Source organism: Bufo bufo, chromosome 6 (genome assembly GCF_905171765.1).
Source record: "Bufo bufo chromosome 6, aBufBuf1.1, whole genome shotgun sequence".
Lineage (NCBI taxonomy): Eukaryota > Metazoa > Chordata > Amphibia > Anura > Bufonidae > Bufo > Bufo bufo.
In genome coordinates, this window is record NC_053394.1 from 405,950,997 (window position 1) to 406,094,066 (window position 143,070).

The 143,070-nt window shown below is 44.4% G+C and overlaps 2 protein-coding genes and 1 long non-coding RNA gene across 4 annotated transcripts; all 3 read right to left on the reverse strand.

The window, feature by feature from the left end:
- Positions 1-21,742: 21,742 nt before the first annotated feature.
- LOC121005788 (zinc finger protein 84-like) lies at positions 21,743-65,812 on the reverse strand. Its single transcript, XM_040438553.1, has 7 exons — positions 65,779-65,812; positions 65,529-65,579; positions 57,433-58,276; positions 29,856-29,901; positions 29,393-29,477; positions 22,337-22,942; positions 21,743-22,252 (listed from the first exon to the last, which is right to left on the reverse strand). The coding sequence occupies exons 1-7, from the start codon at positions 65,810-65,812 to the stop codon at positions 21,894-21,896; spliced, it is 2,025 nt and encodes a 674-aa protein (XP_040294487.1). The 3' UTR covers positions 21,743-21,893.
- A 718-nt stretch (positions 65,813-66,530) lies between these two features.
- Positions 66,531-67,356, reverse strand: LOC121004584. The gene is made up of 3 exons (XR_005779780.1): positions 67,313-67,356; positions 66,698-66,847; positions 66,531-66,568 (listed from the first exon to the last, which is right to left on the reverse strand). It is a non-coding gene; the product is annotated as an uncharacterized LOC121004584 (long non-coding RNA).
- Positions 67,357-104,446: 37,090 nt separating this feature from the next.
- LOC121004465 (gastrula zinc finger protein XlCGF57.1-like) lies at positions 104,447-109,502 on the reverse strand. Of its 2 annotated transcripts, XM_040436697.1 has the most exons (4): positions 109,448-109,502; positions 109,214-109,363; positions 109,055-109,138; positions 104,447-106,362 (listed from the first exon to the last, which is right to left on the reverse strand). In XM_040436697.1, exons 1-4 carry the CDS (start codon positions 109,479-109,481, stop codon positions 104,699-104,701), a joined length of 1,932 nt encoding a protein of 643 aa, XP_040292631.1. In that variant the 5' UTR covers positions 109,482-109,502; the 3' UTR covers positions 104,447-104,698. The 2 variants fall into 2 exon arrangements, with proteins under 2 accessions (XP_040292631.1, XP_040292632.1); XM_040436698.1 differs by lacking the exon at positions 109,055-109,138.
- Between the last annotated feature and the right edge of the window lie 33,568 nt (positions 109,503-143,070).

Consider the following 143,070-nt stretch of genomic DNA (forward strand, 5'->3'; position numbering starts at 1 on the left):
TCTCTGCTAACCTGGAAAGTGAAAGTATCAGCTTTTATGTCCCATAGTAGGCCAAGGCTCCGTTGCATCGGAGGTGAGTCACAGCCTAGATCTAAATTCTTTAAGTCTTCTGAATAGTCCTGAGAAGGAAAGGCTTCCATCAATTTCTGGCTGTAAGGCCTCTTTCACACGGGCGTTGCGGGAAAATGTGCGGGTGCGTTGCAGGAACACCCGCGATTTTTCTGCACGAGTGCAAAACATTGTAATGCGTTTTGCACTCGCGTGAGAAAAATCGCGCGTGTTTGGTACCCAAACCCGAACTTCTTCACAGAAGTTCGGGCTTGGGATCAGTGTTCTGTAGATTGTATTATTTTCCCTTATAACATGGTTATAAGGGAAAATAATAGCATTCTGAACACAGAATGCATAGTAAAATAGCGCTGGAGGGGTTAAAAAAAACTAAAAATAATTTCACTCACCTTAATCCACTTGTTCGCGATCTAGGCATCTCCTTCTGTCTTCATCTGATCTCTGTGCAGCAACAGGACCTTTGATGACGTCACTCCGGTCATCACATGGTACGTCACATGATCTTTTACCATGGTGATGGTCATGTGATGACCAGAATGACGTCACCAAAGGTCCTGTTGCTGCACAGAGATCAGATGAAGCCAGAAGGAGAGGGCGGGCTACGCGAACAAGTGGATTAAGGTGAGTTAAATTTAAATTTACTTATTTTTAACCCCTCCAGCGATGTTTTACTATGCATTCTGTATTCAGAATGCTATTATTTTCCCTTATAACCATGTTATAAGGGACAATAATAATGATCGGGTCTCCATCCCGATCGTCTCCTAGCAACCGTGCTTAAAAATCGCACCGCATCCGCACTTGCTTGCGGATGCTTGCGATTTTCACGCAACCCCATTCATTTCTATGGGGCCTGCGTTACGTGAAAAACGCACAAAGAGGAGCATGCTGCGATTTCTCGCAACGCAAAAGTGATGCGTGAAAATCACTGCTCGTGTGCACAGCCCCATAGAAATGAATGGGTCGGTATTCAGTGCGGGTGCAATGCGTTTACCTCCCGCATCGCATCCGCGCGGAATACTCGCTCGTGTGAAAGGGGCCTTAGAAGCGATCTTGTGTAGCCTCAGGCTAGACAGAGAGAGCATCTCCTGGGTTCTCTTAAGAAGACTGATTACAGTCTCATCTGAGGGCATTGATTTCAGACACCCATCCACATAGAAGTCCTTCTCTACAAAAAGTCTGACATCCACTCCGTACTTTTCTTCTACTTTCTGAGCTGTGCATCTTAATTCATAGATGGCAACTGCAGGAGAAGGACTATTGCCAAAGATGTGAACTTTTATACGATACTCTGTAACATCTTTAGAGGAATTGTTGTCCTTGAACCATAGGAATCTCAAGAAATTTCTATGTTCCTTCTTAACTAGGAAGCAATGGAACATCTGTTGGATATCAGCCGTGAATGCAATGGAGTCTCTGTGAAAACGGAGAAACACTCCTATGAGCTTGTTGTTTAGATCCGGGCCTGACAGCAAAACGTTGTTCAATGATACGCGTTCATACTTGGCGCTTGAGTCAAACACCACTCTGATCTGACCTGGCTTCTTCGGGTGATACACCCCAAACATGGGCAGGTACCAGCGCTCTTCTGAGTCCAAAAGTACAGGTGCTAGCTCTGCATGACCATTCCGGAATATCTTTTCCATGAAGGTAAAGAAGTGATCTCTCATCTCAGGTTTGCTTGGTAGGTTGTGCATGAGAGAGACAAATCGTTTGAAAACTTGCTCTCTATTGTTGGGTAAGCGTTGTCTTTGAGGCTTAAAGGGTAGAGGTGCAACCCAGTTTCTTGTTTCGTCCTGCACCATTCCCAGCTCTATTATATCTAGGAACAGCCTATCTTCGAATGACATCGCCATACGATTGTCCTCTTTAGTCTTGTGAAAGACTGTGGATTCCAGGTGGTCTTGATTGCCATCCCAGATGAAGTCATCGTAGGCAGGACCTGCAAGCAGGGGCGTAGCTAGAAATGACTGGGCCCCATAGCAAAGAAATTTATGGGCCCCCCCCTCCCAGATCTTCCACCCCCACATACCTATCGGACCTCCCACCCCTTCCAGAGCTCCCACCCAAACATCCCTCCAGGACCTCCCACCCCAACATCCCCACACCCCTCCCTAGATCCCCCTCAGTGCCGTCCACAGATCTCCCCCTCAGTGTCGTCCACAGATCTCCCCCTCAGTGTCGTCCACAGATCTCCCCCTCAGTGTCGTCCACAGATCTCCCCCTCAGTGTCGTCCACAGATCTCCCCCTCAGTGTCGTCCACAGATCTCCCCCTCAGTGTCGTCCACAGATCTCCCCCTCAGTGTCGTCCACAGATCTCCCCCTCAGTGTCGTCCACAGATCTCCCCCTCAGTGTCGTCCACAGATCTCCCCCTCAGTGTCGTCCACAGATCTCCCCTCAGTGTAGTCCACAGATCTCCCCCTCAGTGTCGTCCACAGATCTCCCCCTCAGTGTCGTCCACAGATCTCCCCCTCAGTGTCGTCCACAGATCTCCCCCTCAGTGTCGTCCACAGATCTCCCCCTCAGTGTCGTCCACAGATCTCCCCCTCAGTGTCGTCCACAGACCTCCCCCTCAGTGTCGTCCACAGATCTCCCCCTCAGTGTCGTCCACAGATCTCCCCCTCAGTGTCGTCCACAGATCTCCCCCTCAGTGTCGTCCACAGATCTCCCCCTCATTGTCGTCCACAGATCTCCCCCTCAGTGTCGTCCACAGATCTCCCCCTCAGTGTCGTCCACAGATCTCCCCCTCAGTGTCGTCCACAGATCTCCCCCTCAGTGTCGTCCACAGATATCCCCCTCAGTGTCGTCCACAGATATCCCCCTCAGTGTCGTCCACAGATCTCCTCCCCACCCAGAGCCGCTTCCTAGCTAATTTATTCACAGCACTTGCCTCTGTGAAATTGAAGAGAAGCGCCGTAATTTCGCACAGGCGCACTGGCAGAGGCCAGGAAGACGGTGCATGCGCACTTCGATGCCTCTGCCAGTGTGCCTGTGCGAGATTACGGCGCTTCTCTTCAATTTCACAGAGGCAAGTGCAGTGAATAAATTAGCTAGGAGGCGGCGCTAGGCGAAGAGATTGCAGGCACAGGCAGCATCGCCATAGGGTCATAGGGTCAAATCAGGGTTGTTTCGACCCCGCCGCCTCCAGCAGCTGAGCGTCCGGTTTGAGTCATTCACTCCGGTGTTATCAGGACGCACCCTGCACCCTGGGCGTTGACGACAGAGCTGTAGGAGTACGGTTTTCATCTCAGGTGCCGCCGAGCACTTTGCCTTTATTCATCAATTGTTTGGGTGCCGCTGTGCACATTGACCTGTAATACCGCCGCTCTCTTAATTTTATCAAATTTACATTTTGGGCCTATCTTTTAATTTCATTAGTAAAAGTTATGTTTTAATATAACCAATAATCACTATTTTTGTGCTTCGTGTACACCTCCCAAACAGACTTCTCCTACAATGACCCATCCTAGGTCAAGTCTCTGGGCATATGAAGCGTTGTGAGGTCCATTGATCTGCTGTCTAACCTTGTGGACCTGTAGGATATCCTTCCCAAGGAGTAAGACTATCTGAGCTTCAGGATCAAGGTTCAGGATCAGGTGTCTTATACTCTTCAGGTGAGGCTGATAAGCTGCTACTTCTGGCGTGGGTCTCTCGGACCTATTGTCGGGAATCTGGTTACATTCCAGTATAGTTGGTAAAGGCAGATGCACTTGACCATCGCTGGACTCAACTATGTAGCAGCTTGCCCTCCTTCCTGCTGCTTCCACAGTACCAGCACAAGTTCTTAGACAGCATGACAGTCTTCAGTAATGGCAAGAACCAAGATGGAAGATTCAAAGACCACCCTGAGAACCAGTCACCTGTGACTCCAGCTTCATCAATCATTTGCTTATTCAAGGAATAGAGGTGCTCAATGGCCCTAAAAAGAGTCCCATTTAGCTCATCATCATTCGCTGGGATGAAAGTACAGGGTGGGCCATTTATATGGATACACCTTAATAAAATGGGAATGGTTGGTGATATTAACTTCCTGTTTGTGGCACATTAGTATATGTGAGGGGGGAAACTTTTCAAGATGGGTGGTGACCATGGCAGCCATTTTGAATCCAACTTTTGTTTTTTCAATAGGAAGAGGGTCATGTGACACATCAAACTTATTGGGAATTTCACAAGAAAATCAATGGTGTGCTTGGTTTTAACGTAACTTTATTCTTTCATGAGTTATTTACAAGTTTCTGACCACTTATAAAATGTGTTCAATGTGCTGGCCATTGTGTTGGATTGTCAATGCAACCCTCTTCTCCCACTCTTCACACACTGATAGCAACACCGCAGGAGAAATGCTAGCACAGGCTTCCAGTATCCGTAGTTTCAGGTGCTGCACATCTCGTATCATCTGAAGGCAATCGTCTATGCTGTGAAGATACGACATGTGCAGCACCTGAAACTACGGATACTGGAAGCCTGTGCTAGCATTTCTCCTGCGGTGTTGCTATCAGTGTGTGAAGAGTGGGAGAAGAGGGTTGCATTGACAATCCAACACAATGGGCAGCACATTGAACACATTTTATAAGTGGTCAGAAACTTGTAAATAACTCATGAAAGAATAAAGTTACGTTAAAACCAAGCACACCATTGTTTTTCTTGTGAAATTCCCAATAAGTTTGATGCGTCAAATGACCCTCTTCCTATTGAAAAAACAAAAGTTGGATTCAAAATGGCCTACTTCAAAATGGCCGCCATGGTCACCACCCATCTTGAAAAGTTTCCCCCCCTCACATATACTAATGTGCCACAAACAGGAAGTTAATATCACCAACCATTCCCATTTTATTAAGGTGTATCCATATAAATGGCCCACCCTGTACAACTGTCTGGATATGAGCTTCAGACACTAGGCTGTCACCCGACTGAACTCTCGTCTCGTCGGATATAACTGTCATCTGGTCGCTACTAGTAACCACTTTAGTTTTGCTGGGTCTTGACATGGTAGCCTCACTCTCGGAGTTGCTAACTGTCACGGCACATAGGCCACTTATACTGCTCGTGTCATTATTAACCATGGCCTCTAGGGGCACCCATGAGTCAATCCCCACCTGGGACATTTTATTAATCATAGAAACCTGTGGAGACTGCACATCCACCTCTGGTACATGTGGTACACCCTCTAGCCCCGCCACATTGTCTACAATGGGGTCTCCTAGCGGTGTTTCTTCAACATTTATCAACACTTTTATATCAGACACATGTTTACCAACAGGGGGAGCTTTTTCCCCAATCACAGCCTGCAAAGGAAAAGGCATGTCATTATTATCACATATTTCACATGACTTCACATTTCCATTATGCATTTCGGCAAACATGCAACTTTGCAACTTTGCACCTTATCTGCACCCTTGTTCTCAATGTGCAGCTCCTTCAAATTATCATTTAAAGGGACAGGTACAGGTTCTGCAGGAGTTTTGTCACTCTCTGCAGAAGTGTCTCCATTACTTAAAACCTCCAAACATAAGGGGAAATTACGGCCCACCATTCCCTCATGTATGAGCGTATTTGTAACATCAGGTTCACAAGTCCCAGTTCTCACCGGAGACTCTCCCTCAGTGAGAACCACTTGATAGTCCGTTTTATCCACATAATTGTCCCGAACATGTAACACTCTATCAGTCTCTGGGGCGACCATCATGCTACATCTTACCCGGGCTAGCATGGGATCTCTGACTTTCACCACCCCAAATCTAGCTTTGATCACAGGCTCTTTGGGCGACCCAGAAACCTTCTCCCCTGCAGGTTCCTGCGAGGGAGTAACCACAACAGGCTTACCCGCCTGTTCAGACACTGCGATTTTCTCCCAATGTCATACACTTCCGAGACGGTTTTTCGCCTCAGTGATTTTTTTTGTCACTGACCCAGACGGCTTCCACTGCGGCCGGCTCACGGTCACTGGATCTGCCACCCAACTATTAACAGGAACAGTCTTACCGCCTGACATCATGGATTCGGAAGATGACCGTATTCCCAGGACATCTCTACCAAGATCACCTCTTGGTTCCTGGTATTTCGAACACCGGCAGACTCCTTACTGCAAACGTTGCCACCGGAAACAGCATGGCCTGAAGTCCCGACTTTTCCTGGACGGTCACTCCAGCAGCACTCTTTAGGACTTTGCGCACATGTGCAGGAAACATAGGATCTCCTGAGAGCCGCACCGCTCTCCACCTCCTTTTCTTCCTGACGGTTGCCCTCTTTTCCTCTGGAACTCCAGCCGCACAACTCGAAGCCTTTTTTCCGCGCCATAGCTGCCAGAAGAACGGAAAGTCTTTGCCGAGCACAAAATCCACTTCCAGGGTCTCACATTTTAAGAGCTCCCATTGCACAGGGCCATAGTCCGTGATAAAGGTCAGAGACACGGTGACATCTGTCTCTGGCCCCCTCTTTAGAAATTCCAGTACTTCAGGCTTAACCCAGGACATGCATTGGCGGGAATCTAAAGTGACCCACAGCGGGATTCCCCCAATCACCAACTCGCAGGATCTTTCTGTATCAGATCATCTGACCTCATTTATTGTGCCTCAGCAAACCAAACATAAATAATACAAAATAAACACCTGCCCGGCTGGGCTCTAACTAAACTCTCACCTAAGTCACAGTTCACACCCTGTGAACCCATGCGGCTTTGTCAGCCAATGTCCCACGGCCTTCTGGCTGTACAGATTCCAGTACGCCCACTGTCTCCAGTTCAGTGTTTATTGTGGGGGATTGGGGCTTAGTAGTCCGCCTGACTATAGCCCTGCGACCCTCCCAGGCGTTGCTTCGTCACCCAACTCCAGGCTATCTCCCAGCCTTGTGGTCCCTCAGCCTTGCCCAGCTGAGACCACACAGACAGAGCCTCCAGGCCTCTCTCCCCCCTTGCTGACACTCTGGGAGGTGCTTTCTGCCAGGCTGAGTAGCTCCAGCTGGTATCACCTGTGGTGGAATAGGGGCGTGGACCGCACTATCCACCCCTTCCTTGCCTCTAACCTGCGTGAGACCTGTCACTATCTCACACTAGCTACAGTAGTCGCCAGACATTCAGAAAACATTAGACTCCAATCTGATGTGGAACAACACCGTTAGCATTGAAAGTATGGAGCAAAGATTATCCTTTTTGGAGGATGATTATGATGTTATAAGACAGCACTTGAAACAGGCTCTCAAAGACAACACCTGGTTGCATGATAAAGTGGACGACATAGAAAATCGCAAACACAGAAATAACTTGAGAATGGTGGGGTTGAAGGTATCAGCATCTGTGAAAAAAGATCTTCCATCTGCTTTAAGAATATCTTGCACCTGCCGTGTGGAGAGACCACATAGATTAAGGATGGTTCCACGAAATCATACTGTCACTACCAGAGCTTTGGGACGTTCTCACAGCTCTGTTTCTCCACCCCTGTGATGATGTCACTACTAGAGCTGGGAGGAGTTCTCACTGCTCTGTTTACTTTTGGTTTCCTTCCTCCCAGCTGTTCCTCATGCGTTTGATTTCCCTCTCTTTATATCACCCCTCCTCCTATTGTAGGGCGTGGATTATAGTTCTCATTTCAGTTGTAGCTCTTGCTTTAGTATCTTCACTTGTAGCTATCAGTTCGCTGGACCTGTGTTCTGCTGCAGCAAGCACTCCGGATATTGCCAGCTGTCCTTGGATCCGTCTTCTCTGTGGCTGCAACACCTTCAGCTAAGTGTACAGACATTGTTGTGTGCCTGATTATTTTCTGACTGGATCTGAGGTGGCCACGGTTCCCTCCATATACTGAGTAGGGCACCGGTGGCCGTGCCCCTTCCACTATTGTAGGGGTTACAGTGGTCATCAGTCTTAGGCACGTGGGCATGCCTCGTTCCGCCATTTGGATCCGGGCATGTGCTTTAGCAGCATAGGGAGAGCTTTGAGGGTCTGACAGGGGTCACCCTTTATCCTCCCTAGTTTGGGTCCGGTCAGTAGCTCTTTTACTGTGTATACTATTGTTGCTCACATACAGCCGTGACACATACAGAAAGAGAACCGAAACTCTCACCTTGAAAGGGACTAAGGTCTTTTTATTTGAAGGCTTTTCAGCTGAAGTAGCAAGGAGACGGACCACTTTCAGCAAGGTGTTCACTTTCTTATTCCAAGCCAAAAAAATGGTTTCAATTACAATACCCAGTGATTTTGAAAATCTTCTATGACAATGGGAAGTTGTCTTCTTTCACATCTGCGGACGTGACAGAGAAAGCTCAGTCACAGACCCAGCATGTCTCTGGAACTGATCATCGGCAGCTCCCACCTTCTCCACGGTAATCTGGCACCAAACTTCCACCTGGCAAACACAGCCAAAGAAGAAGATCTACCAGACAGGATGAAGTATCTACCAGAAGGAACACTGGACTCTTCCCACACAGACAAGATGTTTACGAGACTCGCTAAGTTTTATGCCACTGAGTATTTTTGTTTGTGTTATTGATGCGATGTAGGGACAGGAGTTATCACCTTAACAAAGTTATATGACATGTTTTTGAGGACTATATGCCTATTCCATGAGAGTTGTTTTTGATGGCTGGGTGGAGGGAGAGAGACGGCCTCACTATCTTGGAAAAAAAGAGAACTCTACAGCTCCATTGGGTGACAGTTTTTTTAGGGTTATCACCTTCCAGTGCTTATGTTTTCTTTTCTGTTTATAATTGTAATTTTTTTGTTTCAATGTTCTCTTCCTTTTTTTTCTTTTCTGATGTGCAATTGTCTTTGCCAAGCTTGTTTTCTAATAGGTCTGTTATCCGCCAACATGTTACTATTACAAGCCCGACCCAGAATTCTCCTTAGTGCTGTCAGGGATCAGCGATCTCCTCCTAAAACAAAACTTTGAATAGTATCACGTGGAATGTGACAGGGGCTTCGGTCTCCAAATAAATGATCCGGGATCCTACGACATCTAAAATGTCTGCACCCGGACATAGTGTTATTACAAGAAACTCACTTGGAAGCAGCTGATTTCCACAAGGGGGTTTATCAGAGGGAGAATAGCAGTACTAAATATAAGGAAGGTGCTAACAGTACTGTATAGTGTCAAATGTAATCCCATCAGACATGAAGTTCCCATATTATTGCTAGATCCTGTTTAAGTTTTTGATTATGTGCGCTGAAGTTGGCTGGGGTCAGTACTAGATGCCATGAATATCACTGGGCTTTTATGGACTTATCTACAGGGACTCTATTCGGATCCCATAGCCAGAATTCATTTACCAGGCTTTCTATCTGAGCTGTCAAAAAGAACGTTACAAGGGTGTCCCATATCCCCTCTTCTGTTTGACCTGCTATAGAGCCCATGGCACGGTACTTGGAAGACTCTGATCTTTATTCTGGGATTCAGATAGGACAGAAAGTAGTCAAAATGGTGTTGTTTGTGGATGATGTCCATTTCTTAAATAATCCGGTAATGCATCACAAAAACTGTTTTCACTTATTTGGCCAGCTGACTGGGTGCCAGTAAATGTAGAGAAAAGCGGTTAAATTGTAACCTCGGATATTTGGAAAGTTTAGCCCCCCTGTCAGGTTCACATAACATTAGTTGTTTTTTTTTTTTGTTTTTTTATGAAATTCTCAGCCCATTGGAATCAATGCAGATGCACATACCAAACTCGCAACACCGAAAAAGAACGCACTCTACATATATAATTGTAAAAATTTAAATACTTTATTATATTGCACGATTAAAAAACGAATATAAGGTATTGACACACACCACAGATGAGGTACCAAATACGTGGTCATAAATGACACAATAAAAGCAGCAAGATATAATCAAGTAAAGCAGGACATACATCCAAATTCATATACAAAACCACACACACAAGTAATACAGACCCAGTATGGCATCTCAAAACAACCCCAACAAGTGAAGGGAAATTTACTTTAAACGTATGCACGCAACTTATGGGTTCAACAATTTGCCATCTTCGGCCTTCCCAGATAGCTTATCCTAATTGTAACACACCTTTAATTGATTTATGGCATGGAATATGGACTGGTACAACTACCCATTCTTAATGGCAAGATATTTTTGCTTACATCAAGAAATTTTGACAAGTGTTAAGGCTGGCCGCAGGCTAGCCTGGATTTGTGGGAGGGGCCGGTACCTGTTATAAGCGGTCCGGCTCTCCCAGGCAGCACGTCGGCATTCGGACCTCTGCTACTTCCGGGTGTGACGTCATCAGCAAGCGTCCTGCACGAGTCGGATCTCAGGGAAGCGGGGTGTACCTTTCCCTTCTGTCTGCAAGCTGTTCTAATCGTTTTCCAGGATAACTGGTTTGTTTGGGGAGCGTGGCAACGTGAGGGAGGGTAGGAGGGTGTGAAGAAAGGGGGAAGTGTGCCGGAGGATCGCTTCTCCTCACTGCGTTCAGGCACATGCAATTCGAGTATTGGCACCAGGGGGCAGCATTGTTACATGGTTGGAGCTCATTGCCTGTTCAGCACTTTCAGCACAACCTGTATCTAAGCTCATACAGGGGCTGCGAGTCATCTGGGCTCAGCAGATTAAACTCTGGTAGCTGGGTCCTGGTGCCATTACTGGGTTGATTACTTACAAGGTTGCTGGTTGTGCACATGTTTGACACTCTTCACATACACTACATACATACATACCTTAGACACATAGTTCGCACATCAGGCAGTTTGACGAAAAAAAAAAAAAAAGGAACAAGTGGATTGTTAAATAAAGAAAAAAAAAAAAGTGGGTTGTTAAATAAAAAGGAAAAAAATAAAATGTAATTTTTTGGGATATAAAAAAAAAAAAATTGGGAACCTTTATCCACCAAGCTTCATCCATACACCACTAGCATAGGTACATCCGCCAATACAGCCACACGCTCGCACGACATACACACCCCGTTTCATCTCGTAGACTAGTGTCATACGTCATACGGTCTGTTTTCCACAAATCCTATACTTACATACATCACCTACCACGTCTGTAGGTTCGTTAGCCCGCAGTGTTCGTTTTTAATTAATCTGCCACGTCACAGATTCAGACAAACTCGGGCTCGCTTCATACGTCAGTGGAAACGACTATCATACTCCCTGTCAGCCTCGCCGGCTTTTCGTTCAATCGTTTCATGCTGCTGGGGGGGAAAAGGGGAGGGGCTTAGATTCTGTCACCTTGTCTGTCAGCTTACGGGCAGCAGGTCGAGGGTTAACAGGTTGTTTTTTTTTTTCTTTCCTCTTCTTCTTTCTTTTTTTTTTTTTTTTTTTTTTGTGTTTTGTGGTGTTTGTTGTGTTGTTTGCAGTGGTCATGTCTCAGCCTTCAGACATTGAGGAGTTTGTGTCCTTGCCTCCGTCTCCAAGAGGGTCCGAACACGGCAGTACTCTATCCCTCAGGTCTTGGACAGTGCCTAAACTGACGACCGAACTGCTCAGGAGAGGAATTCCGTTCGCGGCTACTGCCAGAAAGGCGGAACTCTTCAGACTTCTGTTCCCCGCTACTCCACAGGCCAGGCCTGCTGCTACCAGCGACAATACCACCATCACTAATTCGTTGGTGCAGATTCACACGGTGCTGAACACACTCACGAGTTCCATCCAGGATTTACAAGCCAGGATGGAGGTGATGGAACAGCGTCGCGACCCCCTCCCTAGTAGTTGGGCCAGCCAGTGGCGCGGCACCCCTGGCTGTTGTAGCAGGTACTTGGCCTACTCTACTGTCTACAGCTAACCTGTCACAGGGCGTGGGAGTACCGTCAGTGGCACCAGTGTATTTTGTTAGGCCTAGCATAAAGAAGGACATCCTGGAGGGCAAGGATGTCAACTTGGCATCCTTGTTAATTACGTCCCACGACGTAACAGAGAATAAGTCCTTTGGCTGTAGCGAGGTGTCGGTGGTACTTAAGTCCAAGGACCCCAGGCTCAGTCGCAAACTGTCTCTGGCCGAGTTCGTCCTGGCCTTCAGCCTGTTCAGAGACGTTTTGTGTTCTGCCAGCCCTAACAGGAGAGAAGAGTTGGACATTTATCTCTACAGGGTGGTAGATTTGGCGCACAAGTACGGGGGTTCGGCGTTCTGGCTGGCCTAATTCATTAGCTGCAAGTACTACCTTCAAGTACTACATTAAAGTACAGTGAAGAGATATTGCAGGAGATAGTCAGGAGGTAGGCTGGAAGGTGGAAACAATACAAAAAAAAAAGGAAAGATTTGTTTGATTTGTTTGATTTAAATTTACAATTTTTTTTTTTTTTTTTCTCCTCTTTAAAATGGCAGACTTGGTTCAGTGCAGGAATTGTTGTGCATTTATTTCATGTTCTACTCTTTGGAGATTCGGATGCTGTCAGATCTGTAGACAGTTCTCCTTACTGCAGCAGGAAATTGCATTTTTGAAAGCTGAAATATTTAAATTATCTGTTAAACAAACTCCAGCTAGGACTGCTGCACTGCCACAGAGGACCCCCAGAAATGGCAGATGGGTTACTGTAGGTTCTGGAAGTCTTAGAGTGGTGGATAGAAGACATGTCTCACAGTCGGTGGTTCTCCATAATTCATTTGCAGCACTCTCAGAATGTAAGGACAACATGGATATGGACTCAAGCACAGAGGGTGTGAAACCATTGACTCCTATGTCTAATGTATGCAAGACTGCAGCCAAGGACAAAAAAGATAAAGTGAAGTCTCAAAGGAAGCAGCTGTTGCTGGGTGATTCAATCATAAGAAGTGTGGAGCTTAAAGAAAATGTGAGATGTCTCCCTGGGGCTACTGCTAGAAGAGATAGAAGACGTATTATTAATATTGTTAAGCAAGCAAAGCAGGAAGGGGACGTGGATGTTCTTGTCCATCTAGGGACAAATGACCTGGCTTGCAATGAAGTGTCAGAGGTGAAAAAATCTTTTATCACACTTGGTAATGACGTACAGGATTTTGCATCCACCATTTCATTTTCTGAAGTTCTGCCTGTGCATAATGTTCAGAATGATAGGCAGAGGCGCATAAAGGAGTTCAACATATGGCTTTGTAAATGGTGTCAAGAGCAAGGATTTGGCTTTGTTTCTCATGATAGCTCTACTTGGAATAGAAAGGAACTGTACAAAAAAGATGGTTTGCATCTTTCTCTCAAAGGAACAAATGTACTTAGTGAACAACTCCAAGAATTTGCGAAAGAGTATTTAAACTAGGAAGGGGGGGGGCAAAAGAGTGAAAATAAAAGAGTCCAATTGCCCCCCGAAACAATGCCAGAACAGGTCAGAAGCACAGAGGTTAAGAAATGATAAGCTCAGAGTCCTGTCTACAAATGCTCGCAGTTTAGGTAAAAAAATCAATGAACTTGGGTCAATAATGGCATCTGAGAATGTAGATTTAGTGGCTGTTACGGAGACATGGTTTAATGAAAGAAATGACTGGGACATAACCATACCAGGGTACTCTTTATACAGAAGAGACAGAGAAGGCAAGAAAGGAGGAGGAGTGGCCCTGTATGTGAAAGATAGCATTAAATCTAACCTAATACAAGTTGGTGAGGCCAACATAGAGTCAGTTTGGGTTACGTTGCAGTTTGCTAACCATGCAGTAACTCGTGTAGGTGTGATATATAGACCACCTGGTCAAGTTAAAGAACTAGATGATCTACTAGTTGAAGAAATAGCTGAAATGACAATGAAAGGAGAAGTTATCATTATGGGAGATTTCAATCTTCCAGATATAAACTGGAAAACCAAAATAGCAAGTTCTACCAGGAGTACAGATATTCTAAATTCCCTACTGGGGTTATCTCTACAACAAGTGGTTGAGGAGCCAACCCGGAGGGAGGCCATTTTGGATTTGGTATTCACAAATGGGGATTCGGTATATGATGTCATTGTAGGCGAAACCTTGGGATCTAGTGATCACCAGTCAGTGTGGTTTAATATAAGAACTGTGAAAGAGTCCCACCACACAAAAACAAAAGTTTTAGATTTTAGAAAAACAGACTTTTCAAAAATGAAATTAGTCATAAATAAGTCCTTATCAGACTGGAACGAATTACATGGAGTCCAGGAGAAATGGGACTACTTAAAAGGTGCATTATTGAAGGCAACAGAAAATTGCATTAGACTTGTCAGTAAAAGCAAAAAAAGAAAGAGACCACTGTGGTACTCAGCAGAAGTGGCCCAAATCATTAAAAATAAAAAGCTAGCATTTTGTAATTATAAAAAAACCCAGAGCAATGAAGATAAGGAAATCTACAAGATTAGGCAGAAAGAGGCCAAGCAAGTTATAAGAACTTCTAAAGCGCAGGCAGAAGAAAAACTAGCTCAGTCTATGAAAAAAGGGGATAAGACATTCTTCAGATATATAAATGAAAAAAGGAAATTAAAACAAGGAATAACTAAATTAAAAACAAAGGACGGAAGGTATGTAGAAGAGAATAAAGGGCTAGCCGACTGCCTTAATGAATACTTCTGTTCAGTTTTTACAAAAGAAAAAGGAAAAGGACCTCCACTAGAAAGGATGACTAATAAATCGTTTGATGCATGTATCTTTACAGAGGAAGATGTTCTAAGTTTGCTGTCTAAAGTGAAGACAAATAAGTCACAGGGGCCTGATGAGATACACCCAAAATTATTAAAAGAGCTTAGTGGTGAGCTGGCAAAACCGTTAACAGATTTATTTAACCAATCATTAGTAACAGGAGTCGTCCCGGAAGATTGGAAATTGGCAAATGTCGTGCCCATTCACAAGAAAGGTAGTAGGGAGGAATCGAGCAACTATAGACCAGTGAGTCTGACATCAATAGTAGGCAAATTAATGGAAACCCTATTAAAGGGTAGGATTGTGGAACATCTAAAATCCCATGGATTGCAAGATGAAAAACAACATGGGTTTACTTCAGGGAGATCATGTCAAACAAATCTTATAGATTTTTTTGACTGGGTGACTAAAATAATAGACGGTGGAGGTGCAGTAGACATCGCATATCTAGATTTTAGTAAGGCTTTTGACACTGTCCCACATAGAAGACTTATCAATAAACTGCAGTCATTGAGCATGGACTCCCATATTGTTGAGTGGATTAGGCAGTGGCTGAGTGACAGACAACAGAGGGTTGTAGTCAATGGAGAACATTCAAAACAAGGTCATGTTACCAGTGGGGTTCCACAGGGATCTGTACTGGGACCAATTTTGTTTAATATCTTCATAAGTGATATTGCAAAAGGCCTCGATGGTAAGGTTTGTCTTTTTGCTGATGACACAAAGATATGTAACAGGGTTGATGTTCCTGGAGGGAAACGCCAAATGGAAAAGGATTTAGGAAAACTAGAAGAATGGTCAGAACTCTGGCAACTGAAATTTAATGTGGATAATTGCAAGATAATGCACCTGGGGCATAAAAACCCAAGGGCAGAATATAGAATATTTGACACAGTCCTGACCTCAGTATCTGAGGAAAGGGATTTAGGAGTAATTATTTCAGAAGACTTAAAGGTGGGAAGACAATGTAATAGAGCAGCACGAAATGCCAGCAGAATGCTTGGATGTATAGGGAGAGGTATAAGCAGTAGAAAGAGTGAAGTGCTTATGCCGCTGTACAGAACACTGGTGAGACCTCACTTGGAGTATTGTGCGCAGTACTGGAGGCCATATCTCCAGAAGGATATAGATACTCTAGAGAGAGTTCAGAGAAGAGCTACTAAACTAGTACATGGATTGCAGGATAAAACTTACCAGGAAAGGTTAAAGGACCTTAATATGTATAGCTTGGAAGAAAGAAGAGACAGAGGGGATATGATAGAAACTTTTAAATACATAAAGGGAATCAACTCGGTAAAGGAGGAGAGCATATTTGAAAGAAGAAAAACTACCACAAGAGGACACCGTTTTAAATTAGAGGGGCAAAGTTTTAAAAGTAATATAAGGAAGTATTACTTTACTGAGAGAGTAGTGGATGCATGGAATAGCCTTCCTGCAGAAGTGGTAGCTGCAAATACAGTGAAGGGGTTTAAGCATGCATGGGATAGGCATAAGGCTATCCTTCATATAAGATAGGACCAGGGACTATTCATAGGATTCAGATATATTGGGCAGACTAGATGGGCCAAATGGTTCTTATCTGCCGACACATTCTATGTTTTTATGTTTCTATGTTCTATGATTATCATAGGTCCTTCTCGGCCAAAGCGGCAGCCATTTGGGCCCAGTTCCAGGTAGTCACAGACTGGAGCAATATCGACATGGAACTATTTTGTAGGCATTTCGCCAGTTTGAAGTCCCCGGTGTGCGCTACATGTCAGTCTCCTGCTCATACTACCGCTTGGTGCCCATTGGCTGACCTCACAGCCGCCCCCAGTACCTCCAGAGGTGGGATCAACCCGGGTCCTAGCCAGCAGTCAACCCAGTTTGACAAGCTAAGGAGACCCATTCACTATTTAGGCAAAGCCCAGCTCTGCAATAACTTTAATGACGCCATCTGCAATTTCAGCCAGTGTAGGCTCCTGCATGTCTGTGCCACATGTTTTAGGGCTCATCCGGTCACGGTCTGCACATTGAAGCCGGCATGACTGAGCCGGGTGAATGTGGAGGTACTAGACCAGCTGCTGCGGCTTCATCCGGTTCAGCCGTTCCGTACATTCCTGGTGGAAGGGTTTTCACGGGGGTTCCACACTGGGCTCATCACCTTGCCTCAGCAGACTCATGAATGCCCCAACTTGCAGTCGGCTTCTAAACATGCTGGTCTGGTGGATTCACTCTTGGCAGTTGAGCTGGACAAGGGTTTCATCATTGGTCCTTTCCAGTCCCCTCCTTTCTGCACTTGAAGGGTGAGCCCTGTGGGGGTGGTGCAGGGAAAATATTCTAATAAATTTCGTTTGATTTATGATTTGTCTGCTCCACATTCTTCCCACGTTCCTAGTCTCAACTCGTTGATTCCGTCCGAGGAATTTTCCTTGAAGTATACTTCCGTGGACCAGGCTATCCAGGTCATTCTTCAGACAGGCATAGGGGCTTGGCTGTCCAAAGCAGATGTCTCTGATGCGTTCAAACTGCTGCCCATTACCCCATCTCTCTGGCAGTGGCATGGCATCAAAAGGAGAGATGCGTACTATTTCGCCACCAAGTTGACGTTTGGTTCCAAGAGCAGCCCCAGTCTGTTTGACAAGTTAGCGCAGGCACTGGAATGGATTTTGTTGGAACGGGGTTGCCAGAATGTCATTCACTACCTGGATGATTTTCTGTTGATCTAAGAACCCTCACAGGCGCCTGTTGACTTGCAGGTTCTCTTGCAGGTCTTCAAGGAGTTAAACATTCCAGTGGCTGAACACAAAACAGAAGGGCCTGCACAGGTTGTCACGTTCTTGGGGATCTCTCTGGATTTACGTGCCATGTCAGCCAGTCTGCCACAAGACAAACTCGACAGAATCAAGTCAGGTGTCCGCTCCTTGCTCATGTCTCAGGTTTGCACCAAGAGAGAATTGCAGTCTCTGTTGGGCATGTGAAACTTTGCCATGAGGATCATTCCTCAGGGTAGATCATTAATTTCAAGATTACTAGTCTTATTACAACAGACCAGTGATTTGGACGCATCAGTGCATCTCAATGCCAACGCCCGAGCAGATCTGTTCATGTGGGACAGATTTCTCAGCGGGTGGAATGGCATTTCCATGTTCATTCCGAGGGCCACTTCTGATTCTCCACACGTATTTTCAGACGTGGCTGCCTCGGTAGGTTTCGCGGCCATATTTGGCTCACATTGGTTCGCCGGCTCATGGCCCACACACGTGGTACAGATGCCGGGGTTTTCTCAGACGTCGGCATTGTTCGAGATCTATCCTATCGTAGCAGCTGCTATAGTTTGGGGGCATAGGTGGTCGGGTCACACGGTGGTTTTCCACACTGACAACATGGCGACCGCAGAGATCATTAACAAGGGCAGATCTAAATCGTTACTCATCATGTCTTTCATGCGTAGATTGACCTGGATAGCTCTGGAACAGGGGTTTCATTTTCATGCCCTGTTTTTGGACGGGGTCAGCAATGTTGCAGCTGATGCTTTATCTCGTTTTGATTTTTCTTACAGAACCCAGAAGCAGACTCAGTGGGCACCCCGGGACCGGACTGGCGGCTGCTGGTCTTGGATTAGACTCTCTGATGGTGGTCGCCAGTTCACTCATTACCAAATCTTTGTCAGCCAGTACGTTGTGGTCGTACCGCCGAGCGTGGGTGGTTTTCTCAAACTTTCAGTTGGCATATCCTAGGGGTGACACTGGTCAGGTCAAGTATATGGTGGCTTTCGTGTCATATTGTCATTCGGTATTGGCTTTATCCTACAACACTATTAGGCTATATTTGGCAGGGGTGCAGCATTTTTCTGGCACTTCAAGAGCCAGACAGACCCTCTATATTTTCAGCTCACCCAATCAAGGCCATCCTCAGAGGCATTCAGAAAAGCCAGGTCACGGTCAAGTCAGTCCGTCAACCTATTACGGGGGACACGTTTCGTAGCCTGTCGGAAGTTCTCACATTCTCACCATTCGGAGTCCTTCCCAGCCTGGTGATCAAGGCAGCGATGTACTTGGCGTTTTACGGGTTTTTAAGACCAGGTGAAGTGACACAGGCCAGACAAGGGGCGGTGGCTCTCCGCAAGGGAGATTTAGTCAGGATGGGCAGTAACTTTCATTTGCAGTTGCCTCACAACAAAACAAGGCAGGTAGGTCCCGGCCATGTAGTTAAGTTCTTCCAGACCACGAACGCATGGTGTCCAGTGACAGTCTTGGACAACCTCTTGCTGGCCCTTAGTCTTCACAGCCCCACCGACCCGTTACTTCCATTCCCTGTTGGTCCACTGACGTCCAGCCAGTTCATCAAACATATTCGCATCCTGTTGACCAGTGTAGGATTGAATCCGGCTCAATTCTCTGGACATTCTTTCCGCATCGGTGCGGCATCCGCAGCGTCCAAGCATGGAGTCCCAGTGCATATCATCAAACACTTGGGGCGCTGGCGCTCGGGGTGCTTTGTACGGTATATCCCGGAGCCACAAGCGGAGCTGGTCCAAGCATTCAGTACGTTGGCAGAGTAGCACGTCAGGCCAGTCCTTTCTTTACTGGTGGGTTTTGCCCCCTTTTTTAGGCATACCGAACTAGTGAGGCCAAGGCACACCTCAGGCCAATTAGGTAGGGGGGTGGTGGTTGGGCATCTTTCACTCGCATAGGTCCTGACCACAAGTGTTAAGGCTGGCCGCAGGCTAGCCTGGATTTGTGGGAGGGGCCGGTACCTGTTATAAGCGGTCCGGCTCTCCCAGGCAGCACGTCGGCATTCGGACGTCCCCTGCCCACCCATTCCCATTCTTCATTCAGTCATTCAACCATCACATTCAGAGTATGCCCCCTTTTTCAGGCATACCGACCTAGTGAGGCCAAGGCACACCTCAGGCCAATTAGGTAGGGGGGTGGTGGTTGGGCATCTTCCACTCGCATAGGTCCTGACCACAACTATAATTGCCGTGTACTCCCCAAACACTACTGTTCCACCAACTAAGACCCCCCGTCGGTCATGACAAACCCAAGGTCAACTATCATACACTCATTCATGTTATCTGGCTGGTAGCCCTTAGAATCTTGCTAGATAAATGGTTAACCCTTGACTCCCCCCCCCCCCCCCCCCTATAGAAGTTTTTTGATAAGTGGAAATCCTTTATTGAAACCCACTACTCCTGTTCAGATATACTGGAACTTGTGAGATCTTTTCAATACACTTAATGGGTCTGCCAGGCCGATCTCAAGGGTTCCTTGGGCAAATTTAAGATATGAATTGGAAGTCAGGGAGCTGAGGGAATGGAAAGTCTCTGGCCCACGGACTCAGGTTTTGGAAAAAATAAAAATTGAGGAAAGACTATTTAGATATAATTTAAGCCTGGTGGGCGGATTTATGGGTATATGAGGAAATATCATATGGTTTCTTCAAGGAATAGGATTCTCATCAAAGACTGCACATTTTATTTCTTTTATTGCTATTTATTTATTTTTTCAGTTTTTGTGTACTTTATAGACATGAGAAAATGTAATAAAAAAAACTTAAAAAAATAGGGGGAAAAAAACATTTTTTAAACCATTGAAACATTATTTTACCACTGAAAGATAGTATAAAATGTGAATAAAAGAAAAACAATGTAAGAATTACTTATATGGACAAAACTATTACTGTTATCCTGATATGTTCACACATACCAGATTTCCAAAATCTTGCTTTGTCCTTATATTATCCCATAAATAATGTAAAAAATGAAAATCCTACATAACCTAGTACATGACAACCTCTTTCTAACAAAGTTAGAACCAGCCCTGTACCTCACATTTTCAGAGACATCCCATACATTGCTCTAATTGTTCTGCGAAATGTATTTCAAGCTGGCAGCTCAGAGGGCATGTCCTTTCCCAGGGTTGTGCCCTTTCTGCTTCAGCTGGTGGCGATTGAAGGATCGAACGGAGCATGTGCTTCCTTCTCAGTAAGCAGGACAGAGAAATAGCCAACTGCAGGAGACACTATACAGATAGATTTAAACACAGAAATATAGTGGCAATACTGGAGGAGCTGCTCAACCCCTAACACTGTGGCGTGTTTTTCATTGGGGGAGCAGCCCCACCGCATGTGGACCGCAGTAATCGACTATCCCCAGCAAAATATGCATACAATGGAGGATGTCGGCACGGTCCACATGCACCACAAGAGCAACCTACACAGAATGTAGCAAATAATCATATGAAACACAGAGAGAGAATGCACCAAACGGATATGCCACTGACTATACTGGCAAGTCATAAATGCAGATATTAAAAGCTGAGACTTTCGCCAATATATTCCTGTCAGGAAAATATCGGAGCCCATCATGCACCACGTCACGGTCACTCAGCATGGCAGAGGGTCCTAACCACTGCTCTAACTATGGTGTGAACAAGGTCTGAAGGTGATGTAATTCAGCTCACAGCCAAGCTTCCACACAAACGCCCAGCAAGAAAACTAGTGCAATGTGAACAAAGCCAGACTGTGAGCCACACCCATATCAGACCATGTGATGGAGGTTAACAGGTGCAAAAGAGTGTTTGAATAACTCAGTAGCTATTATACATTTTTAATTACATGCAATTACAAAAGTATTCAGATCCAGGCGATGGTTTAAAAACTATAAAATATTTTTTGTGGAAAAAATCCTTTTAAAGGACATCTGTCAGCAGATTTGTACCTATGAAACTGGCTGCATGTGCCTTTGGAAGCTGAAGGCATCTTTGTTGGTCCAATGTTCGTACGAGTCCACATTGCTAAGAAAGATAAAGTTTTAATATATGCAAATGAGCCTCTTTGAGCAACAGGGGCGTTGCCCTTACACCTAGTGGCTCTGCTCTCTCTGCAACTGCCACGCCCTCTGCACTTTGTGATGACTTTCCACTTCTTGAACCTGTTTTGAAAGAGCTGGAGAACCTCAGGTTAGCCATGCCTGCTTTAGGTGTAACAACAACGCCCCCATTGCTCCTACAGACTCATTTGCATATATTAAAACATCATGTTTCCCAGCCATGCGGGCACATATGAACATGGAACAAACACAGATGCCTTCAGCTACTAAGTGCACATGCAACAGGTCAGCCAGTTTCATAGGTACAAATCTACTGACATGATGCCCTTTAAGGGGTTAATTGTTAAGAAGATATAATTTGTGAATAAATCATTTCCCACATTCTGGACATGAAAATATTTTTCGGTCCCTGTAAGTTCTTTCATGTGTAATTAGAGCTGACTTTTGGTTAAACACTTTCCACATACCTCACATCAGAATGGCTTCTCCTCTCTGTGAATTATTTGATGATCAGGTTGATTTATGAGTAAGACATTTCTCATAATCTGGCCATGAAAATGGCTTCTCCTCTTTGTGACTTTTCTGATGTCTATTAAAATGGGATTTCTGGTTAAAACGCCTCCCACATTCTGAACATGAAAATGGCTTCTCCCCTGTGTGAATTCTTTCATGTTTAACAATTTCTGATTTACAGCTAAAATGTTTTCCACATTCTGAACATAAAAATGGCTTATCGCCTGTGTGAATTCTCTCATGTCTAGCAAGATGTGATTTACATTTAAAACTTTTCCCACATTCTGAACATGAAAATGGCTTCTCCCCTGTGTGAATTCTCTCATGTATAACAATTTCTGATTTACAGTTAAAACCTTTCCCACATTGTGAACATGAAAATGGTTTTACCCCTGTGTGCAATCTCTCATGTTTCACAAGTTTTGTTTTATTTATATAACATTTCCCACATTCTGAGCATGAATATGGCTTCTCCCCTGTGTGAATTCTCTGATGTGTAACAAGATGTGATTTATCTATAAAACATTTTCCACATTCTGAACACCAAAATGGCTTCTCCCCTGTGTGACTTCTCTGATGTGTAACAAGATTTGCTTTCTGGTTGAAACATTTCCTACATTCTGAACATGAAAATGGCTTCTCCCCTGTGTGAATTTTCTGATGTCTAACAAGAGCAAATTTTTTGCTAAAACGTGTTCCACATTCTGAACATGAAAATGGCTTCTCTCCTGTGTGAATTCTCTGATGCATAACAAGAGCTGATTTATAGTTAAAACGTTTCCCACATTCTGAACAGGAATAAGCCTTCTTTCTTGTGTGAGTTCTTTGATGTTCACCTCTTCTTTTACTTTTATTTGGCTTAACAGTCTGTGATAAATCAGATGTTAAGCAAAGATCAGATGATGGATCTTTGCTGTGAAAGGCGGAGGGTCCATATGGGATAACAGCATGCTTTTCATATGTATATGTATCCTGCTTGATACCATGATCATCTGCTTTAAAATATGAAGATATCAGATGTTCTTCTAAGCTCCCGGTACAGTCATCTGCCAGGAATAAAAGTGATTTTTATTATTTTTAAATAGTATAACCTTAAAGTGCATCTGTCAGCATATTGGTAGCTATGACACTGCCTGACCTGTTACATGTGCACTTGGCAGCTGAAGGCATCTGTGTTGGTCCCATGTTCATATGTGCCTGGGTAGCTGAAAAATTTTTTAATATATGTAAATGAACCTCTAGGAGCAACAGGGGAGTTACCATTGTACTTAGAGACTTTGCTTTCTCTGCAACTGCCGCTCCCTATGCACTTTACTTGACAGGGCCAGACAGTGTAAATGTGATCATGTCTGGCCCTGTCAATCAAAGTGCAGAGGGTGTGGCAGTTGCAGAGGGAGCAGAGCCTCTAGGTGTAATGGCAACAACCCCCCATTGCTCCAAAGGCTGATTTACATACCGTATTGTTTGCTTTATAAGACGCACTTTGTTTCCCCCAAAAGTGGGGGGGAAATGGCAGTGCGTCTTATAAAGTGAACGCTCACATTTTTACTCTGGTGACGCTGATACATCGTCGGCTGCTATGATGCACAGCGCGGCCTGCAATGTATCAGCGGGGAGGGAGGAGGGGCTGGGGGCCGGCAACAGGTGTTGGAATCGCGGCGGGGCCACTGTACTCTATTACACCGGGCCCCGCTTTCATATATAAAGTGTAGTCTTGGGTATCGCAATCCTCTGTAGTACTCACTAACTACTGTAGCAGGCAGGCCGGCAGCATAACGTCACTCCCTCCCTCATGCGCCTGCTCCTCCTACTTTTTAATGAAGCAGGCGGAGCAGGCGGTAGTTAGTGAGTACTACAGAGGATTGCGATACCCACAACTATACTTATATATGTACACTTACATATAAAGACTACTATGAGTGGGGCCCGGTGTAATAGAGCACAGTGAGTGCATCGGGCCCTGCTGTGATTCCAACACCAGTTGCCGGCCTAGAGCCCCTGTATTGGGGGTCACTATTTACACAGGAGCACTGTTATGGGGGGATCTGTGGATGACACATATATAGCATAAGATGCTATATATGTGTCATCCACAGATCCCCCCCATAACAGTGTCATCCACAGATATCCCCATAACAGTGTCATCCACAGATATCCCCATAACAGTGTCATCCACAGATATCCCCATAACAGTGTCATCCACAGATCCCTCCATAACAGTGTCATCCACAGATCCCTCCATAACAGTGTCATCCACAGTCCCCCCCATAACAGTGTCATCCACAGATATCCCCATAACAGTGTCATCCACAGATCCCCCATAACAGTCTCATCCACAGATGCCCCATAACAGTGTCATCCACAGATCCCCCATAACAGTGCCATCCACAGATCCCCCATAACAGTAAGTCATCCACAGATCCCTCCATAACAGTGTCATCCACAGTCCCCCCATAACAGTGTCATCCCCAGATATCCCCATAACAGTGTCATCCACAGATCCCCCATAACAGTACCATCCACAGATCCCCCATAACAGTAAGTCACCCACAGATCCCCCATAACAGTGTCATCCACAGATCCCCCATCACAGTGTCATCCACAGATCCCCATAACAGTGTCATCCACAGATCCCCATAACAGTGTCATCCACAGATCCCCTTCATAACAGTGTCATCCACAGATGCCCCCATAACAGTAAGTCATCCACAGATCCCCCATAACAGTGTCATCCACAGATCCCCCATCACAGTGTCATTCACAGATCCCCCATAATAGTGTCATCCACAGATCACCATTAGTTCAAAACCCACCAGAAGCACACCTTTTGTTATGTCATCCACAGATCCCCATAACAGTGTCATCCACAGATCCCCATAACAGTGTCATCCACAGATCCCCTTCATAACAGTGTCATCCACAGATGCCCCCATAACAGTAAGTCATCCACAGATCCCCCATAACAGTGTCATCCACAGATCCCCCATCACAGTGTCATCCACAGATATCCCCATAACAGTGTCATCCACAGATATCCCCATAACAGTGTCATCCACAGATATCCCCATAACAGTGTCATCCACAGATCCCTCCATAACAGTGTCATCCACAGATCCCTCCATAACAGTGTCATCCACAGTCCCCCCCATAACAGTGTCATCCACAGATATCCCCATAACAGTGTCATCCACAGATCCCCCATAACAGTCTCATCCACAGATGCCCCATAACAGTGTCATCCACAGATCCCCCATAACAGTGCCATCCACAGATCCCCCATAACAGTAAGTCATCCACAGATCCCTCCATAACAGTGTCATCCACAGTCCCCCCATAACAGTGTCATCCCCAGATATCCCCATAACAGTGTCATCCACAGATCCCCCATAACAGTACCATCCACAGATCCCCCATAACAGTAAGTCACCCACAGATCCCCCATAACAGTGTCATCCACAGATCCCCCATCACAGTGTCATCCACAGATCCCCATAACAGTGTCATCCACAGATCCCCATAACAGTGTCATCCACAGATCCCCTTCATAACAGTGTCATCCACAGATGCCCCCATAACAGTAAGTCATCCACAGATCCCCCATAACAGTGTCATCCACAGATCCCCCATCACAGTGTCATTCACAGATCCCCCATAATAGTGTCATCCACAGATCACCATTAGTTCAAAACCCACCAGAAGCACACCTTTTGGTTCAAAATATTTTTTTTCTTATTTTCCTCCTCAAAAACCTAGGTGCGTCTTATAAAGCGAAAAATACGGTATATTAAAACGTAATTTTTCTTAGCAATGCAGGCACATATGAACATGGGACCAACACAGATGCCTTCAGCTGCCAAGCGGTAGTTAGTGAGTACTACAGAGGATTGCGATACCCACAACTATACTTATATATGTACACTTACATATAAAGACTACTATGAGTGGGGCCCGGTGTAATAGAGCACAGTGAGTGCATCGGGCCCTGCCGTGATTCCAACACCAGTTGCCGGCCTAGAGCCCCTGTATTGGGGGTCACTATTTACACAGGAGCACTGTTATGGGGGGATCTGTGGATGACACATATATAGCATAAGATGCTATATATGTGTCATCCACAGATCCCCCCCATAACAGTGTCATCCACAGATATCCCCATAACAGTGTCATCCACAGATATCCCCATAACAGTGTCATCCACAGATATCCCCATAACAGTGTCATCCACAGATCCCTCCATAACAGTGTCATCCACAGATCCCTCCATAACAGTGTCATCCACAGTCCCCCCCATAACAGTGTCATCCACAGATATCCCCATAACAGTGTCATCCACAGATCCCCCATAACAGTCTCATCCACAGATGCCCCATAACAGTGTCATCCACAGATCCCCCATAACAGTGCCATCCACAGATCCCCCTTAACAGTAAGTCATCCACAGATCCCTCCATAACAGTGTCATCCACAGTCCCCCCATAACAGTGTCATCCCCAGATATCCCATAACAGTGTCATCCACAGATCCCCCATAACAGTACCATCCACAGATCCCCCATAACAGTAAGTCACCCACAGATCCCCCATAACAGTGTCATCCACAGATCCCCCATCACAGTGTCATCCACAGATCCCCATAACAGTGTCATCCACAGATCCCCATAACAGTGTCATCCACAGATCCCCTTCATAACAGTGTCATCCACAGATGCCCCCATAACAGTAAGTCATCCACAGATCCCCCATAACAGTGTCATCCACAGATCCCCCATCACAGTGTCATTCACAGATCCCCCATAATAGTGTCATCCACAGATCACCATTAGTTCAAAACCCACCAGAAGCACACCTTTTGGTTCAAAATATTTTTTTTCTTATTTTCCTCCTCAAAAACCTAGGTGCGTCTTATAAAGCGAAAAATACGGTATATTAAAACGTAATTTTTCTTAGCAATGCAGGCACATATGAACATGGGACCAACACAGATGCCTTCAGCTGCCAAGCGCACATGTAACAGGTCAGCCAGTGTCATAGGTACAAAACTGCTGACAGATGTCTTTTAACATAGAATTACAAGTTACAAGGCATGGAGCGAAATTCAATCTTCAACTGACTGACAGTGGTAGGAAAAGAGATTACAATCTAACAGCAGACCAGTAGCCAGGACCAGTAGATCTTGATGTTAGGTCACCAGGCTGTTCTCTTGAATTTTCCACTCTTGTCTTGAAGCGTCTTCATAGGTTCATGTTTCTATGTGTCAACCACCACTGTTTTCTAATGAAATGGTCAGTGGAGGATCATGAAGAGACCTGTGAGTCAGTGCTGTTAGGTGGTGTCCATCTCATACACTGACGGCTACATGCATTTCAGCACAGAGCACGACAGAGGATCAGTATGGTCATGAACAAAGAAGTCACGGCTTTGGATCAAGTAACAATAGATTATCAGTTTTAGATTTTTTATTTATATGCATTTATTTCTTCAGGAGAAGTACTTAATACTGTATAATCTACGTGCAACTTTAATAGAAAAAATCTGAAATGGGGTAAAGCACGCCACTACTGGAATCAACACACATGTTGGACAATTTTGTGCTTCCAACTTTGTGGTGACAGTTTGGGGAAGACCCTTTTCTTTTCCAGCATAACTGTGCCACAGAAAACAAAGCAAGGTCCATAAAGACATGATTGGGTGAATTTGGTGTGGAAGAACTTGCTGGCCGCACAGAGTCCTGACCTCAACCCCACCCAACACCTTTTAGATGAGGAGTCTGGGGAGAAGTCTGAGATGATGGATGGGAGGATAGAAACTTATTCCACTCTGTGGAATATGGAGGCAGAGGAAAGCCAATAGTCCAGTCTGAGACATTTATAGGAGCCATATTAACCCCTTCACACTCCTAGGTGTAACTATACATCCAGGTGAGCACTATGTTCGCACACCTGGGCATACAGTTACACCCAACCTTTTACAGGAGGCTGTAACACTATAAAGTGTCACAGTCCCGGAGCCTCCGTTCTCCCTGACAGAGGAGACACAAGGGCTGCTGGCAAGGGACCAATCAAAGTGGTCCCTTGTCAGCGATCTCTCTGATTGGTTAGTCTGTACTAAAGAGCGTAAGTATGATCTCCACAGATCCTGTCCATGGAGATCAGAGCAAGAAAGGAGGTAATGTTCTGAGCCCCTCTGTGCCCCCCATGTACCATAATATGCTGGACCCTTATCTGTCTCCCCCTTCATCCCCCCCCCCCCCCACCTCTGTGCGGCAATAATTTTTTATGCCAATGGCTCAGTTCCGCTGCCATCAGCAGAGAGTGTCAGCTGTAACATAAAGCTCCCTCTCTCCCCATCGGGCCGTGCGCAGTAATAGCAGCAGCCCAATGGCTACCATGGCAACCGGACATCTTACAATGGCGTCTGGGCTTGCCATGTATCTAAGCCTAACAGACCCTGCTCATTTAAAATTGATTAAAAAAAAATGAAAAAACTAAATAAACTACACATAATTGGTATTGCTGCATCCTTAACAACCTTATCTATAAAGTGATCACATTACCTATATTTTTTAATAAAAAGTGATTTCATGATATAAAAGTGGTAAAATTGGTAAAATTATCATAACAAATATACCACATGTAGGACCCTATAAAAAATAAAAATAAAAAATTGCAATTTTTGCCCACTACACCTCCTAAAAAAATGAAATAAAAAGCAATCAAAAAGTCATCTGTACCCAAATATGGTACCAATAAAAACTACAGCTCATTTCACATAAAATGAGCCCCTAAATAAATGGGTGAGAAACTGAGGACACACTGGGTTTAGAATTTATTTCTAGGAATTCAGTAACACATGATGTACGGTAAATATAGAACCGCTCAGCTATAAAACAGCTCTGTACATACCATAAATCTATATGCTGTCATGTCACACCATGACTATCCTCACTAATCTGCTCCCTGAAGTGTCAGCAAGGGGACAATTAAACAGCGGCCATCAGATATTTTGGGGCCCCATATAGTGAGATTGGTCAGAGCCCCAGGGGAAGATGAGGGATAGTGTTGAGGTCTTTAGCAGGAAGGGGAGGCAGAATAGCAGAGCAAATGTCACTGACCACTGGGGATGGTTTCCTGTGATTACTTCTTTACTCCACTTACTCCAGGACATTGTGAGATGTTTAATGACAGACAGGCGACTGCTAATGATCAGTGGTGGATCTTTCTATTTCGGTGGTGGCTCTGCCATTAGGCTCTTCCAAATTCCCAAAAATTTGAATGTGTAAGTGAAGCCTATTTCTGAAAGAGGGTTCATAAATGTTAGAACCTCTTGATCAATACTGTTGGACCCAATACAGTGGTAACAATTGTGTGCTAGTGTCTGTCAGAAAGTATGTGCCCCCCAAACTGGCACCAGTACCTGACAGTGGAATGAGGAATCAGTATCCAGTTACTGAGTAGAATCTGTGAGTCTTCTCTGCTTTATTTAGTGGTTACTACTCACCTGGGCGGTTATCTGTAGGAACATCCTCTATACTCTGCTCATCACTCCTCACATATGTCTTTCTAGCAGTAATATTGTTCAAATGCTGTAAAACAAATATAGTACAAGTCATCAGACGTTGGATAAGTAATGTGGAATATTTTAGATAAAAAGATCATTAATTATCATGACAACAAATAAAATGTCGGTAGCAGTTATCTGCCCTGAATAACTGCAGGTCTCCCATATAAATCCAACCTGTTGGTTCCTTATTAAGACCAGCAATCTCTGTAACCAGAAAACTGTGAGAAGATCCAGATGATGTGTAATGTCTATGGTCAACTGTAATCCTGCCATCTCCACCTTTATTTTTGTACAAGGATAAAACATATCATACTGGTGGATAAAACAAGACTGAACACAAGATCTTCACAGCCTTCTACAGATCATAGGAGACATTTCATGAGACCTTATCTACATCTACCTGATCATCCTGTGGGACATTGTGATGTTCTTCTGAACCATCCTGTGGAAGAAGAGGACTGGGACATCTCTCTGGTGTTCTTCTCTCTTCCTTAACTGTAGGAAACACATCCAGTCACTGAATTAATTCCTTACATACAAATAATGAGAGGACGTGTGTATTTAGTCATGTCTATTACCTGGTGGTGTGAGGGGCCGTTGATCCCCCATCATGACGTCCTTGTACAGATCCTTGTGTCCTTCTAAATACTCCCACTCCTCCATGGAGAAATAGATGGTGACATCCTGACACCTTATGGGAACCTGACAACACAATGATACAGTCATCACCCCCGATCCCTTCATAGCGTTCCTGTATAATGTCCCAGCATTCCCAGCAGTGTCACCTCTCCAGTCAGCAGCTCAATCATCTTGTTGGTGAGTTCTAGAATCTTCTCTCTATTGATTTCCTCATGTATCTGGGGGTGAGGTGGAGGCCCCGTGACTGGGCTCAAGGTTCTTCTCCATCCTTCAGACACAGGGGCCTGACAGCGCCCACTAGAGGTCTTCTTCATTACTGTGTAGCCCTGGTGATGGAGAGACATAGTAATAAATATCACTCCATACATCTCCAGAGTCCCTCACCTCTCCAGTCATGTCCATCTGTTAGTAACATAGATAAGATGATGTAATGTAACATCATCAGAATCCCTCACCTCTCCAGTAAGTCGGAAGAGGATCTCTAGGGTGAGATTTATTATACTCTCCGCCATCTTGTCTCTGTCCCTATCCATCCTTGACGGGTCAATCAGGAGAAGGATCTTATATAGAAGATCTCCACTGAGCGGATCCTATATTATAGGAACCTGAATAAAGAGAAGATGAAATGATGTAAAATCCTTCAAAATCCCCAAATCCCTGGAGATAATAAGAGGAGACATCGGTGGAGATAATAAAGTATAGATGTGAATATCTAGTGAAGGCAGCTCCTCCATGTTTCAGGACAAAGCATGTCCCCCTTCACACGACACTTTAGTCAATTACAGGTGATGCCAGTATAGCGGTGCTGAAACACATTCTGCTTTAAGCAGTTTTTGAAACTGAAACCAGGAGTGGATTCTCCAGGAGTGGAGAAGTAGTATCTCTTCTTAATCCTTTCTCTCATTTTATGATCAACTCCTGATTTTGACTTAAAGGTCTATGTACACCTTCAGAGGCTGATTATTTTAATAATTGCATTTTACTCAATTTGGGCTAAAATCATTTTTTTCAATTGGTCTTTATTAAAAATATTGAGCCTTACTGTCACAAAGGGTTAACTGTTTTTCTAACTGTATAACTGGTACTTTCACTTTGTGCCCGTCATCTAATAAACCTTATCTCTAATTTACTAATAGGTCATAAACACTTATTTAAACCACATTCTTATCAGTAAGATAAGAACTGAGCTATAATGAGTGTTTATAATGTCAGAGATCAGAGATAAGTAGCCGTCAGATGAGCTGGCTGATTCAGATCTCTCTATTAGAGCATCTCAGCCCTGTAAAGAGAAAAGGGCTCCATATTTGTAATAAAGACCAATAAAAAAATATATATTTTAGCTCAAAATGAATACAACGCAATAATAAAAAAATGCCCCCAAAGGTGTACATAAAACATTATATTACAGATATGGTTTTTGCAACAACAGACCTGCATTTATGGAGCATTTTTTTCCAGCAACGGCAAAAAAGCTAATCACACAGTGCAAAACTGAATTACATTAATGTCATTAAAAGGGCATCTCTCAATAGTTTTGTACCTATGACACTGGCTGACCTGTTACATGTACACTTGGCAGCTGAAGACATCTGTGTTGGACACTAAACAAATTGTGAATAAAAACTGAATACAATGATGTGGAGATGGCAAATGTCAATATTTTATTTGTAATAGAACGTAGATGACAGATCAAATGTTTAATCCGAGTAAATGTATCATTTTAAAGGAAAAATACGTTGATTCCAATTTTCACGGTGTCAACAAATCCCCAAAAAGTTGGGACAAGTAGCAATAAGAGGCTGGAAAAAGTAAATTTGAGCATAACGAAGAGCTGGAAGACCAATTAACACTAATTAGATCAATTGGCAACATGATTGGGTATAAAAAGAGCTTCTCAGAGTGGCAGTGTCTCTCAGAAGCCAAGATGGGTAGAGGATCACCAATTCCCACAATGTTGCCCAGAAAGATAGTGGAGCAATATCAGAAAGGTGTTACCCAGCGAAAAATTGCAAAGACTTTGCATCTATCATCATCAACTGTGCATAACATCATCCGTAGATTCAGAGAATCTGGAACAATCTCTGTGCGTAAGGGTCAAGGCCGTAAAACCATACTGGATGCCCGTGATCTCCGGGCCCTTAAACGACACTGCACCACAAACAGGAATGCTACTGTAAAGGAAATCACAGAATGGGCTCAGGAATACTTCCAGAAACCATTGTCAGTGAACACAATCCACCGTGCCATCCGCCGTTGTCAGCTGAAACTCTACAGTGCAAAGAAGAAGCCATTTCTAAGCAAGATCCACAAGCGCAGGCGTTTTCACTGGGCCAGGGATCATTTAAAATGGAGTGTGGCAAAATGGAAGACTGTTCTGTGGTCAGACGAGTCACGATTCAAAGTTCTTTTTGGAAATCTGGGACGCCATGTCATCCGGACCAAAGAGGACAAGGACAACCCAAGTTGTTATCAACGCTCAGTTCAGAAGCCTGCATCTCTGATGGTATGGGGTTGCATGAGTGCGTGTGGCATGGGCAGCTTGCATGTCTGGAAAGGCACCATCAATGCAGAAAAATATATTCAGGTTCTAGAACAACATATGCTCCCATCCAGACGTCATCTCTTTCAGGGAAGACCCTGCATTTTTCAACAAGATAATGCCAGACCACATTCTGCATCAATCACAACATCATGGCTGCGTAGGAGAAGGATCCGGGTACTGAAATGGCCAGTCTGCAGTCCAGATCTTTCACCTATAGAGAACATTTGGCGCATCATAAAGAGGAAGGTGCAACAAAGAAGGCCCAAGACGATTGAACAGTTAGAGGCCTGTATTAGACAAGAATGGGAGAGCATTCCTATTTCTAAACTTGAGAAACTGGTCTCCTCGGTCCCCAGACTTCTGTTGAGTGTTGTAAGAAGAAGGGGAGATGCCACACAGTGGTGAAAATGGCCTTGTCCCAACTTTTTTGGGATTCGTTGACACCATGAAATTCTGATTGAACATATTTTTCCCTTAAAATGGTACATTTTCTCAGTTTAAACTTTTGTTCCGTGATTTATGTTCTATTCTGAATAAAATATTAGAAGTTGGCACCTCCACATCATTGCATTCAGTTTTTATTCACGATTTGTATAGTGTCCCAACTTTTTTTTATAAAACACCAGTTTTCTCAGCAATGTGGACACATATGAACATGGGACCAACACAGATGCCTTCAGCTGCCAAGCGCACATATAACAGGTCAGCCAGTGTCATAGGTACAAATCTGCTTTAAGTCTGCTGGAGGAAAACACAGTATATTGCATGTGTATTTTATTTTTTTATTTTTTTGCTGCAACAAAAATTCAGTACAGCCACAACGTACATTGGGCATGTGATCCCATTATGGTGAGAACCCACAGCGAATGTCCAATAAGGAATCTCTTGCCACAACGTCCGCGGATCCGTTTTTTTGCAGATTAGATGCTGTCCCATTTACTTCTATCGGGCCCTTTTCTTCCATTGCACGGCTCAGCAAAAAAATGAAACATGTCCTAGACTTGTCAGTGAAAATCAGGACATGGCCCTATTGAAGTATATTGATCAGCAAAAAAACGGAATGCAATTCGGTTTTTTTCGACATGCTGAACTGGTCGCCAAAAAACGGATCCGCATTTTTGCGGACAGCATACGGCCGTCTGAATGAGCCCTAACTGATAGAAATACCTGACCGAATAACTGAAGTGTGAACTTGGCCTAATCCTGACAGACAATGGCGGTGACTATACACATACCTTCATCTGTACTGCTGGACACTACATGTATGGTGGAGGGGGGAATACTGGGCTAAAGGACCTTTCATGATGTCATGACCATGTGATCATGTGTGGGAGGAGTAAGGTTACAGGCTGTGCTGCTGGAGGAGGCAAATGACCTTTCATGATGTCATGATCATGTGACAATGTGTAGGAGGAGTCAAGTCTTCAGGTTGTGCTTTTGGAGGAGGTAAAGGACCTTTCATGATGTCATGACCATGTGATCATGTGGGAGGAGTAAGGTTACAGGCTGTGCTGCTGGAGGAGGTAAATGACCTTTCATGATGTCATGATCATGTGACAATGTGTAGGAGGAGTCAAGTCTTCAGGTTGTGCTTTTGGAGGAGGTAAAGGACCTTTCATGATGTCATGACCATGTGATCATGTGGGAGGAGTTAGGCTCCAGGCTGTGATTCCTCATGAGCAGGTAATAGAGCTGTGTGCGCTTCATAAATTTTGCATAAGTTAACAAAGCAGCTCCAATCTTATAACTAACCTGAAGCACACTGACGACGAGTCATTACTCAGCTTTCCGTCATCTCCAGAGGTTCTGAGGCAAAATCTCATCATCTAAAGAAGAGACATTGGTCCAAAAAACAGATATTTATTAACGACTGGTACAACATGTTCTGAGTCAGTTATATAAAGTCTGAACTCGTGACGGATCCCCCCATTACAGCGCAGGGTCACTTACTTTGCTTTCTTACAATAACCCAAGACCCGAGAGCACGTGCATTATAGTTAGTGGACTGTAGAACTCAGCAGTGATTTTAATAAAACTGCTGAAGGATACAAAGTAATTTGGCCGGGTGCTCGGGTTCGGCATATTGCGGATCGGATTGACAGATTGCCGGGTGGGGCTGGGGAAGACCCAGCGGTCATGGTACACACTGGCACCGATGACAAAGTCAGGGGGAGATGGAAGGTCCTTAAAAATGATTTTAGGGAACTAGGAGAGAAGCTCAAGTCCAGGACCTCCTAGGTAGTCTTTTCAGTAATACTACCAGTGCCACCAGAGAAACAATGGGAGCTTAGGGAGTTAAATAAGTGGCTCAGAAGCTGGTGCAGGAAGGAAGGGTTTGGGTTCATGGAGAACTGGGCCGACTTCGCTGTCCGTTACAGGCTCTACAGTAGGGACGGGCTGCACCTTAATGGGGAGGGTGCAACTGCCCTGGGGGAAAAATGGTTAGACGGCTGGAGGAGCTTTTAAACTAGGATCTGGGGGAGGGTGGGGGGTCATACTAATAAGGGGGTAGATAGTGTAGATAAAGAGTGGGATATAGGAGGGGGCAGTAGGGATTTAGTGGGGGCTGATGTTAGTGAGGAAAGACTGAGCAGAACTATACACCGATGAAAAATAGAGCTGCTGGTAACAAGAACCTGTTACATAAAAACATCAACCAAGGTAACCCAAAAATCTCAGATATTCACTTTACAGGTAATAGTAATTTAAAATGTATTTTCACAAATGCCAAAAGTCTAGCTAGCAAAATGGGGGATCTGGAGGCTATGGTACTAGAAGAACACATAGATGTAGTTGGTGTGGCTGAGACATGGTTGGACTCTTCACATGACTGGGCTGTTAATATTGAGGGTTTTACACTATTTAGGAAAGACAGGGTCAATAGAAAAGGCGGTGGTGTGTGCCTGTATGTGAGGAGTGATCTGAAGACAAGTGTGAAAGAGGCAATTGTGGGTGAGGATGATGATGATTGGAAACCTTATGGGTGGAAGTTCAAAGGGATATAAACACTGAAAAAATAATACTTGGTGTAATCTATAGATCCCCTAACATCACAGAGGAGATAGAAACGCAACTGTATAACCAAATAGAGCGGGCGGATCAGGCTGGTACAGTGGTCATAATGGGAGATTTTAACTTCCCAGACACTGACTGGGGTCATGGTTCTGCCTCAACCGCAAAGGGGAGAAAATTCCTCAACTTGCTGCAGGACCACTTTATGGGCCAGTTTGTAGAAGCTCCCACTAGGGGCTGATGCTCTGTTAGATCTGGTAATTTCTAATGATGCAGAGCTTGTTGGAAATGTTACTGTTCAAGAAACACCAGCTGAAGAACAGCTTTTACCCCAAAGCAATCAGTCTCCTACAGGGCCGGCCTTAGGTGTTCAGGCGCCCTGTGCGAGCTAACCTTGTGGCGCGCCCCCCCCCCCAAAAAAAAACAAAAAACACTGCTTGTTGCTGGCATCATGGCATAGGCTGGCTGACTATCCAACCAAGTAGTTACCAGCCCACACACCCCAAAGGCCGGTGTAATGTTATACTTCCCTACTTCGTGAGATTTCCCTACCCTCGTCACTTCCGGTCGGACCGGACATGACGTGAGGAGGTGTGCAGTGCCGCGCAGGCGCACAACGACAGGTTAGGGAAATTTCACAGCAGAGTGCGCATGCGCCAGGAGCCTCGCCGGCGGTTAGGGTAGGGAAAAACTATGGGCCAATGACACTGCATGCAGCGGGAGCCTCACCAGCGGTTAGGGAAGGGAAAAATTACGTACGGGCCAGTGCTTTTTCCCTACCCTAACCGCGGGTGAGGCTCCCAGCGCATGCGCAGTGTCGGCCGGTGTCCAGCTGAGAAAATTAGTTTCCAATGTAGTATTAATAACTAAACAATTAAATAATAAACATATTGCATTGTCTACTTACCACCAGGACAATAAGATGATCTGGACTCTGGCTGCAGTCTGGCTCTGGGGACTCCATTGTCACTCTCATTATTCCCCCCCCCCCCCTTGTCACTCTCATTATTTCCCCCCTCCCCCCTTGTCACTCTCATTATTCCCCCCCCTTGTCACTCTCATTATTTCCCCCCTCCCCCCTTGTCACTCTCATTATTTCCTCCCCCCCTCCCCCCTTTTCACTCTCATTATTTCCTCCCCCCTCCCCCCTTGTCACTCTCATTCTACTCCCACCTCCACCTCTAGTGTAGCGTGGCCGAGCTCTGTTCGATCCGCGGTACAGGAGCATTTGTTTCCTGTACCCGGCCGGACTGACAGGAAGTGCACACTAAGTGAGCACTTCCTGTCAGTCCGGCCGGGTACAGGAAACAAAAGCTCCTGTACCGCGGATCGAACAGAGCTCGGCCACGCTACATTAACAGCACACAGCAGGCGCAGGCAGGATTCTTTAGAGCGGCAAGCGCTCAGCCTCAGCCGCTCAGGCGGCGCAGCATGAGGGGCGCCGCCGGCCGCCCGAACTTATATAAGCAACTTTTTTATTATTATTATTATTTTTTAAACCGCAACGGGCGCCGGGCGCCCCCTGCTAAATACAGGGGAGATGGAGGGGGCGGGGGGCCCGCCCCGAGGGAGAACACAAGTGCCGCCTCGCCTGCCGCATATTACATTGCGAGCTGTCGGCCGCCCAGCGCCCCTGTTGCTATGGCGCCCTGTGCGGCCGCACAGCCCGCACACCACAAAGGCCGGCCCTGGTCTCCTAAATGCTTAGAGACTATTGCCCCTTCCTAGGATAGAAACTACCACAGACTGAAAGTGACTGCTGCATTCATGACCCCATGATGATATCTTGTCTGCAGTGGTGTCTGATCAGTGTGTGTGTATATACTCATAAGCACTTCCTACTTTGCTCTCGCTATATATATATATATATATGCTGTGAACTGGGAATAGTAATGCTTTCTAGTGCAATGTTTTAGTTTTTTTCTAGTGTAATGCTTTAGTTTAAATGTCAGTTCTTTGTTCCTCTGTCCATGGCATCTAGGATTGCTCCAAACATTTCATTGTATTGTACATTGTATTACATTGTATTGTACAGTGACAATAAAGGCATCTTATCTTATCTTATCTAATAGTGACCACAATATAATTATATTTCCCCTACACTATAAAAAGCAAACTCTGTCAGGCAGAGCAAAGACACTGAATTTTAAAAAGGCTAATTTCCCTGGGTTGAGGATAAATGGGAGAGCTTTAAATCCACATTTAGTAATTGCACAAAAATTTTTATTCCTTCAGGTAACAAGTATAAATGACTAAAACTAAACCCCCCATGGTTTATAGCTACTGGAAAAAGGGCAATACATGACAAAAAAGAGCATTTAAAAAATACAAATCTGTGGGGTCAGATGTAGCCTTTGAAGTGTACAAAGGGCTTAACAAAATCTGAAAAAGGAGATACAATTTGCAAAAATACTAAACAAACAGCAGGTTGCAAAAGAGAGCAAAACAAATCCTTTAAATATATAAATGCTAAAAAACCAAGGTCTTAGCAGGTAGGTCCCCTAAATAATGGTAAAGAGGGGTTAGTCACGGAAGATAAGGAAAAGGCATTTGGCGCAAGGCAAATGTGGTGCTCATATTCAAAAAAGGATCTAGGTCATCCACAGGTAATTTTAGACCAGTTAGTTTAACTTTTGTTGTGGGAAAAATGTTTTAAGGACTCTTAAGGGATTATATACAGGAGTATGTGACTGTAAATAATATTATAAGTGATAACCAGCATGGGATTACTATGGACAGAAGTTGTCAGACTAACCTGATTAGTTTTTATCAGGAGGTGAGTAGAGACAGAGGGGCAGATGTGGATGTAGTGTTTCTGGATTTTGCAAAGGCTTTTGATACTGTTCCTCATAGACGTTTAATAGGTAAAGTAAGGTCTATAGGCTTGGAAAGTATAGTCTGTAATTGGATTGAAAACTGGCTGAAGGACCGTGTCCAGAGAGTTGTGGTCAATGATTCCTATTCAGAATGGTCCAGGGTTATAAGTGGTGTACTCCAAGGTTCAGTGCTGGGCCCTATATTATTTAATTTATTTATTAATGATATTGAGGACGGGATTAATAGCACCGTTGCTGACTTGAACACTCTAAGTGATTGGGCCTCAACTTGGCAAATGAGGTTCAATGTGGATAAATGTAAAGTTCTGCATCTTAGTAATAATAATCTCTGTGCATCATATATCCTAGGGAATGTAACACTGGGAGAGTCACTTATAGAGAAGGATTTTGGTGTCCTTGTAGATCGTAGATTAAATAACAGCACAATTTCAATCAGCTGCTTCTAAGGCCACCAGGAAATTGTCATGCATTAAACGAGGCATGGATTCGCGGGGCAGGGATGTAATATTACCAAAATTTACCACTGGGGGCGTGGCTTGCTCATGGCGGAGTAGGACGCAGGGAAGTGAAGCTCTCCCGCCATCTCCGCTTGATTTGCTATTTCTACAAGAATACCTGCTTGTTCGAGATCCCTGATGGGTCGCAAAACTGCCAAGGGGCCACAGGAGCCTGCACAACAGCCGGAGGGGTCCGGAATACAGAAGTTTTTCGGATCACAGCTGAGCGATACTGGGCCTTTCAGAGACGCCCAAGATGGCGACCGGGAGAAATACACCCGCTGCTGTCGGAAGCACGAGCCCGCCGCCTACTGATAGAGAGCCCAGAAGCCTGGCATCCAGTGTTGCAGATGGAGACTGGGATATCCGCACTTATTTGCAAGCGCTGCCTACTAAAGATGACCTGGCGCAATTGGTACAGAGGCTGGAGCAGACTTACTGATCCGAGATGGAGACCCTCAAGGGGAAATTAAGCACCTGGGCACCAGAGTGGAGGCCTCAGAGAAGGTGCAGGAGGTCTTCCACGACCAGCTGGAGGACCATCATAAGGTACTGTCGGCGCATTCGCAGCAGATTAATCATCTGTTATCCCATGTAGACGACCTTGAGAACAGCCATCGCAGGAATAACCTGCGGATCAGGGGGGTAGCGGAATCGGTCCCCACGTCTGAGTTGGAGGCGACGATCCAGACCTTCTTCGGTTAGCTACTAGGGGACTCTGCACAGCTGCCGGTGGAATTAGATCGTCTGCACAGGGCCTTGGGTCCTAAATCTAATGATGCCTCCAGCCCGAGGGACATTGTGTGCAGGGTGCACTTCTTTAAAGTGAAGGAAGATATTTTAAGAGCGGCCAGACAGGCGGACACTCTTGAACTTGGAGGGTCTTCAGTCCAGATTCTACCGGACCTTTCCAGGCGCACTCTTCAACTCAGAAGGGCGATGAGGCCCTTACTCACCTTGCTAAAAGAGAAGGAGATCCCATACAGGTGGGGCTTTCCATTTCAGCTGCATGCCAGGAAAGGTGGCAGGTCGGCGGTGTTCAAGGATCCGGAGGACCTTCCCAAGTTTCTGGAGACTTTGGCGCTCCCGCGTGTCTTACTGCCGGAGTGGCCGACTGTTCCGGAGCCTGCGCCGTTGCCCCAGAGGGAGAGGTAGTCTGAGGTCTCCCCAAGGGCCTCCAAACAAAGGAGATCGCCATGAAGCTGGACTCTTCAGTCTAGGGGTCACTTAATTTTTCGCAGAGGCCGATTAGTGGGCTGTTATTGTGGGTTTCAGTTATGTCCCATAGAAATGTGGTTACAGCCGGTAGGCTGTCCTGTTATGTTTGCTCATAATGAGTTCCTAATGTTCAGGATTTTGTGGGGAACGAGTGTTATGTTTATATGGGGTAGGCTGCTGCATGTCGAGTATTAGACAGGAGGATAGTATGGCCACATGGGTCAATAATGTATATTTGATGCAGGATGTATTTTTATATTCTGGGTTCTTCTTTTTCTTTTTTCGAATAGCATTTTCTTGAATGTCAGTTGGTTCTAACACATGGAGATGGTGGGGGGGGGGGGGGGGGCCTGCTTTGTCATCTAGGGCTTCCTCTTCTACCTTAGTTGTGTGGGTAGTGCATGGACGTTATGTTCCACCGCCTAGTGTTACTTACAAGTAATATCACTGCCTTGCATTGCGAGGGCTTATTTGTTATATGTGTTTGTTGTGTGTTTCCCCTGGTGTGTCTTGTCCTCCCATGGGTAATGGTCTTACCCTTCTATGTTTGGTATCCATCTGATTATCTGGATATAACTACTAAATGCTATGTCATCCGTTAAGGTTTGCTCTTATAATGTCAATGGCCTAAATGAAACGGTCAAGAGGAATCAGGTATTATATAACCTCCATAAGCAGAAAGTGGGTATAATCTTTTGCAGGAGACCCACTTTAAAAAGGACATGTCCCCACGTGCAAAAATAGGTACTTTACCACATGGGCTCATAGTACATATGCTGAGTCTAAATCTAGGGGAGTTGCTATAGCCATCCACAAGGATGTGCCATGCTCCATTCTGGATACTTGCCAGGATGATCAGGGCCGTTACTTGTTCCTGAAAGTTAATATTGGCACTAGATTGATGATTTTGGCTAACTTGTACTGCCCCAACACAGTTGGAGGACTTTGCAGACGGCGTGCCGATTATCTTGGGTGGAGACATTAATCTCCCTCTGGATGCTAAATTGGACACGTCATCAGGTGAGTCTTCAATTTCTCCTGGGGTGGCCCGGGGCTTCCAGAGACACCTACATTCACTTTGTCTAGTGGATGTATGGCGGATTCTACATCCGTCGGTGAAAGACTTTACGTTTTTCTCCATTGCTCATAATTCATATCACCGCCTAGACTCTGTGTTTGTCTCACATGATTTATTAGATCTGCGCCCCCGACTGCGGCGATAGAGCCTATCCTCTTTTCTGACCACTCGCTGACATGGGTTGCTCTGGACCTGGGAGACCCCACTCGTTCAAAGGGCTCTTGGAAGCTAAACGATAATGTACTGAAAGACAGTGTGTGTGTGGCTGACATTAAAAAGGTTATTGAGGAGTTTGTGGAGGTTCATGTTGGAGATCCCTCTAGATCCACTATTAAGTGGGAGGCTCTCAAGTGTGTGATTAGGGGTCGCTTGATTTCCCATGCGTCCCGATTAAAGAAGATGCGATCCATCCAGATTGTTGAACTGCTAAAAAAAATAGCAGAGTTAGAAGGGTGCCATAAGAATAGTCTGGATCCGAAGGTGTATCAGGAGCTCTGTGATGTTAGGAATGCCTTGCGGAAACTCATTGACCAGAAATATTTAGGGGCCAGAGACAGACTTAAAAGTTTGTTTTATGGCTTAGGTGACAAAAGTGGTAGACTCCTGGCGAGGACGTTGCGACCGCGGACAGCCTCCGGTTACATTCCTTCTCTCAACTGTAGAGCGGGGGGGAAGGTACATGCTACTGAAGACATTTTGAAGGAGTTTCAAGCTTATTATGAGAAACTATATAGTCTGAACGAAAAATATGCAGATTTAGCACCTGAACTTAAAGTTCAAAAAATAAGACAGTACTTATCAGAGTTGAAGGGACCTAAACTATCGAGCGTAGATAGTGCAGACTTAGAGGGGGAGATAACCGAACAGGAGATTAAGGGGGTCGTGAAAACACTGGAAGCAGGTAAATGCCCAGGACCAGATGTGTTTACACTCCGCTTTTATAAAAAATTCCTAGACGAGGTGTCAGGGCCCTTGAGGGATATGTGCAATTCTATGGATCAAGGAGATATGTTTCCGGCGCAGGCGGTTACGGCACACATCTGTGTTATCCCTAAACCATGAAAGGACCCTTCGGCCTGTAGTAATTACCGACCAATTTCTTTAATCAACATTGACGTTAAGATATATGCTAAAATTTTGGCAAACAGACTGAAGGTTCATATTCCTTCCCTGGTACCCGGCAGAGAGGCGAGAGACAATACTATTAGATCCCTGGCTCATATTGCAAGGGCTAAGGCCAATAAGATGCCTCTCTGTCTACTCTCAGTTGACGCGGAAAAGGCGTTTGACCGCGTAGACTGGGATTTCCTTAGGGAGACCTTGCAGGCGTTTGGACTGGGACCTATTATGTTAGTTAGGATAATGGCTCTCTACAATAAGCCAAGAGCCCAGGTGAGAGTGAATGGCGAGTTATCTTCCCCGTTTGAGATTCACAACGGGACCCGCCAGGGGTGCCCGTTGTCACCATTACTGTATATTCTGGTCATGGAGTTTCTGGCAAGGGCACTTAGAGCTAATGCGTCCATAAGGGGCCTTTATTTTGGAACACAGGAATCTAAAATTGCCATCTACGCAGATGATCTATTGATATACTGTTCCGACCTGGTGGTTAGTTTACCGAATATTACGAAGGAATTCTCTATATTTGGGGACTTAAGTAACTTCAAGGTGAACTTCCATAAATCCGAAATACTGAATGTCACGGTTCCACACACACTGTGCAAGCATTGAAACAGGCTTTTCCGTTCCAATGGAGGTCGGATTACATTTCTTATCTGGGGGTGTCTATCCCAGCCCGTTTAGAGAACCTGTATCAGCTGAATTTTTCTGCAATATTGGCAGAGATTAAAAAGGATCTCACCGCCTGGAAGCATCTGTTATTGTCGTGGTTTGGAAGAATACATGCGTTGAAAATGAATGTACTCCCTAGGATTTTGTATCTTCTTAGGACCATCCCCATCCTGCTACCGTGTGTGTTCTTCAAAACCATGAGATCCATGTTCCTAGATTTCATCTGGGCTGGGGCTTCACCTAGGTTAGGGATTAGGTTCCTCTTTAGAACTAAGGACAGAGGTGGAGTGGGTGTCCCTGATATTAAGTTATATCATAGAGCGACAATCCTTATTGTCTGGTTCCATAATGGTTCCACTAAGAGGTGGGTTGGGTTTGAGAGAAGTGAGATGGGAGTTCCCCCTCAAAATCTTCTTTGGATATCTAAAGCTTCACGTAGTTGCAGACTCCCGCTTATCACGGCAGGTGTTCTTCAAGTATGGGATAGATTGTCACGGAACCATGAACCAGACGTACAACAAGAGATAAGTGAAAATAAGAAGGCTTTATTGAAAATAAAGCTGTAAAGCAAAAGTCCAAACGGATGGTGAAACCGAGCAGAGTCTTTGCGAAGCCAGAGGTCAGGAACCAGAAGGGTAGTCAGACGAAGCCAGGATCAGGAACCAGCAGGGTAGTCAGACGAAGCCAGGATCAGGAACCAGCAGGGTAGTCAGACGAAGCCAGGATCAGGAACCAGCAGGGTAGTCAGACGAAGCCAGGATCAGGAACCAGAAGGGTAGTCAGACGAAGCCAGGATCAGGAACCAGAAGCAGCAGCAGTCTTAGAAGCATGTGAACACAAGAGGACCAAGCAAGGAACTGAAGCCACAGACCTCCTATATATATGAGCTAGGCATCCAGCTCCTCCCAGGGGAAGGAGGAGCCGCAGGGTGGAAGGCTACAAGAAACCCAGAAACCAAGATGGCCGCCAGCACATGTCAAACGAAGGAGAGCAGCAAGCAGGTAAGACCATGACAGTACCTCCCCCTCAAGGGCCCCTCCTCCGCGGAGCACAAAACGGTTTCTGAGGGAAGCGTGCGTGGAAGGCTCGGAGCAAGGCAGGAGCATGGACATCTGCGGAGGGAACCCAGGAACGCTCCTCTGGACCATAACCACGCCAATGGACCAAAAACTGCAACCGACCGCGGACCAGGCGTGAGTCCAGGATATTGCTCACCTCATATTCCTCACGATTGCCCACTTGGACCGGACGAGGCCGAGGAACCGAGGAAGTGAAACGATTACACACCAGTGGCTTCAACAGGGAGACATGAAACACGTTGGAGATCCGCATGCCAGGAGGAAGCGCAAGGGCATAGGCTACCGGGTTTACCCTGCGAAGCACTCGGAAGGGACCAACAAAGCGAGGCGCCAGCTTGGGAGTGGGCACTCGAAGGTTGAGGTTGCGGGTGGACAACCATACACGGTCTCCGACCTGGTAGGAAGGAGCAGGCGCTCGTCTGCGATCAGCCTGGAGTCTCTGGCGCTGCGCAGAGACCTCAAGGGACTTCTGGATCTGTACCCAAGAAGCACGTAGGACGGAAAGGTGATCCTCCACAGCCGGAATATCCTGGGGAGAGAATACCTCCGGTAACACGGCAGGTTGGAACCCATAATTGGCCATGAAGGGAGACGTCCCAGAGGAAGAGTTCACCGCCGTGTTCCTGGCAAACTCAGCCCAAGGCAGGAGGTCAACCCAATTGTCTTGGTGATCGGAGACATAGCAACGAAGGAATTGCTCCAAGGCCTGATTGGATCGTTCTGCGGCCCCATTGGACTGAGGGTGGTAGGCCGAGGAGAAGGAGAGATGAATCCCCAACTGGGAGCAAAAGGCGCGCCAGAACCTGGACACAAACTGACTCCCCCGATCCGACACAATCTCCTTAGGCAAACCGTGCAACCGGAAGACCTCCCTGGCAAAAATCGTGGCCAACTCTTGTGCAGAGGGTAACTTCTTGAGAGGAACACAGTGGCACATTTTGGAAAACCGATCCACAATCATGAGAATGACCGTATGGCCTCGGGATGCAGGGAGGTCCACAATGAAATCCATCCCCAGGTGTGACCATGGACGCTCCCCGGTGGCTATGGGTTGCAGAAGGCCCAACGGAAGGTGCCGAGGGGACTTACTCTGGGCACAAACGGAGCATGCCGCTACATATGCGGCGATGTCGGAACGTAGGGAAGGCCACCAGAACAGACGTGAAACAGCCCAGGACAGCTGATTCTTTCCAGGATGCCCCGCGGTCTTGGAGTTATGGTAGGTTCGCAACAACCGAGTGCGCAACTCCTCAGGCACAAAACATCTGCCGTTGGGTCTCCCAGAGGGAGCACCAGATTGAGCCGCCAAAATCTGCTCACCCAGGGGAGAGGTCAGGCTGGTGCGAATGGCGGCCAGGATCTGATTCGGAGGTATGACCGAAGTCGGAATCGACTCCTCCCTGGACAGCTCGGAGTACTGCCGTGATAAGGCATCCGCCCTGATGTTCTTGGAACCGGGTAGGTAGGAGACCACGTAATTAAAACGTGACAAGAACAGAGCCCATCTGGCCTGACGTGGTGTCAATCTCTTGGCCTCAGAAAGGTAGGTCAGATTCTTGTGGTCCGTCAGGATGAGAACCGGAACCACCGAACCCTCGAGCAAGTGCCTCCATTCTTTAAGGGCCTGCACGATGGCCAATAACTCCCTGTCACCAATCTGATAGTTGCACTCCGCGGAAGACAGTTTCCGGGAGTAAAACCCACAAGGAAGCAGAGGACCCTCTGGTGTTCTACGCTGAGACAGAAGGGCGCCTACTCCCGTCTCAGACGCGTCCACCTCGAGGACAAAGGGCAACCCAGGGTTGGGATGCGACAGAATCGGAGCCGACACAAAGGCGGACTTTAGGGCCTCAAAAGCTCGGATGGCCTCGAGCGGCCAGACCTGGGAATTACTGCCCTTCCTGGTCAGATCCGTGAGAGGCTTGGCCAGCATGGAAAAGTCCCTGATGAACTTCCGATAGTAATTGGCGAAGCCCAAAAAGCGCTGCAGGGAACGAAGACCACTGGGCTGGGGCCACTGTAAGACAGCCGAAACCTTCTCAGGATCCATGGAGAACCCCTCAGCGGAAATGATGTAACCTAAGAAGGTTACCTGGGATCGGTGAAATTCGCATTTCTCAAGCTTACCGAACAGCTTGTTCTCTCGTAACCGTTGCAACACTCGTCTGAAATCCAGAATGTGGGCCTCCATGGATTCAGAATATACCAAGATGTCATCCAAATAGACTACCACACACTGCTGCAACAGGTCACGGAAAACATCGTTGATGAATTCCTGAAAGACTGCGGGCGCATTGCACAACCCAAAGGGCATAACCAAGGATTCGTAATGACCGGTCCTGGTGTTAAACGCGGTCTTCTACTCATCGCCCGCCTTGATCCTTACCAGGTTATATGCCGCCCTCAGGTCGAGTTTGGTAAAGACCGTGGCCCCTTTAAGGCGATCGAACAGCTCGGAAATCAAGGGTATCGGGTAAGCGTTCTTGATCGTGATGCGATTGAGACCCCTGTAATCGATGCAAGGCCTCAACTCACCGCCCTTCTTTTTCACAAAGAAAAATCCAGCCCCTGCCGGGGACGAAGATTTGCGAATGTGTCCGCGTGAAAGCGCCTCCCTCACGTACTCCTCCATGGCCTCATTCTCCGCTACCGACAGTGGATAGACTTTGCCACGAGGAGGAACGGCACCAGATTGTAACTCTATGGCACAATCATATGGGCGGTGCGGAGGTAGGGCAACCGCGCGCACCTTATCGAATACATCCCGGTACTCCTCATATTCAGGAGGCAACAGAGAGTCCGAGGAAGTACACAGCAACTTGACAGACCCATGGATGCAACTAGCCCCACACTGCGGTGACCACGAGAGGATCTCGACCGATCTCCAATCGAAAGTCGGATTATGCTTCTGGAGCCAGGGGTACCCCAAGACCACCGAGTAGTGTGGAGACGAAATAACCTGGAGGCAGACCGACTCTCTGTGAACGGCACCAATGGCTATCCCCACTGGAAGGGTCTCATGAGTCACGTGTGGCGGCAGAAGGGGTCTGCCGTCTATCGCCTCAAGAGCCAGTGGGGAACCTCGAGCCTGCAGAGGAATGGAATTGGCGGCAGCGAACACACTATCAATGAACAAACCACCAGCACCAGAGTCCACCAACGCCTGGGTCGTCACCGAGCCCCCGACCCAGGAGAGGACAACAGTGATCAGTGGTTTGTCAACACGGGAAACCGGGGACGAGGAGACTCCACCCAAGATCTGCCCCCGACAGGATCTCAGGGTACGAGCGTTTCCCGGACGGTTCGGACATGCCAACCGAAAATGCCCACCGAGACCACAGTACATGCATCGGCCCTCACGTCTCCGGAGTGCCCTCTCCCCCTCGGACAGGCGAGCAAACCCCAGCTGCATGGGTTCACCCCCAGACAAGTCATCCCCAGGAGGCGTGGGAGGAGAGGGAGGCACGGGTGGGACAGCAAACGTAGGCACCAATCTGTTAGAAGACCTCCGCAGGTTCTCCTTAAAGGAAGGTCTCTCCCTGAGTCTGGTGTCAATCAAAATCAGGAAAGAAATAAGAGACTCGAGCTCAACTGGTAGGTCCTTAGCTGCAACCTCATCCTTCAAGGCATCCGAGAGACCATGAGAGAAAGCAGCGACCAGAGCCTCATTATTCCAGCCCACCTCTGCTGCCAGGGTACGAAACTCAATGGCGTATTCAGCTACGGATCGTGAACCCTGTCTGATGGACATAAGGAGCTTCGCAGCAGAGGCAGCATGAGCCGGCACATCGAATACCTTCCGAAGAGAAGCAACAAAACCGGAAAACTCGGCAACCACCGGATTGTTGTTCTCCCATAAAGGGCTGGCCCAGGCCAAGGCCTTGTCCGAGAGCAGCGAGATCAAGAAGCCCACCTTTGATCTCTCAGTAGGAAAGGCATGTGGCAGCAACTCGAAATAAATGCCCACCTGGTTAAGGAAACCTCGGCACTGAGTTGGCTCTCCCCCAAAGCGCTGTGGAAGAGGGGCAGAACCGGTCATACCCCGAAACACCGCAGGCGCAGCAACAGGTGTCGGGGTAGACTCTGGCGCAACAACCGGAGCGGCAGTAGGAGCGAGCCCAGGAGCGACAACCGACCCATCGGCAACGGGAGCGAAATGAGCCGTGCGTTCAAGCAGGGTTTGCAACGCCACAGCGAACCGACCCAACAGGTGATCCTGCTGATCAAGTCTGGCAACCAGCGTGAGTAGCGAGGATGGCCCTGTACCGTCAGAATTCATGGCTTGGTCCTAATGTCACGGAACCATGAACCAGACGTACAACAAGAGATAAGTGAAAATAAGAAGGCTTTATTGAAAATAAAGCTGTAAAGCAAAAGTCCAAACGGATGGTGAAACCGAGCAGAGTCTTTGCGAAGCCAGAGGTCAGGAACCAGAAGGGTAGTCAGACGAAGCCAGGATCAGGAACCAGCAGGGTAGTCAGACGAAGCCAGGATCAGGAACCAGCAGGGTAGTCAGACGAAGCCAGGATCAGGAACCAGCAGGGTAGTCAGACGAAGCCAGGATCAGGAACCAGAAGGGTAGTCAGACGAAGCCAGGATCAGGAACCAGAAGCAGCAGCAGTCTTAGAAGCATGTGAACACAAGAGGACCAAGCAAGGAACTGAAGCCACAGACCTCCTATATATATGAGCTAGGCATCCAGCTCCTCCCAGGGGAAGGAGGAGCCGCAGGGTGGAAGGCTACAAGAAACCCAGAAACCAAGATGGCCGCCAGCACATGTCAAACGAAGGAGAGCAGCAAGCAGGTAAGACCATGACATAGATGTGCTGTTGCATTGGGTTGTTCGACCTTCCCGAGTCCTATGACGCCAATTTTTGACAACCCAGTTTTCCCGTTGGGTATGGGGAGGAAGGAATTACTGGGTTTTCGCAAAGGGAAAGATGTTAGGGTACGGCAATTGATCACGAGGACCTCAATTCGACCATTAGACGATTTACCAGGCCGTGGAGGTAGAGGGGCGTGGATACTGTATAGTGGGTTGAGGAATTTCATGCTATCCTTGGGCCCGTTAGAAGCTCTTTCTAGGGATTTAACACCCTTTGAGGCAGTGTGTTCACAATCATCCCCTCCTACGCATATGGTGTCTCTGGTGTACGGGCTGCTCCAGGAGAGTGTTGGGCCTCCCTCTTCCTTGCCTTATGTTCGGGCATGGGAGAAAGAACTTGGCAAAGTATTCTCTACTGACCACTGGGTGAAATAATTTACGCTGTCTCACAAGTCCTCCATATGCTGTGGGGTGCAAGAAAAAAATTACAAGGTCCTTTCTAGGTGGTACCGGACTCCTGCTATCTTGAATTCCTTTTATCCGGATTGTTCTAATTTATGCTGGAGATGTTTGGAGGAGGTTGGTACAATGTCCCATATATGGTGGCAGTGCAAGAAAATAGTTCCCTTTTGGTCTGCACTAAACGAGTTGTATAATCGTGTAACGGGCTCGACGGCCAACTGGACTCCGGAGGAGGCTCTCCTATCGATGTTTGCCGGTTCCATTCAGGTAGCTAAGAGGGGCCTCCTGAGATTTTTTTTGTACAGGCGGCTCGTTTGGGGGTGCCGAGGCACTGGAAGTCTCAGGATGCTCCAAAGGTGGGGGAATGGCTAGAGACGTTCGAGAATATACGCAGAATAGAGGAATTAATTGCTGAGGATGTGGGAATGAATCAGAAATACCTGAAACTGTGGACGCCATGGCTTCTTTTTAAGGGGTCTCAGGAGTTCTCTGATTGGCTGGAGCAGGCCAGTACCTCTCCGGTTACTTCAGGGTGACTGTTTCTGGTTTCATGGGGGATACCTTGTTGTTTGTCTTTACCCTTATGTGTCATGTGTGTGCTGTGTTAGTTTGTCTAACCCGTTTGTCTTGTTTACATGTCTATGCATAGGTTTTTTGGGGAAATATTCTGTGCCGGGGGTTTCTTAATTTGTGCGGGTATCTTCAATCAGGATGTATAGCCCTAATATTATTAATTGTGCTGTGATTTCCATAGTGTACTTGTGCATGTTGTTACATATTAAACCTTAATAAAATGATTGAACAACAAGATTTACCACTGTACAAGGCGGTGATGTGGCCTCATGTGGAATATGCAGTTTAGTTCTGGGCACCAGTCCATAGAAAGGACACTCTGCAGCTGGAAAAAGTTCGGAGGAGAGCGACTAAACTGATAAAGGGAATGAAGGGTCTTAGTTATAAAGAAATAAATGTATTTAGTCTTGAGAAGATACATCTAAGGGGGGACATGATTAACCTATACAAATATATAAATGGGCCATACAAAAAATATGGTGAAAAAATGTTCCATGTGAAATGCCCTCAAAAGACAAGGGGGCGCTGCCTCCGACTGGAGAAGAAAAAGTTCAGTCTCCAGAAGTGTCAAAATTTCTTTACTGTAAGAACTGTGAATCTGTGGAATAGACTTCCTCAGAACGTGGTCACAGCAAGAACAGTGGACAGTTTTAAAAAGGGTTTAGATGAATTTTTAAAAGTAAATTACATTAATGCTTATGAAAATGTGTAGAAATCTGAGTCTCACTTCCTGCTGGGATTCACGTCCTCACCTATCCCTTGGTTGAACTTGATGGATTTATGTCTTTTTTCAACCATGTTAACTATGTAACTATGTAAGATCGGCAAACCTTTTCTTGCGAACAGAGGCTCTTTCAAGTGCGGCTTTAGTACCCTGTCAGACCTTGGAAAATTTTTCATGTGAAGAGACTGCTCTTGGAACTCCAGAAAGAAATGTGACAGGAAGCAGAACTCTGAGTTGACGGTCATAAACAATAACAAAAACACTTTACAGTGGAATCACTGGCATGATTTTTATAAGAAAACTCCACCCATGGAAGTAAATTGACCCAGTCATCTTGATGTGCATTTCCAAAGTGAAGTAGGCAGTTTCTAAAGATCTGATTAACACATTCATCCTGTCCAAGGTTACATCCAGAAGTTTACAGACAACTCTCCAGAATTGGACCTGTACGGATCCCAGGATATGTAGTGTAAGTCCATGGATTCGGAAAATATGATTGATATTCTTAGCAGACTTATGGAGGGCAAACCAGGCATGGGACCAAAATAAGGCATTTTGGAGAAACGATCTATGTCTACCACTGGACAACCACTGGACAAGAGCAAGTCTATAACAAAGTGCATGGCTGTGTGTTGCTTCGGAATAGGCAATAGACAAAGAAGAAGCTGGTTTTATTTTCAATACTGTTCTGAGCATATGTGGTGCTTGCATAAACAAAATACCAAGAGATTAAATTAGGTTTTACATTGATTAGGGTGACCAGCTACTTTGGAACGATGTACCCAGGACACATACCAATACATACAAATGTATTACCAGGGGTATGTCTCTCACCTGTACAGGAGCCACAGCTACAATTTTGACAGGCTCAATGAGGCATTGCTTTTTTTCCTGCTGATCTGTAGGGTCAAAGGATCTCAACAGAGTGTCAGCTTTAACATTTTTATCATCTGCACAATGGAGATGGAGAAGAAAAATCTAATTGGGCAAAGAACGAGGACCATCAGGATTGTTAAGGATTAAGTAACTGTGCTGTCAGGTAGGTCAAATTTTTGTGATCATTATAGATCACTACAGGATGAGTAGCTTCATCCATCATTCAACAGGTAACACCATTCCTCCAGAGTCATTTTGATGGCCACTAATTCTTAGTCTTAGTATTCTTAGTGAGGGTGATGAAGGATTGGAGACGAAGTGAAGGCCTGCTTCAGGGTCTGAAAGGCAAATTCTGCCTCTAGAGTCCACTTCTTAGCAATGGCTCCCTTTCAAGTCAACTCATAAATAGGTGCGCTCAAGATGGAAAAGTAAAGTATGAACTGCCTATTGTAGTTTTCTGAAACCTAGAAAATGCTGGATGGCAAGCAATCCTGATGAGTTTGGCCACTTCAACTTCTCGGATTCACGGTAAGCCTTGTTCAGAAACTATGTAGCCAAGAAAAGAGAGGGAAGATTTCTTAAAAACACATCTTTAACCACTGAAGAACTGTGCGAATAGGAGAGCGATGAGTGCACAGGTCAGGAGAAAAAAAAAAGGCTTCAAGAACTTACTTAGGTTATTAGCGACCAGGTTTCTCTCCTACAGTGGGTTTATCAATTCCAGAGACATCACAAAGGCAATTTTGGAGCAGTCGGTCGGAAACTGGTGAGACAGCAACTCAAAATGCAGGGTGCACTGGTTCATAAAGCTACAGTATTTCTTGGGATCCCCATGGAGACAGCTTGTGATTTTCATACAGATACTGCAGCTGCCATGGTATTCAGACTGGCATTGCCATTATATAAGTATTTGCTCCTGGCTTTTACACAGCTGAGCCATGTTTTGAAATAATTCTCAGAGGCCTTTTTGGTTAAAGTCATGGCCTGAGCTTACTGTAATGGACAGTGGATGTAGACCCACTGTGCCAACTAACAAGTCTTATTTGGGGCTAAACCTAAATGCATTGTCCTGGTTATTCCCTGGTATTCACCTTTTAACACCTCTACAGGGATCTGGACTTTGCTGCAGGGAAACAACCATGTCACTACCTCCTGGGGTAGTCCTGGTGTAGTTGGCTGCTGACCCATGAGGGGTCAGAGACACTAGTGCAAAGCACTAATGGATTGGATCACGCAAAAGGCATAATATGAATACAGTCCAAAGTCAGAGCAGACTGAGTACGTGCATATTCCAAATAATTCCAAAGTCAGGACAGGCGGAGTATGTGCATAATCCAGATAGAAATTCCAAGGTTGGGGCAGGCATCAAAAACAGAATTGGTAGACAGGCTAGGAACGGTACATGGGTCGTCAGACAAGAAATCATATCTTCGCTCCTTAATTGTAGAAAACATTAAGGTTCAGGCAAGGAGTTGGAACCACCAGCCCAGCTAAATAGGAAGGCTGATCAGCACCTTAATAAGCAGCTGGACAGAGAGTAAAGGATAAACTCCTGCAGCTCTGAAACGAAGGTCACTGAGTACTAGTCCCAATACACACAGGGCGAGTGAAAAAAGCAGAAAAGCCGGACAGCGGTAGACACAAGCCATCAGCCTAACAGAAAAAGCATAGCAGCTGAACACAGATCAAAGGAGAGTTTAACCCTTGCAGTCCTGCAGCATGAGGTGAGGTTCAATGAAGAATGTTCCTAGGTTGCTGGCCCAGGGTTGCTGCCAAAGTGCTGGAACTGTAACAGACACAGGATGCATTGAGCGGTTTCTGTGCCTGCCCAAAGTAGTGGGGTAGTGTCAGGCACGAGATGCCGATGTAACAGTAATGAAAAAAATTACAATAAAATTAGTGAGGCTGTTATGGGCATGGTGAGAAGAATATCATGGAAAATAAAATTAATCATTCAAGTAAAGGCCAAGTGACATGTGGTGTCCTTATAGATACCATTCTTTGATTAAACATTATCATCTTTGTGGATAATTATTCATCATGCAATACCATCAGAGAGGATTCTGATTGGGTCCAAATTTTTTCTATATACAAACAAACAGAAAAAATGGTGTGGTGTTAAACAGGCAGGAAGTGCTCAAACCCATATGCAGTTGTGCATGTATATACAGGGGAGCAATTCCGGCCCGTAATAATGGCGATCCCCAGCAAAAATGCATACAGTGGAGGATGCCCGCAACGGACCACAAGTACCACAATAAACATCCTACACAAGATAGCAATTATGTGGATGTGATAACCAATCTAACAATATAATAATATTTGCAAAGACAGGTGCACTATGTGGTCTTACTAAACTGCAGAGTGCACCTGTCTTTGCAAATATTATTATATCCAAATTTTTTCTGCAGCAGGAAAACAGCCTCGAGCACACAGTCATTAAGAGCTACCTTCAGCGTACAGAAGAACAAGGAGTTGTGCAAGTGATGATATGGCCCCCCACAGAGCCCTGATCTCAACATCATCAAGTCTGTCTGCGATTACATGAAGAGACAGACTGATTTGAGCAAGCCTACATCCACAGAAGATCTGTGGTTAGTTCTACAAGATGTATAGAACACTCTCCCTGCCGAGTTCCTTCGAAAATGTACCTAGAAGAAATTAGGCTGTTTTGAAGGCAAAAGACGGTCACACTAATTTAGATTTCTGTTTTGCTCATTCGCTTTATTTTTATCAATTAACAAAATGTTCACTCATAACTCTTCCATTTTTGTGCACCGTTCCTTCCACACCTGCCCAAAACTTATATACATATAGGATTGGCATATAGCTGTTAAAGAAAATCTGTCACCAGGATATTGGACGATTATCTGCAGTAATACATGAGAAGTGCTGCACATGAGGACTTCAGTCTCTATTTCTTATTTTTCGACTGCCCCAGGTGCCCGCTATCAGCAATCAAAGCTGCACTGAAATACACAGTCTGGAGGTCGGACTGCTGTGCAGTGTCAACATAATTGAGCGGACTCATGCGCATGCACTGCAGTCCTGCCAATGTATTTCAACACAGCTTTGAGTGCTCACAGTGGGGGAAAGGGAGACAGTAGGAAAAAAAAAAAAAACATGATCTGGACTCCTTATCTGCAACGGTATTCATGTAGTACTGCAGTACTGATTACATTTAAAGATGACCTTTTACCTCAAAATGCAATGCAATCATTTATATTTTTGTGGGAAAAGATTCAGTAAAACTTTAAATGTATACATTTATATCTCTGCTAGTTTTGCCTTTATTTTTCATGGAGTGTTTATCAGTGATTAATAGCATTGTATGTGTAAGTGTGTATACAGTGATAGCTGTCAGTCACTGATGACACCTCCCTGTGCACAATGAAAGCAGAAATGTAATTTATGAACCTAGTGGTGTCTTCAGTTTCATACCCAAATGACAGGGAGAAATATTGTGCAGTTGCTGCATGCGCAATATAGGGATGGAACGACCGGAGGAGGTGTTATCGGTGATCGATAGAATTGTATGTTTAAGTGTGTATACAGCGATAGCTGTCAGTCACTGATGACACCTCCCTGTGCACAGTTAAATCAGAAACAGCAGAGATATAAATGTATAAAGTTCTACTGAATCTTCTCAGTACTGAATCTGCTCAGCTCCTCCTGATCTATAACAAACTGCCTGCAGATTGCACTGCATTTTGTGGTGACAGGTCCTCTCTAAAAATCAATATAAACTATTTTTTAAAAACATTTTTGACAATTTTTCGGATTTTTTTTAAATGCAAACCATAGAAACATATTTTAACAACGAAAGAACGAGAATGATTATCAAAATACGGGTTATTTAGTTTAGAAAAAAAGATGACTAAGGGTAGAGCTAATAACCATATATAAGCATATGATAGGTCAATACAGAGATCTCTCCCATTTCTACTCAGGACTGTGACAAGGCGACATCCTCTACAGTACAGACCAAAAGTTTGGACACACCTTCTCATTCAAAGAGTTTTCTTTATTTTCATGACTATGAAGGCATCAAAACTATGAATTAACACATGTGGAATTATATACATAACAAACAAGTGTGAAACAACTGAAAATATGTCATATTCTAGGTTCTTCAAAGTAGCCACCTTTTGCTTTGATTACTGCTTTGCACACTCTTGGCATTCTCTTGATGAGCTTCAAGAGGTAGTCCCCTGAAATGGTCTTCCAACAGTCTTGAAGGAGTTCCCAGAGATGCTTAGCACTTGTTGGCCCTTTTGCCTTCACTCTGCGGTCCAGCTCACCCCAAACCATCTCGAATGGGTTCAGGTCCGGTGATTGTGGAGGTCAGGTCATCTGGCGCAGCACCCCATCACTCTCCTTCATGGTCAAATAGCCCTTACTTTCAAAGTTTTCCCAATTTTTCAGCTGACTGACTGAGCTTCATTTCTTAAAGTAATGATGGCCACTCGTTTTTCTTTACTTAGCTGCTTTTTTCTTGCCATAATACAAATTCTAACAGTCTATTCAGTAGGATCCACCTGACTTCTCCTCAATGCAACTGATGGTCCCAACCCCATTTATAAGGCAAGAAATCCCACTTATTACACCTGACAGGGCACACCTGTGAAGTGAAAACCATTTCAGGGGACTACCTCTATGTCTAGAGGAAAGAAGGATTCTACACAAAAATAGAAAGAGATTCTTTACTGTAAGAGCAGTGAGACTATGGAACGCTCTGGCAGAGGAGGTGATGATGGTGAACTCACTAAAAGAGTTCAAGAGGGGCCTGGATATATTTCTGGAGTGTAATAATATAGTTACTAGAGATGGGTCATTGATCCAGGGAGTATTCTGATTGGAATCGGGAAGGAATTGTTCCCCTAAAATAAGGAAAATTGGCTTCTACCCCAAGGTTTTTTTGCTTTTTTTTGTTCAAGTTTGCAGGATAACAGGCTGAACTGGATAGATGGAGGGGTTTTTGTCAGCCTTAAAAAAGTATGTTACCCAATATAAAAAATATAAGGATTACTTACTGTAGATGTACAAAACAGTTACAGAATCATCTCCTGATATATTCAGACATATCAGATTTCCAAAATCTGGCTTGTTCCTTAAGGGTTTAATGGGGTTATCCGAGCCTGGAAATGCCCCCGCATGCCCGGGCCCCTCACACTGATTCTACCTACCTTGCTCCCCGCTTCCCTCATGGTCCCCGCACGGCCGCCGCTTCATCCAGTGTCGGGGGGGAAGAGGGAGCTAGCCAATGGCAGGCGTTGACAGGGATGAGCCTCCCTAGCGTCATCCCCATCACCGCCTGCCATTAGCTGCCCCCGACACCGGATGTTTTTATCCGCGCATGAGGAGAAGCAGTGCCGGCCGTGCTGGGACCAGGAGCAATGCGGGGCGCTAGGTAAGTAGAGTCAGTGTGAAGGGCACGGGCATATGGGGGGGGGGGCATTTCCAGGCTCAGATAACCCCTTTAATATTTAAGTAGATGTGATGTTTGGATAAAACATTTCCCACATTGTGGACATAAAATATTTTTCTAAATTGTTAAATAGCCAACTAGAACTGACTATTGGCTAAAACACTTCCCATATATTGCACATCAGAATGGCTCTCATAATCTGGGCATGAAAATGGCTTCTCCCCTGTGTGAATTCTCTGATGTTTATCAAAATCAAATTTATGGTTAAAACATTTCCTGCATTCTGAACATGAAAATGGCTTCTCCCCTGTGTGAACTCTCTGATGTTTAACAAGATCTCCTTTCTGGTTGAAAGCTTTCCCACATTCTGAACATGAAAATGGCTTTTCCCCTGTGTGAATTCTGTGATGCGTAACAAGACTTGATTTGCGGTTGAAAGATTTTCCACATTCTGAACATGAAAATGGCTTCTCCCCTGTGTGACTTCTTTGATGTGAAACAAGATTTGTCTTCTGGTAAAAAGATTTTCCACAATCTGAACATGAAAAAGGCTTCTTTCCTGTGTGAATTTTCTGATGTCTTAAAAGAGCTGACTTATCGCTAAAACGTTTTCCACATTCTGAGCAGGAAAATGGCTTCTCCCCTGTGTGAATTCTCTGATGTGTAACAAGAGCTGATTTATCTATAAAACATTTCCTGCATTCTGGGCATGAAAATGACTTCTCCCTTGTGTGAATTCTCTCATGTATAACAAGATGTGCTTTGCGGTTAAAGTGTTTTTCACATTCTGAACATGAGTATGGCTTCTCCCCTGTGTGAATTCTCAGATGTGTAATAAGATCTGATTTATAGACAAAACGTTTCCCACATTCTGAACATAAATATGGCTTTTCCCCTGTGTGAAATTTCTCATGTTTAACAAGGTTTGATTTATGGTTAAACAGTTTTCCACATTCTAAACATGAATACAGCTTCTCTCCTGTGTGATTTCTTTCATGAGCAACAAGATTTGACTTTTTGTTAAAACATTGTCCACATTGTAAACATGAAAAAGTGTTCTCCCCTGTGTAATGTGTTTGATGTTCACTCCTTCTGTGACTTTCATTTTGCTTAACAGTCTGTGATGAATCAAAAGATTGGTACCGATCCAAAAAATCAGATGATAGATCTTTGCTGTTAAAGGCCGAGAATACATCTGAGATGATGACATGCTTTTCATATGTATCCTCTGAGCTCCTCTCTGCCAAGAATAAAACAGATTTTTATTATTTTTAGATAATCTAACCTTAACATTATTTTGATATTTTATAACATTTCTATATTAAAAAATCTGCACAAATTACAAGGCATGGAGCAAAATTCAACACCTGATCCGGGTGGGAAAGCAGACCAGTAGCCCGAACCAGTAGATCATGATGCTGTGTCATCAAGCTGTCCCATATATTTTTCCACAGTTGTGTTGAAGCCAGCATCTTCATAGGTTCACGTTTCAATGTGTCTACCACCACTATTTTCTAGTGAAATAATCATTGAAGAATCAAGAAGGGACCTGTGAATCAGTGCTATTAGGTCTCCGTTTCTCACATACTGGCATCTACATGCATTTAGCACAGATCAGGGCAGAGGAAAGGATCCATATGGTCATGTACAAAGAAGTCACAACTTTGGAGCAAATGTAACAATGGATTATCAGATTTAGATATTTTACATGAATATGGAGTGCAGCTGAGAGCCACTCAGTAAGCAAACACTTCTTATCAATCAGAATACTTTTATGAGCCACATACATTTCTTCAGGTGGGTACAAATACACCAAACTTCCAAAAAGCTAAATATGACCAGCTAACAGAGGCCATTAGTTCATTAACTGGGACATTGTCCTCAAAAATACAAATGTAGCCTAAAAATTGGATATTTCTAAAAACATTCTACATCCCGATTGTAACAGGTACATATCTTATTGGAACAAGAAAAAAATTATATGTATAAATAAAGATGTAAAGGGAGCAATAAGTGACAAAAAGAAAGCATCTAAAGGGGTATTCCGATAGGTACAAGTTATCCCCTATCCACAGGATAGGTGATAACTATCAGATTGGTGGGGATTCTACCACTGGGATTCCTACTAGATCACGAGAACGGAGGCCCCATAACCCCTGCAAGGCCCTTGCTGCTGCCCTAAAATGACTGGAGCGGCCGATTGCACATGCGTGCGGTCGCACCATTCATTTCTATGGGAGTTCTAGAGTTCTATGGAGCAAGGAACTCTGGGAACAAGGGATCACCCACAATGCCATGCATGCAGCCAATCAGCAGCCAGCCAGCCCTGTGATTTGACAGCCCTATAAATAGCCTCAGCCATCTTGGATTCTGCCATTTTCCAGTGTACTAAGTGCAGGGAGAGACGTCAGCAGGCGCCAGGGACAGTGCTAGAAAATACTTTAAAACTTTTATTTTGCTCTTTAGAAGTTCAGGGAAAGGATAGGGTGGAATCATTCCACAGTATTGAAGCAGAACAGGGTTCAGTGGGGGAGGTTACAGCCTGGGTAATAGTAACAATCCTATTATACTTTGCTGCACTGACTGCGGATCCAAATTGCCATTATACAGCTCTGTAATTCCAGCAAACCGTTCTTGTTATTGGGGTGCAAGTGCTGTTTGAAACAGGCATTAACAGGGTTTATTACAAGGAAATATGTCTATGTCTTATTTGCACTTGTGCAGTGCAGTTATATGTTCTAAAGCATTTTTTTGCTTGTATTAGTGGGAAAAAGGGCTTATTAGCTGTTGTGTGATGAAGTGAGAAAATTACAGCCCTTTTTAGCATGTATTAGTGGCAAAAAAATGTATATTATTTGCCGTTCAGCTGTCCAGTAATATGTTCTAAAGCCTTTTGTGGAGTGTATAAGTGGAAAAAAGTAAGGGCCTATTTGCCGTTCAGCAGAGCAGTTATATGTTCTAAAGCCTTCTTTGCCGTGTATTAGTGGGGGGGGGGGGGCCATTGTGTGGTGAAGTGAGAAAATTGCAGACTTTTTTGGGGTGTTTTGATTTCCTTTTTATTTATTTGATCTAACAGTATGTCAGACAGAGATGTGCCAGGCCCTGCACAGGGGAGTGGCAAAGGCCTAAATGTTTCTGGCGCAGGCACAGGTCGCAGCAGAGTAAGGGGACATGGCAGCAGGAGTCACAGCGAGAGGCCTGAGCTCCCAGTGTCATCTAGCGGTCGTGTCTTGACCAGCAACCCAGCGGTACTTGAATGGTTCACTCGGTTATCTACTTTCTCCTAAGTGACATCAGACACCACCAGCCAAGAGTCAGTGGGTTTGTCAGACACAACCCTTAGTTGGCATGGCCCGGGAGCAGGCCCTGTGCCCTCACCTGTCCTCAACTTGCCTCCCTGTCCTTTTATGTTCCCTCAGCCAGACAAGTATTATATGCTGTGGGCTCAGCTCCACTATACAGCGAGGATGAGCTACTAGAGGACAGTCAGCAGCTACTGGCCAGCCAAGATGTGGAGGAGACATCCGCCGCTTCCTCCGGTAGGTGGGCAAGTAGTGATGAGGAGAGTGTCATGGGAGCTGGTGTTGCGAGCAGTCAGGCTCCTGACCCAGAGACCATTGAGAAGGACATCAGTGACATGCAGACCGTACTTGATGATGATGATGTAGCTGATCGCACTTGGGAGCCGGAGGAATTAGGGACTTCATCATCATCGGGAGAAGAGAATGGCAGCTTGCCTGTGAGGCAGCAGTGGAGCCAGCAAGTTGCTAGCGTGGCCGGGAGTCAGCAGGGTGGCAGCAGTGGGAGGTCGCGAGCCAAACGTGCCCGGGGTAGACCACCCGCTACCTGCCGGAAAGTAGTGGTGCAGGGGTTCACGAAAGCAGTGGCGGTAGCAGTCAGTCAGTGCGGAGTGTTGGGGATAAAATCACCTACTCGGCGGTGTGGCAGTTTTTTGTTAAGCCGCCGGAGGAGGTGAACATGGACATTTGTAGAATATGTGGGCAGAAGGTGAAGCGTGGTCAGGGTGCCAATGTTGGCACCACGGCCCTGCGTCAACATATGCAGCGTCACCATAAAGTGGCCTGGGAGAACTGTGGCTCCAATGTGGTGGTCCGGCCTGCAGCAGCAACCGCTGCATCACCCAGTGGCACGCACCCGATTTCAGGTAGTCAAGACTCCACCACCTCAGCCAAAGGGAGCTGTCTGTCCTTCCCATCATCTGCTGGTCCTTATGCTCCTGCTCCTCATCAGTCATTCCATCAGCAATCGATCACCGAAGCCAAGAGCTGGTGCTGCAGTACCTCCCTTTCTAAGTGGTGGACTCTTCACCTTTCAGAGAACTGATGGCTGTGCCGAGCCGAGGTGGAGAGTCCAAAGCCGTCATTTCTTTGCCAAAAAGTCAGTACCAGCCGGGAGACGTACGTAGAACAGAAGGTGGGCCAGTCCTTGAGCCTGTCGGTGCCTGCCAAAGTCCACGGCAGCGCCGACGTGTGGAGCTGTAACTACGGTCAGGGACAGTACATGTCCTTTACGGCCCACCGGGTAAATGTGGTTCCTGCACAACCACACCAGCAACTTGGCCAGGTGATGCTGATTCTGCCTACACATTCTCACGCCGTTGGTCCTGCAACAATGTCCACCTCTGCCTCCTCATCCTCCACCATGTCCTCAGCCTCCACTGCAGGGACAATTCACAGTGCTTCTCCAGCATACCACATGTGCACGGCAAGGCGGTGCCACGCTGTTCTGCACCTCATTTGCCTGAGTGAACGGAGTCACACAGGGGAGGAACGGCTCTGTGTCCTTCATCAAGAAATTGAATCCTGGCTTTCTCCGCGACAACTCAAAATCAGAACCATGGTGAAGAACATGGTGTCGGCACTGCGTCAAGGAGGGCTGAGCCATGCGTCATGCATGGCACACGTGTTCAATCTGGTTGTCAAGTGGTTCCTAAAGTCTTCCACCCATCTGCAAGACATCCTAAAAATAGCCAGGAAACTTTGCATGCACTTCAGCCACTCGTACACCGCAAAGCACACACTCCTTGAGCTGCAGCGGCAGAACGGCATCCCCCAACATAGGCTGATATGTGATGTTTCCACCCGTCATATGTCGGACTGACTATACGAACAGAGAAAGGCTATAAACAATTTCTTAATGATCCAAGTGGACAGGAGTACTCCCATGTGTAACTTCTATGTTAGCCAGTGGCAGCTCATGTGTGACATTTGCCATTTTCTCAGGCAGAAAAGGTTTAGATGACTTTTTAATTCAAAATAACATTGAGTCTTCTGACAACGTATAGAAATCTTGTTCTACACACTCTTTCCCTTTGGCCCAACCCCTTTTTAAAAGGAAGATGGACATTTATCCAGGGATTTGTTCCATGGATCGATATAGCAGGATTACAGGTTGGACTTGATGGACTTTTGTCTTTTTCCAACCTTAACAACTATGTAACTTTCATCACAACTGCAATTTTTTTCTGTTGCACAATCCATGTTTCTTATCCATGACTTCATAATAACCCACTGAGTTCATTCTTCGAGTTTCCAGTTCACTCCTATAAAACAACCTCGTGCTCCATGGGTTGCCTGGCAGGGTGCCTGGTCTTGATGTCTTGAAAATCTACGTCTGCAGTGTTGTTAGCAGTTTCAGAACAATTACATATTTTTCACTGTTCATCGTGTCCTCAGTGCGGTGGAGTGTCTCCGGTCCAGCAATTGTAAAGCACTCCCAGTACATCAGTCTGGGTGGGTGATTTGGGACTTGTTAGAAAGGGTCAGGTTGAAGTAGATATCTGGGTGAGCCTCAAATGAACTTTTATTTATGTCCTTGCAGTTCAAAGTGAGATCTGTCAGGAAAAATTTACATTTTCCACTTTTTGACAATTCAATCAATGTTTATACACTCACCTAAAGAATTATTAGGAACACCTGTTCTATTTCTAATTAATGCAATTATCTAGTCAACCAATCACATGGCAGTTGCTTCAATGCATTTAGGGGTGTGGTCCTGGTCAAGACAATCTCCTGAACTCCAAACTGAATGTCAGAATGGGAAAGAAAGGTGATTTAAGCAATTTTGAGCGTGGCATGGTTGTTGGTGCCAGACGGGCCGGTCTGAGTATTTCACAATCTGCTCAGTTACTGGGATTTTCACGCACAACCATTTCTAGGGTTTACAAAGAATGGTGTGAAAAGGTAAAAACATCCAGTATGCGGCAGTACTGTGGGCGAAAATGCCTCGTGGATGCTAGAGGTCAGAGGAGAATGGGCCGACTGATTCAAGCTGATAGAAGAGCAACGTTGACTGAAATAACCACTCGTTACAACCGAGGTATGCAGAAAAGCATTTGTGAAGCCACAACACGCACAACCTTGAGGCGGATGGGCTACAACAGCAGAAGACCCCACCGGGTACCACTCATCTCCACTACAAATAGGAAAAAGAGGCTACAGTTTGCACGAGCTCACCAAAATTGGACTGTTGAAGACTGGAAAAATGTTGCCTGGTCTGATGAGTCTCGATTTCTGTTGAGACATTCAAATGGTAGAGTCCGAATTTGGCATAAACAGAATGAGAACATGTATCCATCATGCCTTGTTACCACTGTGCAGGCTGGTGGTGGTGGTGTAATGGTGTGGGGGATGTTTTCTGGGCACACTTTAGGACCCTTAGTGCCAATTGGGCATCGTTTAAATGTCACGGGCTACATGAGCATTGTTTCTGACCATGTCCATCCCTTCATGACCACCATGTACCCATCCTCTGATGGCTACTTCCAGCAGGATAATGCACCATGTCACAAAGCTCGAATCATTTAAAATTGGTTTATTGAACATGACAATGAGTTCACATTACTAAAATGGCCCCCACAGTCACCAGATCTCAACCCAATAGAGCATCTTTGGGATGTGGTGGAACGGGAGCTTCGTGCCATGGATGTGCATCCCTCAAATCTCCATCAACTGCAAGATGCTATCCTATCAATATGGACCAACATTTCTAAAGAATGCTATCAGCACCTTGTTGAATCAATGCCACGTAGAATTAAGGCAGTTCTGAAGGCAAAAGGGGGTCCAACACCGTATTAGTATGGTGTTCCTAATAATTCTTTAGGTGAGTGTATGTCCACTACAACCTGTTAATGTGGCAGTTTAAAATGGCTTCTTGACAGGTTATCTAACCCTGCGGCCACATTCCAGCGCACAGGGCATGGACATCGAATCCATGGGATGCCATTTCTCTCCTGATACAGCATCATCTTGTGGAGTTATATTCCTGTTTCTGCCACAGCGCACTTTCTGGAAAGGCTGTGCTGTACTTGGCTCTTTATGCAGTTTCACAATTCTTAAAACACTTAATTTCCCCACAACAACTAGTTTTGTGATTTCCTAAATCGTCTTTTCAGTATTTACTTTCAAGGTAATAATTATGGAGCCATTGGGAGTGATATCAATCTCTACACCAGAAAGTAAAAAGCTTGGAAAACACAATGACCATCTCGATGAGAATCAATGACGTTCACTTTCATGTCCCAATTACTTTGCACAGGACTGTGATTGTTGGATCTGCTGATAATGTAGCCGCTGTTTCTGTAAAATCTGATGGAGATTTCCATTTTTTTTTTAATCAGATACCAATAAATTATCCTCATTCTTTTGTCTCTCTGTGGTCATTTGTGATTGCCCACAGTCGTGTGGAAAGGTCAGTATCAGACGTACTGCAGTGTGCAGATCCCTGAGCACTCCGATAATTTACTGAAATATGTTGGGTTCACCGACAATGTCTGTGTGATTAATGGATTATTAATAATGGTTGCACTTTATGTATAATATACCCAGTTATAAAACATTTTCATTGCAATAATAAAAGTTAAAGGGAATCTGTCACCACATAAAACAGCATTAATGAAACATATAAAACCGTTCTGTACATACAATAATTCTATATGATCTCATGTCACACAATGACTATCCTCAATGTGCTCCCTGAAGTGTCTACAAGGGGTCCATTAGACAGCTGACATCAGATATTTTGTGAGATTGGGCAAAGCCCTGGAGGAAGATGGAGGATAGGATTAAAGTCTTCAGCAGGAGGGAGTGGGTGAGCAGAACAGCACAGCAAGCTGTCACTGACCACTGGGGATTGTTTCCTGTGATTACTTCCTTACTCCAGGACACTGTGATATCTTTACTGACAGACGGGTACTAAAGCTCAGGGATGGATCCTTCTATTTCACCTGTTTACCCTGCCCCGGTAGTGACTAGGTACTGCTGAAAGAGGGATCATAGAAGTTACAACGTTCTGATCAATACTGTGGGACTCCATGTAGTGCTAAAAAGTGTGTGCTAGTAATGGGAACCTGTCAGAAAGTATGTGCCCCCCCAAACTTCCACCAGTACCTGACAGTGGAATGAGTAATCAGTATCCAGTGAAGGAGTAGAATCTGTGAGTCTTCTCTGCTTTATTTAGTGGTTACTACTCACCTGGGCGGTTATCTGTAGGACTGTCCTCTATACTCTGCTCATCACCCTTCACATCTGTCTCTGTAACATATATAATGTTCAAATCTTCACCCGGATTCACAAGCTGTGAAATAAATATTGTAGAAGTCATCAGACGATTGGAAAAGTCGTGTGGAAGGTTTTATGTGATAAGAAAGATCAGTAATTAGCAGGACAACCAGTGATTAAATGACAGGAGGAGATATCTTCAGATCTTTTGTATAAATCCAACCTATTGGTTCCTTATTCCGACCAGCAGTCTCCATAACTAGAAAACTGTGAGAAGATCCAGACAACATGTAATGTCTATGGTCAGCTGTAATTCTGCCATCTCCACCTTTCTCATTATACAAGGATAAAACATATAATACTGGTGGATAAAACAAGACTGAACACAAGATCTTCACAGCCTTCTACAGATCATAGGGGACATTTCATGAGACCTTATCTCCATCTACCTGATCATCCTGTGGGACACTGTGATGTTCTTCTGAACCATCCTGAGGAAGAAGAGGACTGGGACATCTCTCCGGTGTTCTTCTCTCTTCCTTAACTGTAGGAAACACATCCAGTGACTGAATTCATTCCTTACATACAGATAATGAGAGGACGTGTGGATTTAGTCATGTCTATTACCTGGTGATGTGAGGGGCCGGTGATCCTCCATTATGACGTCCTTGTACAGATCTTTGTGTCCTTCTAAATACTCCCACTCCTCCATGGAGAAATAGACGGTGACATCCTGACACCTTATAGGAACCTGACAACACAATGATACAGTCATCACCCAGATCCCTTCATAGCGTTCCTGTATAATGTCCCAGCATTCCCAGCAGTGTCACCTCTCCAGTCAGCAGCTCAATCATCTTGTTGGTGAGTTCCAGGATCTTCTCTCTATTGATTTCCTCATGTATCAGGTGGTGAGGTGGAGGCCCCATGATTGGGCTCAGGGTTCTTCCCCATCCTTCAGACACAGGGGCCTGACAACGCTCACTAGAGGTCTTCTTCACTACTGAGTAGTCCTGGTTATGGAGAGACACAGTAAAATATATCACTCCATACATCTCCAGAGCCCCTCACCTCTCCAGTCATGTCCATCTGTTAGTAACATAGATAAGATGGTGTAATGTGACATCATCAGAATCTCTCACCTCTCCAGTAAGCCGGAAGAGGATCTCTAGGGTGAGATTTATTATACTCTCCGCCATCTTGTCTCTGTCTCTATCCATCCTTGACGGGTCAGTCAGGAGAAGGATCTTATATAGAAGATATCCACTGAGCGAATCCTATATTGTAGGAACCTGAATGGAAAGGAGATGAGACGATGTAAAATCCTACAAAATCCCATGTAAGATACAATTACTGGAGATAATAAGAGGTGACATCGGAGGAGATAATAAAGTGTAGATGCTGAATCTCCAGTAAAGGCAGCTCCTACATGCTTCAGGACTAAGCATGCCCCCCTTCACACACACACATTACCACTATAGTCAATTATAGATAGCAGCAGTGATGTCATTATAAAGCTTTCATTTGGTAGATGATGCCATAGATCTGGAGCTCACCACCAGTCTCTATCCAGTGAGTAAAGCTGGTGGTGGTCACTGTGTATACAGGTCATCACTGCTGGAAAGACTGAGGAAGGGGCTGGAGGACAGTGACTGCCCCAGAGGGAAAGGGAAAGGGAAGAGAGCTGGTAATTAAAGGGTTAATGACCCCCCTGCCCCAGTAATCCTGACAGACAATGGCGGTGACTGTACACATACCTCCATCTGCACCGCTGGACACTACATGTATGGGAGAAGGGGAGACTAGTGGGCTAAAGGACCTTTCATGATGTCATGACCATGTGACTATGTGTGGGAGGAGTCAGGCTCCAGGCTGTGTTGTTGGAGAAGGTAAAAGAAGGACCTGTGATGATGTCATGACCATGTGAGCATGTGTGGGAGGAGTCAGGCTCCAGGCTCTGTTTCTTCATGAGCAGGTAAGGTTACTCTCACACTAGCGGCACCCTTCTCTGGCAGGCTGTTCTGGCCGCTAGTGCACCGTGCCGCCGGAAGTCCGCTCTGGCCCCATTCACTATAATGGGGGCGGGTCGGAGGTCCAGCCGCAGAACTGCAAACATGCCGAGAGGTGGCCGGAATAAAAAAATATCCCCCTGCCGGAAAAGGCTCATGCACATGACCGTATGCCCTCCGAGACATACGGTCCGTGAGCGGGCCATATGTCCCGGAGCGGCATACATCGTGCGCACGGGAGCGTACAGCATCATAGGTTACTATGATACTGTGCGCATCGGGCCGCCCGCAGGGCCATTATCCCCGCACTCATATGAGTGCAGGACAATAGTCCGGTGGGCGGCCCGATGCGCACAGTATCATAGTAACCTATGATGCTGTACGCTCCCGTGCGCACGATGTATGCCGCTCCGGGACATATGGCCCGCTCACGGACCGTATGTCTCGGAGGGCATACGGTCATGTGCATGAGCCCTAATAGAGATGTGTGTGCTTCATGAGCCGGAGACAAACACATCTGTGCTGCTCTACACAGCTCTGCCCTGTACATTATACACACACAGCTCTGCACTGTACATTATACACACACAGCTCTGCACTGTACATTATACACACAACTCTGCACTGTACATTATATACATGATTATACACACACAGCTCTGCACTGTACATTATACACACACACAGCTCTGCACTGTACATTATACACACACACAGCTCTGCACTGTACATTATACACACACAGCTCTGCACTGTACATTATACACACACATCTCTGCACTGTACATTATACACACACAGCTCTGCACTGTACATTATACACACAGCTCTGCACTGTACATTATACACACACAGCTCTGCACTGTACATTATACACACACAGCTCTGCACTGTACATTATACACACGCAGCTCTGCACTGTACATTATACACACGCAGCTCTACACTGTACATTATACACACAGCTCTGCACTGTACATTATACACACAGCTCTGCACTGTACATTATACACAGCTATGCACCGTACATTATACACACACAGCTCTACACTGTACATTATACACACAGCTCTGCACTGTACATTATACACACACAGCTCTGCACTGTACATTATACACACAGCTCTGCACTGTACATTATACACACAGCTCTGCACTGTACATTATACACACACAGCTCTGCACTGTACATTATACACACACAGCTCTACACTGTACATTATACACGCAGCTCTGCACTGTACATTATACACACAGCTCTGCACTGTACATTATACACACACAGCTCTGCACTGTACATTATACACACACAGCTCTGCACTGTACATTATACACACGCAGCTCTGCACTGTACATTATACACACGCAGCTCTACACTGTACATTATACACACAGCTCTGCACTGTACATTATACACACAGCTCTGCACTGTACATTATACACAGCTATGCACCGTACATTATACACACACAGCTCTACACTGCACATTATACACACAGCTCTGCACTGTACATTATACACACACAGCTCTGCACTGTACATTATACACACAGCTCTGCACTGTACATTATACACACAGCTCTGCACTGTACATTACACACACACAGCTCTGCACTGTACATTATACACACACAGCTCTACACTGTACATTATACACGCAGCTCTGCACTGTACATTATACACACACAGCTCTGCACTGTACATTATACACACAGCTCTGCACTGTACATTATACACTCTGCACTGTACATTATACACACAGCTCTGCACTGTACATTATACACTCTGCACTGTACATTATACACACAGCTCTGCACTGTACATTATACACACAGCTCTGCACTGTACATTATACACACAGCTCTGCACTGTACATTATACACACACAGCTCTGCACTGTACATTATACACACAGCTCTGCACTGTACATTATACACACAGCTCTGCACTGTACATTATACACACACAGCTCTGCACTGTACATTATACACACACAGCTCTACACTGTACATTATACACGCAGCTCTGCACTGTACATTATACACACACAGCTCTGCACTGTACATTATACACACAGCTCTGCACTGTACATTATACACTCTGCACTGTACATTATACACACAGCTCTGCACTGTACATTATACACTCTGCACTGTACATTATACACACAGCTCTGCACTGTACATTATACACACAGCTCTGCACTGTACATTATACACACAGCTCTGCACTGTACATTATACACACACAGCTCTGCACTGTACATTATACACACAGCTCTGCACTGTACATTATACACACACAGCTCTGCACTGTACATTATACACACACAGCTCTGCACTGTACATTATACACACATAGCTCTGCACTGTACATTATACACACAGCTCTGCACTGTACATTATACACACAGCTCTGCACTGTGCATTATACACACAGCTCTGCACTGTACATTATACACACACAGCTCTGCACTGTACATTATACACACAGCTCTGCACTGTACATTATACACACACAGCTCTGCACTGTACATTATACACACACAGCTCTGCACTGTACATTATACACAACATGACAGAAGTATCACATATAAATCATTAGGGAGGATCGCGGAGCAACTTCAATTCCTGACAAACACAATTCTCTGCTCTGGAGAAGTAAATGTGATGTCTCTATCTGGAGTCCATATAAAGGTCTGGACAACATAAAAGGTAGTCATATTGAACAGTAGACGGTTCGATCCAGGTGCATGGAGTCTCAACCAGATGGTTTACCAGACCCTGACTCAGAAATGGTGAACCCTGGAAATAAATTTATTTTCATCCAGAAGAAATTGAAACCTTCTAAAGTTCTGTTCTCTAGACCAGAGGGACAAGAACTTAGGAAAAGATGCGCTGGGACAACCTTGGAGCTTTCATCCAGCATATACAGTGGATATAAAAAGTCTACACACCCCTGTTAAAATGTCAGGTTTCTGTGATGTAAAAAAATGAGACAAAGATAAATCATTTCAGAAGTTTTTCCACCTTTAATGTGAACTATAAACTGTACAACTCAATTGAAAAACAAACTAAAATCTTTTAGGTAGAGGGAAGAAAAAATATAAAAATAAAATAATATGGTTGCATAAGTGTGCACACCCTTAAACTAATACTTTATTGAAGCACCTTTTGATTTTATTACAGCACGCAGTCTTTTTGGGTATGAGTCTATCAGCATGGTGCATTTTGACCTGGCAAGATTTGCCCACTCTTCTTGGCAAAAACACTCCAAATCTGTCAGATTGCGAGGGCATCTCCTGGGCACAGCCCTCTTCAGATCACCCCACAGATTTTCTATCAGATTCAGGTCTGAGCTCTGCCCGGGCCATTCCAAAACTTTATTCTTCTTCTGGTGAAGCCATTCCTTTGTTGATTTGGATGTATGCTTTGGGTCGTTGTCATGCTGAAAGATGAAGTTCCTCTTCATGTTCAACTTTCTAGCAGAAGCCTGAAGGTTTTGTGCCAATATTGACTGGTATTTGGAACTGTCCATAATTCCCTCTACCTTAACTAAAGTTCCAGCTGAAGAAAAACAGCCCCTTGGCATGATGCTGCCACCACCATGCTTCACTGTGGGGATGGTGTTCTTTTGGTGATGTGCAGTGTTGTTTTGGGGCCAAACATATCTTCTGGAATTATGACGAAAAAGTTCAACCTTGGCTTCATCAGACCATAACACCTTTTCCCACATGCTTTTGGGAGACTTCAGATGTGTTTTTGCAAAATGTTGCCTGGCTTGGATGTTTTTCTTCGTAAGAAAAGGCTTTCGTCTTGCCACTCTACCCCATATTCTTTTGTACCCTTCTCCTGACTGATACCTTTTAACAATGAGATCCCTCTGATGCTTTGGAAGCTCTCTGTGGACCATGGCTTTTGCTGTGGGATGCGACTAAAATAATTTCAGGAAAGACCAACTAGAGCAGCAGAACTTTATTTAGGGTTAATCATAGGCACTTTAAATGATGGCAGGCGTATGCTGACTCTTATTTAACATGATTTTGAATGTGATTGCTTAATTCTGAACACAGCTACTTCTGTTCTTCTTAAATTCCTGCAGAAAGGGTTTAATGAGGGCATCAGACCTAAAGCCTTGGGAGATCAAATATCTGCCCTCAGTGCTTTTCATGGTAAAAAAAATAGCTTAACATCCATGGGTAATGAGGTCTTTTACAGTGACAGATGAGACCTAGACTTAAGATTTCTATCCCTCTCAAGATTAGCCTGATCACCCTTTAAAGGGGGATTCCCACCTCAGACAATGTGGGCATTTCGCTAGGATATGCCCCCATTGTCTGATAGGTGCAGGTCCCACCGCTGGGACCCGCGCCTACAACGAGAACAGAGCAGGGAGAGCGGTGGCTGGAGGACCCCGGATTTCCTGGGGTTCGTCCACCACCAAGCGCTGCTCCCATAGAAGTGAATGGGAGTGCACCGCGCATGCGCGGCCCCTGCTCCAATTTATTTCTGTGGGACAGACGGAAATAAGCCAGGGCTTGGCTATTTTTGGCGGCCTCAATAGAAATGAATGGAGGGTGGCTGCGCAGTGCACCCTCTGTTCTTTTCCCGGCTCTGTTCTTATTGTAGGTGCGGGTTCCAGAAATGGGACCCACACCTATCAGACAATGGGGGGCATATCCTAGCGATATGCCCCCATTGTCTGAGATGGGAAAACCCCTTTAAGCCCCGTCTGAATTAGAAACAGTTGGAACCCCACCAATCTAATAAATATCTGGGTAACTTAGAACAGAATGCCTCTTCAAAATAGCCATAGACTCAATTTTCATTGCTTAACTGGCTGTGGTCAGGTAACATAGTAGAGTCATTGAGCACTAATATCAGAGATGAATTGGAAACATGGCAAACTGTCAGTGGAAATTCACATTGTGAGCGGTGATAGATGACTGGACTGCAAATATAGTGAATGTTTCTGGTCTGTGAAGATGGTCACTTGGTGATTTGCAACATCAGGTGTCTTTAATCTTCCAGGAACCACTTAATTGTCATCAGTTCACTCTGCTAGAAAAATACTTTAGAGAAGAAAAGTTAAGGGTTGTTCCTGTTTTGTGAATGCCCCAACACATATAGAATAAGCATACATTTCCATAAAGGAGGGCTTAGTGGTGTCAGGAAATCTAGAAAGGTGGCTTCAGCTTGAGGAGTCCAGTTCTTAAGGTTTCTTGGTTAGCGTATTAATAGGTATGACAAGAGAAAAGAGGTGGTGAATAAACTCGCAATATTATTTGAAAATCCCAAGAAGCGTTGGATGAGAACATTCGAGCACAGCAGACAGTTTCTTTGGGTCCATTTGCAGGCCCTGGTCAGAGATACAACTTAGCACAGAGGTGCTTTTTCTGGAGAAACGTGGTAAAACATAATTGACGTGTACTCATTGGGAAACTTAATCAGAAGAAAACATCAGAATATCATCCAAGTACACCATCACACTGTTATGGAAACCCACTTTTGGGAGAGACTTCAAAGGGCCTCCAACACTGTCAGTGTGTTCAAATCAAGAGGTGAAGCATCGGAGACAAGAAATATCAGACTGAAACACTGTCAGTATAAAAACTTGGCTGCCCGGGCAATACCAAGCATCTCTTTATTAAGGAACTGGGAGTACCACCTTAAAACTTGTGAGAGTAACTAAGAGATTACAGAAGATTCTTCAGATAATTCTTCTGTTGACTCTGGGTAATAAAATCCTGTTTTCCAAGGGTTAGATAAGCTCACTCTGCCAGATCCTGGTTGGGCGAATGCCAATGTTACAATTATTATGATGTGTTCATATAATATAACTATAACTGTGATTTATACTAGTTTGACTAGTTTCATGACTTGTTACATAACTAGAGGTGTAAATAAAGATGGATATCTGCCTACAAGCAGAGAACTGCTCTAAGGCAGAAGGATTACATGTCTGTCTCCTGTGTCTGTTCTCTCCGGTATACCGTAGCACCCCTATTTGGCAACCAGCAGGTGAACTATCGGGGCTACCTTTCTGCTCTCCCAAATTACTTCCACAAAACTACATGTTCCAATTGATGATTATACAGTGAGCATGCGTAAAAAGCATCCAGGTAGCAGAAACTGACCATATAGAGGTGTACAGCAGCTCACCTTACTCCCCCCAGGGATCTATGTACTAGTTTATTCCAGTAGTTGCTACATTCATGAGTTCAGACATTGCCCTAAAGTAGCCTTAATACAAAGGGATTTGCTACCAATGTATTTCTCTATCAATTCCCCCCTTTTTCTCATTCACACACATCTACAGTTGATTACTTTCCATTATCCCAAGGGCAATAGACGGACTTGGTCCAATCTTCACCCATTCATCAAACTATATCCTGTATGTAAAGAGTATTATACCTGGGAGGAGGAGTAGTACCAGTCATCAGCTTCTCGCTCTGCGTGCTTGGATTGTATTATTCTAAATATTAAGCCTTTTTTGCTAGTTTAGGAAAAAACCAAAACAGGAATTTTACATCTATGTATTAAGGCAATTTGCCTGGATTTGTGGGAGGGGCTGAGTTCCGCCTCCAGCCTATTTAAGGCACTCCCCTTACCTGGCTCCTGCACCGTCTGAGGTCTGAGCTTTTGAAGAGAGAGTCACTTGAGGAGTCACTGGAGAGTTACTTGCGAGTTGATGATTTTCTGGAAGTTCATTGCCATCGGTGTTCTGGATTTTGGAGCAAACCTATTTCCACTCGTCCTGCTTCACCCGGTTTCACTGTGGGTCGCGTTTGCCCGTTAAACTGTGAGTCATCCACACGGTACAGCATGGGGCCTCACCGTTTTGTCCCCCTGTACCAACTCATTTTCATTTCACCACCGTTGAACTCATGTCAGGCTTCTCGCTTGCAAGTCAGTTGCCAGATTTCATATGTCTGTCATGCCTTTCTAGGATCATGCATAAGAATACGACTGCACAGGAGCTCCGCTCCATTTACTAACCCAGCAGCAAGCCACCACAGGTGTATTGTTTTCAGTGTGTAATTACCACCCATTCCAGTCCTCATTCAGTCCACTAACCTGCAAACTCACACACATCCATGCCCCCTTTTTTCTTGATACGCTAGTACCATGATCTGGAAGTTTATACACTTGTACACATGCCCATCGGTTGCTCAATGTAACACATGTCACACTGCAACACACCCTTCCTTTTTCCATGGACTTCACCGCTCGGCATGCGCCGCTGACACAGGGCCCCCTCGGCCTCCGGTCCCGGATCCTCCGCCCCTCCTGTCACGCTGCCGATGGCGGCCGGCCGCGTCTCCATGACTGGTCTGCGCACGCGCAGCCCGGCGGTACTGCGCATGCGCGGCGGATTCCATCAGCGCATGCGCAGTGTCCCGACAGGCATCCGCCGCCGCAGCTAGTACAGGGAGCCAACCTACCCCCACCCACATAGGCAGCACGGTTCGTGGGGGCATCCAAGTCATGGTTGCTTCCAGGAACCACTTCATGTTAAAGCTTACTGCCATCAGGTCAAGCAGCTCTCATGGGGGACCGCATACCCAGCTGACTTGCACCCCGGTTGTCAGGCCAGGTCCTGGTATAAAAAATAAATAAATAAAGAGGGCCTCACCTGTCACTCCCTTCCCCTAGTTCTGTCTTACAGTCACCGAGAGGCCTCACACTCCTGCCACTACGACAAGTGGCCTCATTAACCCCTCGTGCCAACACATAGATAGAGCCTCTCAAGCCGCTTGGCAATTAGCAGGGCCTCATCTGTCACCATGCAAGTATAATATTTTCGCCGTCCGGCCTAGCTAGCTTGCCAGCACAATCCTTTGTTTCCCAACACTAATCAACTGTTTTGTTTTAGTATGTCTCTGGAAGGGAGGAGTTCGACCTCTACATGCACAAACTGGTAGACCTGGGCAACAAATATGGGGGGGTCAGCCTTCTATGATTATCATAGATCTTTTTCGGCGAAAGTGGCGGGGTCCTTCTCCCAGTACGGAGTCCGCTCCAACTGGGCAAGGATCGACACCGTCATATTTTGCCGACACTTCGCAGGCCTGAGGACACCAGCCTGTGCATACTGCTCCTCCACAGCCAACACCACCAATTTTTTTCCAAACACGGCAGACAGACATGCCCTCTCGCAAGGGGCCGGTCCCTCTGGGGTTTTGGACAAATCAGCCCGGGACAAACTGGGACAGCCAATCAAGTTTCTGGGCAAATCCCAGATTTGCAACAATTTCAACGAGGGGTCCTGCAATTACAGCGGGTGTAGATTGCTGCATATATGTACCAAATGTTTCAGGGCACATGCCAAGTCCATGTGTCCGAATAAAATGTTTGCAAAGCCGTATCTAACGACCATCAATATGCCAGTTTTCACCGTGTTCATGTCACAACACCCATCCAGGCATCTCACAGATTTCCTCGTTTCAGGGTTGACAGAAGGCTTCCACACGGGTATCCTGCACATGCCAACTGGCACCCTGGAATGTCCCAATCTTAAATCCGCCCAACACAACCTCACTGCACTTGACGCCCTCATAACCCAAGAAGTAACAGAGGGCTTCGTGTTAGGGCCTTTCAAAACCCCCCCTTTCGCCACATGGCGCACCAACCCCATTGGCATCGTCACTGGGAAATCTTCCCTGAAACAGAGGCTCATCGTCGACTTGTCGGCGCCCCACGGTTCAGCCAACCCCAGTCTCAACTCCCTCATTCCCTCTGAGGAATTCTCCCTGCAATACACCACCATAGATCACGCCATCACCGCCATCATACAAGCAGGGGTTGGAGCATGGCTCAGCAAAACCGACATCGCCAACGCCTTCAAATTACTACCAATACACCCTACACTGTGGCACCTTCACGGCATCAAGTGGTCCGGAGACTACTATTTTTTCTCCCGGTTGACTTTTGGATCCAAGAGTAGCCCGGCCATTTTTGACACATTTGCAGAAGCATTATGCTGGTTGCTTTTAAACATAGCAAGGTGCCCGATGGTATTACATTACCTTGATGATTTCCTTCTGGTGGAAGAAAACACTTCCCCCCCCTCCAGCCTCAGAGCCACCATCAAGCTGTTCAAGGAACTTGGGGTACCCATCTCCACCAAGAAAACAGAGGGGCCAGACACAGTCATCACCTTCTTGGGTATTCAGTTGGATTCAGCCACAATGCAAGCCAGTTTGCCATCCGGGAAGATTCAGGACATTCTCGCCCACATAGAAAACTACCTTCAACTCGGCACCTGCAACCGCAAAGAACTACAGTCCCTGCTGGGCTCCCTGAACTTTGCCATGCGTATCATACCTCAGGGTCGCTCATTTATATCACGACTTCTGCACCTCTTCCCTTTTTTCCTACACGACTCGCACAGGTTGTCCCTGGATGCCCACGCTACGGCAGATCTGGGCATGTGGAAGAGATTTCTATCCACCTGGAATGGCAGGACCATGTTCCTCCCCCAGCTATCGGACTCTTCCCCCTCTATCTGGTCAGATGCGGCATCTACCACAGGCTTCGCGGCCATTTTTGGGAACGATTGGCTGTGGGGCAGCTGGCCTTCTGCAGTCCAGGATCTGGAAGGATTTTCCACTACCTCAGCTCTCTTCGAGATCTATCCCATCGTTGCGGCTGCCGTGGCGTGGGGTCATTTATGGGCAAACATGTCGGTCCGGTGCTATTCAGACAACCAGGCGACCTGTCAGATCATCAACAAAGGTCGTTCCAAATCCCTCACAATCATGAGGTTCTTGCGGAAACTCACTTGGTTGGCAGCTTGCAACAATTTTTTCTTACATTGCTTCCATGTCCCAGGGGTGTGCAATATGGCAGCTGACAATCTGTCTCGCTTTAAATTTCAGGCATTTCATCAGGCTCTCCCGTCAGCGACGCCCACGGCCACAATCACTCCATCGTTTCCACAGCTCATTCTGGACAAGAAGTCATCATGCGGCATAGCCAGACTTTGTCCCGATTAGCACTATCAGACAATACGCATAGAACATACAACAGAGCGTTCACACTATTCAACAGGTTCCTGTTGGAACACATCACGCACCCTTTTGTCATGACTACTCTTCTGGGGTTTGCTTCTTTCTGCCACCTTAAACTCAAAATGTCATACAACACCATCAAACTATATCTCACCGGCATTCAACACCATATGCTAATCTTACACCCCAATAACATCAGTTTCATGGCCTCGCACCAAATCAAAACCATACTCAGAGGTATTCAGAAGGCGGAATCCGCATGTTCAGACCAGAGGCTACCCATAGACGATCATATTTTCAAGGCATTATCCGACTTACTAGACGCCAAGCCTTTTGAAGCAGATACCAACTCCATCATCAAAACAGCAATTTACTTGGCCTTCTACGGATTCCTGAGGCCCGGGGAATTCACTACAACCTCCACGACCCAAACCACACCTTGTCTCCTTTTCTCCCACTTGGCGAAACACATGGATCATTACATCCTGACCTTACCTCACTCCAAGAACAGTCAGCGTATACCCGTCAACATTCCGTATTACCCCACGCACAACAGATGGTGTCCAGTCAGGGTTCTGGATGCTTACATGCAACGTCACAAGTTTCTACCCTCTCAACCGCTACTTCAACTACATGGTTCGGTACTCACCAACACCACCTTCATGACTCATGTCATGTCATCCCTCACACAACTGGGCCTCAACGCAGCCAACTACTCAGGGCACTCCTTTCGCATAGGAGCCGCGTCCACAGCCTCCAGTGCCAACATCCCTACTCATGTCATCAAAAAATTAGGGCGCTGGAAATCATCCGCTTACTTGCGATACATTCCCAATCCAGTACAAGAGTTAAGAGATGCTTTCCAAAACATGTAGGGTTGAGCAATTCATGTATTAATTGGCTACAATAAACTGGTTACTTCCATTTTTGCCCTCTTCTTTCTCAGGCCTACCTCATCCTCGGTTTCGGCACACCACAACCGACTGAGCTTATTTCCCTGCTTTCCTAGGGCTCTTCACTGTACTATTGTAAGCGCCTAACACAAGTATTAAGGCAATTTGCCTGGATTTGTGGGAGGGGCTGAGTTCCGCCTCCAGCCTATTTAAGGCACTCCCCTTACCTGGCTCCTGCACCGTCTGAGGTCTGAGCTTTTGACCCTCCCACCACTCCACTCATTCACACTCATTTCTTCCATATCTTTTTCCTTGGGTAGGCCCTCTTCTTTCTCAGGCCTACCTCATCCTCGGTTTCAGCACACCACAACCGACTGCGCTTATTTCCCTGCTTTCTTAGGGCTCTTCACTGTACTATTGTAAGCGCCTAACACAAATATATATATATATACACTGCCCGTCCAAAAAAAAAGTCGCCACCAAAAATATTTTGTTGGACCGCCTTTAGCTTTGATTACGGCACGCATTCACCAAGATCTTGCATTCATGATGGTAGAGTCTGACCGCTGTGCAAAGCCTTCTCCAGCACATTCCAAAGATTCTCAATGGGGTTAAGGTCTGGACACTGTGGTGGCCAATCCATGTGTGACAATAATGTCTCATGCTCCCTGAACCACTCTTTCACAATTTGAGCCTGATGAATCCTGGCATTGTCATCTTGGAATATGCCCGTGCCATCAGGGAAGAAAAAATCTATTGATGGAATAACCTGGTCATTCAGTATGTTCAGGTAGTCAGCTGACCTCATTCTTGGAGCACATACTGTTGCTGAACCTAGACCTGACCAACTGCAGCAACCCTAGATCATAGCACTGCCCCCACAGGCTTGTACAGTAGGCACTAGGCATGATGGGGGCATCACTTCATCTGCCTCTCTTCTTACCCTGATGCGCCCATCACTCTGGAACAGGGTAAATCTTGACTCATCAGACCACATGACCTTCTTCCATTGCTCCAGAGTCCAATCTTTATGCTCCCTAGTAAATTGAAGCCTTTTTTTCTGATTTGCCTCACTGATTAGTGATATTCTTACGGCTACACAGCTGCTCAGTCCCAATCCCTTGAGTTCCCTTCGCATTGTGCGTGTGGAAATGCTTTTACTTCCACTATTAAACATAGCCCTGAGTTCTACTGTTGTTTTGCTTCGTTTTGATTTCACCAAACGTTTAAGTGATCGCCGATCATTCAGGATTTTTTTCCCTCCACATTTCTTCCTTGAATACGATGGGTCCCCACTATCCTTCCAGTTTTAATTAATGCGTTGTGCAGTTATTAACCCAATTTTAGTAGTTTCTGCAATCTCCTTAGATGTTTTCTCTGCTTGATGCATGCCAATGATTTGACCCTTCTCAAACAGACTAACATCTTTTCCACGACCGAGAGATGTGTCTTTCGACATGGTTGTTTAAGAAATGAGAAGCAACTCATTGCACCAGTTAGGGTTAAATAACTTGTTGCCATCTGAAAGATAATCTCCCATGCAGTAATTGTCCAATAGGAGGCTCATAGATATTTGCTTAGTTAAATCCAGGTGGCGACCTTTTATTTGGACAGGCAGTGTATATATATACAGTACAGACCAAAAGTTTGGACACACCTTCTCATTCAAAGAGTTTTCTTTATTTTCATGACTATGAAGGCATCAAAACTATGAATTAACACATGTGGAATTATATACATAACAAACAAGTGTGAAACAACTGAAAATATGTGATATTCTAGGTTCTTCAAAGTAGCCACCTTTTGCTTTGATTACTGCTTTGCACACTATTGGCATTCTCTTGATGAGCTTCAAGAGGTATTCCCCTGAAATGGTCTTCCAACAGTCTTGAAGGAGTTCCCAGATTGCTTAGCACTTGTTGGCCCTTTTGCCTTCACTCTGCAGTCCAGCTCACCCCAAACCATCTCGATTGGGTTCAGGTCCGGTGACTCTGGAGGCCAGGTCATCTGGCGCAGCACCCCATCACTCTCCTTCATGGTCAAATAGCCCTTACTTTCAAAGTTTTCCCAATTTTTCAGCTGACTGACCTTCATTTCTTAAAGTAATGATGGCCACTCATTTTTCTTTACTTAGCTGCTTTTTTCTTGCCATAATACAAATTCTAACAGTCTATTCAGTAGCACTATCAGCTGTGTATCCACCTGACTTCTCCTCAACGCAACTGATGGTCCCAACCCCATTTATAAGGCAAGAAATCCCACTTATTAAACCTGACAGGGCACACCTGTGAAGTGAAAACCATTTCAGGGGACTACCTCTTGAAGCTCATCAAGAGAATGCCAAGAGTGTGCAAAGCAGTAATCAAAGCAAAAGGTGGCTACTTTGAAGAACCTAGAATATGACATATTTTCAGTTGTATCACACTTGTTTGTTATGTATATAATTCCACATGTGTTAATTCATAGTTTTGATGCCTTCAGTGTGAATCTACAATTTTCATAGTCATGAAAATAAAGAAAACTCTTTGAATGAGAAGGTGTGTCCCAACTTTTGGTCTGTACTGTATATCAACAAGCTACTGAATAAGACCTGAAATATAACCCACAGTATTCATGAAATCCAGCTCTCCTAAATATTTTTACATTTACAAGGACTGGATTATGGCTGACAAACTTAATGTGCCAGTCTTAATTTAACATATTATTTAGAGTCCATGGTGGCAGCCTGGTCAGTCCCAGCAGGCTCACTTTCAGTAGGTGCATCCCGCTTAGCTTCAGGATTTAGGATCCTCTCGCAGTGGCTAGCTTGTGTCCAAGTGTTCTAGCCCTGGAGCTTTACAGAAGTAGCAGTGAACAACTGGACCTGACCTGGTTCACTGTATCTTGGCCTCCCACCCATTTTTCTGGTTTCAAATTGTGTGTTCCCTGCATGCAATTGGGATCTGGGATGGAAGAAAGAACATGTTTATGGGTTTCAGTTAGATACTTATGTAGTTCCTCTATGTACTGAGGCAGTGACCCTTGAGCAGCTTGCAGTTGCTGGGGAAGGTACAGTCCAGTCTTTGGGACACTGCCAAAAAGTTTTTCATATGGAGACAGTTTCTCCTTTCCTCTAGGGGTAGCTTGGGCTGAGTACATGGCAGTAGGTAGACACTCCACCCGGGGCAACTGTGTTTCCTCCATACACTTCAGGGTACCATTTAAGCGTTCCACCCTGCCACTACTTTGTGGGTCCTAGGGCATATGGAAGGCCTGTTTTAACTGTAGGGTTACCATGGTCTGTTTCATAAGTTAACTGATTAAATGTATGCCCCTAACGCTTTCTATGGTCTCTAAGATCCCATATCTACAGAAAAGTTAACTTACAATTTTTTGACTGTGTTTTTAGCAGTTGCTTTGGCCACTGGCCAGGCTTCAGGCTATCCCAAGAACAAGTCTACAGAGCCGGACATACTTTTAAGTACCCACCTTAGATAGCTGTATGTACTCCATCTGCAATCTCTGGAATGGGTAATCTGGTTTTGGGGTGCTCTTCTTGGATAATCGGGTAGGCTTACCAGGGTTATGCCTTGCACATGTAAGGTATCCCTATAAGAACTTTGCAGCCGCATTCTGATGTCCGGGGTGAACTAGTTCTGTAAAACTATGGCCGGTAAAGTTATGGACCACTGACTGGGGAAGGACAGCCATCATGGAAAACAAATAACAGGGCAGGCAGACCTTGATGTTTACAGGCCACAACCCTCCTTCTCCTTGTATGGCACCTCCCTCCATCCATACCTTTTTCTTGTGAGGGGATGTCTGGTTCTGGAGGATCAATAGCAGTTCTACATCTACTGCAGGCATGGTCAATGGAGCAACCACCATGAAGTGAAATAATCCTGCCTTTTTGGCCGCTTGATCTTACAATGAATTTCTCAGAGCTTCAGGAGTCTGTTCTTTGGTGTGTGTGCTCACACCTTCACCATGGCTGCCCTTTTAGATAATATCAGTGAGTCCAATAGTTGTCTTACAGATTTGGAATTCTTTATAGGCTTACCTGCAGAGCTGAAGAAATGTTAGCTCTGCCAAATGGCTCCAAAGTACGGATGTTCTCCTCTTTTCCCTTACCCAGATTACATGCTACAGTGATTGCCTTCAGCTCTGCATCTTGTGCCAAGCAACTAGAAGGGAGTGGTTTCTGTATCACTGCCTCATCAGTTTTGACTACAGCATACCCAGTGACGTATCTTCCTTGGTCACTGTCCAATGATCTCGAGCCATATACAAAATACTCAGCAGAACGGTTAGTGAATAGTACACCAGTAATATTTGCCAACCAATTTGTTTCCATACCCATCAATGGTGGACAATCATGTTCGTGTGTCATGCCATATTGGCATTCCTCACTGACTAATTGAAAATGTGAAAAATAATACAAAAGTCTTAACGTAGTCAGGGATGCCCAATGTACGTTTCAGGCTATAAAAACATCTATTGCCTCTGGAGTAATTTTAAAATGGTCAAACTTGAGACATATGAGTGACTTTAAAGATTTTGGTAGTGGCACTTTGGCTTAATATTACATTATTCTGCTGCAGCACAATAAAACAAAAAAATCCTTCACACACCACAAGAAAAGAACTGCAGTGGACCCATGTTTCTCCCAAATGTCCAGCAGGTCCCCCCAGAGAACAGGGAGGGGGAGGTTAGCTGCTCGCACCCCTCTTGGTTGGGCTGTGTGACCCTCTACTACTCAGTGTTCTATTTAGGAACACACAAGGTCACATCTCTGGTCCACATAACATTCAACGTAGAACATTCATAGAAACAGACAGACATAAAGAAAGGTTTCCATAAACTCATAACAAACAAAAAGTTTTTTTGGAGAACCATACACAAAACACTTAAACATGTAAGTGATTTCTCTCCACCTCAATTTTATACATTTCCCTTGCTGTTAATATATCTTGTTATCTCTTAGTATTGCAGAAATTTTACTTGCTATCACATTCCAATGCTGTGACGTCACTATACTCACAGCTAAGTGGCCCCCACTCTCTGCCTTCATGCAAGTACCCAGCTTTCCTGTAACTCAACAATGCATTCACACACAGATATTCAGAGAGAGAGAAAGAGAGACATATAAACCTTCTCTTCTACAATGATTCAAGACAGGATATTAAAAATGCATATAACAGAATAAACAAAATCAATATAAAGATTATCATTATATAAGGAACATCCGATATTATATACAATCTTAATGAACCATTTATAGATAGTGCGCGCTCGCACATGCACTGGGCGCCATTGCCGACAGGTTTCTGCTGTTTCAAACAGCAGAGGCCCGCGGCTAATGCAGGTGACTGGCAATAATGCGGATAACAGGCATTTAAGCTTTTAGATGCCGCGGTCAAGAACAATGGCATCTAAATTGTGAAAAACCCAGGAAAACACGCTCCGCTCCCAGGTTAAATCCGGCTCCCCCGGCAAACAAGGAAGCTGGTCATTATTTTTAATATGCTGAGTCTCTCTGAATAGACCCAGCGTATTAGAACTGCAGTTTCTATGTTGGCCACAGGCAAGCCAACATAGGATATCAGCAATTGGAGCTTATGCTGTAGTTCTATGAAAATACAGTACAAGCCATTAAAAAAAAAAAAAATTGTGCAAAAAAGTAAAAATATAAAAAAACTTAAATCACCCCCGTTTCCCCTAGAATGAAAAAATAAATACATTATAAAAAAATATAAACCCATCATGGGCATCTCCCCCCCTGGAAACACCCGTGCTATTAAAACTTAAAAATATTTATCCCATAACAGTGAATGGCGTAATGGAAAAAAAATATCAAAATGGACGATTCGACATTTTTTTTTCATCACTTCTCTTACCCCCCCCAAAAAATGATGAATAAAATATGATCAAAAAGTCACACGCACTCTGAAATGGTATGAATAAAAACTACAGATCGTCCCCCACACAGCTTAGTAGACACAACTATAAAAAAGTTATAGGGGTCATAATATGGCAATATAAAAAAAAAGTTTATATTATGTTTTTCAGTATTCAAACACAAAAAAACTACACATATGTGGTACCGTTGTACTCGTACTGACCCAGAGAATAAAGGGCATAGGTCAGTTTTTCCACTTAACCCTTAGGATACTGGAGTTTTTTTTGCATTTTTGCGTTTTAATTTTTCTTCCCTATTATCTGTGAGCCATAACTTTTTTATATTTCCAGTCACATAGCTGTATGAGGGCTTATTTTTTGCGGGACAAGTTGTACTTTCTAATGCCACCATTAATTATGGCATAAAATGTAGTGGGAAGCGGGAAAAAAATTCCAAATGGGGTGGAATTGGAAAAAAAAAACGCAATCCCACCACCGTTTTATGGGTTTTGTTCCCGGCAAAACTGACCCATGCCCTTCATTGTCTGGGTCAGTTCAATTACAACTATACCCCATATATATAGTTTTTTTATGTGTAAATAGTGTAAAAATAAATTTAAACTTTGAGATTTTAAATTTTTTTTTAACATCACCATATTCTGACTTCCATAACTTTTTATACTTATGTCTACTGAGCTGTTTAGGGGCTCATTTTTTGCCGGACAATTTATATTTTTTATTGATACCATTTTAGAGTGTGCATGACTTTTGGATCACATTTTATTTCATTTTTTTGGGTAAGAGAAGCAATGAAAAAAAATTGCAAATCGGCCATTTTGACCCTTTTTTCCATTACGCCATTCGCTATATTGGATTTTTTTTATTTTTATTTTAATATTTAGGGGTGTTTTGGGTCACGGTGATACCCAGGATGTTTATATTTATTGTTATTTAGTTTTTTGTTTTTTTATTATACGAAAAGGGGGGTGATTTAAACTTTTATATATCTTTTTTGAAATTTGTATCATCTTTTTAAGGCTCATAAATGATCTTATAAATGGTGTTTTAGAATTTTTCATTTTGACCTATAAGCGATTAAAAAAATTACAATTTCTTTGCATTTTGCGCATTTCTTATGTTGGCCTGCCATCTGGTGGCCAAAATAATAATTGCAGCATTAATGCTCTGAATTTCTTCATAGAGATTCAGAGCATTGAGCGCATGTACTGAAGTCCCGATTGGCCGCATGGGGCTTCAGTACTAAGCCCGGAAGCGTGAGCGCATTCAGGTGCCGATATCTCACTTGATCATGGCATCTAAAGCATTTAATTACCGCAAAACAGCATAGACTTGCCGGCCATGACGCCTGCTGCATGCACGAGCGGGCAGGCATCATGCTTGCACAGCGCTACCAGTACTGTACATGTACGGAGCTGGTAGCGAGAGGGATAGAGATCACCATAGGGACAAAACCCATAAAACTGCAGCGGAATTGCGTTTTTTTCTCAATTAGACCTCATTTGTAATTTTTACCAACTTTCCACTACATTGTATGCCATATTAAATAATAGCATTAGAATGTACAACATATAGAAACATAGAATGTGTTGGCAGATAAGAACCATTTGGCCCATCTAGTCTGCCCAATATACTGAATACTATGAATAGCCCCTGGCCCTATCTTATATGAAGGATGGCCTTATGCCTATCTCATGCATGCTTAAACTCCTTCACTGTATTTGCAGCTACCACTTCTGCAGGAAGGCTATTCCATGCATCCACTACTCTCTCAGTAAAGTAATACTTCCTGATATTACTTTTAAACATTTGCACCTCTAATTCAAAACGATGTCCTCTTGTAGTTTTTATTCTTTTAAATATTCTCTCCTCTTTTACCTTGTTGATTCCCTTTATGTATTTAAAAGTTTCTATCATATCCCCTCTGTCTCGTCTTTCTTCCAAGCTATACATGTTAAGGTCCTCTAATCTTTCCTGGTAAGTTTTATCCTGCAATCCATGTACTAGTTTAGTAGCTCTTCTCTGAACTCTCTCCAAAGTATCAATATCCTTCTGGAGATATGGTCTCCAGTACTGAGCGCAATACTCCAAATGAGGTCTCACTAGTGCTTTGTAGAGCGGCATGAGCACCTCCCTCTTTCTACTGGTAATGCCTCTCTCTATACACCCCAGCATTCTGCTAGCATTTCCTGCTGCTCTATGACATTGTCTGCCTACCTTTAAGTCTTCTGAAATAATGACCCCTAAATCCCTTTCCTCAGATACTGAGGTTAGGACTGTATCACTGATTTTATATTCTGCTCTTGGGTTTTTACGCCCCAGGTGCATTATCTTGCACTTATCAACATTAAATTTTAGTTGCCAGATTTTTGACCATTCCTCTAGTTTTCCTAAATCCTTTTCCATTCGGTGTATCCCTCCAGGAACATCAAGCCTGTTACAAATCTTTGTGTCATCAGCAAAAAGACACACCTTACCATCGAGGCCTTCTGCAATTTCGCTGATAAAGATATTAAACAATATGGGTCCCAGAACAGATCCCTGAGGTACCTCACTGGTAACAAGACCATGGTCTGAATATACTCCATTGACTACAACCCTCTGTTGTCTGTCCCTCAGCCACTGCCTAATCCATTCAACAATATGGGAGTCCAAGCACAAAGACTGCAATTTATTGATAAGCCTTCTATGTGGGACAGTATCAAAAGCCTTACTAAAGTCTAGATAAGCGATGTCTACTGCACCTCCGCCATCTATTATTTTAGTCACCCAATCAAAAAAATCTAAAGGTTTGGTTTGACATGATCTCCCTGAAGTAAACCCATGCTGTCTTTCATCTTTCAATCCATGGGATTTTAGATGGTCCACAATCCTCTCCTTAAAGAGGACCTTTCACCGATTCTTACCCTATGAACTAAGTATACATACATGTAGAGCGGCACCGGGGATCTCTCTGCACTTACTATTATCCCCGGGCGCCGCTCCGTTCTGCTGCTATGTCCTCCGGTATCTCCGTTCCCTAAGTTATGGTAGGCGGAGTCTGCCCTAGCGCTGGCCAATCGCATTGCAGAGCTCACAGCCTGGGAGAAAATAACCTCCCAGGCTGTGAGCTCTGCGCTGCGATTGGCCAGCGCTAGGGCAGACTCCGCCTACCATAACTTAGGGACTGGCATCTCCGCCTACTATAACTTAGTGAGCGGAGATACCGGAGGGCATAGCAGGAGAACGGAGCGGCGCCCGGGGATAATAGTAAGTGCAGTGAGATCCCCGGGCGCCGCTCTACATATCTGTATAGTTAGTTCATAGGGTAAGAATCGGTGAAAGGTCCTCTTTAAGTATGGTTTCCATTAATTTCCCCACTATTGATGTCAGGCTTACTGGCCTATAGTTGCCTGAGTCCTCCCTACTACCTTTCTTGTGAATGGGCACAACATTTGCTAATTTCCAATCTTTTGGGACGACTCCTGTTACCAGTGATTGGTTAAATAAATCTGTTAATGGTTTTGCTAGTTCACCGCTAAGCTCTTTTAATAGCTTTGGGTGTATGCCATCAGGCCCCTGTGACTTATTTGTATTAATTTTAGACAGCTGACTTAGAACCTCTTCCTCTGTAAAGACATATGCGTCAAAAGATTCATTAGTCTTCCTTCTTAACTAAGATCCTTTTCCTTCATTTTCCTTTGTAAAAACTGAACAGAAGTATTCATTGAGGCAGTCAGCTAGTTCTTTATCTTCTTCCATAAACCTTCCTTCTTTTGTTTTAAATTTGTTAATTCCTTGTTTTAGTTTCCTTTTTTCATTTATGTATCTGAAGAATGTCTTATCGTCTTTTTTCACTGACTGAGCTAATTTCTCTTCTGCCTGTGCTTTAGAAGCTCTTATAGCTTATTTGGCCTCTCTCTGCCTAATCTTATAAATTTGCCTGTCATTCTCATTTTGTTTTTTTTTATAATTACTAAATGCTATCTTTTTGTTTTTAATGATTTTGGCCACTTCTGCTGAGTACCACAGTGGTCTCTTCCTTTTTTTGCTTTTACTGACAAGCCTAATTATCTGTTGCCTTCAATAGTGCCACTTTTAAGTAGTCTCATTTCTCCTGGACTCCATTAAAACTGTTCCAATCTGATAGGGACTCGTATACCACTAATCTAATTTTAGAAAAGTCAGTTTTTCTAAAATCTAAAACTTTTGTTTTTGTGTGGTGTGACTCAGTCACTGTACTTATAGTAAACCACACTGACCGGTGATCACTAGATCCCAAGCTTTCCCCTACAGTAATATCAGATACCAAATTCCCATTTGTGAATACTAAATCTAAAATGGCCTCCTTCCAGGTTGGCTCCTCAACTACTTGCTGTAGAGATAATCCCAGTAGGGAATTTTGAATATCTGTATTCCTGGCAGAACTAGCTATTTTGGTTTTCCAGTTTACATCAGGAAGATTAAAGTCTCCCATAATGATAACTTCCCCTTTCAATGTCATTTTAGCTATTTCCTCAACTAGTAGATCATCTAATTCTTTGACTTGTCTAGGTGGTCTATATATCACACCTACACGAGTTACCTTATGATTATCAAGCTGCAAGGTAACCCAAACTGACTCTAAATTGGTCTTGCTAACTTGTATTAAATTAGATTTTATGCTATCTTTCACATACAGGGCCACCTCTCCCCCTTTCTTGCCTTCTCTGTCTTTTCTATATAGCGAGAACCATGGTATTGTTATATCCCAGTCATTACTCCCATTGAACCATGTCTCAGTAACAGCCACTAAATCTATATTCTCAGATGCCATTATAGACTCAAGTTCATTGATCTTATTCCCTAAACTGCGAACATTTGTAGACAAGACTCTGAGCTTGTCATTTCTTAACCTATGTGCTACTGGCATCTTCTGGCATTGTTCCGGGGGGCAGTCGGACTGCTGAATTACCACTCTTTTGCCCCCCTTTCCTATTTAAATGCACCTTAGCAAATACTTTGAACTGTTCACTGAGGACATTCGTTCCCTTGAGAGAAAGATGCAAACCATCTTTCTTGTACAGCTCTTTTCCATTCCGAGAGCTAACATGAGACACAAAGCCAAACCCTTGGTTCAGACACCATTCACCAAGCCATACATTGAATTCCTTAATGTGCATCTTCCTGTCATGCTAAAGGTTATGTACAGGCAAAACTGCAGAGAATGAAACAGTTGATGCAACCTCCCGTATTTCATTTCCAAGTGTGTGAAAAGCTTCCTTCACCTTTGAAACCTCATTGCAACCCAGATCATTTGTCCCAAGATGGACAATAACATCCATCTGCCTTTCCTGCTTTGCTTGCCTAACAATATTAAGGATACGTCGTCTATCCCTGCTAGCGGTAGCACCAGGGAGACATCTCACAAAACCATTTTCCTCAAACTTCACACCTCTTATGATAGAATCGCCCACCAACAGCTGCTTACTATCAGTCCTCACCTTATCCTTTTTGTCTTTGGCTGCAGTCTTGCATACTTTAGGCATGGGAGATGATTGTTCTTCACCCACTGTGCCTGCGCCATCCTCCATGTTGCTCTTGCGCTCTGAAATTGCTGCAAATGAATTATGGAAAGCCACAGACTGTGGGACATGTCTTCTATCAACAACTCTCAGTCTACCAGAACCTGCAGTAACCCATCTTCCATTTCTAGGGGGCCTCTGTGGCAGTGGCATTGCAACATTCTCAGCCTGAGTTTGTTTAAAAGTTAATTTACAAATCTTAGATTTCAAAAATGCTATTTCCTGCTGCATTATGAAGAGCTGTCTACAGATCAGACAGCATCCAAACCTCCGAAGAGTGGAACCTGAAATAAAAGCACAACAATTCCTGCACTGAACCAGGTCTGCCATTTTAAAGAGGGAAAAGATTTTATGCCATATGAAGGCATGTTCCAGGAAAAGAACATGCCTTCATATGGCTATGTGAACAAAAAATAAAAAAGTTATGCCTCCGGGATGACAGGGAAGAAAAATGAAAATGTAAAAACCTCCGGTATTCAAAAGCTTAAAATCACTTATTATTTAAGCACACATAAAAAAGTACAGTTGTCTCCCTTTTTCCTTCACATGCCGCACATCCTCCCTAATAGATAACAACTTGCCTGGGAAAGAAATTATTAATCTTCACTCTGTTTCTTCATGTGTATATTCTGTATTAAACAAAATAAAGACAATTCATAACCAACAAATCTTAGTTTAATCACTTACTTTCTTTGTTTCACAACATTCCACTGCTGTTTTACCTTTCATACGCTTGACCAAATTACATGCTGGGACAAAAGAGAACACATTAAGTCTGCCTGACTCTTTAACTACTGGAGTGTAACTTATTGAGACCGTTTCCTCGGGCAGATTTCTTTGGGAAGTACGTGGCCTCTGTTCTTTATTGCTGCCGCCATCCTCCTCTTCCTCTCAAGTTGCCTCCTCCTCAGCACCCCAATGGGGCCCCCAGGTCCTGTCCAGCACACAGTCGTTATTAAGTACTCACCCTCCCTGATGATGTTTCTATCAGATTGTGGGATATCACGGTGGGTTCTTTTTTCTTTAGCAAAATTTTTCATACATTACTTGATATTCACAATTAATTAATTTGTATAATACAATAAAAAAAGTTATCATTCATAATGTACATTAACATACATTTTTAAACCCTAATCCCCCCTCTCTATTACTTCCGTTTGATTTGATATGCTCGTTGTTGCCCTAATGTCGCCAGGAGTGCGGCGCAGCCAAAAATTACTTCTTCCTTACATTTAATATATATCTGAAAACACCTCGGGACCCATGAACTTAACTAAAACATCTCTTTAAATTCCGTTAATCATAAATCCTATCTCCAGTCTTCCCAGGTTTGTTCCCAATCGGATATCTTTTGGGATCCATCAAATAATATATTTTCATAGCTCTTGATCTTATTAATTAATCCTTTCCAAATTTCATATTCCGGGTTCTTTGACCCTCCTCCTCTGCTCTGAATTTGCTCTGACTGGCATTGCTGCTGTTTCCAATGCCAATAAGGCAGCTACAGTAGTCACTACTATCATTTTTATTTTTTTTATTTACTTCTTTTATTTTTTTTTAACCAGCAATTACAAAATTAGAGGCAACAGGATACATACATTCCCACCCACCACTCACTTCCCTCCCCCCAAAACGCCGCCATAACCGGGAGAGAGAAAAAAAAAGCACACATAAAACTTTTCAGTTATTCTTTGACCCATTCCATGCTGCCCAAATCCTGAGCAATTTATCATATGAACCTCTCTGCCTGTAGAGAATGGCCTCATAATTTCTGATTTTGTTAACTAAATTCAGCCACTGGTTCAAATGGGGAGGATTGGGTGAAAACCAAAACCTAGAAATCAGGAGACGGGCCACAAACAACACCCTAATCAAAAGGCACTGCTCTGGCTTGTGGCCATTTAGAACGGAGAGATCCCCAAGGATCCATAGCGTCACTACTATAATTACCAACACAGCTATCCCTGGGGTCTGTAGATTCCTCCTCAACCTCCTCCTCAGGGCAGTACAAACAGTGATGGCTCTCACATAAGTTGTCAACAATAAGACTCTCTTGACTATCTGCCATACGGTGTGGTGGGGATTTCTTGCCTCTTTTTAGGAAAAAGGAATGTGCCCGACTAGGAAGGGGCAGTGAATATTGAGAGAACTCCACTGAAAGCCTTTACTGGGGCTGTAAGGAGGAGGAACGCTGTTTCACCTGGCTCTACGGCTTCACAGCATGGCTCCAAAATCACCACCTTCTTTTGTTTATTCAGAGACGAGAGCAGCAAGACAGCATTGAAAGAAATATAAAAGTCATAAGTAGATTATGGCATGAAGATGAAAGTGTGAAGTAGCAGGGGCAAAAAGCAGTGCTTGCTTAAAACCCACCAGACATTGTGTCTTATACCCCAGAGACCAAAGGAATAAGTAGTATTAGTAATATAATTCAGGTTTTCCACAGTATGCTGCAGTCCATAAGCCCCAATGTTACTCACACAGATTACATCATCATTATATGTAACCACTGATCTACATAAGTTACACCTACAACAACTTTTAAATTGGACAAAAGTTTCTGATCATGACCACTTCATGCGGAAATAATTTATTCCTGAGGCCTTCCATTAATCCACTCCAATTTCAGTACTAACCTCTATTTTTCTTTCCAAGGAGCCATGTAAGACATAAAACCAAAACTGGGCCCCTTCATTTATCACCTATCCAACACCAAGGATCGAACTTGATCATAAACATGCTAATGGTCTTCTTTAGTTCAAATAAACTAATACATTTATCCTAGCCCACCATTACATCATGACCCTTTTAATCAATTACTTAAGAATCTCTATATCAGGATTATTCACTAACCAAGCTATTTCTTCACCTTAACTCTTTACTATATTCCTTTCTGAGATGAGAACATAAGATGTCTGCCTAATACAACATGGCTGACCATCAGATCTAATCCTGATTTTCCAACAATTGGCACTGTGTAGAGATATAAATTAAGGGAAACAGATTTAGGCCTAAATTCGTTATTACTCACGAATAATTTGGTGCACTACCCTGTGTATTGGTGTAGTGATTACTTATGTGCTGGATTAATCAAATTGAACAACCCCCCAAAAATGTGGAACCATGTGGAGAAAGAAATAATGAAAATGGATTGTTGATGCTTGATTCTTAATATCATCACTCACGGATAATTTGGTGCACTAACTGGAATATTGGTGTAGTGATCACCTATGTGCTGGATTAATTAAATTACACAACCCCAAGAAAAATTTTAAACCGTTTAGAGAAAGAAATAAACGGAAATGGTTGATTGAGTCCTGATGCTTAATATCACATTATTACTCACAATAACTTGATGCAATATCCTGTATATCGGTGTACTGATCACCTATATGATCGTTTAATTAAATTAAAAACTCCCCTATAAAATTTTTATTCCAACCGTGTGAAGAAATAAATAAATGGATGATAGAGGCCTGGAGTTTAATATCAGGTAATCACTTAGAGATAATTTGGTGAACTACCCAGTGTTTTGGTGTAGTGATCACCTATATGCTGGTTTAATTCAATTGAACAAACCCCCCCCCCACCCCTGAAAAAATAGAATAAAAATGTGTAGAGAAAGAAATAAACAGAAATGGATGATTGAGGCTTGACACTTAATATCATGTTATCACTCACAGGTAATTATGCTGGTTTGAATAAATTCAATAACTCTTCCCCCTAAAAGAATTGGAACTGTGTGGAGATAATAAAAATAAACAGATTTAGCCCTAATATTACGTTATTAATCACTGATGCTTTTGTCCTCTATCCTGCATATTTTATGTTTTTTTCAAACTAAAAAAATAATTAAATCAACTATGTGACATGTCCTGACACAGAGTTCACACCAGTATTCAATAGGCTATGCTAGAATGATGGTAGAACACGTGTTGTAAAAAAAAAAATAAAAAAAAAAAAAGGGTTTCTGTTAAAATTAGCCTCATATCCTCACTTCTTCCTTCCTGGCTGACAGCTTTCCCTGCTATCCCTATTCTGCACACACAATTCTTCTTATTTGTAATTCTATTCCTTCCCTTCACTGTCCCTTGCAGTAGAATACTACAAGTTTAATTGGTTTTTCAATGTCCCTGACTCCCTAATATTGTTTTTCTGGCAGACACTGCAAGATCCAACCACCCTCATTCACAGTCCAGCACAGAATCACATTCTGCTAGGACACTTCCCTGCCAGCTGCAACTCTTAGTGTTATGTGAGCAGTCAGGGAGGTCTAGCACTGCTGCATCACACTGACTGCGGACTATAAGGCTACAGGCACACGACAGTGGAAAAAAATGGCTGTTAAAAAGGGACAAACTGTAATTTTTAATGAATATTTTTTAAACCATTAAATCATCTATTTTCTGTCCGTCTGGCCGGTTTGCATCAGTTTTAAATGGCTGTTAAAAAAAACTACTTACCTCATCCACTTGAACGTACAGAGGCAGTTGCTCCTCTCTCGATTCTGAAGGACCATCTATGATCACACATAAGAGCAGGTCCTATGGCAGGTCTTTTAGAATCAAGAAAAGAGCGACTGCATATGCAAGTGGATTTTTAGTTTCCTGCTAAAAACGACCACCTGGCTGTGAAAACGACCAAAAATATGATGTCCTATTTTTTGATGGCTGCTTTTCACTGGCTGTTAAAAAAATTGCCATGTGAATAGCCCTATAGACTGCAATGGTTCTGAAAATGGCCAAGTGACAGCCATAAAAATAAACAAAAAAAAACAGCTGCCACAGGGCCATTTTACAATGTCGTGTGCATATAGGCTAAGTCACAGGCATTTTGGCAAATTTTTTTCTTGCTAAAAAGTGTGTTTTAATGAAAAATTACAGTAATTTTGATCATTTTTTATTTATTTTTGTATAAGCTTAGTGTGACAGGTTTAGTGATGTAGGTCCATATATATGTGTATTAGTGTGACAGACTTATTGACAGGCTTAGCAACTTACATATAAAAAAAAATATAGAAAATAGCAAGAGCAAAAAAACACTAAAAAGTTCCAGATAACATAACTAGTGTTGAGTGAAACGAGCTTCAGATGCTTCATCCAATGCCACTTGGTTCAAAACTTCAGTATTCGTCTCCGTACAGTATTAGAATGTTTAGGCTCCGATGAGCCGACGTTAGTTATTCACGAAGTCAAGCGTGACTTCATTGAATAACTTCGGTAGTTGATTTTTAAAATGGAAAACCACTTTAAAACTTGAAACCAAACTCGGCTTTGGATCCGAGATATGAGTCAGAACTGAAGCCAAATTCAGTTTCAAGAATTGACAATGTCTCACCAATTACTTCACTCATGTAGAACAAATACAAACGGGTTTCAGGAAATTGAAAAAGTAAAATGTATTTGATCAATTTAGTGGTTGCAGAAACAAATGTATATGTTTAACAATTTATAGCTAGTAACGCTGCATCCCATGATGGCAGGACCCAGTCCTGGCACTCAACAAATGCAGCTGAAACAATTACATTTGAGGCAATTTTCAAATTCCTACATTTCAGTGACAATGAACAATGTCCGCCTACAGACGACCCAAACTTTGGCAGACAATGCAAAATCAGAACACTTATTACCCATATTAAATAAAAATTATGACATTAATTAAGTCAACCGAACTGTACACAAAATGTTTCATATGAAGACCATGATACCCAGATAAATCTCCAGAGTGCCCTTTCTTTCTTGATACAAATGCTAAAATAGTGTGAGCTCTTCTGTATCCACTGATAAGTGTCCCCCTTCTTAAGTGCCTAGCAAGAAAAAAAAATGCATGGCCAATGTCACTGTCGAGCAAAACCAAAGAGGTCTGCCAAAAACCTTTCTTGAGCAAAAGCTCACAAGCGTTGAAAGCAGGGCACGACATAACAAAAAAGTTGTCCTTGTCCTTCCCAACAATGCCAGCAGCCCTGTCCCAGAGCGTGGAGCATGCACCACCATCTCCAAACCTTTATGTGTCCAAGAATACGATAAGAATATGGAAGGGGTTGACCATACTATGCCATGAGAGAGACCAAATGGCATAAAAAACCTCTCTATAGAAATAATTCAAATAGCTCTATTTAATAAAAAAAAAAACATACATACAAACAAACAGAAAAGAAATCAAATAAATATTTGATGTGACCATACAATGCCTTTAGCACCAATTCTTCTAGGTACACTGACACACAGTTTGTACATTCTATTTTACGAACACGGCAGTGAGGTTGTACCAAACATCTTGGAAAGCTACCATATTTAAAAAAATCTGGCTTGGTCCTTAAGGGGTTGACATTTAATAAGATGTGGTTTGTGGTTAAACCATTTCCCACATTGTGGACATAAAATTATTTTTCTGTGTAAGATCTTTGATGGCCAACTAGAGTAGACTATTGGCTAAAACACTTCCCACATACTGCACATCAGAATGGCTGCTCCTTTCTGTTAGTTATTTGATGGTCTACAACAGCTGATTTCTGACTAAAGAGATTTGCAGAGAAGTGATGATGTAAAGTAATTAACACTGAATAGGACAGTATACTGTATATATACACACTACACAGGACAGTATCCTGCATATATATATATATATATATATATATATACACACACACTACAGAGGATAGTATACTGTGTATATACCTTTTTTTTTTTGCCCTATAAGATGCACTTTCCCCCCCCCCAAAAGTGTGGGGGGGAATAGCAGTGCGTCTTATGAGCGAATGGTGCATTTTGCCAAACTGTCAATGATACGCCGCGCCGCGATGCCGCGCGGCGGGTGTATCAGCTGAGAGGGAGGAGGGGCTGGGGGCCGGCATCTCTTTTTATAATGACAGCGTGGCCCGTGCAGTGACTGTATTATACTACACTGGCCCCGCTCACTGTATATACCGTAATCTCATCTATAATTGTGGCATTGTTAATAGTAATCAGCGCCTGTATTACTTACAACAAGCGCTCGGTAGCAAAGAGGAGGGAGGAGGCAGGCCGGGAGGACGGGCGCTGGCAGCGTGAGTCACTACGTCATGCTCCCACGCCGCCTGCTTCATTCATAAAGTGGGCGGCGCAGGCGCGTGACGTAGTGACTCACGCTGCCAGCACCCGTCCTCCCAGCCTGCCTCCTCCCTCCTCTCTACTACCGAGCGCTTGTTGTAAGTAATACAGGCGCTGATTACTATTAACAATGCCACAATTATAGATAAGATTACGGTATATACAGTGAGCGGGGCCCGTGTAGTAGAATACAGTCACTGCACGGGCCACGCTGTCATTATAAAAAGAGATGCGACCCAAACCCCCTGTATTGGGGGTCATTCACACTACAGGGACACTGTTATGGAGGGGATCTGTGGATGACACATATATGTGTCATCCAGAGATCCCCCATAACAGTGTCATCCAGAGACCCCAATAAGAGCCATCCAGAGATCCCCCATAACAGTGTCACCCACAGATCCCCCATAACAGTGTCACCCACAGATCCCCCATAACAGTGTCACCCACAGATCCCCAATAACAGTGTCACCCACAGATCCCCCATAACAGTGCGTCACCCACAGACCACCATTAGTTCAAAACCCACCAAAAGCACACCTTTTTGTTAAAAATATTTTTTTTCTTATTTTCCTCCTCAAAAACCTAGGTGCGTCTTATAGGGTGAAAAATATGGTATATATATATATATATATATATATATATACATACACTACAGAGGACAGTATACTGTATATATACACTACAGAGGACAGTATACTATATATATATATACACACATATATACTACAGAGAACTGTGTACTATATATATATATATATATATATATATACAGTAGAGACCAAAAGTTTGGACACACCTTCTCATTCAAAGAGTTTTCTTTATTTTCATGACTATGAAGGCATCAAAACTATGAATTAACACATGTGGAATTATATACATAACAAACAAGTGTGAAACAACTGAAAATATGTCATATTCTAGGTTTTTCAAAGTAGCCACCTTTTGCTTTGATTACTGCTTTGCACACTCTTGGCATTCTCTTGATGAGCTTCAAGAGGTAGTCCCCTGAAATGGTCTTCCAACAGTCTTGAAGGAGTTCCCAGAGATGCTTAGCACTTGTTGGCCCTTTTGCCTTCACTCTGCGGTCCAGCTCACCCCAAACCATCTCAATTGGGTTCAGGTCCAGTGACTGTGGAGGCCAGGTCATCTGGCGCAGCACCCCATCACTCTCCTTTATGGTCAAATAGCCCTTACTTTCAAAGTTTTCCCAATTTTTCGGCTGACTGACTGACCTTCATTTCTTAAAGTAATGATGGCCACTCGTTTTTCTTTACTTAGCTGCTTTTTTCTTGCCATAATACAAATTCTAACAGTCTATTCAGTAGGACTATCAGCTGTGTATCCACCTGACTTCTCCTCAGCGCCACTGATGGTCCCAACCCCAATTATAAGGCAAGAAATCCCTCTTATTAAACCTGACAGGGCACACCTGTGAAGTGAAAACCATTTCAGGGGACTACCTCTTGAAGCTCATCAAGAGAATGCCAAGAGTGTGCAAAGCAGTAATCAAAGCAAAAGGTGGCTACTTTGAAGAACCTAGAATATGACATATTTTCAGTTGTTTCACACTTGTTTGTTATGTATATAATTCCACATGTGTTAATTCATAGTTTTGATGCCTTCAGTGTGAATCTACAATTTTCATAGTCATGAAAATAAAGAAAACTCTTTGAATAAGAAGGTGTGTCCAAACTTTTGGTCTGTACTGTATATATATACACACACACACACTACAGAGGACAGTATACTGTATATACTACAGAGGACAGTGTACTGTATATATATTGTGGTGTCTCACAGGGTGAAGTAATTGAGGGTATATATTAGGGCTGCACGATAAATCAAAAAAATAATCGAATCGCGATAATCGGCAAATGCGATATGGCGATTTGGCCGACCCGAAAATGCTGCGATTATATATGAAGGGGCCCTGCGCACATAACTGGCTTTGCGTGTAAAGTATTTTACTAGTGTGTGAAACAATCTCTCTCCTTTTGATAACATGGCCAGCCTCTGTACTCACTTTCACGATGAATGCAATGCACTGCAGCGAACGTTAGCGAGCGGGTCGGCCGGCGCGTGACTGACGTCACTTAGTAACGCTCCTGCTTCCTGAAGTGGGAGGAGCGTTACTAAGTGACGTCAGTCACGCGCCGGCTGGCCAGCTCATAGTGACAGTGAGTAACAGAGGCTGGCCATGTTATCAATAGGAGAGAGCTTGTTTCACACACTAGTAAAATACTTAACACAAAGCCAGTTATGTGCGCAGTTTAGGACACATGAGGGGACACATAGGGCCATGAGGGGGACCAGCATAAGATGCTATATGTCTTATACTGGCCCCCCTCATGGCCCTATGTGTCATAGCACACATCCCCTATAACAGCGTCCTCCACAGATCCACCCCATAACAGTGCCATCCACAGGTCCCCATAAGTGTCCTCCACAGATCCCCAATAACACTGTCCTCCACAGATCCCCCATAACAGCGTCCTCCACAGATCCCCCATAACAGCGTCCTCCACAGATCCCCCATAACAACGTCCTCCACAGATCCACCACATAACAGCGTCATACACAGATCCCCCACATAACCGCGTCATCCACAGATCCACCACATAACAGCGTCATACACAGATCCCCCACATAACAGCGTCATACACAGATCCCCCACATAACAGCGTTGTAACGGACCGTTTCAGCAGACAAGGGGTTAAAATCTGTTTAGGCGATGTGCCCCTTTCTGAGAGACAGGCACAGCTACTGAAGAACACCAACGTCCCGAACTGGATACAAAGTAGCACTCCAAACTGGAACCTCACGAATAGCTGCTAGCAGACGAACAGGAATCAGCTTACACTCCTGGCAATCAGTCTCTAACAGCATACAGCGGATCCCCCCAATAACGAGACAAGGCTCCGTGTTGAGGGTCAAGAAGTGGTCTGAGGTCCTGGCACACCCAGCCTGTTTTTTATTACAGTTGTTGCAATTACAGGTCCGCCCACAGGGAGGTATAAAACAACCAAGCCCATCTGGTGTACACGCCCCTAGGGGACCAGAATGAAGACTGTGACATAGGACAGATATGCAGCACTGTAGGATACACAGAGACAATACATCCCCACAATGCATCATGGTTTCCTCCTCTCTGCCCTGGAGACACCCGAGGCATAATCCAATTATCTCTCAAGACAAAGAGAAGTCACCAATACACATGTGGCTATAACAGGACAGACATCACCATTTAAACACACAATGGGACAATGGCACAATAGAAACACACCCAGCATATTCCTCCCAAGCTGACAAGTTACACTTATTATAAATTGTTACAACTTTGTGAGTTTACATTGGCCATACATATAACTTACATCAATTTAAACAGTATAACTTGGGGACAAACCTATCCAAAATTCACTTGAATAGGTTCAGGGGTTTAAAAGTTAGTATGGGCCATAATCCTGAGGCAAGAGGCTGATAAACAGGCCTCTCCAAAACCCAGTGGTGAGGTTGGTTTCGCCACACATCTCCCCCCCCCCCCCCCCCCAGGGAAGACTAACCAGATAGCTGACCTCACGCCGGTCGGTACCTGAGTTAGTCTGGCAGCCCACCCACAACCCAATACTGGACCTGTTGCATTTGGTAGCCTGTCTCTGTCCAGTGAGTCCACCAAGGTTATGTTGGAGGCTGGTACTCCCGGTCTCTGTGTTGCTCCCTGGCTTAGAGTCTGGTTGTTGGAGGGGGAGACCGACTGTCTCTACCCCCTGTGCTGTAAGTGCAGAGACCACGGTCCCATCTGCACTGTTGTGGGGCTTACTGTCTCCCCCTGGTGCGTTAAGCTGCCGCTGGGGAGAGGGGGTAACGAGCTCCTCTCCCATACATGCTTCCAGCCGCTGGGGAGGGCGACCGACCGTCTCCGCTCCCAATACAGTGTCCTGCTGCTGGGGAAAGGAGACTGGGCTCTCTATTCCCTGCTGGACACTCTGCCGCTGGGGAATGGAGACTGGGCTCCAAATGCCCAAAAAATCACTCTGCTGCTGGGGGGCAGGAACAACTACCTCTGCCCCCTGTAACTCAGCCTGCCGCTGGGGAGGGAGGACGCTGCTCTCCTCTCCCTGCACTTCACACTGCCGCTGGGGAATGGAGACTGGGCTCCCAATTCCCTGCAATACACACTGCCGCTGGGGAATGGAGACTGGGCTCCCGATTCCCTGCTGGACACTCTGCTGCTGGGGAGGGGAGACTGAGCTCTCTCTGTCCCGCAACTGTAACTTCCGGTGGAGGTCCACCCGACGTGGCAGCTGACCGTCACCTTCTGCCCGGTATAGTAGGGTCTTGAACACTAGACTCCTCACGAACTTCACGTATTTCTCAGCTGGATTGGGTCCGAAGAAGTTCAGCCGCAACCACATCATACGGTCAAATTCCTCCACAGAGTATCTGTACTCCACTGCTGGTTCCATCCTGGTGCTTTTAGGGTCGCTGTACTGAGACATGCGTTGCCCTTAAGTTGTAAAATCCAAGAAATGGTGTCTCCTGTAGCTGTCCTTCTGGCTGTAGGAACGATCCCGCTGCTTGCCACCAATGTAACGGACCGTTTCAGCAGACAAGGGGTTAAAATCAGTTTAGGCGATGTGCCCCTTTCTGAGAGACAGGCACAGCTACTGCAGGATACACCAACCTCCCGAACTGGATACAAAGTAGCACTCCAAACTGGAACCTCACGAATAGCTGCTAGCAGACGAACAGGAATCAGCTTACACTCCTGGCAATCAGTCTCTAACAGCATACAGCGGATCCCCCCAATAACGAGACAAGGCTCCGTGTTGAGGGTCAACTAGTGGTCTGAGGTCCTGGCACACCCAGCCTGTTTTTTATTACAGTTGTTGCAATTACAGGTCCGCCCACAGGGAGGTATAAAACAACCAAGCCCATCTGGTGTACACGCCCCTAGGGGACCAGAATGAAGACTGTGACATAGGACAGATATGCAGCACTGTAGGATACACAGAGACAATACATCCCCACAATGCATCATGGTTTCCTCCTCTCTGCCCTGGAGACACCCGAGGCGTAATCCAATTATCTCTCAAGACAAAGAGAAGTCACCAATACACATGTGGATATAACAGGACAGACATCACCATTTAAACACACAATGGGACAATGGCACAATAGAAACACACCCAGCATATTCCTCCCAAGCTGACAAGTTACACTTATTATAAATTGTTACAACTTTGTGAGTTTACATTGGCCATACATATAACTTACATCAATTTAAACAGTATAACTTGGGGACAAACCTATCCAAAATTCACTTGAATAGGTTCAGGGGTTTAAAAGTTAGTATGGGCCATAATCCTGAGGCAAGAGGCTGATAAACAGGCCTCTCCAAAACCCAGTGGCGAGGTTGGTTTCGCCACAAGCGTCATCCACAGATCCCCCCACATAACAGCGTCCTCCACAGATCCCCCACATAACAGCATCCTCCACAGATCCCCCACATAACAGCGTCATCCACAGATCCCCCACATAACAGCGTCATCCACAGATCCCCCACATAACAGCGTCATCCACAGATCCCCCACATAACAGCGTCATCCACAGATCCCCCACATAACAGCGTCATCCACAGATCCCCCACATAACAGCGTCATCCACAGATCCCCCACATAACAGCGTCATCCACAGATCCCCCACAACACAGCGTCATCCACAGATCCCCACAACACAGCGTCATCCACAGATCCCCCACAACACAGCGTCATCCACAGATCCCTCATAACTATGTCATACCCAGCCGCGTCAGCGGCTCATATGGGAAAATCCAAGCAAATAGACCTCTAGCACAATTCCCTTAAAATATCGCATCGCATATCGTTATCGCAATTTTTAGGGCCCTAATAGCAATCGCACAAAATTCCCATATCGTGCAGCCCTAGTATATATGTGTCTCCCAGGTTCTTAGCATATGCTGAAGAAAGTTATTTAGGAAAGGGTTAAAAAAAAAACTAAGCCTGGGTCCTGATGAGCTGCACCTTGGGAGTTGCTAGATAACTGGGCTGTCAACACACTTGCTCAGAACTTCCTGGGAGTGAGAGAAGCCACATCTGACTGAGCCTGCAAACTGCAAGTATCACAGGTTGCTGTTCAGACAGCATGCTTATTTTGGGTGGACTGAGGATAGCTCATCCACGTCCTAGAGAGGGACCAATTGTTTAGAGCCTGGACAAGGCTAGGTGTTCCGTTTATGTTTTTGTGTTTTAATGCAACCTGTGAAATAAAGCTGTCAGGAAGCCAGTTGAAATGCACTTCTGTCTCCTGAGGTTTCCTTGTGCGAAATACCGTAATCTGACTAATCCCACTACCTTTTCACCTCTGGAAAGGTGAGCTAAATAACGGACTATCACAATATATACATATACACACTACAGAGGACAGTATACTGTATATACTACAGAGGACAGTATACTCTATGCAGTGGGGAAAATAACTATTTGATATTTGATACACTGGCGATTTTGCAAGTATTCCCACCTACAAAGAATGGAAAAGTCTGTAATTTTTAATGTAGGCACACTTCAACTGTGAGAGACAGAACCTAAAAAAAAATTTGTATGATCTTTAAATAATTAATTTGCATTTTATTGCATGAAATAAGTATATGATCACCTACCAACCAGCAAGAATTCTGGCTCTCAAAGACCTGTTAGTTTTTCTTTAAGAAACTCTCCTACTCTGCACTCATTACCTGTATTAATTGCACCTGTTTGAACTCGTTATCTGTATAAAAGACACCTGTCAACACACTCAATCACACTCCAACCTTTTCACCATGGCCAAGACCAAAGAGCTGTCTAAGGACACCAGGGACAAAATTGTAGACCTGCACAAGGCTGGGATGGGCTACAGGACAATAGGCAAGCAGCTTAGTGAGAAGGCAAAAACTGTTGGCACAATTATTAGAAAATGGAAGAAACACATAATGACTGTCAATCTTCCTCAGTCTGGGGCTCAATGCAAGATCTCGCCTCATGGGGTAAGGATGATTCAGAGAAAGGTCAGGAATCAGCCCAGAACTACACGGGAGGACCTGGTCTAAGACCTGAAGAGAGCTGGAACCACAGTCTCAAAGATTACCGTTAGTAACACTATGCCATCATGGATTAAAATCCTGCAGGGTACGCAAGATCCCCCTGCTCATGCCAGCACAAGCCCAGGCCCATTTGCAGTTCGCCAATAACCATCTGGATGATCCAGAGGAGGCATGGGAGGTCATGTGGTGAGATGACACCAAAATAGATCCTTTTGGTATCAATTAGGGTTATTCACTTTAGAAAAAAGATGACTAAGGGGAGATCTAATAACGATGTATAAATATATCAGGGGTCAGTACAGAGATCTCTCCCATTATCTATTTATCCCCAGGACTGTGACGAGGGGAAGAAAGAAGGTTTGTACACAAAGAAGAGGATTCTTTACGGTAAGAGCAGTGAGAATATGGAACTCTCTGCCTGAGGTGGTGGTGAAGGTCAATTCACTAAGAGTTCAATAGTGGCCTAGATGTATTTCTGGAGTGTAATAATATTACAGGTTATAGTTGTTAGAGAGGGGTCGTTGATCCAGGGAGTTATTCTGATTGCCTGATTGGAGTTGAGAAGGATTTTTATTCATTTTCCCCATTCTGAACAGCAAAATTACTTCTCCCCTGTGTGAATTCTCTGATGTATAACAAGATTTGATTTCCGGTTAAAACATTTCCCACATTCTGAACAAGAAAACGCCTTCTCCCCTCTATGAATTTTTACATGTTCAACAAGATTTGATTTACGGTTAAAACATTTCTCACATTCTGAACACGAAAATGGTTTCTCCCCTGTGTGAATTTTCTCATGCCTATCAAGATAATACTTACTTTTAAAACATTTCCCACATTCTGAACAGGAAAATGGCTTCTCCCCAGGGTGAATTTTCTCATTTTTAATAAGATCCAATTTCTGGTTAAAACCGTTTTCAACATTTGAGCAGGAAAACAACTTCTCCCTTGTGTGAATTCTCTGATGAGTAACAAGATGTGATTTACGGCTAAAATGCTTTTCACAATCTGAACATGAATAGGGCTTCTCTCCTGTGTGAATTCTCTCATGTTTAACAAGATTTGACTTAGAGTTAAAATATCTTCCACATTCTGAACATGAAAATGGCTTTGCCCCGGTGTGAATTGTCTCATGTTTAATAAGATTTGATTTATAGCTAAAACATTTTCCACATTCTGAGCAGGAAAATGGCATCTGCCCTGTGTGAACACTCTTATGTCTAACTAGTTGTGATTTATCTGTAAAACATTTCCCACATTCTAAACAGCAAAATGGCTTCTCCCCTGTGTGATTTCTTTGATGTGCAACAAGATTTGATTTATGATTAAAACTTTTCCCACATTCTAAGCAGGAAAATGGTTTTTCCCCTGTGTGAATTCTCTCATGTATAATAAGATCTGATTTATAGTTAAAACATTTTCCACATTCTGCGCATGACAATGGCTTCTCACCTGTATGAACTTTTTCATGTTGTAAAAGATGTGATTTCCGATTAAAACATTTCCCACATTGTGAACAGGAAAATGGTTTCTCCCCTGTATGAATTCTCTCATGTTTCAAAAGATCTGATTTCTGGTGAAAACATTTTTCACATTCTGAGCAGGTATATGGCTTCTCTCCTGTGTGAATTCTCTTATGTATAACAAGAGCTGATTTACGGTTAAAATGCTTTTCACATTCTGAACATGAATAGGGCTTCTCTCCTGTATGAATTCTCTCATGCTTCAAAAGATCTGATTTCTGGTGAAAACATTTTTCACATTCTGAGCAGGAATATGGCTTCTCTCCTGTGTGAATTCTCTTATGTATAACAAGAGCTGATTTACGGCTAAAATGCTTTTCACATTCTGAACATGAATAGGGCTTCTCTCTTGTGTGAATTCTCTTATGTATAACAAGAGCTGATTTACGGCTAAAATGCTTTTCACATTCTGAACATGAATATGGCTTCTCTCCTGTGTGAATTCTCTCATGTTTAACAAGATTTGATTTATAGTTAAAACATTTTCCACATTCTAAACAGTTAAATGACTTCCCAGTGTGAGTTCTGTCATGTTCACTCCTTCTGTTACTTTTATTTTGCTGTGATGAATCAGAAGATTGGAACTGATCCAAAGGATCAGATGATGGATCTTTGCTGTTAAAGGCTGAGAGTTTATCTGAGATAATGGAATGCTCTTCATATGTATCTTGCTTGAAACCATGATCATCTGCTTTAAAATCTGAAGCTTTCAGATGTTTCTCTGAGCTCCTGGTACAGTCATCTGCCAAGAATAAAACTACTTTTTATTTTAAAATAATAAAAATATAACATTATATTGATATATTATAATATTTCTATTAAAATTCAATACAAATTACAAAGCATACAAAGTTCAACAGCAGTAAAAGGCTCAGCTTATCTGCAATCACTTGGGGAGGCACAGATTAGCTTAGAACCAGGCACGGAGTATAATCCAAAACAAGGAGAGACATCCAGCTTCCCTTAAAAAAGTGATAAAATATCCAATGACACAGTACAGACACACAGTGTAAGGGTCCATTCACACGTCCGTTGTTTCTTTCCTGATCTGTTCCGTTTTTTGCGGAACAGATCTGGACCCATTCATTTTCAATGGGTCCTGAAAAAAAATCAGACATTGAGCTGTCCGTTTTTTTTCAGGACCCATTGAAAATGAATGGGTCCAGATCTGGTCCAGATCTGTTCCGCAAAAAACGGAACAGATCAGGAAAGAAACAACGGACGTGTGAATGGACCCTTAGTGTCTATGTGTTTCAGATGTTAAAATGACATGTCAAGTCATGCTACTTTGTCATTGGATATTTTATCGCTTTAAAGAATAAAGGCTATCACATTTTTATGGGAAGCTCGACATCTCTCCTTGTTTTAAATTACAAAGCATGGAGCAAAATCCAATCATCGACTGACAGTGGTGGCAAAACAGATCACAATCTACCAGTAGCCATAGCCAGGACCAGTAGATTATGATGTTAAGTCACCAGGCTGTTCTGGATGAATGGGAAAAATTCCCACAGCGACACTGAACAATCTCATAGAAAGCCTTCCCAGAAGAGTGCAAGATGGTTTAACTTGAAATGGAGAGACAACTCCTCATTAATGCTTATGGATGTAGAATGGCCGGTCATAATAACCTCTGTGGTTTCATGTCACGTTCTGCATTACAAAAACTCATTTTTCTGTATGAGCAGTTGGCCATTTTTTTTTGTAAAAATGTTTCTACAGTTCATAGGCAACCCGATAGAATACATTTGGCTGCAAACACTGAGGAATTTCCCTTTTTTAACCCTTTCAGTCCAAGAGGGTTTTCAGTTTTTGCGTTTTCATTTTTCACTTCATGCCTTTCTGGGGCGATAACTTTTTATTTTTCTGTTTACATAGTCGTGTCATGACTTGTTCTTTGCTGGATAAGTTGCACTTTCTAATTCCACCATTTAATATTGCATAGGATGTAATGGGGAGCTGGAAAAAAATCCAAATGGGGTAAAATTGGGGGGAAAAAATGCCATTTTGCAAAAGTTTAATGTTATTTTTTTTTTTTTGCGGCATTCTGTATACGGTAAAACTGACCTGTTAATTTCAATCTCCAGGTCAGTACGATTACGGCAATACTACATATGTATAGTTATTATTGCATTTTATTACTGAATAAAAACAACTTTGAAAAAATGTTTTTTTCTTTTCATCGCCATATTCTGACCCCTAGAACTTGTTTGTAGTTGTGTGAGAGCTCTTTTTTTTTTGCAGGTGATCTGTACATTTCATTGATCCCATGGGGTGTGTAAATCTTTTTGATAATTTTTTTATATAATTTTTTGTGGGAGGTGAAGCAACAAAAAACAAAGAATTGGCTATTTAGACTTTTTTTTTGTTTCGTTGTTTGCTGTATCCATTTTTATCCATCTTTTACTAAAAAAGGTGTTTTATACTAAGTTTCAAGGCAATTGGAACAACATCAAGTTACGTAAAAATTTATTTAGCCACGAATCAAATGTTTTCATAAATTTGACAAATCTACCTATCAAGAAATAAGCTCACGTCTAGTAATTTGCGATTGGCTGCAACGGTGTTAAAAAGACAGTGCAAGACAGATTGTTTTGTGCGGAGATCCTCGAGGACATGGAAAAGTCTGTGAAATTTGTTGAGGTAGCCGACAAGGTTTGTGTGATTCATGGATTATTAATAATGGTTGCACTTGTAATACAGTGACACAATTATAAAACATTTTTATCTAAATAAATAAAAAATAATCAAGACAACTATTGTTATTTTTGGATACAGAATGGAGTCTGTAGGTGGCTGCAATATTTCCCCCTCCCTGTTTGGGTGAGAACCGGAGAACAGCAATGGGTTTAGAATTTATGTCCAGGATTTCAGTAACACATCAAATATAGAACTGCTCAGCTATAAAACCGCTCTGTACATACAACAATTCTATATGCTGTCATGTCACACCATGACTATCCTCACAATGTGCTCCCTGAGGTGTCTACAAGGAGTCCATTAGACAGCCGCCATCCGATATTTTGAGACCTTATATAGCGCTGAAGTCTTTAGCAGGAGGGGGTGAGCAGACCACAGCAGGCTGTCACCACTGGGGATTGTTATTCCTGTGATTACTTCCTTACTCCAGGACATTGTGGAGGATCTTTACTGACAGACAGTCGGCTGCTAATGATCAGTGGTGGATCTTTCTATTCCCCCTGCTTACCCTGCCCCTGTGGTAATGGCTCTGCCATAAGGCTCATACTGATTCCCAAAAATTCAGAAGTGTAAGTGAAGCCTCTAAGTACTGCTGGAAGAAGGTTCATAGAAGTTAGAAGAATAGATGATAAACCTAAACTTCTGGTCAATACTGTGGGACCCCATGCAGCTGTGTACTAGTAAAGGGGATCTGTCAGAAAGAAGCCCCACCACCACCAAACTTCCACCAGTACCTGACAGTAAAATAAGTCCTTCTGAACCATACTGTGGAAGAAGAGGACTGGGACATCTCTCTGGTGTTCTTCTCTCTTCCTTAACTGTAGAAAAGACACTGAACTCATTTCTTACATACAGATAATGAGAGGACGTGCGTATTTAGTCATGTCTATTACCTGGTGATGTGAGGGGTCGGTGATCCTCCATCATGACGTCCTTAACTCCATCTACCTGATCATCCAGTGGAACATTGTGACGTTCTTCTGACCCATCCTGAGGAAGAAGAGGACTGGGACATCTCTCCGGTGTTCTTCTCTCTTCCTTAACTGTATGAAAACACATCCAGTGACTGAATTCATTCCTTACATACAGATAATGAGAGGACGTGTGTATTTAGTCATGTCTATTACCTGGTGATGTTAGGGGCCGGTGATCCTCCATCATGACGTCCTTGTACAGATCCTTGTGTCCTTCTAAATACTCCCACTCCTCCATGGAGAAATAGACGGTGACATCCTGACACCTTATAGGAACCTGACAACACAATGATACAGTTATCACCCAGATCCCTTCATAGCGGTCCTGTATAATGTTCCAGCATTCCCAGCAGTGTCACCTCTCCAGTCAGCAGCTCAATCATCTTGTTGGTGAGTTCTAGAATCTTCTCTCTATTGATTTCCTCATGTATCTGGGGGTGAGGTGGAGGCCCCGTGACTGGGCTCAGGGTTCTTCCCCATCTTTCAGACACAGGGGCCTGACAGCGCCCACTAGAGGTCTTCTTCATTACTGTGTAGCCCTGGTGATGGAGAGACACAGTAATAAATATCACTTCATACATCTCCAGAGTCCCTCACCTCTCTAGTCATGTCCATCTGTTAGTAACATAGATAAGATGATGTAATGTGACATCATCAGAATCTCTCACCTCTCCAGTAAGCCGGAAGAGGATCTCTAGGGTGAGATTTATTATACTCTCCGCCATCTTCTCCCTGTCCCTATCCATCCTTGATGGGTCAATCAGGAGAAGGATCTCATATAGAAGATCTCCACTGAGCGGATTCTATATTGTAGGAACCTGAATTGAGAGAAGATGAGACAAATCCCATGTAAAATACAATTACTGGAGATAATAAGGAGACATCGGAGGAGATAATAAAGTGTAGATGCTGAATATCTAGTGAAGGCAGTTCCTCCAGGTTTCAGGACAAAGCTGGGGAAAAAAGATGGAAATGAGCTCTTAACAAGCTCTGCCTCTGATTCCACCAGAACTAAGGCAGCTATCCTATAAGTCAATGTTTGACCCTTTAAATAGGCCTTGAGACATGACTCGGATATTAAATTAAGCCAGCATCTTATCAGTGCAGAGCAGAGAGTACTGGCTTAACTGGGTGAGAGGCCTAAGTCAGGATTAGGGCAGTACTATAGGATGGCTGCCTTACATCTGGTGGCATTAGAAGCAGAGATTGTTAAGAGCTCATTTGCAGCACTTTCTTCCTCGAATTCCAGAGAAGCATGAATGACCCAAAAGTCTCCTCAAGCCGATTAAGGCTCTGCCTCCCCAAGGAGAGATAGTACCCACAAATCAGGACAAATCTGTCACACCTTCACATGAGCCTATAATCACAAGAGATGAAAGAAGTTATGGAAAATTCGATTTGGCTGCTTCGCCAAATTTCAGAAAGAAATTTGCTTCGTGACAAATTAATTGGTCACGAAGCGCATTTGTTTGTATGTAGTGGGCGCAATGACGTGGGACAGCGAATGCACCGCCCCCCTCCCATTATTGAACCTCTGTGATGCCGAGTTCATCGCAGCATCTGAGGCTACCATTTAGGCCTTTCAGAGGCTAATCAGGGTTAAAAAAAATAATTATATAATTCTCACCGTATCCATTTGATCATGTAGAGGCCATCGCGGCCATCTTGATTGAAGACACCAGGCGGTATTTTTAATCAAGAAGGCAGCGACAGCCTCTTCCTGCGCAAATGGATGAGGCGAGTATGATTTTTTTTGTTTTTACCACCATTTCAGGGAAAATTGATTCGTTACCACAAAGAGCGAAGAAATTTGCTTTTGCTGTGAATCCAGTTTTTCCTGAAATTCGGATCGAAGTCAATTTGTTTGATTTGCTTAACACTAATAATAAGTTACAGCTGATTATGGTCGAATACCACACAGCGAACTCCACTTCTACCCCTCCTACAAGTCTCCACCATGAGATGCCTCCATCTCGTCTTCTACATAACATACCTGAGGCTCCGATACATCTTCTATCTTCACATCTACTGATAAACACCGCGACAAGCAGCTTCTTCCGCCATGGCTTTCACGAGCGCTGCGTAGCTGGGCGAAGCTGGCCACCCTTCAATCGGCACAAACAAAAACTCCAGTGTGTTTCTTTAGTGCTACGTTTGTGCTGTTTTGCAAAAAATAACATTTGTGCTACTTTTATTTTAAAGATAATAGCAATTGTTTGTTTCAAGATGATGACATCACCAGCCCCCCTACAAAAGCAAAAAGACATGAAACTTGCTTTATGGTTAGTGCTACGTTTGTGCTGGTTTATGCAGTTTAAATCTCCATTCTATCTCCTTTAGTTGTCAAGTTATTAACCATTTATTAAAAGGTCACCAACGGTCACCACAGCCAAAAGACACGAAACCGGTCTAGTTGGTTAGTGCTACGCTTGTGCTGTAAAAATAAACATATGTGCTGCTTTTATTTGTAAGATAATATCAATTTTTTTTATTTCGTTTTTTAAGATGATGACATCACCAGCCCCCCCGCAACAGCCAAAAGACACGAAACCGGGCTGGTTGGTTAGTGCTGCATTTGTGCTGCTTAATTTTATGAACTCCATTAACAGGGCTGAAGCATCCTCACTTTACACAGGTAGTAAGACAAGTTAATATGGACTGACATCACTTGAGGTAAGAATGATTATAGCTACAGCCCAAAAAATATATACTAACTATCAAGAAGTAGAATAGTAAAATGTGTCTTAAACATTTTTATTCTACAAATCATTTTACAAACTGTAGATCATAAAGTTTTCATGAAAATCATTGACAAATGAAGAACAAATAAACCAAAACATAGAGATATCCATATTAAGTTCTGACTTTTTCACAGTCTTCATTAAACGGTAACGTGTCCATGGGAAGTGCATTAACCCCTTAGGGACCGGGCTAATTTTCACCTTAAGGACCAGGCAATTTTTTTGCAAATCTGACCAGTGTCACTTTATGTGGTGATAACTTTAAAACGCTTTGACTTATCCAGGCCATTCTGAGACTATTTTTTTTGTCACATATTGTACTTCATGAGACTGGTAAAATAGAGTCAAAAAAATTCATTTTTAGTTATAAAAATAAAAAAAAAATATTAGGAAAAATTTGCAAATATTTATGTTTCAATTTCTTTACTTATATAATACATAGTAATACCTCCAAAAATAGTTATTACTTTAGATTCCCCATATGTCTACTTCATGTTTGGATCATTTTGGGAATGATATTTTATTTTTTGGGGATGTTACAAGGCTTAGAAGTTTAGAAGCAAATCTTGAAATTTTCAAAAAGCCAATTTTCAAGGACCAGTTCAGGTCTGAAGTCACTTTGCGAGGCTTACATAATAGAAACCACCCAAAAATGACCCCATTCTATAAACTACACCCCTCAAGGTATTCAAAACTGATTTTACAAACTTTGTTAACCCTTTAGGTGTTCCACAAGAATTAATGGAAAATAGAGATACAATTTCAAAATTTCACTTTTTTGGCAGATTTTCCATTTTAATAATTCTTTTCCAGTTACAAAGCAAGGGTTAACAGCCAAACCATACTCAACATTTATGGCCCAGATTCTGTAGTTTACAGAAACACCCCATATGTGGTCGTAAACCGCTGTACAGGCACACGGCAGGGCGCAGAAGGAAAGGAACGCCATACGGTTTTTGGAAGGCAGGTTTTGCTGGTCAGTTTTTTTTTTACACCATGTCCCATTTGAAGCCCCCCTGATGCACCCCTAGAGTAGAAACTCCATAAAAGTGACCCCATCTAAGAAACTACACCCCTCAAGGTATTCAAAACAGATTTTACAAACGTCGTTAACCCTTTAGGTGTTCCACAAGAATTAATGGAAAATAGAGATACAATTTCAAAATTTCATTTTCTTGGCAGATTTTCCATTTTAATAATTTTTTTCCAGTTACAAAGCAAGGGTTAACAGCCAAACAAAACTCAATATTTATGGCCCTGATTCTGTAGTTTACAGAAACACCCTATATGTGGTCGTAAAGAGCTGTAAGGGCACACGGCAAGGTGCAGAAGGAAAGGAATGCCATACGGTTTTTGGAAGTCAGATTTTGCTGGACTGTGTTTTTTGACACCATGTCCCATTTGAAGCCCCCCTGATGCACCCCTAGAGTAGAAACTCCATAAAAGTGACCCCATTTTAGAAACTACGGGATAAGGTGGCAGTTTTGTTGGTACTAGTTTAGGGTACATATGATTTGTGGTTGCTCTATATTACACTTTTTGTGAGGCAAGATAACAAGAAATAGATGTTTTGGCACCGTTTTTATTTTTTGTTATTTACAACAATTATCTGACAGGTTAGATCATGTGATATTTTTATAGACCAGGTTGTCACGGATGCGGCGATACCTAATATGTATACTTTTTTATTTATTTATGTAAGTTTTACACAATGATTTCTTTTTTGAAGCAAAAACAATCATGTTTTAGTATTTCCATAGTCTGAGAGCCATAGTTTTTTCAGTTTTTGGGCGATTACCTTGGGTAGGGTACGATTTTTGCAGGATGAGATGACGGATTTATTGGCACTATTTTGGGGTGCGTGTGACTTTTTTATCGCTTGCTATTACACATTTTGTAAGGTAACAAGGTGATAATTTTTTTTTTATTTATGTAAGTTTTACACAATAATATCATTTTTGAAACAAAAAAAAATCATGTTTTAGTGTCTCCATATTCTGAGAGCCATAGTTTTTTTTATTTTTTGGGCGATTGTCTCAGGTAGGGGCTCATTTTTTGCAGGATGAGGTGACGGTTAGATTGATACTATTTTGGTGGGCAAAAGCCTTTTTGATTGCTTGCTGTTGTACTTTTTGTGATGTAAGGTGACAAAAAAATTGTTTATTTAGACAGTTTTTATTTTTTACGGTGTTCCTCTGAGGGGTTAGGTCATGTGATATGTTTATAGAGTCGGTCGATACAGACGCGGTGATACCTAATATGTATACTTTTTTCCCACCCTACTTTTTAACAATTTTTTTTAAACTTTATTTGGGGAAAATTAAGTTGTTTTTTTTTTTACTTGAAACTTAATTTTTTGGGGGGAAAACTTTTTTTTTTAAACTTTTTTTTCACTTTATTTTTTGTCCCACTTTGGGACTTCAACTTTTGGGGGTCTGATCCCCTTTACAATGCATTCCAATACTTCTGTATTGGAATGCATTGGCTGTATGAGTAATACTGTGTGTATTACTCATACAGCTTCCGGCCTGTGAGATGCAGGGGGCTGGATCTCACAGGCTCGTCACTGGAAGGCATTGCGCTGCCTTCCATGCCATCGGGTCCCCCCTACAGCCGCACGGGGACCCGATGGCACCACTGCCCGCCGCCGCAACCTACAGTAAAAGCCACAAACCGCAGGTCTGAATTGACCTGCGGTTTGCCGACACATGGGAGGGGTCACGGGACCCCCCCCCCGCGCAATGACCGAAGGTGCCTGCTCAATGATTTGAGCAGGCACCTTGTTCCGATCACCGCCCGCCGCACGGCGGTGATCGGAACTACACAGGACATACCGGTACGTCATGGGTCCTTAAGTACCAGGACATCAGGGCGTACCTGTACGCCCTGTGCCCCAAACAGTTTAAAAAAGTAGATTATCTCAAGCTAAAACCTTTGCTACCTACGCTTAACAAATGGTAATTGGGAACTACAAGCAGCTAATAATCCGAAATCACCTGCACTCCATACAGCGTACAGACCTTGAGAAAGAGGGTCCCTTCTTCTGGGCGACAGGTCACTATCTCGGCCAGAAGAAGGGACCCCGCGTGGCCCCCAAACATTGGCTGTTTGACGCGTGTGACGATTGAATAAAAAACGCTTTACTTCTTGCACATATCATGACAGTAATCGGACCCCCGATGATCTGATATTGATGATTTATCCTTAGGGTAAGTCATCAATATAGCAAAACGGCCTATCCCTTTAAGGACGCCATCAATTTTTGTATCTTCCAAAAGCTATAACTTTTTTAATTTCCTGGTCACATAGCCATATAATATTGTTTTGCGGTGCAATTTGGATTCTTTATTTTTACCACTCTATTGATCACAGCTTGTAAAACGGGATAAATTCTTTGTGGGTTAAAATGAAAAAATTAAAAATAAAAATCAATTCCGCCATGTTTATTTTTTATGTTTCACTACTTTAAAAAACAAAAACTGCCGCCATATCTGTGTTTATCGCACACGAAACATGTTTACTTCTTGCACATATCATTACACATCATTGTAATTTCTAGTCCCCTTGGCGGAATTATACTTGGGATTTTCTGATCACTTGTACCATAGACTGTATTAGAATACTATTGCAGTGTATGGCATTTCACAGGCTGCCGGTCAGGCCATACCTGTAGCTGGCTAATTGATGGGCAATTTGTGCTCGGAGAACCCCTTTAAACGCCTTCTGGTGTGAATAGTGACCAGGTGGTGACTCTAGATCAGAGAGCTGGTAGTGAAGGGGTTAATGACCTGACAATGGCGGTGACTGTACACATACCTCCACAGTGGCGACTAGAAAAGAGTTGCTCCCAGTAGGTATGATGTCATAGGAAGATGAGTAAATGTCTGGCGTAATAGGCGGAGCCTCCCAGGTTACAGAGGAAACATCAGTGCAGGGGAGAGCTGTATGTGGAGGGGAACGAGCTCTACACTACACGTATGGGGAAGACCAGTGGGCTAGACTAGGACCTTTCATGATGTCATGAGCATGTGACCGTGGGTGGGAGGAGTCAAGATGTAGTTATGAAAGAGATTAAGGACCTTTGATGAGGTCATGACCATGTGATCATGTATGGGTGGAGTCTGGAATCACATGACCAGGTGGTGCTGCTGTGCTAGTTGTGATCAGTGCTGGATGACCTGAAGTTTATGTGTCCCATCAGGATAGAATTACAGTGTGTATGTAGCGGAGCTGTCTCTGTGTGATGTGTATGTAGCAGAGCTGTCTCTGTGTGATGTGTATGTAGCAGAGCTGTGTCTGTGTGATGTGTATGTAGCAGAGCTGTGTCTATGTGATGTGTATGTAGCAGAGCTGTGTCTGTGTGATGTGTATGTAGCAGAGCTGTCTCTGTGTGATGTGTATGTAGCAGAGCTGTCTCTGTGTGATGTGTATGTAGCGGAGTTTTCTCTGTGTGATGTGTATGTAGCGGAGCTGTCTCTGTGTGATGTGTATGTAGCAGAGCTGTCTCTATGTGATGTGTATGTAGCGGAGCTGTCTCTGTGTGATGTGTATGTAGCAGAGCTGTCTCTGTGTGATGTGTATGTAGCAGAGCTCTCTCTGTGTGATGTGTATGTAGCAGAGCTGTCTCTGTGTGATGTGTATGTAGCGGAGCTGTCTCTGTGTAATATGTATGTAGCGTCTGTGTAATATGTATGTAGCGGAGCTGTCTCTGTGGGATGTGTATGTAACGGAGCTGTCTCTGTGTAATATGTATGTGGCTGAGCTGTCTCTGTGTGATGTGTATGTAGAGGAGCTGTCTCTGTGTGATGTGTATGTAGCAGAGCTGTCTCTGTGTGATGTGTATGTAGCAGAGCTGTCTCTGTGTGATGTGTATGTAGCAGAGCTGTCTCTGTGTGATGTGTATGTAGCGGAGCTGTCTCTGTGTGATGTGTATGTAGCAGAGCTGTGTCTGTGTGATATGTATGTAGCAGAGTCTGTGTGATGTGTATGTAGCGGAGCTGTCTCTGTGTGATGTGTATGTAGCAGAGCTGTCTCTGTGTGACGTGTATGTAGCGGAGCTGTGTCTGTGTGATGTGTATGTAGCGGAGCTGTCTCTGTGTGACGTGTATGTAGAGGAGCTGTCTCTGTGTGATGTGTATGTAGCGGAGCTGTCTCTGTGTGATGTGTGTGTAGCAGAGCTGTCTCTGTGTGATGTGTATGTAGCGGAGCTGTCTGTGTGATGTGTATGTAGCGGAGCTGTGTCTGTGTGATGTGTATGTAGCAGAGCTGTGTCTGTGTGATGTGTATGTAGCGGAGCTGTCTCTGTGTGATGTGTATGTAGCGGAGCTGTCTCTGTGTGATGTGTATGTAGCGGAGCTGTGTCTGTGTGATGTGTATGTAGCGGAGCTGTGTCTGTGTGATGTGTATGTAGCAGAGCTGTCTCTGTGTGATGTGTATGTAGCGGAGCTGTGTCTGTGTGACATGTATGTAGCGGAGCTGTCTCTGTGTGACGTGTATGTAGCGGAGCTGTGTCTGTGTGATGTGTATGTAGAGGAGCTGTCTCTGTGCGATGTGTGTGTAGCGGAGCTGTCTCTGTGTGATGTGTATGTAGCGGAGCTGTCTCTGTGTGATGTGTATGTAGCAGAGCTGTCTCTGTGTGATGTGTATGTAGCAGACCTGTCTCTGTGTGATGTGTATGTAGTGGAGCTGTCTCTGTGTGATGTGAATGTAGCAGAGCTGTATCTGTGTGATGTGTATGTAGCGGAGCTGTCTCTGTGTGATGTGTATGTAGCGGAGCTGTCTCTGTGTGATGTGTATGTAGCGGAGCTGTCTCTGTGTAATATGTATGTGGCGGAGCTGTCTCTGTGTGATGTGTATGTAGAGGAGCTGTCTCTGTGTGATGTGTATGTAGCAGAGCTGTGTCTGTGTGATGTGTATGTAGCAGAGTCTGTGTGATGTGTATGTAGCGGAGCTGTCTCTGTGTGATGTGTATGTAGCAGAGCTGTCTCTGTGTGACGTGTATGTAGCGGAGCTGTGTCTGTGTGATGTGTATGTAGCGGAGCTGTCTCTGTGTGACGTGTATGTAGAGGAGCTGTCTCTGTGTGATGTGTATGTAGCGGAGCTGTCTCTGTGTGAGGTGTATGTAGCGGAGCTGTCTCTGTGTGATGTGTATGTAGAGGAGCTGTCTCTGTGTGATGTGTATGTAGCGGAGCTGTCTCTGTGTGATGTGTATGTAGCGGAGCTGTCTCTGTGTGATGTGTATGTAGCGGAGCTGTCTCTGTGTATGTAGCAGAGCTGTAAATGATGTCTGAGTGACACTGGCACACATAGTTAGGGGTAAACACATGTTTGATGGCGTTAACATGCAGCGTGTCGGGAGATGTTTTTCAGGTTCCAAAGCTTCCAAAAATTGTCCCTTACCCGGGGCAGAAGATGTTTAAACACACACAGTCTTATGACTGAGGGGGGGGGATTGTTGGGGGACAAAGTGGCAGCCGAGAAGATATAAGTGAGGTGAATGAACATGTGGAGTCACTGTGGGTAGAAATAATGGTCCGTTCACACGTCCGTAGAATGGGTCCGGATCCGTTACGCAATGTTGCAGAACAAATCCGGACCCTTTCATTCTCTATGGGGCCAGATGATATGCGGGCAGCACACAGTGTGCTTTCCGCATCCGCATTTCCGGAGCGCGGCCTCGATCTTCCGGTCCGCGGCTCCCGACAAAAATAGAACATGTCCTATTCTTGTCTGCAATTGCGGACAAGAATAGGCAGTTCTATGGGGGGTGCCAGCCGGGTGTGTTGCGGATCCGCAATACACTACGGACGTGTGAATGGACCCTTAATGTAATAAAATACTAATAGGAGTTTGTTATAAGCCCCTAATATACCAGTCCACAAAAAAATCTACTACTAAGGGTACATTCACATGACTGTGTGTAATCCTTTCCATTTTGCGGTCCGCAAATAACGGAACCATGTGTCCGCATTTTGCGGACCAATTACTTCTGTTTGTGTTCCGTATGTCTTTTTACGCTCTGCAAAAAAACGGAAGGAAAAAAAAGAGAGAAAAAAAAATTATTAAGGCCTTCAATAACACGGAAACGGATCTGCAAAAAACGGATGACATACAGAAACCATTCCGTTTGTTATCCGCAATTTACGGATCCATTGACTTGAATGGGGCTGCGGACCGATCTGTGCGGACAATAGTAGTACAAGCTTCATATTTTGGCGGACTAGAAATGCGGAAACACGGATGCGGACAACATACTGAACGTTGTCCGCACATTTTATTCACCCATAGGAATGAATGGATCCGAATATATTCCCCAAAATGCGGAACGGATGCGGATCGGACGCAGATAAAATGATATGGTCGTGTGAATGCACCCTAAGGCCTCTTGCACACGTACGTTTATTTTTTCTGTTTTGCGCCAAAAAAACGGAATGTACTCCCTATGAATTCCGTTTCCGTACATCTGTTCCGCTGAAAGATAGAACTTGTCCTTTATTGCGTGCAAATAATGTCCCGTGGCTCCATTCAAGGCAATGGGTCCGCAAAAAATATGGAATGCATATGGAACACATCCGTATGTCATCCGTTTTTTGCGGATCCATGCCCACTTTGCCCATGTGTATACTGTTAAAACACATTACTGTACATTACATAAATGATTAAAAAAAATATGTTTCTGTTTGCGATACTCAAACAACAGATCGCATACGGAAACCATACAGAGATTTTTTGCGGAACTACGGAAATGGAAACACAATGGAAAAAACGGAACGACGGATCCTTTAAAAACGGACGGCAAAAGACTGAAAAAGCCATACGGTCGTGTGCAAGAGGCCTAAACGAGATAGACGAGGCGGCAAATCATAATGAGGTCATTAATAAGGAGGACTTCGCCTACCCAGATATAGACTGGAAAACTGAAACCTCTAGATCTCATGATGGAGACCACAACCTTTCCCAACCGGTTCAGGACCCGACTAGAGGGATGGCCATACTAGACTTAGTATTAACCAATAGACCTGATGTGCAGGTTGGGGGACACCTGGGAAATAGTGACCATAAAGTAATAACCTTCCAATTATCATTCAAGAGGCACAAAAATACCAAACTACAAAAAAGCAAAATGTAATCAGCTAAGACCGGTCATAGGCCTAACTAACTGGGACAAAGTCCTCAAAAATAAAAATGCAGCCACAAAATAAGATATTTTTTTAAAGCATCCTAAAATCTAATTGTGAGAAGTACATATCTTATGAGAATTAAAGATTAAGGAACAAAAAAAAACAACTATGTGAATAAATAAAACTGTAAAGAAAGCAATAAATGACAAAAAGAAAGCATTTAAATCACTAAAACAGGAGGGGAGCGAGGAAGCACTGAAAAAGGAATAAAAAATAGAATTTGTTAAAGACAAATAAGAGCAGCCAAACTGGAGACAGAGAGATTTATTGCCAAAGAGAGTAAAACTAACCCTAAAATGTTCACTAATTATATAAATGGTAAAAAGTATAAATCTGAAGGTGTCGGCCCTATGAGGGGGGAGTTGCAGAAAGCGACGAGGAGAAAGTGAATGTATTAAATATTTCTTTCTCCAATGTATTCACTGAGGAAAATAAACTGTCAGATTATGTGCAGAATGTAAAAGTAAATTCCCCATAGGGGCGTATCCTAAGAGAATAAAGTAATGTCATAGGCAGACCCTTAGTGAGCGATGGCAGCACTCATACGTTTTGAAAAGACAACCTCTGGATATGACGCTGAGCAGGTGCACTCAACTTCCTTGGTCAACCATGGCGAGGCCTGTTCTGAGTGGAACCTGTCTTGTTAAACTGCTTTATGGTCCTGGCCACCGTGCTGCAGCTCAGTTTCAGGGTGTTGCGGTCTTCTTATAACCTCGGCCATCTTTATGTAGAGAAACAATGATTTTTTTTCGGCTCCTCAGAGAGTTCTTTGCCATGAGGAACCATGTTGAACTTCCAGAGACCAGTATGAGAGAATGTGAGAGCGATAACACCAAATGTAACACACCTGCTCCCCATTCACACCTGAGACCTTGTAACACTAATGAGTCACATGACACCAGGGAGAAAAAATGGCTAATTGGGCCATTTTCACTTAGGTGTGTACTCAATTTTGTTGCCAGCAGTTTAGACATAAATGGCTGTGTGTTGAGTTAGTTTGAGGGCACGCCCAATGTACACTGTTATACAAGCTGTACACTGTTATACAAGCTGTACACTGACTAGAATAAAATATTTACAAGAAATGTGAGGGTGTACTCACTTTTGTGAGATATTGGTGTATTGACAGGGAGTGTCGTACAGGACTGGCGCATAGCAAATGTGGTGCCAATATTCAAAAAGGGTCCAAAAATAGAGCCTGGAAACTATAGACCGGTAAGTTTAACATCTGTTGTGGGTAAACCGTTTGAAGGTTTTCTAGGAGATGCTATCTTAGAGGACCTCAATGAAAATAAGCAAATAACGCCATATCAGCATGGCTTCATGAGGGATCAGTCATGCTAAACTAATTTAATACGTTTCTATGAGGAGGTAAGTTCTAGACTTGACAGGGGCGAATCAGTGATAGAAAACAGAGGGTGGTTATTAATGGTACACACTCAGATTGGGTCACTGTCACTAGTGGAGTACCTCAGGGGTCAGTATTGGGCCCTATTCTCTTCAATATATTTATTAATGATCTTGTAGAAAGCTTGCACAGTAAAATATATTTTTTTGGCAATGACACTAAACTGTGTAAAGTAATTAACATGGAAGAAGACAGTACAGTCGTGGCCAAAAGTTTTGAGAATTGCATAAATATTGGACATTGGAAAAGTTGCTGCTTAAGTTTTTATAATAGCAATTTGCATATACTCCAGAATGTTATGAAGAGTGATCAGATGAATTGCATAGTCCTTCTTTGCCATGAAAATTAACTTAATCCCAAAAAAACTTTCCACTGCATTTTATTGCTGTCATTAAAGGACCTGCTGAGATCATTTCAGTAATCGTCTTGTTAACTCAGGTGAGAATGTTGACGAGCACAAGGCTGGAGATCATTATGTCAGGCTGATTGGGTTAAAATGGCAGACTTGACATGTTAAAAGGAGGGTGATGCTTGAAATCATTGTTCTTCCATTGTTAACCATGGTGACCTGCAAAGAAACTTGTGCAGCCATCATTGCGTTGCATAAAAATGGCTTCACAGGCAAGGATATTGTGGCTACTAAGATTGTACCTCAATCAACAATTTATAGGATCATCAAGAACTTCAAGGAAAGAGGTTCAATTCTTGTTAAGAAGGCTTCAGGGCGTCCAGGAAAGTCCAGCAAGCGCCAGGATCGTCTCCTAAAGAGGATTCAGCTGCGGGATCGGAGTGCCACCAGTGCAGAGCTTGCTCAGGAATGGCATCAGGCAGGTGTGAGCGCATCTGCATGCACAGTGAGGCGAAGACTTTTGGAAGATGGCCTGGTGTCAAGAAGGGCAGCAAAGAAGCCACTTCTCTCCAAAAAAAACATCAGGGACAGATTGATCTTCTGCAGAAAGTTTGGTGAATGGACTGCTGAGGACTGGGGCAAAGTCATATTCTCCGATGAAGTCTCTTTCCGATTGTTTGGGGCATCTGGAAAAAGGCTTGTCCGGAGAAGAAAAGGTGAGTGCTACCATCAGTCCTGTGTCATGCCAACAGTAAAGCATCCTGAGACCATTCATGTGTGGGGTTGCTTCTCATCACTCACAATTTTGCCCCAAAACACAGCCATGAATAAAAAATGGTACCAAAACACCCTCCAACAGCAACTTCTTCCAACAATCCAACAACAGTTTGGTGAAGAACAATGCATTTTCCAGCACGATGGAGCACCGTGCCATAAGGCAAAAGTGATAACTAAGTGACTCGGGGACCAAAACGTTGACATTTTGGGTCCATGGCCTGTAAACTCCCCAGATCTTAATCCCATTGAGAACTTGTGGTCAATCCTCAAGAGGCGGGTGGACAAACAAAAACCCACTAATTCTGACAAACTCCAAGAAGTGATTATGAAAGAATGGGTTGCTATCAGTCAGGAATTGGCCCAGAAGTTGATTGAGAGCATGCCCAGTAGAATTGCAGAGGTCCTGAAAAAGAAGGGCCAACACTGCAAATACTGACTCTTTGCACAAATGTCATGTAATTGTCGATAAAAGCCTTTGAAACGTATGAAGTGCGTGTAATTGTATTTCACTACATCACAGAAACAACTGAAACAAAGATCTAAAAGCAGTTTAGCAGCAAACTTTGTGAAAACTAATATTTGTGTCATTCTCAAAACTTTTGGCCACGACTGTAGACCGAAATCTGTTCCCAGGTCTCTTCTACATATTCCCAATGTTGGTGCATACTGATCGACTCACTTGGGTACGAATACAGCTTTCTCTTCAAATCTACGCACAAGTGTTCGATTGGGTTAAGGTCTGGGGACTGTGGGGGCCAATCCAGCACCTCTACTTCATTGTCATTGAACCTCTTCTCTAATCTCAATGTATGCTTTGGGTCGTCATCCTTCTGGTACTGTCATGAGGGGGTAGGGAAACATCAACCCCTGACTCCACCCACTCCTCTGTCCCTGCCTACTTGCACTACCCGTCTTAGGCAACGGAGCGCAATTGGGCGGCGATCCCTAACCTGCGTAAGTGCGGAGGGACAGACAACAGACAAAGACAGAGAGGTCAAACAAGCAAGGTCAAAACCAGGATATCACAACAGTACCAGGGAACAAGCAGAAGCAGCGTCAATGTACAAACCGAAAGTCAATACCAGGAGAAGCAAAAATAGGACGCAGGGATCAAGCAAGGAAAGTCAAAGTCAAGCAGAGGTCAAATACCAGGAGATGCAAAAGTACAAAAGGAGCAATGAAAAATACAAAGTCGAGTAACTAGCCAAAGTTCAATACAAAGTGAAAAGCCAACGGAGTATACACTAGGTATAGGACCTTAATCTCAGGCAACCTGTGGCCAGCAGGCTGCCAGCGTCACATCACTCATCCCCCTGCATATATCTGAGCGCCGAGTGCTCAGACACTTCTCAGTTACTATGGGAGCGGAGGACGCCGGCCACACTAAGGAGGCGTGCGCGGCCTGGTCCTCTCCGCCCCTCGTTGCTTTGGAGATGAGAATGCAGCGTGCGTTCCCGCTCCGAACATATAGTAGGGTGCCGGCGGCACTAAATGGACAGAGTGCAAAGTAGGCGCCCTGTGACAGATACACTATATCGTCGTTTTCATACCCATAGTACTCAAGCATACAAAGGAACTTGTTTTGTAAGACACTCACATATAGCTCAGCATTGAGACCACCATTCATCCTGGTCAAGTATCCAACGCCTTTGGCTGTGCAACAACCCCATATCCTCAGGCTTCCTCCACTGAACTTGACAGTTCCTTCAATTTCTCGATCCGTTAGCCCCCATTTTTCCCTTGTTTCTCCCAGACCCATTGGCACCCATCAGAGCCCAGTCTACTGACTTTCATCTCATCGCTCCAAATCACCCGTTTCCAATCTTCTACTGTCCACTGTTTGTACGTTTTTGCAAACTCGAGCCGACGCTTCTTATAATGATATTGAAGTCAAGGCTTCTTCACCTTTTTTTGTGCCACCATTCCAGACTTGTGTAATATGCGTCGCACAGCGCTTGCATGGATGTCTGTGATCTCACTATTACGAAGCGTACGAGCCTCCTCCACTTTCGTGTTTGTTGCGCAAGAACTCATAGACCTTGTGATGAGCCGACTTATTGACTCCGATATTTTGCCTGGATGTTCACCTCTTGGCTTTGGAATGGATGGATGGACTTCATTTCGTATTCTTCCAACTGTCAAGGCGCTCATATGATGCAGCTTGCCAATTTTCTTTCTGTGTTCAGCCGCTAGGCTGTTTCCAACTGCTGATCAGTGTCTGCTATATTTACCTTCCTGTTTTTCTCATTCCTTGCCTGAGCAATAAGGTCACAACTTTGGAAGACGTGTAACAATATTACTGTGTCATCTACAAATCTGGAGTGGTGGAAAGCAAATAGCCCCTGGATTCTGGAGAGGTGAGAATGTGTTCTGTGGAGTGATGAGTCAGGCTTCTCTATCTGATGGACGAGTCTGGGTTTGCTGAATGCCATGTGAATGTTACCTACCTAACTGCACTGTGTCAGCTTTAAATCTGGTTGAGGAGAGTTCATTCTATGGGGCTGTTTTTAAGGGGTCGGCTTCCACCTCTTAGTTCCAGTGAAGGGAACTCTTAATGCTTTAGCATCCTAAGATATTTTGGACAATTCAAACAAGTGTCAGAAAAAAAAAAATCTGTGAATGTTTATCAGACAATCGGAGCTAGTGGATCAACAAAACGTTGTGTCTAATTCACACTGCTCAGTACGATGACTGCCCTAAAATTCAGTGAATAGGCAAATACGACCATATCCAAGTGTGTTTCTTGAATTACTGTTATTCGTCCTGTCTTCACACTCCTGCTGATTATTGCTTCTTGCAGTTCCACATGGTTGTAGTAGACCTCCCTCTGAGCAGTATCACTTCCCTTGTGCCGTCTCCCCTTCAGCTCTAGAAACATACAGAAGCTATCATGGATAGTGTAATATGCCAGGACTCATTACGAAATCTCCCTTCATTGAAATTACAAAATCAACAGTTTTTGTTCCACAAGCTGCTTAATACGAATTTTTCGCAATAGAGGGAGTTTTTTCTTTTTACTGACCTCTGACATATTATGACCTATGGCACTACCTGCAATAGTTTCAGTATGTTTATAGAGCTGGAGGGGAGACAGCATATGGTACAGTAAGTAACAGCTTTAGGAAGGGGGTCTCCTACAAACTTGTGGAACTACAAGAAGCAGCAGAAGTGTAGAGGGAGTAAGAATATAAAATATATATCACGGATATCAGATGCCGTCATATTCGTATAGAATTTTAGGACAGTTTTAGGAATTTTAGGACTTCTCATGCTGTTGCGATCTGCGCCACTCTGTGACTTGGCCACTATGATGACTCCTCATGCTGTTGCCACCCTCACCACTCTGTGACTAGGCCACTATGATGAATCCTCAAGCTGTTGCCACACGCACCACTTTGCGACTGGGCCACTATGATGACTCCTCATGTTGTTGCCACCCTCACCACTTTGTGACTGGGGCACTGTGATGACTCCTAATGCTGTTGCCACCCTCACCACTCTGTGACTGGGCCACTATGATAACTCCTCATGCTTTTGTCACCCGTGCCACTCTGTGACTGGGCCACTATGATGACTCCTCATGTTGCCACCCTCACCACTTTGTGACTGGGCCACTGTGATGACTACTCATGCTGTTGCCACCCTCGCCACTCTGTGACTGGGCCCCTATGATGACTCCTCATGCTGTGGTCACCCATGCTACTCTGTGACTGGGCCAAAATGATGACTCCTTATGTTGCTGCCAGTCTCATCACTCTGTGACTGGGCCACTATGTTGACTTCTCATGCTGTTGCCACCCTCTCCACTCGGTGACTGGGCCACTATGTTGACTTCTCATGCTGTTGCCACCCTCTCCACTCGGTGACTGGGCCACTATGATGACTCCTCATGCTGTTGCCACCCTCAATACTCTGTGACTGGGCCACTATGATGACTCCTCATGCTGTTGCCACCCTCACCACTCTGTGACTGGACCACTATGATGAATTCTCATGCTGTTGCCACACGCACCAGTCTGTAACTGGGCCACTATGATGACTCTGCATGCTGTTGCCACCCTCACCACTATATTGACTCCACATGCTATTGCCACCCTCGCCACTCTGTGATTGGTCCACTTTGACGACTCCTCATGTTGTTGCCACCCTCACCACTTTGTGACTGGGCCACTATGATGACTCCTCATGCTGTTGTCAACCATGCCACTCGGTGACTGGGCCACTATGATGACTCCTCATGCGGTTGCCACCCTAACCACTCTGTGACTGGCCCACTATGATGACTCCTTATGTTGCTGCCACTCTCATCACTCTGTGACTGGGCCACTATGTTGACTTCTCATGCTGTTGCCACCCTCTCCACTCAGTGACTGGGCCACTATGATGACTCCTCATGCTTTTGCCACCCCATCCCATTACGTTCCAATGACAACAGATTACCTACAATTATTTAGGATACCATTAGTAGTGTTTTCATATACCCTTAAAGGTTTACATCTCCATATGGTATATTTTGGTGCCTGGGACCTGCAGTTTAATTTATTCATGTCCTATCTATTGACCTTTTTAGTGATTTTATTCTCAGATAATCCTGGTGATATAGATATCTATTAACACTATTTTTCCTTCCTCTTCTTTAATTCCCTGCCCCCACCCCAAGTCCTCTTATTGCGTTCCATGGTTGAACACCAACATCTTGTCTTGATGTGTTCCGTATTTATTATATATATATATTATATATGTTTTATATATATTTTATATACAGAATTATAGTCTTACCCTATAGGGCTACATGAAGGCCAGTCACTTTTTTTCATGAGGCCATTTTAATATATCTTTGTAAATGTCATTATATGTTTTATATTGAATGATAATAATTTCTTCTGTTTCGAACATTATATGGTATTCATATCTACATTTGTACCTCTGTATCCATATTGACATTTGTATTTCTGTATAAAAAAAGAAATTCTCTTACTTTGTTATTTTTATTATATTATTATTTTTGTACGTTTTCTTACTGTCAGTATTTTAGCTAGTTATCCAGCACCAGAGGGTTACTTTAATCTATTTTGATGCGCTCCATGGTGGCACGCAAGTCTAATGCGTTCCACGGTGGAGCGCATGAGCGTTGGTCTGTTCCCATTGGGCATACCCCTTCTTGGCAGGCACCACCCACTATAGAGTCCAGTCCCTTCCAGCCGGGGGAACTCCCCGTCCTCTCTCCTTTGTATCTAGGGTTTCCGCCCACATCGCGGTCTGTAGCGAGACCCTGTGCTTCCACTTTCTCCCCCTTGCTGACTATAAGATTATTCAGTAGCATTTTGTTATCTTGAACTGGGAATTTTGTTTATGATGTTTCGGTATATCTTTTATATCCTAATGATTACTATCACTAATTATTATTATTTTAATGATTCTATATGCGTTCGACTGATGGAACGCACTTCCGGTTTCCGGTGTCACGTGACTGGAGGTTGCGCTCCACCACGGGGAAACACCAGGATACAAACACTATAAAAATATGTGAGTCTTTGTACTATATGTATATATGTTCTGCTCCTGAAGAAGGGGTTTAAATTCCCCAAAACGTGTTGAGCTTTTACCATTAAGTATACAAGTAGAGCCCTCCCGACAGAGTGGAGAGGGTGTCAGCAGTAAGTTTGTGTTGACCTCACTGATTAATTTTCCCCATTCTCTGATCCATCAGAACAATAACCCACAAAAAAACGTATCCTGTCTGTGGAGCATACGCCTTCACTCGGTCAGCATTTGCTCAATAATCAATCAGTTTTGCTAAAGGCAAAAAAAACTGGAGTGGATCTAAAACAGAGATGACACGTGAATGGAATATTTGCATGTCTTCTGTGTTTTGTACCCACTCCTGCTTTTGGCTACCAAATCATATGCCAATTCTGATGGGACCATACAGGCCTTACAGCTGCTACACACACAGGATCCGTTGTGCGTCTCATTTTTCTTATCTTCTGACAGATCAGAAGAAGTGTCAAATAAATGATGATGTCAGCCAGGCCGAAATCCAAAATAGTGGCCCAGTCATGAAGTGGGGAGGGTGGGAACAGCATGAGAAGTCCACAGAGTGGACCTATGACATAGTGGTGAGGTGGAAGCAGCATGAGGAGACCCAATTACAGGGTCTGGAGGTGGAAGCAGCAGCAGCATCAGGAGAAGGCCACCGAGTGGCACAATGACAGAGTCTAGAGGTGGAAGCAGTATAAGGAAGCCACCGAGTGGCACAATGACAGAGTCTGTAGGTGGCAGCAGCATCAGGAGAAGGCCACCGAGTGGCACAATGACAGAGTCTGGAGGTGGCAGCAGTATGAGGAGGTCACCGAGTGGCACAATGACCAAGTCTGCAGGTGGCGGCAGCATGAGGAGACCACAGAGCGGCACAATGACAGAGTGTGGAGGTGGCAGCAGCATGACAAAGCCACAGAATGGCGCAATCACAGAGTGTGGAGGTGGCAGCAGCATGAGGAAGCCACAGACTGGCACAATGACAGAGTCTGGAGGTGGCAGCAGCATGAGTAGGCCACAGAGTGGCACAATGACACAGTCTTGAGGTGGCAGCAGAATCAGCAGGCCACAAAGTGGCACAATGACAGAGTCTAGAGGTGACAGTCGAATCATGATACCACAGAGTGGCATCATGACAGAGTGTGGAGGTGGCAGCAGCATGAGTAGGCCACAGAGTGGCACAAAGACAGAGTCTGGAGGTGGCAGCAGCATAAGTAGGCCACAGGTAGATGTTAGCGACAGAGTGGCACAAAGACCGAGTCTGGAGGTTGCAGCAGAATCAGGATACCACAGAGTGGTACAACGACAGAGTCTGGAGGTGGCAGCAGTATAAGGAAGCCACCGAGTGGCACAATGACAGAGTCTGTAGGTGGCAGCAGCATCAGGAGAAGGCCACCGAGTGGCACAATGACAGAGTCTGGAGGTGGCAGCAGTATGAGGAAGTCACCGAGTGGCACAATGATCAAGTCTGCAGGTTGTGGCAGCATGAGGAGACCACAGAGCGGCACAATGACAGAGTGTGGAGGTGGCAGCAGCATAACGAAGCCACAGAATGGCACAATCACAGAGTGTGGAGGTGGCAGCAGCATGAGGAAGCCACAGACTGGCACAATGACAGAGTCTGGAGGTGGCAGCAGCATGAGTAGGCCACAGAGTGGCACAATGACACAGTCTTGAGGTGGCAGCAGAATCAGCAGGCCACAAAGTGGCACAATGACAGAGTCTAGAGGTGGCAGCAGAATCAGGATACCACGGAGTGGCACCATGACAGAGTGTGGAGGTTGCAGCAGCATGAGTAGGCCACAGAGTGGCACAATGACAGAGTGAGGAGGTAGCAGCAGCATGAGGAGACCACAGAGCGGCACAATGACATAGTCTGGAGGTGGCAGCAGAATCAGGAGGCCACAGAGTGGCACAATGAAAGAGTCTGGAGGTGGCAGCAGAATCAGGATACCACGGAGTGGCACCATGACAGAGTGTGGAGGTTGCAGCAGCATGAGTAGGCCACAGAGTGGCACAATGACATAGTCTGGAGGTGGCAGCAGCATGAGTAGGCCACAGAGCGGCACAATGACAGAGTGTGGAGGTGGCAGCAGCATGACTAGGCTACGGAGTGGCAGAATGAGGAGACCACAGAGCAGCACAATGACAGAGTCTGGAGGTGGCGTCTGCAGCAGCATCAGGAGGAGGCCACAGAGTGGCACAATGACCAAGTGAGGAGATGGCAGCGGCATAAGGAGACCACAGAGTGACACAATGACAGAGTCTGGAGGTGGCAGCAGCATGAGTAGGCCAAAGAGTGGCACAGTGAAACAGTCTTGAGGTGGCAGCAGAATTAGCAGGCCACAGAGTGGCACAATGACAGAGTCTGGAGGTGGCAGTGGAATCAGGATACCACAGAGTGGCACCATGACAGTGTGGAGGTGGAAACAGCATGAGTAGGCCACAGAGTGGTACAACGACAGAGTCTGGAGGTGACAGCAGAATGAGTAGGCCACAGAGTGGCACAATGACAGAGTGTGGAGGTGGCAGCAGCATGCGTAGGCCACAGAGTGGCACAATGATTGAGTCTGGAGGTGGCGGCAGCAGCATCAAGAGTAGGCCACAGAGTGGCACAATGACAGAGTCTGGAGGTGGCAGCAGAATGAGTAGGCCACAGAGTGGCACAATGACATAGTGTGGAGGTGGCAGCAGCATGATGAAGCCACATAATTGCACAATGACAGAGTCTGGAGGTGGCAGCAGCATGAGTAGGCCCCAGAGTGGCACAATGACAGAGTCTGGAGGTGGCGGCAGCAGCATCAGGAGGAGGCCACAGAGTGGCACAATGACCAAGTGTGTGGAGGTGGCAGCAGCATGAGTAGGCCACAGAGTGGCAGAATGACCGAGTCTGGAGGTGGCAGCAGAATCAGGATACCACAGAGTGGCACAATGAGTGTGGAGGTGGCAGCAGCAGCATCAAGAGTAGGCCACAGAGTGGCAGAATGACAGAGTCTGGAGGTGGCAGCAGCATGAGTAGGCCACAGAGTGGCAGAATGACAGAGTCTGGAGGTGGCAGCAGCATGAGTAGGCCACAGAGTGGCAGAATGACAGAGTCTGGAGGTGGCGGCAGCACGAGGAAGCCAAAGAATGGCACAATCCCAGAGTGTGCACGTGGCAGCAGCATGAGAAAGCCACAGAATGGCACAGTCACAGAGTGTGGAGGAGGCAGCAGCATGAGTAGGACCCAGAGTGGCACAATGACCGAGTCTGGAGGTGGCGGCAGCAGCATCAGGAGGAGGCCACAGAGTGGCACAATGACCAAATGTGGAGGTGGCAGCAGCATGAAGAGACCACAGAGCGGCACAATGACAGAGTCTGGAGGCAGCAGCAGCATGAGTAGGCCACAGAGTGGCACAGTGACAGAGTTTGGAGGTGGCAACAGCACGAGGAAACCAAAGAATGGCATGATCCCCGAGTGTGGAGGTGGCATCAGGATGAGAAAGCCACAGAATGGCACAATGACCGAGTCTGGAGGTGGCGGCAGCAGCAGGAGCATCAGGAGGAGGCCACAGAGGGGCATAATGATCAAGTGTGGAGGTGGCAGCAGCATGAGGAGACCACAGAGTGGCACAATGACATAGTCTGGAGGTGGCAGCAGCAGCATCAGGATACCACAGAGTAGCAAGGTGACATAGTGTGGAGATGGCAGCAGCAGCATCAGGATACCACAGAGTAGCAAGGTGACATAGTGTGGAGATGGTGGCAGCAGCAGCATCAGGATACCACAGAGAGGCAAGGTGACATAGTGTTGAGATTGCAGCAGCAGCATCAGGATACCACAGAGTGGCAAGGTGACATAGTGTGGAGATGGCAGCAGCATCAGGATACCACAAAGTGACTCGGTGACAGAGTGGGGCGGTGGGTGGCAAAACCAGTACCCGCTGACGAAGGTGGGTGAAACAAGTAGCACTTGGCATCAGATGTGTGGCATCAGGCAGGTGGCAGCATCAGAGTAGTAGCTGAGGCAGGTAGCCAAAAGAAACCGGTCTCTTTTTTCAAGGATTGGGTGAGGCGGCATGGATGATCTAATCAGATGCATCAGGAATTGGTGGGTGGAAATCCTGGCTGATCCACTCCTGATTCATCTTCACAAAGGTCAGTCTCTCCACATTTGTGGTCCATTCAGGTCCTGCCCCAGGTCTACCTTCTGCTGCTGCGTAGTTTGTTCACTATGCGGGTGATAAAAGCTACTAATCAGCGACTGTAGACTCTGGCTGCTGCTGATGGAGCTGGTACTGCTCCTGCCACCCGACCCCTCCCCAGCAGCCATGGCAGAGGAACGTGAGCGCAGGGGGCCCCCCCGGTCAGAGAGGATGGACGATGGCACAGATAGGCAGCAGCCAACTGACTACATAGGATGTTTCTGTAGTAGTTCAGATTGTCCTCCCTTTCAGTGGGTGTAAAAAAGGCCCCCATTCTGGACCAGTAGCGAGGGTCCAACAAGGTGGAGAGCCAGAAGTCATCCCTCTGCTGAATGGTGACATTTCGGCTGTCAATACGCAAGCAAGTGAGCATGCAGCAGGCCATTTGTGCAAGTGACTCAGAGGGACTCCCTGCCTCCATCTCCACTGCATACTGCCACGGTGTGTCTGTGTCCTCTGTCTCGTCAGCTAAGTAGAAAAACCACCCATTTCGCTACATATTGCCTGTGCTCCAATGTCCTTCTCCCCCTCCTCCGTCTCTTCCAATTCAGCCCCCACAGGGTTCATGTGGCCGTGAGATCTAGGAGCCACATCTCCAGACCCCTGACCAGCCTATGTTACCACCATCTGTTCCAGGAAATGAAGCAGTGGAATGATGTTGTTTATCGCCGAGTCCTGGCGACTGACAAATAACGTGGCTTCCTCAAAGGGCCTGAGCAAACGGCAGGTGTCACACATGAACTGCCACTGGCTGACATCGAAGTTACACGGTCTAACATATGGAGAGTGGAATTCCAATGGGTGGAAACGTCGCATATCAGCCTATGTTGGGGGATGCTGTTCTACCGCTGCAACTCAAGGAGGGTGTGCTTTGTGGTGTAAGAGTGGCTGAAGTGCATGCAAAGTTTCCTGGACATTTTTAGGATATCTTGCAGATGGGTGGAAGACTTGAGGAACCGTTTGACAACCAGATTGAACACGTGTGCCATGCAGGGCGCATGGCTGAGCCTTCCTTGATGCAGCATCAACACAATGTTTATCCTGTTGTCGGTCACCATGGTTCCGATTTTCAGTTATCGCAGAGAAAGCCAGGATTCAATTTCTTGATGAATCACATTGAGCAGTTCCTCCCCTGTGTGACTCGAGGTGCAGAACAGCTTGACACCGCCGTGCCCTGCACATGTGGTATGTGACTTGTCCCTGCAGTGGAGGCTGAGGACATGGTGGAGGATGAGGAGGCAGAGGCGGACATTGTCGCTGGACCAACGGCGTGAAAACGTGAAGGCGAAAGCAGCGTGACCTGGCCAAGTTGCTGGTGTGGCTGTGCAGGAACCACATTCACCCAGTGGGCCGTAAAGGACATGCATTGTCCCTAACCGTAGTTAAAGCTCCACACGTCGGCTCTGCCATGCACTTTGGCAGACACCGACAGGCTCAAGGACTGGCCCACCTTCTGTTCTACATATTTGTGCAGGGCTGGTACTGCCTTTTTTGCAAAGAAATGATGGCTTGGGACTCTCCACCTCAGCTCACCACAAGCCATCAGTTCTCTGCAAGGTGCAGAGTCCACCACTTGGAAATGGAGGGACTGCAGCACCAGCAACTTGGACAGGAGCATGTTCAGCTCCTGCGTTGTTGGCTGCGTGCACGCATACTACTGTCTCTTGGCAATCGCTTCGGTGATTGATTGCTGACAGAATGATTGATGAGGAGTAGGAGGAGCAGGAGCATCTGGACCAGCAGAAGATTGGAATGACAGACAGCTCCCTTCAGCTAAGGTGGTGGAGCCTTGACTGCCTGAAACCGGGTGCGTGCCACTGGGTAATGCAGCGGTTGCTGCGGCAGGCTGGACCACCACATCGGAGCCACTGTATGGCGATGCTGCATATGTTGAAGCAGGGCTGTAGTGCCAACATTGGCACCCTGGCCACGCTTCAACTTCTGCCCACAGATGCGACATATGTTCACGTTCACCTCCTCTGGCGCTTTGAAAAAAAACTGCCACACCGCCGAGTAGGTGATTTTCCCCCCAACAGTCTGCACTGACTGACTGTTACCTGCGCTGCCTTCATGAACTTATGCACCACTACTTCCCGGGCAGGTAGGCTGCTGCGAAGCAGGTGGTCTACCCCGGGCACATTTGGCTCCCAACCTCCCACTGCTGCCACCCTCCTGACTCCCAGCCATGCTACCACCTTGCTGGCTCCGCTGCTGCCTCACAGGCAAGCTGCCACTTTCTTCTCCTGATGATGATGAAGCCCCTTCTGCACCCGGCTCCCAAGTGCGATCGGCTTCATCATCGAGTAGTGTCTGCACGTCACTGATGTCCTCCTCAACGGCCTCTGGGTCAGGAGCCTGACCGCTCGCAACACCACCACCCACGCCACACTCCTCATCACTACTTGCCCGTCTAGTGGAGGAAGCGGCAGATGTCTCCTTCACATCTTGGCTGGGCAGTAGCTGTTGACTGTCTTCTAGTAGCTCTTCCTTGCTGAAAAGTGAAGCTGAGCCTATAGCATATAATACTTCTCGCGGTGAGGGAACAGAAAAGGACAGAGGCAGGTTGAGGATAGGTGAGGGCACAGGGCCTGCTCCCGGGCCATGCCAACTAAGGGTTGTGTCTGACGAACCCACGACTGTTAGCTGTGGGTGTCTCGCTGTTAGCTCAGGCCTCTCGCTGCGACTCCTGCTGCCACGCCCCCTTACTCTGCTGCGACCTCTGCCTGCGCCAGAAACATTTAGGCCTCTGCCACTCCTCTGTGCATGGCCTGGCACTTCTCTGTCACACATACTTTTAGCTGAACAAAATAAATTAAAACACCCTTTAAAGCAATGAATATATTTTTCTTGTAGTACAGAAATACGTCACTAAACGCTCTCAGCACATATAGCTGCAGAAGTGAACTGCGTATATATTTTTCTTGTAGTACAGAAATACGTCACTAAACGCTCTCAGCACATATAGCTGCAGAAATGAACTGCGTATATATTTTTCTTTTTGTAATAAAATAGGCCACTAAACGCTTTTACCGCAAATAACGGCAACAGTGAACTGTGTATATATTTACAGAAATATGTCACTAAACACTCTCAGCACATATAGCTGCAGAAGTGATATGAATATATATTTTTCTGCTAGTACAGAAATACGTCACTAAACATTCTCAGCACATATAGGTGCACAAGTGAACTGTGTATATATTTTTCTTTTTGTAATTAAATAGGCCACTAAACATTTTTACTGCAAATAATAGAAACAGTGAACTGCGTATATATTTTTCTTTTTGTAATAAAATAGGCCACTAAACGCTTTTACCGTAAATAACAGCAACAGTGAACTGCGTATATATTTTTCTTGGAGTACAGAAATACATCACTAAAGGCTCTCAGCACATATAGCTGCAGAAGTAAACTGCGTATATATTTTTCTTCTAGTACAGAAATATGTCACTAAACACTCTCAGCACATATAGGTGCAGAAGTGAACTGCATATATATTTTTCCTCTAGTACAGAAATACGTCACTAAACGCTTTTAACCCCAAATAACTGCAGAAGTGAACTGAGTATATATTTTTCTTGTAGTACAGAAATACGTCACTAAACGCTCTCAGCACATATAGCTGCAGAAATGAACTGCGTATATATTTTTCTTTTTGTAATGAAATAGGCCACTAAACGCTTTTACCGCAAATAACGGCAACAGTGAACTGCGTATATATTTTTCTTGGAGTACAGAAATACATCACTAAAGGCTCTCAGCACATATAGCTGCAGAAGTAAACTGCGTATATATTTTTCTTCTAGTACAGAAATATGTCACTAAACACTCTCAGCACATATAGGTGCAGAAGTGAACTGCATATATATTTTTCCTCTAGTACAGAAATACGTCACTAAACGCTTTTAACCCCAAATAACTGCAGAAGTGAACTGAGTATATATTTTTCTTGTAGTACAGAAATACGTCACTAAACGCTCTCAGCACATATAGCTGCAGAAATGAACTGCGCACATATTTTTCTTTTTGTAATAAAATAGGCTACTAAACGCTTTTACCGCAAATAACGGCAACAGTGAACTGCGTATATATTTACAGAAATATGTCACTAAACACTCTCAGCACATATAGCTGCAGAAGTGATATGAATATATATTTTTCTGCTAGTACAGAAATACGTCACTAAACATTCTCAGCACATATAGGTGCACAAGTGAACTGTGTATATATTTTTCTTTTTGTAATTAAATAGGCCACTAAACGTTTTTACTGCAAATAATAGAAACAGTGAACTGCGTATATATTTTTCTTTTTGTAATGAAATAGGCCACTAAACACTTTTACCGTAAATAACAGCAACAGTGAACTGCGTATATATTTTTCTTGTATTACAGAAATACGTCACTAAACGCTTTTAACCCCAAATAACTGCAGAAGTGAACTGCGTATATATATTTTTCTTGGAGTACATCAATACATCACTAAACGCTCTCAGCACATATAGGAGCAGAAGTGAACTGCGTATATATTTTTATTTTTGTAATGAAATAGGCCACTTTCACCATATATTGCTGTCCCTAGCTCCTTCTCACATCTGTCCCTGCACTCAGAACACTGGAAAATGGCAGAATCTAAAATGGCTGACGTATTTATAGGGCTGTGACATCACAGGGCTGGCTTGCTGCTGACAGGCTGCATGCACGCTTGTCAATCTGGGTGATCCCACCTTCCCAGAGTTCCTTGCCCCATGTCCTCAGACCACACACGTCTGGCCGCCACTTTAGGAAAAAAAATGATTCGTTACCACGAAGTTCAAGGAAATTCGCATTCGCTGCGAATCAAATTTTTCCTGAAATTCGGATCGGATTCCACTTTGTCAGCTTAGATTCGCTCATCTCTAACCACCATCTCCAAACTTTTATGTGTCCAAGAAAATGATAAGAATATGGAAGGGGTTGACCATACTACGCCATGAGAGATACCAGGATGGCATAAAAAACTCTCTATGGAAATAATTCAAATGGCACTTTATTTAAAAAACAAAATACAACCAAACAGAAGAGAAATCAAATCAATATAAGATGCGACTACCCGTTGCCTTCAGCACCAATTATTCTAGATACACTAACACACATTTTTATTTTTTATTTTAGGAACTCAATCTGACTTGGTCCTTAAGGGGATAACGTTTAATAAGACGTGATTTGTGTTTAAAACATTTCCCACATTGTGGCCATGAAAATATTTTTTTTGTAAGTTCTTTGATGGACAACTAGAGCTGACTATTAGGAAAAACACTTTCCACATACCGCACACCAGAATGGCTGCTCCTTTCTGTTAATTATTTAATGGTCAACAAGAGTTGATTTCTGAGCAAAGCTACATGGTGACACTGGTCGTGGGCAGGATCGCCGGGATTTGCAGAGAAGTGATGATCCAATAGAAATCAATGGGAATACAGCGTGAATCACGTTTGCTGTGACCCCAATATGCGAGTTGCAAAATACAAACACTGGAAAAATGTTTCCAGGTTGCAGCAAACATGTTAGTCGCACTACTCTGCAATGCCCATACGATTCTGGAAGCCAAGTTTCACAATGTAGCCCTACCCTAAAACATTTTTTCAGAATCTCGACATGAAAATGGCTTCCCCTGTGTGAATTCTCTAATGTCTGATTTCTGTTTCAAGCATTTCTCCCATTCTCAATATCAAAATTACTTTTCCTCTATGTGAATTGTCTGATGTATAACAAGATTTGACTTACGGATAAAACATTTCCCACATTCTGAACATGAATATGACTTCTCTCCTGTGTGGATTTTTACATGTTCAACAAGATTTGATTTACGGTTAAAACACTTCTCACATTCTGAACACGAAAATGGTTTCACCCCTGTGTGAATTTTCTCATGTATAACAAGATATGATTTACTTTTAAAACATTTCCCACATTCTGAACAGGAAAACGGCTTTTCCGCTGTGTGAATTCTCTTAATTTTAATAAGATCTGATTTCTGGTTAGAACATTTTCCAAAAGCTGAGCAGGAAAACGACTTCTCCCCTGTGTGAATTCTCTGATGCGCAACAAGATGTGATTTACGGATAAAAGGTTTTTCACATTCTAAACATGAATAGGGCTTCTCTCCTGTGTGAATTCTCTCATGTAAAACAAGTTCTGATTTATTTTTAAAACTTTTTTTACATTCTGAGCAGGAAAATGGCTTCTGCCCTGTGTGAATTTTCTCATGTCTAACTAGTTGTGATTTATCTGTAAAACATTTCCCACATTCTGAACAGCAAAATGGCTTTTCCCCTGTGTGACGTCTCTGATGTGCTACAAGATTTGATTTATGGTTAAAACCTTTTCCACATTCTGAACAGGAAAATGGTTTCTCTCCTGTGTGAATTCTCTCATGTATAATAAGGTCTGATTTATAGTTAAAACATTTTCCACATTCTGCGCATGACAATGGCTTCTCACCTGTGTGAACTGTTTCATGTTGTAAAAGATGTGATTTCCGATTAAAACATTTCCCACATTGTGAACAGGAAAATGGCTTCTCCCCTGTGTGAATTCTCTCATGTTTTAAAAGATCTGATTTCTGGTTAAAACGTTTTTCACATTCTGAGCAGGAATATGGCTTCTCCCCTGTGTGAATTCTCTTATGTATAACAAGATGTGATTTACGGTTAAAATGCTTTTCACATTCTGAACATGAATATGGCTTCTCTCCTGTGTGAATTCTCTCATGTTTAACAAGACATGATTTATAATTAAAACATCTTCCACATTCTGAACAGGAAAATGGCTTCTTTCCTTTGTAACTTCTTTGACGTTGAACTCTCCTTCTGTTATTTTGCTTAACAGTCTGTGATGAATCAGAAGATTGGAACTGATCCCGAGGATAAGATGATGGATCTTTGCTGTTAAAGGTCAACGGTTCATCTGAAATAATGGCATGCTCTTCATATGTATCCTGCTTGAAACCATGATCCTCTGCTTTAAAGTCTGAAGCTATCAGATGTCCCTCTGAGCTCCTGGTACAGTCATCTGCCAGGAATAAAACTGATTTTTATTTTTCAATAATAAAAATGTAACATATATATATACGTAGAGAAAGCAGGACTGCACTCCAAGTTGTGATGAAAACACTCCAAATGGGTGAATAAAACTTCTTTGTTTTCATCACAACTTGGAGTGCAGTCCTGCTTTCTCTACGTATATTATTGGGGATTGCCGTCACCCCCTCTTGGACGCTGCACCCACTCCTAGGCTGGTGCTCCCGTTGGACTTTTTCTTTTTTATATATATATATATTTATTGATATATTATATATTGATATAACATTTCTTTAAAAAAGAAAAGCATGGACCAAAATCCAATCATCGACTGACAGTGGTAGGAAAACAGATCACAATCTAACAGCAAACCAGTAGATCAAGATGTTAGGTCACCAGGCTGTTCTCTTGTATCTTCCACTCTTGTCTTGAAGTATCATCATAGGGTCACGTTTCAATATGTCTACCACTTTTCTAGTGAAATGCTCAGTGGAGAATCATAAAGAGACCTGTGAGTCAGTACCATTACATGATTACATGCATTTCAGCACAGAACAGAGTAGGGCAGAGGAGACAATCAGCACGGTCATATACAAATAAGTCACAGCTTTGGAACAAGTGTAACAATGGATTATCAGTTTTAGATTTTATATTTACATGTTCATTTATTTCTTTAAGAGAAGTACTTTATACTGCATCTACTGGCAGCTTTAACTGAAAAAAACAAAAAACATCTATAGTGGTGTAAAGCACGCAGCCCCTGGACTCGAGCAGTGGAAATCTGTTCTGTGAAGTGATGAATCAGGCTAAGGCTTCTCTATCTGGTGGTCTAATGGACGAGTCTGGGTTTGGTGAATGCCAGGAGAATGTTATCTGCCTGACTGCATTGTACCAGCTGTAAAGTATAATGGAGGAGGGATAATGCTATAGGACTGTATTCAATGGTCGGCCTCGGCCCCTTAGTTCCAGTGAGGGGAAATCTTAATGCTTCGCATACCAAGATATTTTAGACAATTCAAACTAACATCTCATAAAAAAAATTGGTGAAGGTGTGATCAGACAATCCGAGCTAGTGGATTAACAAAAATAGTGGCAATTTTAGTTCAAGTTCACACTGCTCTATATGACTGTTCTAAAGTTCAATGAATAAGCGAATACGACTGTATCCAAGTGTGGTTCTTTGATTTCTGTTATAGATGTGTAACGGTCACGTCCACACACACACAGGGGGAAGGGTAGTGACCACTGCGCTCCACCCTCACCCCTGGCCCTGCCTACTTGCCTCACGAGTCCTGATGACAGGGGACAACTGGACGGCAGTCCCTAACTTAGGATATGTGCAGGGAAGACAGACAAGACAAAATACGGAACATGAACGGACCGGGTCAGAACCAAGAGAGCTACGCAGTACAACGGATTAAGCAAAGAATGGTCAGGAGAAGCCGGGGTCAAATACCAGGAGAGTAGCGAAGTACAAGAGGAGTCCAAAGAGAGTAGTCAGGTGAGAGCCGAGGTCACAATACCAGGATGTATGCACAGTACAGGAGGAGCAGGCAGAGGATCGTCAGGGAACAGGATCAGGTAAATATTCAGTAGTCCAACAAATAGCCAGGAACCTAGAAAGTAACAGGCAACCTGTAGCCAGCAGGCTGCCTGTATTTATAGTGGGGAGTGAGGGTCATGTGACGTGGCCAGCGTCACATGACCGACAGACCAACCAGTCGAGCACCGAGTGATCAGCTCGGCGCTCAAGGCAGACTAGGAGCAGGGAGCCACCCAGCTAGTAAAGCTGCCCTGGGAATGAGGTCAAACACAGAACCTCATTCCAAAAGCTAAGCAACAGTTCTGCGGGCGATGGGGGACCGAGTGCACCTTCGGAACCCCGTGACAGTACCCCCCCCCCCCCCTCTACGAGGGGCCACCGGACCCAAGACCTCAGGCGATGGCTTTTCAGGGTGTTCTAAATGAAATTTACGAACAAGTCTAGGAGCATGAACCTCCCTGGCAGGTACCCAAGATCTCTCTTCAGGTCCATACCCCTTCCAGTGAATCAGGTACTGCAAGGAATTACGCACCTTCCTGACATCCACTATTTTAGACACCACATACTCGACAGCATCATTAACAAGAACCGGCGGAGGCGAGGCTTTTGATGGTACTACCGGTTCAAAATATTTTTTAAGCAGAGATTTATGGAACACATTATGAATGTGGAATGACTCAGGCAGCTCCAACCTAAAAGATACCGGGTTAATCACTTCCGTGATCTTATATGGTCCAATAAAACGAGGAGCAAATTTTTTAGAAGTTACCTTGAGAGATAGATTCTTGGAGGACAACCATACTTTATCCCCAACCTGAAAGTTTACCCCCCTTGAACGTCTCCTATCGGCCTTGAGTTTTTGAGAACATTGAGCCTTTTCTAGGTTCGATTGAACCCGGGCCCAAACTGTGCACAGTTCGGAGGAGAGTTTATCCGCTTCAGGGTTAGAGGAGGAGACGGACGACCCAGAATGAAAACGGGGATGAAAACCATGGTTACAAAAGAAAGGGGAGACCCCAGCAGAAGAATTGACACGGTTATTCAAAGCAAATTCAGCCAACGGAAGGAATTTGACCCATAATTGCTGGTCATCAGCAACATACAACCCTTAAGAATTGTTCCACAGACTGATTAAGGCGTTCAGTCTGCCCATTACTCTCAGGATGGTAGGCGGAAGAAAAAGACAATGAAATTTTACATCTTTGACAGAAGGCCCTCCAGAATTTGGACACAAACTGCACACCCCTGTCAGAAACAATATTTTCCGGGATGCCATGTAAACGAACAATCTCTCTCACAAAAATAGACGCCAGGGTTTTAGCATTCGGAAGTTTAGACAGGGGAATGAAATGAACCATCTTGCTAAACCTATCGACCACTACCCAAACCACAGTCTTACCCTCCGCCAGCGGTAGGTCAGTTATAAAGTCCATCGAGATATGGGACCAGGGTCTACTGGGAATGGGTAGGGGTCGTAGGTTACCAGCAGGGCGAGTCCTAGGTGTCTTGGACCTGGCACAAACCTCACAGGCTGACACGTAGGACTTGACATCCCTAGTTAGAGTGGGCCACCAATAAGATCTAGAAACCAGTTCCTTAGTGCCCTCAACACCCGGATGTCCACAAAAGGCAGAATCGTGACACTCACCCAACAGCTGGAGACGAAATTGTACGGGAACAAACAACTTATCTGTTGGGGTGGATACCGGTGCCAGATGTTGTTCAGACCTAATGCGAGCCGAGATATCCTGGGTAAGAGCTGCTAAGAAGATTTTTGCTGGTAGGATGGATTCAGGTGGTACCTCAGTAGGTTGAAAAGCCTGGAAGCTCCGAGATAATGCGTCCGCCTTCACATTTTTACTTCCTGGCCTGAACGTGATGGAAAAATCAAAACGAGTAAAAAACAGAGCCCATCTGGCTTGACGGGGATTCAACCTCTTAGCAGACTCGAGAAACATAAGGTTTTTATGGTCAGTGACAACAGTTACACAATGTC

Bases quoted from the DNA above. Each gene is read 5' to 3' on its own strand.
- LOC121005788 (XM_040438553.1), bottom strand. From the start codon at position 65,812: ATGGAGACTGCTGGTCGGAATAAGGAACCAATAG. The intron at 29,478-29,855 runs GTAGATGTAGAT...TTTGTTTTACAG, and splicing joins ATGTCCCACAGGATGATCAG to CATTTGAACAATATTACTGC. The intron at 22,943-29,392 runs GTGAGTAGTAAC...TATTCCTGGCAG, and splicing joins TCCTACAGATAACCGCCCAG to ATGACTGTACCGGGAGCTTA.
- LOC121004465 (XM_040436697.1), bottom strand. From the start codon at position 109,481: ATGATGGAGGATCACCGGCCCCTAACATCACCAG. The intron at 109,139-109,213 runs GTAATAGACATG...TCTTTTCTACAG, and splicing joins CCGACCCCTCACATCACCAG to TTAAGGAAGAGAGAAGAACA. The intron at 106,363-109,054 runs GTACTGGTGGAA...TATTCTTGGCAG, and splicing joins AGGACTTATTTTACTGTCAG to ATGACTGTACCAGGAGCTCA.